Below are 121,896 nucleotides of genomic sequence, written 5' to 3' on the forward strand. Positions count from 1 at the left end.
ACATGATTATGTCTAAAGACTATGGCAACTATGCCCCCAACCATATCAAGGCCCTCCACCACCACAGCAAATACCGTTCCTCCACCCTAACAAACATTTTAGGATTTGGAGGGAGAAGAGGACGAAGAGGATGGTGTGTCCAGTGGAGCAACGAAGACACAGAAGGAGCCAGCACACAGAGCCAGACCCGGGACCAGACACAACCAGACCCAAGCAACAAATATGGTTGTGAATTTCTCAAGTGAACCTTTACCAGAGGACGAGACATCAGTCCTAAATAAAGGACTTGGATTCGTTCCAACCACAGAGATGGATAAAATTCCAAACCAGATGCGAACTGGCCGACTTCTTCAGGAAAATGAGCACAAATCTTTTTTCTAAGCAACCCTCCCATGGACACAACAGAGGGCTTTACTGAATTGAGAAAAAAATCCATCTTCAACCCTCTGCCAACTGCAATACCACCAAAATGATAGGCCTTTGAAGAAGCGGTCATAAAAGACCGAGACATACCAACCGAAGAAATTAACATAACAGAACCTCCCCAAAAAAAAGATCACTGCTCTGAATACCTTTGGCAAGAAGGACCATATAGTAATAAAACCATCAGATAAAGGATGAGCCATTGCTATCCAGAGTAAAGAGGACTACAGACAAGCCTGCCTATCATTACTACAGGACAGCAGACACTACAACATTGGTCTCACCGACCCCACCAGACGAATACAAAAAAAGATCACCAAGTTGCTGGAGGAAGCGAGTGAAAAATGCTGGATAACCGAAAAAGAATTCCTGATCACTAATGAACCAAGAACCCCACACTTCTACACCCTCCCTAAAATCCACAAAGGAAGGACACCACCACCGGGAATACCAATAGTATCTGGAATTGGTTCCATTTTAGAACCACTATCCCAATACATGGATTGGATTTTAAGAGCATTAGTAACAAAGGCCAAATCCTATGCCAAAGCTACTACACACCTCCTGACAATTCTGCAAGAAATGGAATAGGACCTCATGAGTGAAACATTGCTCTGCCTCGATGTTGAGGAATTATACACGAGTATCCCACAGGAAGAGAGACTACGAGTCATTAATGTCCTACATGAACAAAATTGGAGATGGAGAGCTCCTATTAACTGGATCATGGAGCTAGCTAGAATCACACTGACAAGTTCTTGTTTCGAGAACCAGATCAACCTCCAACACCACGGGACTTCGATGGGCAGCACTTTCGTCCCCAGCATAGCCTGTTTGTACAGGAGCTGGTTCGAAGATCAGTACATCTGCACGAACAATCCCTTCAGAGACCAATTAAGCCTTTGCAGAAGGGATATCGATGACTTCTTGGTAATCTCATTCAATAGCAACACCACAAGTGAAGCCTTCAACATATGGCTTAATTAAAGAAATCCATACTTGCGTTTCACTATGACCTGCAACAACAGACAGGTATCCTTCCTTGATGTGAACATCATTGCAGAAAGTTGGAGGCTATGCATCTCACTTTATACAAAACCAACAGACTGTAAAAGTCTGCTGCATTTTGGCAGTGCACACCCAAGGATACTGAGGGAAATCCTACCACCAGGCCAATTCCTACGCATCGGACGTAACTGCTCAAAGATAGGTGGTTTCAAAAGGGAGGCAGAAAATCTCATACAAAAACTGAAGGTACGTGCATACCTGGATTACATCATTTGCAGAGAGAAAAAGCATGTATGCAACATCCCCAGAGAGGCACTGCTGGAAAAAACAAACAAACCTGAACCGAAAGCTCTGATGTGTGACCATATACAACTCAGTATCCAACATGATCAAACACCATCAATAAACATTGGCGCATTCTAACATCTAACCAGCTCATATTTGAAAAAACATTTTTTTCATTCAAAAGAAACAGAAGCATCAGTGGCATATTGGTACATAGTAACAGCACCGTAAACATGACAAACCACCAGAGTACACTATGGAAACTACCCCCGGTCACAAGACATTTCCCTTGTGGGAATTGCTCAATCTGTCCCCTCAGATCCCACATGAACACCATTGATCTTGGAATAAGCACTCCGTGGGAACAAAGAACTTACCAATGGTAACAGTAATAACGTGGTCTATGTGATTGCCTGTCTGTGCCACCAAAAATAAATTGGAATGACCACCTAAAAAAATCGAACTACTCAAAGAGTATGGAAGTACTATCAGATGCAAAAGAGTCACAACCAAGCTCACTGCCCATTTTCTAGAAACGCAACACGCTGACAATGACCACAATTGAAAAAGTACCGCAACAAATTAGAAAACTCCTCACCAGAGAACAACGTTGGGTGTATCGTCTGCAGACACATACAAGAGAACTCAATGACGACATCCGCTGAAATCAGTTAAACAACTTAACCTAGATTGGGATCTCAGGCTACTCATGCATACATTCATTGCCAATATGCATAATGCTTACGGGTTCATAGAAGGAGAGAAGCCTTTCCGGAATACCCAGTTTATACAGTATACACAAGTATAGGACTGCGTTACTTTGTTGCATACTTCGATACGTACTAGTCAATGCCTCATGCATTAGGGCATTCATTTGGATATATGCCCAACATAGATCACTGAAAATCATCCGAAACCCCCTTTCCTCAACACAAGATAAGAATATCATGTAGCGACGATGTGCCCCACTTTACTGGGGTTTTCGTCTGTATATGAGGTATCAACGCGGTACACCTAGTAACACCAAAACACTGCAATTTCCTAAAAAACACTTAGGAATAACAAATATGTGCACGAACTGCCAGATACGGTGCCTAACATGCAAATACACCCAAACTCGTATGAATGACTTTGCAACATTATCATACGGTAACTACATTGACCATAATTCCCTGGGTCGGAAGGGTCTGACTGTTTGACGAATGTCTGACTTGTACATGCAGCGAATTTATAGCGAAGGACCTCATAATAGGTAGGTCTCCAATCGGTAACTGCATTACCCATAATCCCCCTGGTAGGAAGGTCTCATGGACGTTTGTGGAAAAGCGTGACCTTAAGTAATGTCTATGCACTATAGCTTTGAATTAACACCATGTGTGGACTTGCATGTGCACGGCCCTCGCTGCACGTACCAGGGTCAGAGATCGCAGCCTCCGCGTCCTTGTCTCATAACGTTTCCAAGCAACCAGTTGACACAGGCATGACCAATTGGACGAGCCCCCACGCTACAGCGTATAAGAACCTTGCCCATACGGCGCAATCCTAGGTATACAGGCCTTGATGAGATCAATCATAGAAGGAACTATCCTGCTTGGGGACTGCTCCGAGATGAGTCACTGTAATTGCATCCTTAAACCTGGCTTTACAGCATGTACACTTGCACTTTGTCGTCTAGTCAGGCATTAACCAATAAGCTACTGCAAGTATATGCCTTTCTATAATTTCTCACATGCAAATTGCATGCACACATCAATCATGTCATCTGGGGAGTGACTTCTTCGCTACCCACCCTGATGAATGCCCAGGATCTTGCACAGGCCGAAAGGACAGGGCTGAAACATGTTGGTGCTTTAGGGTCATAGGACCATTACATCCTTATAACCCTATGTGTATATTTTTTAACCTTCCCTCCCTCTCACCCCACTAATAAGGATATCTTTGGAGTGGGTGGGGAATTTTATCTTTAAAGTTATGCCCCCATACACCCACTCTTCATAAGTGCTCCCTGGAATATGGTTGAGACCACCCGACCTTTAGAAGTTAGGGTGAACCCGATGATTAAGCATGCCACTGTTAGAGTGGGTGAGGGTTGTATAAAGCAAAGGGTCTCCTTCCCTTCCCACCCACAATAGTGGTTGTGCTGCCACCTGTTGTGATTATGATTCCCTATCTCTGCTGATTTTCTGAAGGAGCCACTCTGGCTCCAGAGGGGGTAATCTTGTGTTATTGAGCACATTATTGGGAGGACGTATCCTTTCATCCACGCAGTCTAGGACCTCTCAACCCTCCTAGGTTCCCCCCTCCCCACCCCTTCCCCCCTGGGACCCCTAACCTTGTGTTGGAAAATATGTCTAAAAACAGACATGTAGGTTGTGGCAGGGAGCCCCAGGGGGACAACAGAATACCCCGGGGGCACCAGGGAGCAAGGACCTACACCGTCTCCAGGGAAACCCGGGAGGACAGGCAGGTCTGGAATAAAAGACCCAGAAGAAGCTGAGAGAGCAGCGAACAGAGACACGGAGAAGACCGAGGCGAGGATGAGAGCAGGACGGCTACGGAGGAAGAGGGGAGGCCGCAAGAGGAGAAGACTGAGGCACAAGAGGACTGGAGGTTGGAAGAAACACCAACCACCACAAAGCAGAGGTTTCCCCTGCGGAAGGCATTCTGGACGAGGTGACCGTGACCCTGTCAGCGGGTCACTGCTTCAGGCAAGTCCTCAGTGGAACCGGGCGCCGGCTGGGCGGGTGGTTGCACACGCAGGCGCTCCTCGCAGGACTGTAGAGAGCATCGGAGGGAGCAGGGGAAGTGAAGGACAGGGGAGAGAGCAGAGAGGCCTTTCTCTTCCGGTCTCCCAGTCTTGTTGGACACTTTTGCTTATCCTTCTATTTTCGGTTTGGGGTTTTATTCACTTTGTTCACTGCCGGGGATGGAAAGACTAGACAGTATCAGGCACCAGGCAGGCTAAAACAGGGCACCAAGACCCAGGGAAGCATCTGAAGTAAGAGGCCCCATAGTGCTTGAAAGGCTGGAAAAACACCACGGTGGGTGCAGTAGTCAGAAGAGAGTAAAAGACAGGAGGAGGAGAGAAAGGGAGCGCTGGCAAATAGGATGCCAACTGATAGAAAAGGGGACCCTTTTCTAATAGCCTCTCTTCTTTACCGAGGGGATGACCCCCGCCAGGAAAGAAAAGGAACAGGAAAGAAGAGACTACCTGGCCTCTACGGCAACAGAGGAAGTCGCAACGGATCAAGACATCGAACCCTCCTGCGAAACCCATACCCTTTCTTTGTTTATCTAAATAAACTCCGCTATCTAAAGCAGCATAGTCCGTGGTCATTGGGCAGGTGACAGGTATAAAATGTGTCCTTATATAACACCACTGAGACAAAAGCAAAAACTATATATTTCTATGTTGCATGTTTACAACAGATTATAGTGGAGATAAAGTATGTTTCAGGAGTGTATCATGAGTTCAGGTCAGTAGACTTTTGAAGATTTTGTATATATTTTGTCAATATAAATTTTAATTTTACATCATTTCATATTTTTGTAGTTGCCACAGCCATGAAGATCCCAAGAGATTAGTTATGGCATGTATTTCTTGCTAATTTAACGGTCTTGATGCTTTGAGTCTGAAGATAACTGTTTCAGTACAGATTACTTACATGACTGATAGCATCACTTGTTACAGTTTTATAATATGTTCTTTCTTGCAGAGTTCACTGCAACAAGAATTGTTACATGCATGAACAGTAAATTTTGGGTGGAGTATATTATCCAATTAACTTTTCCAGAGTGCATTCCTAAGCTTCAAAATTCCAAGGGTTCACATGTTTGACATTAGGAAGCCAAATCCTGTCCACAGGTTGCCCTATAAATGAATGAAACTATGGTGAGGAAAACATAGCCCTTTGAAAATAAATCATGACAATGAGCTCATTGAGTTAAACAGCCACTAGGAATTGCTGGTTGTGGTCCATCAGATTTCAGTCAAAAGAAAAAGATGGGACATATCAACCATCTAGCATAGAATGTTCTTTACGGGATAAACGGGCATCGGACCCCCATGCAATCCAAAGGGAGTTAAACTCTGGGTTTTCCAATCTCAGTTTATTTGAATCTCAAATTCAGCCTCCAATATGCACATTTTACTCATACAGAGTTTGATTATATGGAGACACCTATGCATTCCTCCCTGTTGAGAGGAAGCTCGACACTGGGTAAGAAATGTGCTAAATTATAGCACTGCCTGTATTCGTTTTCTTACACCCACTATACTCATTGTGTGTTGCGATTCACATGTATGTTTGCATTGCATAGAGATTGATCAACCACACAAGTTTGCAGATGCAACAATTGTTGAAGGAGCACAGAGAAACAAGACTCATTTAAAAGGTCTGTTTTCCTTCTCGGAGTTAATCTTCTCAAAGAGCTACATTTCAAGAGGACTAAGTAGGTATGATGGTATTGTGAATTTTCACTTCAATACATTGTAAACACCATGCTTATGAATAAAAGACAGTGGTGACACGCAAGGGGTAATACAAGTATACCTACTCTAGCCAGAAATGTATTTACAGGAAAGAAGGTTATTGACCCATAGGGCACAAATTGGTACTGCTGAAACAGGTGGACACAAATGGATGACTGGGTAATGAGAAACTTAGTAAATCCGACAATTTTTAGTTGTAAATCCAAGACATTCCTCAAAACAAAGGTACATCTCCGGATTTATATGAAAAAGTTGAAAGAGGTTAACAAAGAGAGAACAGCATTTAAAGAATACCTTATCCAGGCAATCATTGACACTACAAAAATATATTTAAATGTTTTCCGAGACAACCACATATCTGTACATAGTGGGCAATTACCAAGACCAACAACAATGCAATTCCAGTGACAATCAGGGTAAGTACCCCAAGCCCACTAAAGACAACAGATCATCCAGCTCAGTGGGTGATAGCAGCGGAGAAGATACTCAGAATAAACACATAGGCGAAGGGGGAAATCCATGGCTTGAACCAAACACTATAGGAGTTTTCAACCTAACCGTCATTATAGTTAGCCCTCTCTATCACTATTGAACGGACCATCTCACTCTTCCCCACCCTACCCTTTCCAGCCCTAAAAGTTTCCACCACACTACAGTCCACAACCTTTTTTAGGACAAGGAAGAGGAAATGGCAATTGCAAAGAGTACTCTTTTCACAATGTTTTTGCTGTGGTGTGCTGTGATAATACACTTGCATGCCCACACATCCTATAGTATATAGCGTTTATATATGCTGCGTTAGCCAAATTTCCTCTTCGAATAATTAGCTTGCAATGAAGAAATTGCATATTGTCTTCCATTTCTTTAATCTAGGAGTCCATTGAACAATAGAACCAGAACGGAATCACCTGGGTTAAAAGGTAGTTTACACCTGCACTACTTCTAACAGTCTAACTTGAGAGAGAGAAAGATTATCTAGAAGTCCTATTTACACCAGATAGGTATCCTCAAGCACTGAAGAATGCCCCAGTCCATTTTATGTACCATCATCAGGCAGTAGCCTGTTTGCAGATAAGGAACAGGTTTGTCTTCACTACGTCCGTTCATAATTGTTTTTAGATATATCTGGTGTACCACTGAATGACGGTAAAAACCTGGCAACACCAAGGTATTTTTAATAAGATGTGAATCCCATTTTTAGTCCAGTTACTCTTATCCAATAACTCCCTCCTACCAAATTAAGTCTTCGAGGAGGAAGAGTCTGCCTTGGTGGTATTTACCTACCAGGGTGGGGAGAAAATACCGATGATGATGCATGACACTTGCGTGTGAGGTTTCCTCCTCCATAAAGGACGACTTTTTTGCAAAACACAGCTTAAGTCCAAGAAAAGGAAAATAAAGTCTTCTGGTTTCCAGTTTGTTTCCTACAAGTGCTTGGCAACAAGTAAGAGGGATCTGTGATAGCACACACTCGATGACACCATACGCATTCTTGTGGTAGGTCTTCAGTTTCTAGGAGGGACATACGGTGGCCTACCCTCCTCCTCGCTTTGTGTTTTGGAGATATAGCACAGCTGATCTAAGCCGTGAGGGGCTTTCCTAATAAATTTCATTAACTGTTCCACGATTTTGTTGGTTCATATTAAATGATTGATTGAAGGGACCCGGTGTCCTTATAAACATAATGGAGGAACTCTCGTTTGATAATGAGGTGGTGTCAGCTATTCTATCTGCCCCCTCTTTGTTGGGAGACCCACTTTAGCACAAAGCTTTGCCCAATTAGGATCTTGGGATACCCTGCTGGAAATAATGAGGTCAGGTCAAAACACTACGCAATGGGGCGATAATGACAATACCTGCAGGGAAATGCAACGCCCAATTGATTAATAGTGACTAACGAATACAGTATTTTACAGGATAATAAGTTCAGGAAAGACTGATCTCTTGTTGCATGAAAACGCAGAAGAGACTGGATGGTCCTAATAAAAACAGCCAAAAGGTTTTATATGCTCTGATGGTGCAGATAACCTAGCCTCAAGATTGTTCTCCCTGGCTTTTAAGTACAACGGCCTGCTAGAAGAAACTGGAGGAATTAAAAATAATCGAAATACCTGCTCCGCTAAAAAAATAGCAACATTTCAGGAAGACCTAAAGAAATTCGCACATGAGACCACCTATCACCACCCCAAGGAGAACTAGGTTTCAAAATCCACTTCAAATTCAGATGCTTCATTGCAAAGACGCACCTCTTAACACTCTAACAGAATAACAAAAACATGGCCAAATAAGAGGGAGGAGGTAGAGCCAACGAGATTTCTCCAACCAAGGGATCCCCCACCCAAACCAAGTTTTCGGCCCTCCCTAAATTCACATGGATAATCCCTGGGGTTGGCCTACAAATTATGGAGTACCACCCAACTATGGTCCACCAGCCTATCTGCCCTCCAGCCCCCAGGGAGCATGTTTAAGGTAAGGAGGGTTGCTGGACCCTGGGTTTTGTTTTCTTTTGCCCAACTGTTTTCCGAACACACGTCATCAGCGTCGGACCATGGCCACGCCCCCTCATTTTCTAACGCTAGAATGGAGAGATTTAAATGCACTCGCAGATAAGCACAGCGGGCGGGCTGCTGACACCATAGGCAGGCCCTTCTGTGCCCGTCCGCACTCAGCACCAGTCCCCCTGCTGGTTTTACCTGGCAAAAGTTAACTTCGATTATTAACAAGAAGAATTGCTTTATTTTATGGATACTAGCAAGCAGTGTCCAGGACCCACACTTGTACCACATGATCCTATAAATATCATAACCGGTCCATTTTGTCAGTTAACACTGATTAATACTAAGATTCAATGTTTAAACCTCACTAAGCCCTTTACCTCCAACTCTACTACGGTGCCCAGCATCTTCAATGCTACACCCCTAAATTCTTGATCGCTCGTAAAAAATGCTTTTGCTGATTTCCTAGAGACCCACTTACTGTACTTGGCATTTGTTAGCGAGACCTGGACAGATGCTGCCTCAGCCCCATGAGTTTGCTCTTTCCAGGTTAGATTGTTCAGGAAAAAAAGGGGTGGGGGGATAGAAATCATTTATCTGGACTATCTCAAAGCATCTTTTGGACCTTTACAGGGCATCTCTAATTGTGAAGCTATAGGTTTTAAAATATAATTGACTAACCATTACTCTCTTAATGGGGCTCTAATCTACAGGCCCCTAGCCCTATAGCAGCCTTTTTAAACAGCAGTCAGTTGATGGAGATTAAAGTCAATTTTTCTGACTTTACAGTCAGAGGGGATTCGAATATTTGTTAAGAAAGAAGGTGGAAGGTGCAATTGTTGTCAAGTAAGTTGATTCAACCAAGTCTTATTCCCCAAAAAATATATTCCTTTATCGGGTTCAATCTTTAAAACTGGCAGACAGCCAGTATTAAAGGCTGTAACCATTACAAAAGAAAATGACATAAATGACACATGTAAAATACACAAACGCACAATAATATACACATATAGGAGGACACCTGAGGCTTGAGCCGGGTGCTTAGTTGAGCGCGAGATCCACAGCGAGATACATAGCGTTTTTAAAAGTTGTTTTAAAACTGTTTTATTTTATTCTCAATCTCTGCCACGAATTGATATTGCCATTTGCACATGTTGACTGTTCTTGCATCTTTGCACAGCTCGATCTTACCTGCCTAAACGTAGCCGCCATCTTGGGTGCAGTGAGGTTAGCGCTCTAGGCTTCCTCAGCTGCCCCTATTTAGGTCGATGCTCTCGCGACCGCGCAGCGGACGCGCGCCGCTGGCGCGCCGAAGGCGCACCTAAGGCAAGCCCGTCTGCGCCCGTCCGCGGCCGGCCGGGGCAAGGGGCCACAACCCCTGACCAAAGTGGGCTAGTAATCCGTTGGAGTGCTCGACAACTTCGAGCTCTATGCCCACCTTTTTCGAAAGCTTGTCTACACAGTCTGAAGGCAGAGGAGTCTGGTAACTGCACTGAATGTCAATACAACTGGTGCAGTGAACCCGTGCATAAAACCAAGAACAGCAAGCTAGTATGCGGCCTGCTCAATACAAGATCTATGCGGAAGCATAGCCTTGACATTTATGAGCTGCTTACTGATCTGAAACTGGATTTATTATTTCTCACGGAGACCTGGCTCGACTGATTCTGAGCCCGATATTATAGCCTCTCTCCCTACGGGATACGTGTTGGCTCGCTCAGACAGGATGGCGGGCAGGGGCGGTGGAATAGCCATTGCGTACAAACAGCCACTATTCTGCCAGCTCGAGCCTCTTGCTATTGTGGACAGTGAGGCGAGTGCCTTTTCCATCAAGGTTAACGAGGGAAACATACTGAAGGGCCTTCTGATCTATCGCCCTCCAGGTCCTTTTACTCAGTTCTCTAATAGCCTCATTGATGGCCTGACTGAGACCGCCTTACGCAGAGATAAATTTCTGCTTCTAGGCGATCTCAACATCCATTGGGATGACCCGCTGGACAAGGGAGCAACCGACCTCCGTCAACAGCTACACTCCCTCCAACTAGAGATTAAATCCAAAGCCCCCACCCATCAAAAGGGACACTTGCTGGATCCTATCTTTATGAATTGGGAAGGTATTGAAACAAAGGCCCCCGTTCCTGTTCCATGGTCTGATCACTTCCTTGTTCCATTTTCATTAACCATCCCTATGAGCAACAGTCATAAAAGGACCAATCCCAAATTTATGCGGCGTAAATGGACCACATTCTCTAAAGCAAAGTTCGACATTGCCTTGTCCATTGGCGGTAAACCAGGTGGTGAGGATGCAACCTCTGCTTCTGAAAGATTAGATGCTCGTATAAATAAAGCTCTCGATGACACTGCCCCTCTTTGCCATAACAACCCGCACAGAAGGCATCAGAAATCCGCCCCTTGGTATAATAAAGAACTCCGTGTATTGAAAGCAGAATGTAAACATTATGAAAGACAATGGAGATTGGCCTACAGTGATCTAGATAAACAAAGATATAAAGATAAATGCAGGAAATACCATACTGAAATTAGGCGGGCCAAAACTAAGTACTTCTCTGGTAGGATAGATGAAGCGAATAATTCCACCTAGGAGCTTTTTAAAATCTACAAGGAAATTGCTGTCTGCGGTGCCTCGATGGACCCGTCATTGGTATCTGAAGACACCTGCAATCGTATCGCTGCCTTCTTTTCGGACAAAGTAGCTACCATCTACTCTTCGTTCTCAGGAAGGACAGAAATGGGAGCAGCTCTCTCTGGGAGCAAACCAACAGACATAGATACGAACAGCCTAACTGATTTCCTTGTCCCTCCCTCGAATGAACTCCAGCGGGTCTGTCGCTCGATTACATCAGGGTCCCCTCGAGACCCTGCATCTCCTAAACTTCTAGCAGAGAGCATAGAGATCCTCGAGCCTTATATTAGGGATGTTCTAGATCTCTCTTTCAGCTCCGGAAATGTACCTCAGAGTTGGAAAGAGGCGGTAGTTCTTCCACTCCAAAAGAAGCCTAACCTCAGTTGGGACAGGATGGATAATCTCCGACCCATCTCTCTCCTCCCATACATGGCTAAAGTGGCAGAAAAGGTAGCCAATCTTCAACTGATGGCATTTGTGGAGAAAACCAACCTGCTCCACACTACACAGTTTGGCTTCCGGGCCCACCACTCTACGGAGCTTGCGTTACTCTTGGCCACTGAAACCATTAGGAAAGGCGTTGATGAGGGACATACTATGGCCCTCGTCTTACTGGACCTTAGTGCAGCCTTTGACACTGTAGCACATTCCATCTTGCTACAGTGTCTTAACAAAGGTGGAGTTACGGGTTCTGCACTTAGATGGATCCAATCCTTTCTCACTGACAGGAGCTTTCAGGTTAGACAGGGAGAATATTATTCTCGCATGTTCCCTCTTAATCAAGGGGATCCGCAGGGCTCTGCCCTCAGCCCCACCTTGTTTAACCTGTATGTCTCTCCGATTGCCACCATAGTGGAAAGTCACGACCTCCAGTTAGTGACCTATGCCGACGACACACAGCTCGTCATTTCGCCGTCACGAGCACCGGATGTTTCGGCAGCCAGTTTCAGAGCATGCATGCAGGAGCTTGCCTCCTGAATGTCAACTAATTGCCTGAAGCTGAATGGGTCGAAAACTGAAGTGCTCGTGGTGGGGGGTGCACCGAGTGTGTGGTCGTCCGCTTGGTGGCCAGACTGTTTGGGACCCACCCCTGTGCCGTGTCTTCAGGCAAAAAATCTGGGAGTGGTATGTGATTCCGATCTCGCCTTCACTGCCCAGATTGATCGGGTGGTTGGAACCTGCTTCGGCATGCTAAAAAGTTTAAGGAAAACTCTCGATCTGCTTCCAGTCAGCGCCAGGAAGACTCTTGTTCATGCCCTAGTCACGTCTAGACTGGACTACTCTAATCTTCTATACTTAGGCGTGACAGCAAAGTGCCTCAATCGTCTCCAAGTCCTTCTAAACGCTACAGCTCGCTTGGTACTGCGACTGCCTAGACGTACGCCATCTAAAGCCACTCTGAAGACTCTCCACTGGCTGCCCGTTAGGGAGAGGATCATCTTTAAAGCACTATGTCTGTGCCATCGTATTATGATGAGCAGGGCACCTACTCCCCTTTGCAATCTGATCATCCCCTATAGACCGGAGCGGTCGCTTCGCTCTTCGGGCACTGGACTAGCTGTCATCCCCAAATTTCGGAAAGCTCGAATGGGAGGGAGATCTTTCAGATTTCTCGCGGCCAAAAACTGGAATCTTCTCCCGGCAGAGCTTCGCCTCGAACCATCAGAGAACAAATTTCGCAAAGCACTGAAAACCCATCTTTACCGCTCAGCACTACTATGATCTTCTCCCTGATTCGCCTCTTGTTTTTCCTCTCAGCGCGGGGACACGCCGGGGTGCGTAACCATGCGCTTTATAAAATTCCATAATAAAATAATAATAATATATATACAGAGAAGTTGGCCTCTGATCAAGAATGATCCCATTTTAGGACCTACCGTCCCTGCTAAATTGTCCGATACCAACAGAAGGGCACCTAACATGCGTGACAAACTAGTGCAGAACAATCGAACCACAAAACTTAAAGGTAGTTGGCTCAGTCAGCGAAAGGGCTTCTTCAAATGCAGCAGCTGTAAAGCCTGCCAATGCGGGGTTAACACACTCACATACAAGACTGCATTCAGCGATCAAGAACAGACCATTAATAAAGCCCTTTCCTGTAAAACAGAATATGTGGTCTATATCCTGGAGTGCCTCTGTAAGCTGAAATACGTGGGAAGTACCAAGCTGCAGGCGCACAAAAGGATACTACAACATATTCGAGCAATAACCAATAAAGACTCCACTTATCCAGTGGCCCGCCATTTTGCTGAACATCATCACTCGGATCCTAAACTTCTTAGATATTTTATAATCGACTGTGTGCCTCTCAACAAACGTGGTGGCAACAGAGAGAAGATTCTCAGACAAATGGAGACTCGCTTCATTTTAGAACTAGACTCCAAGAGCCCCAATGGCCTTAATGCAACAGAAGACATGTATACCTATCTCTGAAACAGACTAACTGTTGATCAACAACCGCATGTCAGTACCCCACAACCACTTGACTTTATCACCTTTCATGAATCTTACCAAATCAACACACCATGGGCTGACAACAGACACTTCCTGTTGTACTACAGTTTAGTTTACCTTAGTCCCGTCTCAAATTAACTTCACGACGTATGCATTTTAGACAAGGTAACTTATAGCGGCCTCACTTACCCAAGAAGTCCCCTTCCCTGCAGGATATTGAATATCTTCTATCCTGGTTTTAACATATACATATTTTTACGTTTACTTTTAGGTGCATTTTAAATCAATTTTTTGTGAAAGGCCTTTTTACAATAATTTTGATAACTTACACCGATCTTTGCACTTATTCCTTTACACTTTTCCTTGTCACTTATATAAAAAAACTAGGGGTTAGACAACAGGTCTCACAGCCAAAATAACACATAGCATCAATTATGATTGGTAAAATTACACACTGACACAATAAGACATTGACATGGTATTTAAACCAGAATGATGTACTCAACAATAGATAGATTTGCACACAAACTTGTGATTATTACGTCTAAAGTTTTAACCATTATATATCCGTCTAAGTATTTCTATGATTTTAACCCATACATATGGTTTTAGAATATTTTTCCAGTGTGTAATGTGTTATCTATGCTTATTTATGCATATTTATCTATTTATTTATGTAAATAATGTTTTTATCAATCAGAAGCATAACAGATGTTATTAATTGCAATTGGCATACATACACGGCTGTGTATGTATAACTGTCTTTAGAGACCGCGGTATTTTACCGAGATGTGTCCCAAATAGCCCCGCACAAAAATCATTTGTAATTTTGCACTAACAAGCACTGTCACTTTAAACTAACAGGTGACTTCATGGCGTGTCATGTGATCAAGGCTCCATGGAGCCGAAACGCGTCATGGCTGACTTACCTCGAGTTAAATAAAACAACTACTGCATTCAACGGTGGTCCGTGCTCCTTTACTGTGGACTTACAGGCGCTTTCCAAGGCGTAGGCGCAGGAGTGCTATATATATATATATATATATATATATATATAAAGTCATACAATTAGCAGAAATTACCCATGAGATACAACTAAAACAGAATAGATAATTATATCTTCTGATATATCCATAAAAAAGAGAAAAAGAAACAGAATAGTATCAGAACAATAACTCCTTATGAAATGGGGTAACAATACAAGACGGAACAATACATTAAAAAAAAAAAACAAATCATTGACATATCCACATTAACATATTCTTATGCAAGAGACCAGGAAAAAGAAGAAACATAAAAGGAATGTCAAAATAAGGACATTAAATAAACAACCATATACATTACAATCACATATTAAATGAAGAATAATCAAAATAGTGCATCCATTTCATCAACAAAAATAAAGGTACCAATATAGTCTTTCAACTAAGATGATTAATTAAAAAGACTACCCAATATACAATGCAATGATCGACAAATAAATAGGGAAAAAGGGAAAAGGAGGAAATGGATTGTTGTGTCAGGGTCATTAATCCCATATGTATTTAAACGGATAATCAAAAGAAATAGAAACACAATAATAAAAGAATACGATATAGAAGAGAAAAATTCTCACCTCCAAACTAACAATTACGGAATTCAAAATAATGATGTAATCATGAAGGGGGTATAAATAAGTCTTCTAAAAGGCACAATCAGCCTTAATAGACAAAATGAAGAATAGCACAATATCTGAAAAGGTAAAATAATGATGACCATAAGGAAAGCAGCCCTAGTGATTCTGAAACGTTTTACTTAATGTCATTAGTAAATAAAAATGATCAAAATCAATAGCCGTTTAGATTGGAAAAACTGGCAGAACTCACCAGAATTATTAGTGTATCCAAAATAGTGAGAGAAGTCAAAGTATAAAGTCCTATAATAATAAGTTAAAGCGCGTACATCCAAATAAGGAATTGAGGTTGAACAATCAAGAGAAATATATATCATGTAAGAATAATTAAACTCTGCAAATAGTGAACCAATATTTTAAATTTGATAAACCAAAAGGAATGTTATCCAAGAAAATTAATTTGATCAATATTAAGACTAATAAAACTAATAATCTTTAAAAAATCTTGTATCCCATTGTCCATAATCCCATTGTCCATAATCATCAAAAATAAAGTATAAACAAATATTTTAAGTTGGACCATAAACTACAATGAAATATGTAAAAGTACTAATGAGCACTTGGAAAAATCAATAAAGTAAACTGGCCAAGAAAAAGCCATCACACATATGACAGTGGAGATGTACCACAAGAAGAGCCTCATAATAAATATGGTCACCAAGGTAAAACACCAAAATTACCAAAAAAAGGAAAACTCCTGAGAATCATAATAAGAACTCAGGAATAACACTCATCAACGCTCACATTTATTTGAGAAGTGTGAATTCCGAATTCCGTAGCTGCACTCACATCATAAAAAAGTTCAAAATGGTTTAACAATGAGGAAATGCAGCAACTATACTTTAGTATTCATATACTATAAAAGTGCAACAAGTTTAGGTAGTAAGAAATATACCAGAATCATCATTTAGTACAATCACCAAATTAGATCAGTATAATTTATATGGAAAAAAAGTAACTCACAGAACCATTAAATAGATTGCAAGAAATATATAGTTCAGTACAACATCGATAAGATACAGCTAATTAGGCAAGGAAAAAAACAAGAAATGGTGTTTAGTACTATCACCAAGTTGGATCATAATGGCTCCTAGTAACTCTAACTCAGAACCATTTAGAAAAAGGCAAGTAGTCCCAAGAGGATCGTAACTTGAAAACGGGTAAAGGAACTCCCGTTCAGGTCTAAAAGCAAAAATATATAGCTGCGTTCATGGAAAGCGGGAGAAGCACTCCCGTACGTTGCTAGTACGGAACGCTTACTTATAAAGTCAAATAGTTTACCTCCAACAAAGTCGTGTAGAAGCGCGGCTTGATAACCGTCACCATCCGTTTGGCTTGAAAACGCCAGCATTTAAAGGCTCTTAGGTCGGTGCGAACATTGTCGTCATTCCCGATCACGTGATCGGAAGGAGAATTGGGGAGGAAAGAGACAAAGGACAATTCCAAGAACTTGAAGAAAATAGGAGGGAGGCGGCCATCTTTGAATGGTAAAATAAGATAAAGTTTAAAATAGAATTAAGAGTGGGAAACAGTAAATATATTTTGTACATAGAAAATAGAGAAATATGTCACGCTTTCAGGATGGAATAGAAGAAATGGCCCAAAATGTATTTAGTACTAGTTCTATAAATAAAAGTAATACACAAGCTACACCCACCAAGACTAGTCTAAAAACATTGTTCTTGAGACTTGAGAGATTAAAGAAGCAGGAATTATCCCGATGGTGGGACGGTATTACGTTACAACAATACCTAAGCAATAAAAAGATCCCACGGGGATGAACAATCTTAATCTTCCCCACGTTTGACGACCTATCTGAAGACCTTCTTAATGAATGGGAGAGTAATGGGGAATGCATCACAAATCATGATGCAAATTCTGATATCGGTATTCTATACCACCAACACCTCATTTAATAGATTTGAGTAATTGCCCACATATATAACAAATATTATCTCTTGTCTCTCTTATGTACTCGTTACGACTACAAAATGGCCGCTGCCATCACCTTACATGAGACAAACTCTAAACCTTAAATTATAAACCACACTCAGTGACACGTGGTTCTCTTGAACAGTCAAAAAGCAAGGAGGGACTGACAATCACCTCCCGGACCCGGTGTACAGGGAAGGTCGAACAACCAGCATAACAAGAAACACCTGTGAGTAAAAACTGCGATACTCGCATCTTTAACTCCTGAACAACTGACCACTTGCAGTTCTTGCCGAAATCGGCGTTTTTCAGGTCTACATTTAAATCGGTCCTTCTGACTAAGAATAGAGTACTTTTATACTGTCCCTGAATTCTTCCGACTGTTTAGATTTATGGGCTCGAGCACCCAAGTGTTAAATACACTCGGCGTTTTCCCCCCCTCCCCTGTGTGTTTTTTTGACCCCCCCACACTATACTTTTGTTAGATAGTTTACATTTCAAGCCATTACTGCTTGACATTACAAGTGAGGTAACTAATTCTATTAACCCCCTTTACATTGCTCAGGACATAGGGAAATGATAACATCAGTGTTAAGGGAGTGAGTTAATCACCCTTCACCTCGTATAGAGAATTAGCTGACACCAACCATTGTTGCTCTTCGAGGTCTATCGTTAACTTGTTCAAGACAGCTACTTCTATAGTAAATATTATAGGAGTCTGGCGTTATGCTTACACCACCGGGTACTGATGAAGCCTGGGGATTTTACTGAATAGGGCGAGTACCCTTTACTATTTCTGCTGCTGCATCATGGTTTTTCCACAGGGGCTTAGAGTCACAATAGCTCACTGTGGATATTTACCACCTGTTCACTTTTAATGTTTACTTTAGCGTGATGACAACCACTACACGTGCTATTGATGAGGAATTCGAGTCACTCTGAGATCATGCCTTGGTTGATGTTCTGTTTTCATACTGAAAAGAATTCATACAATTTTTGTCTCCCTGAACAGGTAGATCCAGACACATTAACCTTGACGCACTTTCACTGTGAGTAGTAAAATTACCACGCTACTTATGTGTAGATCGTTATCTATTCTATGGTCCTGAAGAATCGCCCGGATATTTATCCACTAGCGAGACACATGTCAACCCACACTTGATAGAACAAGGGAACACACTATGAGACATTACACTCAGACTAGTGCCTTTCTCTTTATTTTTAATTAGGGTAGGAGACCCCAGAATAAAAAATGTGTTTACTTCGGCACTCCCAACTCTATTTTAACTCACTCCATCTACACAATACTGGCCCCATACCTGCACTTCACCATACGGCATTTGGATAAGAAGATCTCCGCCAAAGAGCCACTAACTTTAGGGAGCCTGTCGGGTATTGCACCGCCGACCCGACGAGGAGCAGCCCAGATGATGAAGCATGACACCTGCAAGGGTGTGTGAGGGCATTATTATCCATAATTTTGGATTCCCAATATTTTTCCATGTCATTGAATTTATGGGATCCTGGTCTCCTGTGACTCTTTAATCTCTGACCTATAAGGAACAGCATAATCTCTTTTTGATTAAACATCTGTGTGGGCATGCTTTTATGCTGGACCTCCTGCTCCTGAGTGAGCAGTAAAAGCCCCTATTGTCCCCCCCTCTATTGTTCTCAGCAAATTCTGATATGTCACGCAAGAGAAAAGGGAGACAAATTACAAGAGGAAATAGAAAATGTTGAGAAAGATTAATGCATTCGAACAAAAGGATCTCAAATAAAAACTTTGAGATTCTTAAAAAAAAAGTTATGGATGAATACCAACTTTATCTTAAAGATAAGAAACTTATCAAAATAAAGAGATAAGGACTATCGAGGTGGTCGTGGTTACACATTTGCAAAAAAAAATTGATAATGTACAGGTAGGAGAAGAAAAAAAAGAGACCGAAAATATATACAATATACTGATGAGATGAGATCCAACAGCAGTACCTCATCATTAAATAGTGTAGCATCAAACATTACTTTAGATATCCCTTTAGCAGAGGGTGCTTCTTCGTTTCAGAAAGAGCTCGCCAAATTACGTATAAGCAGTCGACTTCAACAAAAAAGGGACCAACCAAAACCCGCAGGGGAGGTAGGAGGTCAGAAGGCAGGTACAAGTACAGGTCGAGGAACCATGAACAAGGGCATTTCGGGAGCCTAAATGAAAGCGGGATTGATAATATGATGTGATTTAACATGCTATGAAACAATATGTGATGCAACTGACCTAAAAATTGTCAAATAAAGTACTTCATGCATATGAAGTGTCAGTTTTAAGCAAAGGGTTGAACTTTTGTCCGACCCAAAGTGGAGACTCTACCAATGTTCACATAAATGTGTAAAATTTATCACATTGCTTAAATTGAAGGATTATTTTTCAAAGAATACTATTTATAACAAGGAGACTGCCAGGATTGTGACTGACACTAATCAGACCATTGGGGACATTCGCAATATTCAATTGCTGACGAGTTTGGATGAGGATACCCTCCCGGAAATGTCAACGCTGTTAAATGACTGATATTGAACAAGATCTCAACACCGATAGTGGTTTTAAACCAAGGTCCAAATTTGTACCAGTAACCAATTATCATCCAAACATTGATGTTTTTTACGATAGAGTCACTAGGGACCTCTATAAAATGGAACATTCTAAAAAAAAGCTATACCCAATTAACCACAACATTACCGCCAAAGAAAGAGATGCTTTAAAAAGACTCAAAAAGGACAACAAGATTGTTATACGAGAGGCGGTAATGTTGTGGTGATGAATCGATGTGACTATATGTCGGAAATTGAACGCCAACTAGATGATGTGCAATGCTATAGGAAGCTTGTTACTAATCCTATCCATGGTCTGACAACATTGATCAATCAAAAACTTAGTGAATGGAAGGAGATCGCGCTTTTGACTGATGATGAATTTACATACCTTAGGGTACACTGTCCAACGTACCCATGCATTTACATCTTGCCTAAGGTTCTTAAGGGGGGTCATTTCCCCTCGGGACGACCTATAATTTCAGGGGTGGGATCACCCACTGAAAAAAATCTCTGAATTTGTGGACTCCAGGCTTCAAAAACACGTTGTAGATTTACCATCGTTCATTAAAGGTAGCAAGGATATCCTGATTAAACTGAAAGATTCAGTGGTCAGAGGACCTTATGTTCGTAATTTTTGACGTCCTAGGCTTCTATACTTGCATACTTAAAGATTTTGGAATAATGGCAATAAGAACTTTCCTGGATTAGGGAAACTGCCAATCTATATGATTTCAATGAAATGATTGTCGACATGATAAACCTTATTTTGGAAAACAACTTTTTCATACATGACAAGTGCTGGTACCAGCAGATACTCGGGACTGCGATGGGCTCCAGGTTTGCTCCCTCTTTTACGCCTGCCTCTTTATGGGGTGGTTTGAAAGGGAGTATGCCTGGAGCCGACGTGCCTCCCCCTGGACACAATATATTGTGTACTGGGGGAGGTACATAGACAATATCATTGGTCTATGGTCAGGATCAAGTGAACATCTGCAACAATATCTTGTGTACCTGCATTCCAATGTCTTTAATGTACGTTTTACTATGGACTATGATAAGGAAAAGATTAACTTCCTAGACTAACAATTCTATATTCAGGACCAAAAGATTGAGAGTACATTGTATAGGAAAGAAACCGCATGCAATGGTGTACTCCACGCAGACAGTTTCCATTCGAATTCCGTCATCAATAATATTCCCTTCGGGGAGATGACACGGATTCGTAGAAACTGCAGTAAGGAAGATACTTACCAGCTAAATATCCTTGAATGTCGTAAAAGATTTGAGAAAAGAGGAAACAAGAAAGAAATTTAAATAAAGCATTGTCAAAGCACACCATCTTGTGAGGGAGGATACGCTTCGCGATACTCCCCTAAAATCTATTTATCGAAAGATAGAGCAGTCAATTTGGTTACACAGTATAATACGAACAGTAGTAAGGTCCATAAGATTCTTAAAAAAAACTGGGCCTCCTATTCGAAGTGCCTGGTCTGAAAAACTGTATTACTAAGGTACCCACAATGACTTATCGAAGGGGAAGAACTTTACGGGACACATTATGTCCCAGCTATGTTACTAACACACACAGTCACGAAACTTGGCTACCCGCCAAACCTGATGGTTTTTATACTTGTACTACTTGTAATGTTTGTCCCTTTAGACTTAAAACTATACAATTTACCTACAATAATTCCTTGCCATATACTATAACACATTTCATAAACTGCAACACGACATGTGATTAATGTTAGGAGCTGCAATTGCGGTATTATCTATGTGGGCAGCACGGTGCGACAACTGAAAACAAGGATAGAAGAACATCGTAGAGCTATACTAAATAAAGACAGTCGATACCCTCCGAGTGATCATTATAAAGAAAGACATCCCACTAATAACACCTTTTGGTTCCATGGGATAGATCATGTGGCTATTAGCAATAGAGGTGGCAATCATGAACTGATAGTCAGACAAAGGGAGGCGAAATGGATCTGTCGCCTCCAAGCCACCATCATGGGACACAATACGGATAGGGAGCTTCATTATTTTTGGGGTATTTAGGAAGATTCTTCTAGACAATGAAAACATGGAGGCATTATTTATATTTATTACTTCGACCACTTATTCTACATCCTTTCTTCTCATCATTTCTTTGTAATTTATTTTCTTAAATTATTCTTTGGAGGCTCTGTACCAGGGGATTACATCTTTGCCCTTATGTATGTTGGCATGGTTATCTATTTATCTTCCTTTATTGGCCTTTATTGATATTTGGCTTTTTTGTGTATTGGCATGGTTATTTATCCATTTCTTTGTATTGGTCTTTATTGATACTTTGAATCTGCAATTAGTATCAAAAATGCATATTGCAAAATATACAGTTTTCCCTGTTGCCTCGGTTGGTTTTGGTATCGGTATCACTCATCTGTATATGTTTTATTTTGTTTAATTTCTATTTTTCTGTTTAATTCTATCCTTTTAATTTTCTGTGATTTAGTGCATTTATTCCTCCATATTAATTTTTTGTGATTAATTTTCCCTTTCACTTACTTTGTTTCTGGTCAATCTACCCTGCATATATTCTTTTTGTAGGTAGGATTTTTTCTTTATATTTACTGTGTTTCCCACTCTTAATTCTATTTTAAACTTTATCTTATTTTACCATTCAAAGATGGCCGCCTCCCTCCTATTTTCTTCTAGTTCTTGGAATAGTCCTTTGTCTCCCTTTCCTCCCAAATTCTCCTTCCGATTACGTGATCGGGAATGACGACAATGATCGCACTGACCTAAGAGCCTTTAAATGCTGGCGTTTTCAAGCCAAACGGATGGTGACGGTTATCAAGCCGCACGTCTACACGACTCTTTGTTGGAGGTAAACTATTTGACTTTATAAGTAAGCATTCCGTGCTAGCAGCGTACGGGAGTGCTTCTCCCGCGTTTTCCATGAATGCTGCTATATCATTTTCCTTTTAGACCTGAACGGGAGTTCCTTTACCCGTTTTCAAGTTACGATCCTTTTGGGACTTAACTTCCCTTTTTCTAAATGGTTCTGTGAGTTACTGAGTTACTAGGAGCCATTATGATCCAACTTGGTGATCGTACTAAACACCATTTCTTGTATTTTTTCCTTGCCTAATTAGCTGCATCTTATCAATGTTATACTGAACTATATATTTTTTGCAATCTATTTAATGGTTCTGTGAGTTACTTTTTTTCCATATAAATTATAATGATCTAATTTGATGATCGTACTAAATGATGTTTCTTGTATAATTCTTACTACCTAAACTTGTTGCACTTTTATAATATATGAATACTAAAGGATAGTTGCTGCATGTCCTCCCTGTTAAACCATGTTGAACTTTTTTATGATGCGAGTGCAGCTACGGAATTCACACTTCACAAATAAATGTGAGCGTCGATGAGTGTTATTCCTGAGTTGTTATTATGATTTTCAGGAGTATTCCTTTTTTTGGTAATTTTGGCGTTTTACCTTGGTGACCATATTTATTATGAGGCTCTTCTCGTGGTACATCTCCACTAGGTCATATGTGTGATGGCTTTTTCTTGGCCAGTTTACTTTATTAATTTTTCCAAGTGCTCATTAGTACTTTTACATATTTCATTGTAGTTTATGGTCCAACTTAGAATATTTGTTTATACTTTATTTTTTATGAATATGGACAATGGGATACAAGATTTTTTAAGATTATTAGTTTTATTAGTCTTAATATTGATCAAATAAATTCTTGGATAACCATCCTTTTGGTTTATCAAATTTAAAATAATATTGGTTCACTATTTGCAGAGTTTAATTAATTATTCTTACATGATATACATTTCTCTTGATAGATTGTTCAACCTCAATTACTTATTTGGAGGTACGCGCTTCAACTTATTATAGGACTATATACTTGGACTTCACTCACTATTTTGGAAACACACATAATTCTGGTGAGTTCTGCCAGTTTTTCCAATCTGAACGGCTATTGATTTTGATCATTTTTATTTACTAATGACATTAAGTAAAATGTTTCAGAATCACTAGGGCTACTTTCCTTATGGTCATCATTTTTACCTTTTCAGATATTGTGAAATTCTTCATTTGGTCTATTAAGGCTGATTATGCCTTTTAGAAGACTTATTTATAACCCCTTCACGATTACATCATTATTTTGAATTTCGTGATTGTTAGTTTGGAGGTGAGAATTTCTCTTCTATATAGTATTCTTTTATTAGTGTTTCTATTTCTTTTGATTATCCGTTTAAATACATATGGAATTAATGACCCCGACAACAATCCATTTCCTCCTTTTACCTTTTTCCCCTATTTGTTCGTCGATCATTGTATTGTATATTGGGTAGTCTTTTTAATTAATCATCTTAGTTGAATGACTATATTGGTACCTTTATTTTTGTTGATGAAATGGATGCACTATTTTGATTATTCTTCATTTAATATGTGATTGTAATGTATATGGTTTTTTTAATGTCCCTATTTTGACATTCCTTTTATATAGGTTTCTTCTTTTTCCTGGTCTCTTGCATAAGAATGTATTAATGTGGATATGTCAATGATTTGGTTTTTTTTTTAAATGTATTGTTCTGTCTTGTATTGTTATCCCATTTCATAAGGAGTTATTGTTCTGATACTATTCTCGGTTTCTTTTTCTCTTTTTTATGGATATATCAGAAGATATATTTATCTGTTCTGTTTTAATTGTATCTTATGGGTCATTTCTGCAAATTGTATGATATATATATGTGTGTATATTATTGTGCGTTTATGTGTATTTTACGTGTCATTTATGTCATTTTCTTTTGTAATTGTTACAGCCCTGACGAAGTCCCCTAGGGGACGAAATGTGTTGGCTGTCTGCCAGTTTTAAAGATTGAACCCTATAAAGGAATATATTTTTTGGAATAAGACTTGGTTGAATCAACTTACTTGACAACGAGTGAACCTTCCACCTTCTTTAACATTTTACTAGTAACTGCAGGAAGTGGCTGCACTACCAACTTACTTATTGGACTTTGGAATTTGAGGTGCTCGGCCTTGGTCAGCCGTTTGTTCCTTCTTTTTCTCTTGGGATTCCAATATTTATCTGGAAAATCCTTTAGATAGAGATACCATTCTTTTTACTGACCTTCTGGAAAGTGCGGGTCTTGAACAGTTAGTAAAAGGTCCTACACATGTTGCTGGCCATTCACTAGATCGCATCTTTTCCGATAACCCTCACCTCAGAGTCTCCTTCATTCTCCCCCTTGTCTGGTCTGACCAATATGCGGTTATACTTCACCTCACTATGGAAATTGAAGGTAATACTGCTTGCTCTCAACCGCTCAAAACTCTAGGACGCTCCTGGCATAACATTATCACAGAATAATGAGGGGGGGGGGGGGAGCACACCAAATTAATGCGATGAACTGAATATTCAAAAGTGTACAGCGGTGCGACAGTAATACACTTGCTGTCTGATCAAGCGTCTGATCAAAGGAAGGGGTTACAAACCCACAGGTTTGTGTGCACTGTACAGTGGGTCACTGAAGAACTATTTGCTTTTGCCAAAGTTGTTTAAATACATAATACACAAATTAAACCATTGTTGTTTTTATAACATTGTATTAGCTTTTCTAAAATGTTCATGAAATTCCCTCAAATCGAATTAATAAACAATTGTATCGTCAAAATACATTATGTGGCTAAATGAACATAACATGTCATCATTACATCATGGTAGACACATGAAACAATATGTACAAAATCTTAAAGGAAAGCCCGATGCATTTCGGGACTGACGTGTCCCTTCATCAGGGGCAACCTGTGAACAAGAATATCAGGATTACAAACTGCATCAATAATGGTTTTTTGAAAGACAACATGTGGGTTCCATTAAATAGAGTCTCGAGGAAAGTTAAACAAACTGTGCTGAACTGTTATAACGATATCAAACGAAATTGCATCACCATAGTGCATTTGATAATGTGACAAATTGCTGGAATTATAAATGTGATAAGTGTATTGTTAGTTTGTGCATAAAAAGGAGAAAGTGATGAACTGGGAAAAGAGTGTACCTTGGTAATAGGGGATGTCAGGATGGAAAAAGGGATCCAACCTGGAAGCTGAAGGTGGATGAAGAATGAAGAGAGGTGAGAAAAGGGATAACTGAAATGTGAGCATGGTCATTAAAGAGGAAAGAAGACTAGAGCTGGGCTCACCTCAAGTGTGGGAAACGATAGTGTCCTACTGCTAAACTGTATGACAGAAAGGTGATGAAAAAAGAACAAACGGGGAAGGGTAAACTTATGCATTTTGTTGTTAACGGTCGATGGATTAGTGAATATAAAAACGGAAAGGACTCACCCCTGTGGGCGTATGTTAAAAGATGGCCAGAGGATCTGAATGTAGAGACGCTGTAGTTAAGTGACCTTTTAGGCTCATAGAAAGCTGTAAAAAAGTTTGTCAAGCGTCAAATAAAGATAGTGAAGGACGTATGATAGCGGGGTAATGAACCTGAACGTTGGAAACACTCACCGGTAATGTTGGTATGCAAAGCTTAGGGACGATTCGAAACTGTGGTGGCTGGTTCAACGAGCAGCCCATTCAGGCATACGTAGAAATGCGCACGTGAAAAAGCTAGTAATGAAAAGAGGACTTAAGGAAAATAGTAGCGGCCATCTTGAAAAAGTAAATCGAAAGTGCGAGAAAATTATGGTGTTACTCGCGAAGAAGTGTAATGTGATGTGAATACAGAGACCACATTCGCAACCATAACAAATTTAAACAATGTAAAAAGTACGGGAGATCACTGAATGGATGAATGTTGCTAATAAAACCTGGTGGAAGGTAAAACTGATAAATGTAAAGTGACAGCGTGTCACTACTATGAAGTGGTAGATATCTATTGTATAATAGAAGGAGCCATAAAGATGACTTGAAAACATGGTAAGAAAACGGGTAAGTAAAGAAAAACCACGGAAAACACAAGCAAGAAGTACAAGTATGATGAAATGGAAGAGCTAGGGACCAAGGCATAAGTGACTGACTATTCATACTCATGCTGAGGTGATCGAGCAAGTGTGTGCTCAGAGTGAACAATAGCAATGAGAAATAGTTGGGAAGAATCTTGTTAAGTGGGATAAGAGAGAAATGTGATTGGTGACCACCACCATACTTGCTGACAAGCTTCATGGCACATGTGGGGATACATTATAGAAAACAACTCATATCAAAACGGTCATGGAGACCTGCTGGGAACATGGCATTTAGTTTTTTGATCCAAAAGATTTCTCTTTAGAGCCACATTTTTGTAATGTCCATGCCTGGATGTACAGTGAGTTTTTCGATTATTTGAAAACGCAATTGGGATATTGTGTGTTTAGCCTCATCCCAGTGGGCAGCTATACTCAATGTAGTATTTTTAGTTCTAATCTTGCTTTTATGTTCAGTTATTCGAACTTTGAGTTTGCGTTCAGTTATGCCCACGTAGGCTTTCCCACAAGGGCATTTAATGCAATAAATAACATTAGAAGAGTTAGTCACTCGTGTATTTGAGCCTGATTTTAGTGCCTGCCAAAGGAGGATTTAGTGTGTTGCTAGTGATAACGTTATTGCAATGGATGCAGTTAGTACTCACTGATCAAAGTGTCCTTTGATTCAATCACTAACATTACGGAAAAAAGAACGACCACTAAAGTTTATACTACAGATGAAGCTAGCAAAATCTATGCTTTGATACAGGAAGTTAAAACCTCAGACACACATGGTGGGACCATCACACAGCAACTTCGACAATTGGAGTTCATCACAAGAAGACAACTGAAACACAAATTACACACCTCAACATTGGTTTAATACAATAAAGCCAAACACATACCACGGGGCCTTCAATTGGCCATTAAGCCTCTGTTACTTCGTTTTCACCTTAATTCTACCTTTATGGATAAATGGTATGCTATACTTAAATGTTCCCTTGATTTAATTCTTGATGAATGTTCTTTTACTTTTAGGAAATGGATGCACACTCCTGAAAAAAATCAGAAAAGTGTTGAAAGATATACTCCGCAACCCAAGTAGGTTGTATAATTTCCATTCACTGTGTTATTCACATTTTTGGTTATTACACATTATTAAATAGCAGTAGCAAAATATCCAAGGTCCTGTCGAAAGCCGGATTACCACATAATCCATAGGCTGAAACATGTAGACCTGTTTTCCAACTGGACGTGAGCAGTTATTTTTTCAAAGCAGCTCTTGCACTGGTTTTACTCTCGTCACTCAAACAGAACCAATAAAATATTATATCTGTTTCAGTAGATGATTTTAATTTTCACATTTTTCACTGCACTGCTTTTCTCACCACCATTAACGCTTAAAACCACATCTTTCCTGTACTACGGTGGATACTATATCTTATACCGTGAGTAAGATTCTGGTAGCCCGCGATAGCTGCTGCCTTGTTCTATCAGGAGAGCACAGCAAGGGCCACTGGATCCCAGATGATGTGGGTTGCTACCCTGGTGGCTGATGGGATTCATTTTCACCAGTAAAAGTACTCACTTGCTTTCTCATTTTTGATACTTCTGACCATAGGTTTTCTTTGTTGTGATAACGTTTCGGAATTAGGGGGTTAGAAACCTATTGGTCTATAAATATTTTCCCCTAGACCCCTTTTGATATATCTGGCAGACTCTAGATATATCTAGTTATTGAGTATTTAGAGCAGCTGTGGCTGCGGGTCTTTTTCTTGATCTCACAAATGTGAGAAACGTATTGAACGCCTTTGAATGCTACACACTGTTTTGCCATGGCCGAACATACAGGCTTGTCCTTTGATGATGATGTCCTTCAATCCATTCTAGCTGCCACCCCAAGCATGCTAGATACAATACAAGAAACACCATTGAGCTCACAAGATTACTGGCACTCTCTATTAGATCTAAAAAGAACACTCACGAACATTCATTCATGGCGCAATTATGACGGAGTATCTCCGAGGTAATTGCACCCCTATGGGTTTATTGGTAACAAATGCCCCTCGCCTGTTCTTAACGGATAAGATCTTTATGAAAGATTGTTCACTGATCGCGTGGCGGTGTACACGCGATTGGTTGATTTTAATCATAAATACAGCAAAGAAGACTGCAGACGCCATACTAATAGAGATTCAAGTCCTAGAAGGCCAAATTAAAACAACCATAACCAATGTCGCTTTTAAGAAAAACATTGATGAGACGAACAAATCGAACAAAGAATATAAAGATTCGATTCTTGTGAATAAGATTGAGAAATGTAAGAAAGATTTAGCGAAATTCTCTCTGGAGAGGGTATATCCATATACCAAGGAAGGGTATGTAGTTCCAGAGTTTAACCAGAGAGGCAGACGGACAGGGTCTAACTATTCCTCCTCAGGCTCTGAGGCTTTTTCGAGTGATTCAGAATCCTCATATACTGAGGCTCAGCAAGATCAGGGGACAAGAACATATCCTAGATACAATCGCAGACGTGGTAGACGTGGTAGACAAGGAATATATCCACAGCAGGGATCTTGGTGGCCACCGGTGCCATGGAATTATCCATTCCCACAATACCACAACCTATGCCACATTTCCCGCCACAACCACAATTCTTTGACAACCAGCCTTTTTTAGGACAAGGTCGAGGAAGAAACAGGGGAAAGAGAAGAGGCAGACAACAAGTACATTGGGAACAAGATCCTCTTCCTCCAAACACGAGGAGCAGGAAAGGCCAACAGCAACCCAGCACAAGTACAAATCGACAACTTAGTAGTTAACCTGAGTTCACATATTCTTACCACAGAAGAACAATTGGTACTAGATAGAGGACTAGGTTTTGTTCCTACTAATGCTGGGGATCCTTTTCAAATTAGGTGTGAACTTGCGCATTTTATTTTTTAGAAAAATTCGCTTACATTTCTTTTTCAAAAACAAAAAAAGTAATTGTGTAACACCTATTGATTTGGCACTTACCAACACAGGCCTGAAACCACCGTCGAATTTCAATCCCCCACATCATCTAGTACCGGAACAGGTACTAACTTTCGAGAAAGCAGTCACACATGACATAGGTACTTTGAATACTTCTCAAGGCAAACCTTATCAGAATCTATCTGCTATAGAGAAGAACGGGTTGCTGAATGTATCCAATGACGCAACGATAACAATCAAACCAGCAGATAAAGGGGGTGCAATCGTGATTCAAGACACTGAAGTATATCGACAAGAATGCCTTCGTCAACTTGGCGATATGCTTTCATATCGTCGCCTAAGAACAGACCCCACTTCTAGATTGACCAAAGAAATCACGGTTTTAATTGAAGAAGCTAAAACAAATGGGTGGATAACATCCAATGAAGCTGAGTTCTTAGTGACGAAATACCCAGTCATGCCTCAGTTCTATACTCTCCCCAAAATTCATATAACACAGAGACCACCTCCGGGACGCCCTATAATTTCAGGGATTGGCTCATTGTTGGAGCCACTGTCCACCTTCGTTGATTTCTTCCTCAAACCGATGGTAAAAACAATGCCCACGTATCTACAAGATACGAAAGATGTCTTGAGGCTTCTATCAGAGACACCGTTCAACCCAGAGTTGGACTATATGATATCATTCGATATCGAATCACTGTACACGTCCATCCCTCAAGAAGAAACTCTTGATGCTATTCGAGGCCTGCTGGAATGTACAACTAGCAATAGAGAAACAATGACTCCAATACAGTTTGTCCTCGACTGTGCCAGAATTGCAATGACTGAAAATTTCTTTAGATTTGAAGATGACATCTACCTTCAAATTTCAGGTACTTCAATGGGCAGCATTTTTGCTCCATCGTTAGCGAATTTATACGTACACCTGTTTGAGCAAGAGCATGTCCTGACCAACACCAACCCGTTCAGAGATCAGATATTGCTATGTAAGCGATACATAGATGATATCCTGGTCATCTATAGAGGTACTACATTGGATATTACAGCCTTTCACCAGTGGCTCAACCAGCAGAATGCTTTTCTCAAATTCACAGTAGAGTTTAGCAAGAAATGCTTGCCCTTTCTAGACATCTCTATATACCCCTGTGAAGGGTATTTGGGAAGCTAGCTGTACAAAAAGCCGATGGCAAGAAATTCCCTCCTAACGTTTGCAAGTCACCATCCAAAGGCTCTGAGAGAGAATCTGCCAGTAGGCCAGTTTCTCCGTATACGGAGAAATTGTTCGGAACACAATTTCCAGAGACATGCGAAAAATCTGTCAAGAGATCTGAGAGACCGTGGCTACCCCCAACATCTGGTAAAAAAAGCCTGGAAGAGAGCCTCCAATAATAACCGAGAGGCCCTCTTAGAACCACCAATCAATAAACCACCATTAGACAGACTTACCTTTGTTCACACGTTTAATACCTCTTCCAATCAGGTACAAAAGACTATACGCAAACATTGGCGTATTTTGAATATAGGATCAGAGTCCCTTCTACCTCCACTGTATTCTTTTAAAAGAGGTACCAGCATACGAGACAGTCTGGTACACACAAGACCTAAGACTGTAACAACTACAACAACCAACACTCTATGGAACCTACCGGCAGTGCAAGGTCATTTTCCCTGCGGTTCTTGTTCAGTATGCCCGCAAACCCAACATACCAAATGCGTGGATATAGGGACAACAAGACCATGGGTTCTGAAAAAACACACTAATTGTAACTCAGATAAGGTCATCTACATTATCACCTGTCCCTGTCATCTGCGGTATGTAGGGATGACTACACGCAAGATAAAGCTGCGGATTAGTGAACACAAAAGCACCATTAGGTGCAAAAAACAATCCACCAGACTCACCAATCACTTTGTTGATTTCAAACACAAAGCGGAGGATCTGAAATGGCTAGTGCTCGAACAACCCTACATCCCTCCACACAAGCGATATCACACGCTATCTTTTTAAGAGAGAACAAAGATGGGTTTACAAACTCAAAAGTGATACACAGGGATTGAATGACGAAATACCTTGGGTAGCACTGTAGGTCCATTTTGGTATTTCTTGAAAACTCCTCATATTTCAGCAAGATTATAATGCGTTGTATGCCAACACCACTTCGAGTGTACGTGCGTAGGTATACAAGTGATAAAGCGTTTTTTTTAAAAAAGACATCTCAGTTGGGGATCGCTTCATCCTTAAATAAGGGGAATCTTTCTCATTACTATATTTGAATAAACATTGACCTATTAAAGTGGTTGACAGTTGTAAATGTTATTTATCATCATGGTCTATTTCTGATTGACAAATGTACCACAACTCCCATGATGCCTCACTGCGTCACGGTTATTTGTTGGTCAAAACGAAAGAGGAAATCTGTACAGCATTCTATGAGCGTTCGGTTCACCCGCATGCTCATGTTTCTTTAGGAACTTAAAATAACGATGATGCAGCACATACACGTAGCTACAACACTTCGTGACTAAGGGTGATGTTTCTTCCCAAAAGCAAATAAACTATTACTCCCATGATGCACAGCACTGACGCGGGAGTTTTGCGTAAGCAAACCGGCATTTTTAAACCTTCAGCACAGACGTATCGTTGCCTCCCCTTCCTGCTCAACTAAAGCCTGGGGCACCGACGGACAGGTTAGTCAACCATATAGCATAAGAGTTATTGCTCTTTTACTGGGTGTCTCGATCTTTTGTAGCTCGGTTAACTCTCCGTTGTGCATAATGTTAGATAATGTAAGGGTCTGCGAGATGAGGACATTCCGCCATTTTTAATCAAATAGGAGCATCAGAGTAAGATTTTCTTATCACTGAGCAGAGCCTTTGCTTTACTAAGAAAATAGTATATTGCGGTAGCACGTTTAGACACAATATCATGTTTTTGATAATACTAACCTTCGATTGTGAACCTTTAAAATCGAGGGTCTCTCTACATAACTTTGGTAATTCTTAATGGGAGTGGCAGTGATTTAGGGCTGCATCTAAGATCCATCCAGTCTCCTGATGTTTGGACGCTTGGCAATAAGTGTGTTCGCTTCTCATTAGAGTGTGCTTAGCACATATGCATGATTTGGTTCAACACAGTATATACCCGTTTATGTTTATTCAGAGCGGGGCCTCATTTCCCAGAGCGGATGCCTGGTGAGGAGAGGAGCGACCACGTATAACGACGGGTAAGCATTTTTTCTATGGGTCACTTGAAATGTACACTATGAATTGAATAAATGGACCAAGTATTGTTATAGAACATTCTAAACATAGCTATAAATGACAAAGCAGGTGGTTGTATTATAATTGGCACCCAATGTTCTTTTACTTTTAGGAAATGGATGCACACTCCTGAAAAAAATCAGAAAAGTGTTGAAAGATATACTCCGCAACCCAAGTAGGTTGTATAATTTCCATTCACTGTGTTATTCAAATTTTTGGTTATTACACATTATTAAATAGCAGTAGCAAAATATCCTAGGTCCTGTCGAAAGCCGGATTACCACATAATCCATAGGCTGAAACATGTAGACCCGTTTTCCAACTGGACGTGAGCAGTTATTTTTTCAAAGCAGCTCTTGCACTGGTTTTACTCTCGTCAATCAAACAGAACCAATAAAATATTATATCTGTTTCAGTAGATGATTTTAACTTTCACATTTTTCACTGCACTGCTTTTCTCACCACCATTAACGCTTAAAACCACATCTTTCCTGTACTACGGTAGATACTATATCTTATACCGCGAGTAAGATTCTGGTAGCCCGCGATAGTTGCTGCCTTGTTCTATCAGGAGAGCACAGCAAGGGCCACTGGATCCCAGATGATGTGGGTTGCTACCCTGGTGGCTGATGGGATTCATTTTCACCAGTAAAAGTACTCACTTGCTTTCTCATTTTTGATACTTCTGACCATAGGTTCTCTTTGTTGTTATAACGTTTCGGAATTAGGGGGTTAGAAACCTATTGGTCTATAAATATTTTCCCCTAGACCCCTTTTGATATATCTGGCAGACTCTAGAAATATCTAGTTATTGAGGGTCATACATTAGACACCATTTTTACTAACATTCAGGGGGTGGTGGTAGAACCCCCACGGAGCATGGGCTGGACTGATCATTCAGCTCTTAGCTTTTCGTGGGTACCTATAAAATCTTCTAGCTCCCCACGCCCCCATAGGGATCTCCGTAGACCCTGGAAAAAGGTAACATCGGACGCCTTTAGTAGGGCTATCATTTCTCCCATTTTCAAAGAGGCTGACGATGGTGATATGGCTTTGGATCGCTTCGAAGCAGCCATAACCAAGGCCTTAGATTCCATAGCCCCTTTTAAGAGGGTAAATATCCAGACTAGGGCTGCCCCCCGCCCCCTGGTGCTCAGATGGCCTCAGAAGAGAGAAAGCCATCTGTAGGGCTAAGGAGAGAAGATGGAGACGGTCCAAGTTAGAACAGGATGAACTGCTCTATCGAGCTGCTCATAGAGCATATTTGAACAGTTGTAATTCCGCTAGGAGACTATCTGGGTGCCCGCATTATGAAGGCAAGGAATTCATCTCAGGAGCTCTTTGTCATCGTAAAGGAGTTCACCAACCCCAGAGCAAACAATCCCCTTCCCCCGCCCACTCAGGAGGACTTAGGCAGCCATTTCATTAACAAAATTGACAGGATCTATAGCTCCTTTGACCCTGAAGAGGGTGTGTATGATGAATCTTCAGCTCTGGAGATCCAGAGTAAGTCAACTTTAGAACTTAACCCTAACATCACGAAGGAAGAAGTGTGTTCTCTAATAGCCAGAGCAAAATCTGGATCCCCATCAGACTTCATGCCCCCGCTGTTATGTCAGCACTATCTTCAGTTCTTGCCGAGTCTCTTACATCTGTCTGCAATATCTCGCTTGTAACCTCCACTGTTCCGCGTAAGTGGAAGGAGGCGCGTATAAAGCCCCTCTTGAAGAAGGCGCTAGCGGATCCTAGTGACCTTCAGAACTTTAGACCTATCTCTCTTTTGCCGTGCTGCGCAAAAATTATGGAGACCTTAGTCAATTAGCACCTCTACCAATATCTAGAGCAGAACAATATACTGGATGCCTCCCAGTCTGGCTTCCGTGTCTCACATAGCACCGAGGCGGCACTGTTGGAGGTAACAGACACCATAAGGATGTCCCTGGATAGGGATGTCCGTGATATTGGTGTTATTGGATCTGTCGGCAGCCTTCGACACCATCTCCCATCGGATCCTCTTAGACCGGTTGCAAGAGATTGGTGTCGGAGGCAGGGCCCTTAAATGGCTCCAGAACTTCTTGGCGGACCGATCTCAATGTGTCCAGCTTGGGCCGTTTAGCTCCCGGACCACTAGTATTGATAAAGGGGTCCCCCAAGGCTCAGTCCTGAGCCCCACTTTGTTCAACATACGTGGCCCCCTTGGCCTCTATCATCCGCGAGTGTGGGTTTGAAACTATATCTTATGCAGATGATACCCAGGTGACAGTCCCTATTGAAGAAAGTCCAGCGGTAACTAGGCCTAAATTTCGCCAGTGTATGATCAGTATAGCGGAGTGGATGAGGAAGAATTTTCTTCAGCTCAACTCCTCAAAGACTGAGATTATCCTATATGGTAAGGCAAAGGAGATGTGGACTCCGGAATGGCCACCATTCCGAACTAGGAGATGCTCCCTCCCCCACAGGCTGGGCAAAGAATTTGGGTATAAAAATTGATAACAATCTAGCAATGGATGAGCAGGTAAAATCAGTGGTCGGGGCCTGCTTAGGAACCATGCGAATGCTCAGTAGGATCTTTCCATGGATTCCGTTCACGGCTAGACAGACCCTTATCCAGTCACTTTTGATTAGTCGACTGGATTATGGTAACTCATTGCTGGTTGGGATGAGGGAGGACCTGGCCGCCAAGATACAGGTGGTCCAAAACACGGCAGCTCGTCTTATTCTCAACAAGCCGGCTCGGACCCCCTCGTTACCCCTCCTGCGCCAACTTCACTGGCTTTCTATAAAAAAGAGGTCCATCTTTAAACTGCTATGCCTAGTTTATAAGTCCCTCCACGGGCTGGGTCCATCCTACCTGGCAAGGAAGCTTGAGTGGTACCATCCCACACGACTGCTGAGATCTAGCAGCCGAAATCTGCCCTGCGTTTGCAGAGTTAGGAAGGTTAGGATGGGAGGTCGGGCCTTCTCGTATCTGGCTCCTACCCTTTGGAACTCCTTGCCAGACGAGCTCCATGCCGGTCCCAATTACTGTAGTTTAAAAAGCTTAAGACCTGGCTATTCTAAGCATGTCCTTCACCTTCTGGTGCACCTCTCCTATGCGCCGAGAGATCCCCTTGGGGATGATTCGTTTGCGCAATACAAGTGAATAAATAAATAAATATGTTCAGCCTTGAGAAAGACCTGGCTTCATTGGCCTTCGGGCAAAACATGTGTCGGCTGTCTTTACCTGCACATGATTTCAAATAAAAGAAAACCAAAGATGAGTTCCTATTCTCCCAGCACATGTGAGGCAGAAAATTAAATGTGGGGATGCCACTACCCCGGAAATCTACATTCAAAAGAGCATAAAACCAATCACGACGCAGTTATTTCAATACAGTCCGTACAACAATCAAGAAGTTAACACTGGTCTACGACCTAAATCCACATATACTCCCCCTACCTCCTCCATGCCACTGGAGCTGTTGGCTTTTGAGAAAGCCATTAACAGGGAGGTTGACAGATTGAGGAAAATGGACCATAAGAGGTTTAACATTCAGTAAAGAGCAAAGGAGGGCACTAGAATCACTGATAGCAGATAACTCCATTACAATCACACCTGCAGACAAAAGGAGGAGCGGTTGTAATTCTCCCAAAAGAGATGTACAGAAGGGAGTGTAACAGACTACTCATTGATGCACGGTATTACGCACTACTATCAAAAGATGCCGCAGTTGAAATCCAGGAAGTGGTAGCCTTTATAAATCAATGGAGGTTTGGAGAAGGGTTGGATAATTAAATAAAGCAGATTATCGTATCCAGAAACAACCCCAAGTACCGTACTTTTATGAAATATCAAAGTTATACAAAAACAAATTTCCCCCTCAAAGTAGACCACTTGTCTCAGGGATTGGCTCCATTCTGGAGTCACTTTCACAGTTCTATGATGTCTTTGAGACCATTTGTCCAAAAGATGCCCACTTACCTACAAGACATAAGTAATGTGCTGAACCCGATTAAGGACCTACCCTTCAACAAAACAATCTCCTTATCAGACACAAATATTCCAAAGGATGCCACTATCAGTAGTGGGGAGAACTTTTGACACAACGGGACCAGAACAAGAGGTTTTGTTCTGGATTTAGCACATTTGGCACTCACTAAGAAGTTTTTCAAGTTTGAAGGAAAGTACTATCTGCAGGTAAATGGGAAATCGATGGGGAGCACTTTTGCTCTCAGCTTAACCTGCCTCTATGTGCACTCCTTGGAATTAGATTTGGTCTTGAATGATCAAAATCCTTTCCAAGACTAAACAAAAATTGGAAATGTTACATAGATGGTTTCCTGCTATTTTGGACCGGCACTGAAGAGGAAGGTCAAGACTTTGGGAAGTGACTGAATGTCCTGAGCCCCTTTTTAAGGTTCACTATGACAGTGGGTGGCAGCGAACTCCCCTTCCGGGACCTTCTGAGTAAAGAGAGTAATGGGTAAATGGAGAGTGAGGTTTACTACAAACCAATTGACCGCAACAAACTCTTACAGTTTCAGAGTTTCCAATCATGTGGTCTGAAGGAAAACCTAGCTGTGGGACAATTCTTACAATTACATTGTAACTGTTCACAGGTTAAGGATTACAAATCCCATGCGCAAAAAATCAGTGACAAGGTTGCTGAGAAAATATCCCACAAACAGCCTCATGCATCAAGCCAAAATCCAGTCGGTAAAATACGGAATCGCAAAAATCACCCGTTACCGATTAAAAAATACCCACTTCAAATGCATGAACCCAAAACGTGAGCAAATAACGAATTGCAAAAAATAAATCCGCAAAAAAACCGATTCGCTAATAACCAAAATGCAAAATTACCGAATCGCTAAATACGAATTAGCAGTTACCGAAATCACTATTAGCTCCCGGAAAGTGCCAATAGCAAATAACGAATCGCACCCCAATGCAACAACAGTCGCTAATAACGAAAATCCCCAAAATCGCTATTTTGCAAGAGCTAAATAAGGGGAATCAAAACCTGGAGGTAAAGTTAAAAAAAAAAAAAAAAAAAGAAAAAAATCGCAAAAGTAAAAAAAATTTCAACATGTGCAAATGATTGAGGCAATCACAAAACCCTTAAATGTGGCCCAGGAGACCCTGTTGGCTCCCACAAAATGGCTGCCCTCTACGTGCCTGCAAGGAGGATGCGTATCAATGCAGAAGGACAGCGCAGGAGAAGGGTCCAGGAGCGAGTTTTCAGACTGCGCATAACCTTGCTCGGGCAGAATGAGGACGAGGTGTACGAGAAGTATCGCCTCAATCGTGCAATGATCATGCGCCTGATTGCAGACCTGGAACCATTACTGCAGCACCAGACACACCGGACCAATGCAATCCCTGCACACGTTCAGGTCCTATGCAGCCTGCACCTACTGGCCTCAGGGAGTTTCCAGGGGGTAATTGCGGTGGGCGGAGGCGTATCGCAAAGCGCACTGTCACGCTTCAAGAAATTCCTAGATGCCATGCTGACAATGCTACACACCCACATCAGCTTCCCCACAACCCCAGAGCAGTTGGACCACACCAAACAGGCATTCTACCAGGTGGCACAATTCCCACATGTGATTGGATGCATCGACTGCACGCATATCCCCATATGTCCACCCGCAGCAAATGAGTACATATTCCGGAACCGCAAGTCATACCACTCAATCAACGTGCAGGTTGTGTCCGATGCCAATAACATCATAACGGACCTAGTGGCACGATTCCCAGGGAGCACACATGACTCCTACATCTTCCGCCACAGTGGAATGCACAGGCGACTAATCAACGGAGAATTTGGAGAGGGACTCCTGCTAGGTACGTAAAAATACGCTTCCTCACACCAACACCACACATGTATGTACATCACCAATGCTAAGTCTATGCTTCTATCTTCTAGGTGACAGTGCTTACGCCCTGCGTTAATACATACTCACCCCATACATCAATCCAGCAACCTCGCAGGAACATCGCTACAACGCTGCACACATCAGCACTAGGAATGTCAGAGAGGACATTTGGGATTCAGAATCCTACACAAGACTGGCGGCGCCTTGCTATACAAACCTGAAACATGCTGCCGGATAATTGCTGTATGTGCAATGCTGCACAACATTGCGACCAGAAGGGGGATACCCATAGAGGTGGACAGGGATGACGACCAACCACCCGCCCAACAACGACAGGCACACGTCCCTAACACAGCAGAGGGCCATAGGAGGCGGACATACATCATGCAAAATCATTTTTGAAACATGTGAGAATGAGACATTACAAGTTAGTTTGGGGTGCAACTGTTTAATGCACAGTAGCACTGAGGTTTGTGCAACAAAACTAGCTATGTAAATCATGCTCCAATTGCATAAAGTAAAATAAAAGGTGCCTTAAAGTCACGCCTGTGCATACTCAGTAAGTGGATGTCCATGGTTGCCCCACCATGGTCCTGTATGCATGTCCAACTGTCTAGTGGCGCTTCCCACGTACCCAAAGCCTCCGCTCAGGTGTCTCCAAAGCCTCACCATGGCCTGTCCCCGTGGATGCCCGCGAACTGCGGCGCCTGGTGCTGCCCTCTGCCACAGACACACTGCTCACACTCGAGGCAGCCTCACTAGCGTCATCCCCCCCCCCAAAGCTGCAGCACTGCATGTGCTGCTCTGGATGTGTTCCACAGCAGTGGTCAACTGCCCCAGTGCCTTTGCCACATCCCCGCAGAAGTGCCCAAGGTCGACCTGCAAGGACACAGTGCGGCGTGCCAACACTGCCGTACTGTTGCTGTGGCGCGTGATAGCCTTAGTAGCGGCAGCGGAACGCAACAATTGCTGTCGGTGCCTCCTCTTCTGGCACTCATGGCCCTCCCTCATGGCACTGGTGAGCTCTTGTACATCTTCCCTGAGGTGAGCATTGCCCTCTGCCACCACAGTGCTCATGTCCCTGACCGCCGTGCCCATGGCCGTTACTGCGGCAGTCATGGCTCGCATTTCACGAACAAGGTGCACGATGTTGGTGCTGATGGTTGCCATGTGGCGGCCCTGCACGCGCTGGACAGACAGCATCCTCTCCTCAATGCCAGGAGTGTGTTGGAGATCAAGGTTGCCTGAGGAGACCGAACGTTGGCGAGACCTGCGCCGCTGAGTTAGCCTGGCGCGGACAGGTGGTGCATCAGGTGGTGTGATGGCGCGCTGACCGTGTCCCGTTTGTGTGGTGGGTGTTTTCATCACCGCCAAGGGCGCAACCTGGGACCTGCGCCGCGGCGCTTTGGTGGCTGTCGTGGCAGCAGCTGGTGTGGCTGGTGCTGGTGGTGCTGGTGCAGGTGCTGTTGTTGCAGGTGCTGTTGTTGCAGGTGCTGTTGTTGCAGGTGCTGGTGGGGTGGCAGGTGTAGGTGATGCGAGGGCATCCTGCGCTGTCTCAAGGTCTGATTCAACCGGTGTTTCGGAGATTATCAGCCGGCCGCTGTCATCTGAATCCCCAGGTGATGCATCTGTGTGTGAAACAGTGCATGGTTAGTGGGATAGTTAGACCTACGTAGTGTTGCACACATACATGTCCCTCTGTGATTCACTAAACATACTGTCTATACCCAGCTTCTACTGATCTGGTGAATGGTTATTGCATTTACCCCTGTACATGCACACTTGCCTGAGTAGACTACAACTCCCATGATGCACTAGTGTTAGGAGTAAAGCTGTGTGTTGCAAAGCTGCATGCACACTCAGATCCTGCTGGGGGCCTGGAATGGGATTTACGCTATGCTGGGTATGGCAACAGGCATGCATCTTACCTTGGGCACTTGTGGCTGCACCGGACGTGTCCATCTGGGTCACTCCCACAACGGCTTCCCGCTCAATTGTACCTTCCACCAGCTCCACCAGGGCAGTGTTAGCCTGGACCGTGGAAGGGCCGCCTCCCGTTCTGCTAGCGTCCCGGAGCCTCTCTGCTATCCTCTCCTTCGCGCGCTTCCGCAGGTCGTACCACCTTTTTTTAAGGTCGTCGATGCTGCGGGGCGTCACACCAACTGCATTCACCCTCTCGCGGATGCGCAGCCATATGCGGCGCTTCTCCGCCTCAGGCACCTTGAGGGACAGCTTGCCGAAGAGGCGATCGTGCTTGCTCGAGACTCCCTCAATTAGGTGCTCCAGCTCCCTGTCGGAGAACTTGCGCTTGCGCGCAGCCTCAGCGCTGGATGGGGCTTCCTTCTCCATGGATGGTGTTTTTTTGCAGATGGAACAGTCGGTGTGGCTTCAGTCTGCACAGGCAGTCTGCAGTCAGTGCTCCTGTTTGCTCCTCTGTCGATGCAATGAGGGTGGGGCTGCTGTATTTCCTGGTTGGTGAGGTCATCTGCACGTTCCCGGTGCGACGCGGTCATTTGCGATTTCGCTAATACCGAATTCGCTATTTGCTAATTCGGAATTACCGAACTCGCTAATAGCTATTCGGAGTTTGCATGCCCCGCTATTGTATAATCTGTAAAATTAGCGATTAAGGAATCGCTAATAATTACCGAATCTGTTGATGCATACCCAAAAGTGATTCCTTAATAACGATTCCTTATTTCTCGCTATTAAAGAATCGCTTTTGGTTTGCTTGATGCATGTGCACCCATATGTCTAAAATAAATAAAACAGCTGAAAAAAGAGCATTGAACAGTATGGACCAACTCCTCACAACATACCAAAAACAAGGCAGTGACAGGCTGAATGGGGTCACTACCTATAGTACGATGTTAAATACCTTTCATATAGTGATCTACAAAAACTGGAACTTCTTAATCTTGGGTGGTTTAAATTGGAAAAAACTTATGAACGCTTATAAGATCAACAATCAAAAGATCTACTGGTGTATACTCTGCCCAGAAAGAGTAAAAACAGCGAGAATCTGACTACACTTTGAAACCCATCATCTCCAGTCGTACACTCTCCATAGAGCAAATGCAGCATATGCCATCTGACAAAAAAAGTAAAAGAACTGGATGTGGGTTTGAGAACACCTTGGAGACAAACATTTAACCAATTGCAAAGCCAGCAATGCGGTCTATGTTATTAAATGTCCCCGTCATCTCCTGTACATTGGGATGACGACCAGAAAAGTGCTTACCCGCATAACAGAACACAGAAGTACCCTTTGGTGTCACAGGGATGCCACAGCATTCTATTGAAAAAGGACCCAATGAGTATGGAATGGAATGTGCAAGAGAAACTCAAACAAGCACAGACATGTTACCACTACTTAATTTTAACAGTGTTGACTTAACAGGTTACGCACAGATCTACAGGGACTTGATGATGAAATCCCATTGGGATGTCTCAGAACCTGAATTATATCAATGTGCATCAATCTAACTTTTAATCATATAATCTCCATAACTTTCATGTTGATTCAACTCCTACTTGGATTCAGCTCATACCCTACTACGCATGTTAGTTCCGTCCCACTGAAACATATGTAGGGTAATAAATAAATGATGCCCTGCCTTGCAGCTTCTGCGCTAGGTCCATTACAGGGCAAAGTAACACCCTTTGTAGCAACAATGACATTTTCAATGACAGGCAGGCACCCCCAACCTAAATTGTATATGGCTGCTGGGTGTGCTAATATCACTAATGGCTTAATCAGTAATTATCCTCATGTGAGAAATGATTATGACCAATCATTTGCCCAATACACCCTGCATTACTCCTGAATCTCTGGGATATTTTCTGACAAATTAATCACCTTATATAACTAAAAAACTAAGGCTCTCACAAGCACCACATGGTAATACAAGCCCTGACTTTCACAAGGTATTAGCCGAATGAGAGGTACTACATTTCCTATCTACCTAAAGGGCGAATCACCTTCCAGTCTCTCAGCCATGCCCTATAGACTAGCAAGCAATAAGCTCAAGTGGAGGTACACTGTTTAATAGACCTCTGCCGGGGATGTGTGTAAGTTTGTGTGATGGGCAGGGTGCAATTGCAAACCTTCGGCTCCATGAGGAAAACCAGCTTTGGCTAGAATGAACAACTCTATGAGCAAGCATTTTCGGGTATTTCGATAACAATGAGCAGTATTGGGTGCACATATGTGGAGGGGAGCAATGCCACCAAAAAACTGTAGTCTTACGGAGAACTTTAATGGGTGTGTGAATATTTACTTGAAGAGATATTGGTTTCTCCGACACCAAGCAAGTTAAAAGAATTCTGCACTTGACAGATCTCATAATTAAGAACGATAAAGAAAGACAGCAACGTTAGCTAATTGCGGGAGTTTGGGGCCACACTGAATCCTACTGCAAATATAACAAACCACTGTTTATCAGTAAGTTTTGACTGGTACAGTGTGGTTTTGAGGATATACACTGCCATAGTGGCCACACATATAGGCTGTAGGCAGCCATTTGTCTCTTACGAGAAGAGGTACCACAAACAGTAGAAATCACAACGGAACTTTTCATGGCAAAGCCTTATGGCTAAGAGCTAAAGCAGGGAACCAACTTTTTGGCTCTTGCTGTCCCAGAGCCTACTTTGGCACTGTGAGAAGGCCGCTGATTTGCACACAAAAAAAAAAAACATCATCATGGCTTAAATTCAGGTGTTAAAATAAAATCACAACTACAACAAATAGGCAAGCACTACGTTTTTGGGACGGTCAGATAAAACTATGGTAATTAAATGCCCCCCCCCCCCTAATCCTGACCATATTCACAAACAGGAGTATATTTGTTTTTCTACACTAACACTTTTACCTTATACATCCAAAGATTGACTACAATGGACACCACTCCCTTTGAGTCCAGTTAGACCATATCCCCTAAAGTCTAAGGTAAGGAATAGTAATGTTTTTTCTTAAATAGTGTTTTCTCTTAAATATTGTTTAAAGTTCTAAAGAATATGATGAAAATGAATATAGTAGAATTGATGCAAGCGCACTCGGGTAGATTGCCATGCAATGTCACTTTCACAATGTTGTTTGATGCAGTGTGCTGCGATATTGCACTCGCATGCCCACAATTCCTATACTATATAGAGCTTATATACGCTGTATTAGCAAAAGTTCCTCTTCATATAAATCCATTTGCAATGAAGAAATGTCTTCTGGTTATCCAATTCTTTAATCTAGTCCATTGAACAATAGAACCAAGTAGGAACCATATGGGTTAAAAGGTAGTTTACACTTTCACTACTTCTATATAAAAATCGTTCCTCTCTCAAATTCGAGACAGTGAGAAGTCATATTCACTCCAGATAGGGATCCTCAAGCCCTGAAGAATGCTCCAGACTGTCTTGGCTACTATCATCGGGCAGTAACATGTTGGCAGATAAGGAAAACATTTGAGCCATTGTCCTCACTACACCCGTCCATAACTGTTTAGATATATCTGATGTACCATTGACTAAAGGTAATAACCTGGCAACATCAAGGCATTTTGATTAAGATCTGGATCCTGTCTTAATCCAGTTAGTCTTATGCAAGAACTCCCTCCTAACATTTAGGTCTTCAAGGAGGTTGTCTGCCTTGGCGGTATTCACCTTCCAGGGTGGGGAGAGGACACCGATGATCAAGCATGACACTGGTTTGTGAGATTCTCTGCCATAAAGGAGGACTTTCTTTGCAAAAAATTGCTCAAGCCCAAGAGAGGGAAAATAAAGTATTTGGTTTCCAGTCTGTTTCCTATAATGGCTAGGCAACTAGTTACAGAGATTTGTGATATGATCACACTCTCATTGACGTCACCGTACTCCTCCTTTTAGTAGGTTTACAGAGGGACAACATCCAGCAGAAGGTCACACAGAGTATGTCAAGAGACCTTCCCCCCTGAGCACCAGTAAGATCATGAACTAGTGGCAAATTTCAAACAAACCCTTGCTGACATCCCAGATACCTCTTCCTAATAAAGTATTAGGTTTTATCCCCATGAACACGAACACATTACTTCTATAATGTGAACTATCTACATTTTACCTCACAATCAGGTTGAAAGTCATCTTCTAGAATAAGAAGCCCGCAAGGTGAACAACACTATACTGGAATTCCGAATAAATCATCTTTTGTCCCACTTACACAATTGATAGCCTTTGAACAGGCAGTTACACATGAAACTGAAGCATTACAGCCACATGGCATACAATAGTTTGAACAGACTTGCACGAGAAGGTTTACAACAGTTTAAAGAGGACACAAAAAGGAAAATTAAGCTAGCAGACAAAGGTGGGGGCCATAGGGTTTCAAAAAAACACAGGATACAGTACTACGCTTTTTAGCGATAAGGAACTGCAAGAAAAACAATAAGGACCAGACATCTGAAATACAAAGATTAAAGAGCAAGTATCAGAAGCCTTCAAGAATGCTGGAGCACAGAAAATGAGGCAAATGTTTGGATCCAAAAGGATCCTAAAGTCGAATACTTACACACAATCCTAAAACTTTGTTACAACATCACACCTGCACCAGGGCACCTAATTGTGTCAGGTATTGATTCTATCCTAGATCCTTTTTGTAATTGTTTTTTCTATTCTACTGGTACAAAATATGCGGTTGTATCTGAAAGATGCTAAGGAGGTTCTGAACCTGATTCGTATGCTGACTTAACGCAAACAAAAAAAATACTAATTGGCTTTGAGTTTTTTTTATTTTTTATACAAGAATGCTACAAGAAGAGACTCTACGAGTAATAGAGGAAAGTATCTATAACAGACATGGCTTACCTAGCCTCATAAGAATTAATCATTTTGGCCAGAACAGACCTTACGAAAAACAATTTTGAGGTTAATTGCAAATACTACATCCAGACACATAGGACTTTAGTGTGGAGTACTTTTGTCCCTAAAGCAAACATGTTAGTTAACTGGACACCATTTACTGGACCACTGTAAACAAGGTTCTAAGAGTGCATGTCTGGCCTACCCAGCACAAAGTTTGCATGTCTGGCCTGCCCAGCCCATACCTATTGCCAAATCTCAGTCAGATGGTGTCAATTACATTGGACATAATGTTTTGTTTCATTACCTCATCTCACTGAGTGTACCACTGTGCCTACCTCTTAAATCTCCTTACCTCAAACCAATCTTCATCTCATTGCTGTGTCTATACCACTACCTAGATCTTTTACACCAACATTACATCTCTGAAACTCAGATCAACATCTTAGACGATCAGCCCTCCGACTACCTCCCCCTCTCATTTCACTCTACCCCTTCTATATGCCACTGCTCTTACAACCTTATCTTTGCATTTACCTCCACATTAAATTTGACACCTCACCTCCTCCCTATTTCCATTGCCTCTACTTAATCTCAGACTACCTTACTTATTTCTCACCATCTCCATTTCTTTACCCTTTTCTTCATCATTACCTCACATACATTTTTCCTCCATTTCCCCTATACCTCCCTGGACATAGTTACCTTGTCTTAACCTCGTCACACTACAATGCTCTGCTTCACCCACCCTACGGATCAACCTTCCCTAGTTCACCTCTGCCTCTACTTTAGTTCTTTTCAGTCAAAAGCTCTACTTTCTACCCTTAATCTCTGTCTGACCTTCTCTATAACTCCTCGTTTGCCCCTTTACTTCACAATCTTAACTTTTTTCTCTCACCGTCTCAACTTTCTCCACCTGTCACCACCCGTCAGCCTATACATCTCTGCCTTTATCTCTCTAAAAACCTCAATTTCTACCATACCCCTTTTCTATATGCTTCTTTCCCATCTATAGCCCTCTACCTCACTCTGATACCTGCCTCTACCTACCTTTCTGTAGCTTCCCTTCTCACTCCCTCACCTTTCTGAATTTATCTTATGCCCCTCCTTACTACACCTCTCTCTGCCTCATCTGTTTCTCTACCTCCTTTTACTTTACCTCTTTTTGTCTCACGACCCTCACATGTCTGAGTCAAAGGTAACTGTGTAGCCAGAAAGAAGTACACATGAAGATAAGTAAAGAGACTAAGCCAAGTAAGAGAAATGCTAAATTTCACGCAATAGAATGGTGAAAATTGTCAAAAGAGCTCTTTGGTTTTCGCTGCGGAAGCAAGAATGCCACTTACCAGATGGAACGTTTCCGATTATGAATATATGTCAATTAAGACTATGTTTTCAATTGTTGTGTGCTTATATATTATTCACTAGACCACTCAATATTCACAAAGTCACATTTCTTGCACACTTAATACAGGTTCAATAGACGCTAAATTGTACCTAAAATAATGTTGTTCCAAGATAAAAAGAGAAAAAAAAAAAACGAGCCAACTGCATTAGGGAAGGACTTTGACAAGGAGCGTTCTGCTGCAGGAGCGTTACGGCGCTGCTGTGCAATTTTTAAAAACTCACCTGTTTATTTTCTTTTAGGTACCGGACTCGCGCTTCACTGCTCCCCTCACTTGCACTGTAATCGTGCCCCTCACCGCCGTTTGGCGGGCTGGTTCTGGGGAGGCGGACATCTTGGGTTGGGGTGGGGAGGATTGGGCTGACAGCGCTCATTGCGCATGCGCCAGCGGGGGAACGCGTATTTAAAGCGAGTCCCCGCCTTTCCCTCCCCCTGACAAGGAGTGTTCTGCTGCAGGAGCGTTACGGCGCTGCTGTGCAATTTTTAAAAACTCACCTGTTTATTTCCTTTTAGGTACCGGACTCGCGCTTCACTGCTCCCCTCACTTGCACTGTAATCATGCCCCTCACCGCCGTTTGGCGGGCTGGTTCTGGGGAGGCGGACATCTTGGGTTGGGGTGGTGAGGATTGGGCTGACAGCGCTCATTGCGCATGCGCCAGCGGGGGAACGCGTATTTAATGCTCCTCCCCTAGCGCAGCGGGCGTGTCCTCGCGTGGCCGGAGTCGTGCCAGAGTCCTGTCCGTCTGCGCCCGTCCGCGCTAAGGCCGTGCGGGACGTGGCGGGCTCTGGCTCAGGTTCGTGAGTTTAACAACGTGTCTGTTGCCATGCTGACATATTCTAGGGAGAGCTTGATGTCCATCAACCAGGTGAGTCGCTGCTGTGCACGCCCGCCTATTCATCCTCTCTGTGGTCCGTACCGTTGTCCATGCAATGGCCTGATACTTGACCCCCCAATGCCTCTCCCTCGGAAATCTCCCTCTGTTTTCCATCATAGCAGGGTCTCTTCTCCCTCTCTGCGGATAATGAACCTGAATGTGAGGTCGATTTTGAAACATCAGCAAAATCTGTATGATCTCATTGAGGATGAAGCTCCGGACATCCTGGCTATAACTGAAACATGGCTTCAGGAAGCGGACACTGCCATTCTCAATCTGGCATGCCCCTCTGGCTATTCGATGTACACCTTGAATAGAGCATCTAGAGGGGGGGGAATAGCGCTGATAGTTAGGTCTTGTTTTCCCTGTGTGTGGAACAGCCTTAAGATCACTGGCTGTGAAAGCGCCTCTTTCAAAGTCTCTGTCAACCCTGAGTTTACACTGTCTGGGATGGTGGTATATCGTCCGCCAGGCAGTGATGTGTTGTTTAGAAATGCTTTCTCGGATACTGTCGGCACTTTGACCACTGACTGCGCCAACTTTTCTATACTGGGCGATTTAAATCTGCATTTCGACACACTGTCCAGTTTGACAGCTCGTGCCATCGCTTTGGACCTAGAGGCTTTTCAATTGTTCCAGCTAGTTTCACAGCCTACGCACATCGGGGGACATACTTTGGACCCTTTCTTTACCAACTTGACTGAGGCCAAAGTCACTGCAGTTACCCCAGTAGAATGGTCTGACCATTTCCTGGTGTCTATCCAGTGTCCCGTATCAGTGACTCTTCCCATCTCTTCAGCTAGACGGGTACTCAGGAGATCTTGGAACAAACTCAGGTTGGAAGACTTACCATCTTTTGTTGGTGGAGCCCTTGGGCCCATTGAACAATGTGGACGAAGGGTACGATCTCTTCTGCTCCTGGCTTACTAGGGCTCTGGATGCTTTGATACCCATTGTATCGACTAAGATCAACCCTCGCGAGTCTAGTCCCTGGTATGACGGGGCCTTACGCGCCTTGAAGGGAGCCTGTAGACGGGCGGAGAGGGCCTGGCGGAAGACATATGGGGCTGATTTAAAAGCCGCATATGCTGCTTCGGTTAAGCTCTATCACCGGGCCATATGTCGTGCTCGTGCGGCCTTCTATGCTGAAGAATTTCGGAACAGCACCAACCCGTCGAAGGCCATCTTCAAAGCGGTTAAAGATCTTATGGCCAAACGGACTATCTCTTTAGCCGAGAGCTCTGTCTCCCATTGTGAATCCCTGGCTTCCTATTTTTTGGGAAAGGTCCAAGCCATCTATCGGACTTTCCCTAGCATTGGGGTTCCGCTGGGAAGTTCCAATGAGGTACTACGTCAGATCGCCCTGCCCTCATTTCCCCCTCTCACTTCGGACGGGTTTGACAAACTTGCTTTGCAAGTTAAATCAGGATCTCCATCTGATCCGGTAAAGCCTGCTCTCTTTCGAGACCAGACCTTTCTGGGGCGCCCTGTGGTGCGCTCCCTTGTCAACCTCTCTCTAGAGTCGGGGGTAGTTCCAACTAAATGGAAGCAGGCGGTAGTGTCTCCGATCATCAAAAAACCCTCCTTAGACCCGTCTAAGCCTGAAAGTTTTCGCCCCATCTCGCTGCTACCTTGGCCGGCAAAGCTGACAGAGGCCCATGTCAATCTGGCCCTGTCGGAACATCTAGCCCGGACCAACGCCCTTGATCCCACACAGAACGGTTTCCGCGCTGGTCACAGCATGGAGACCGCTCTCCTCGCAATGGTGGAATATCTGCGTGCTAGGTTGGATGCGGGTCAGACGGTGGCGCTGATATTGTTAGATCTCAGCGCCGCCTTCGACACTGTATCTCATGGCATCCTCCTGCATCGGCTTGAGGAGATCGGTGTCAGCGGTCTGGCGCTGCAGTGGTTCCGCTCCTTCCTGGACAATCGTTCCTTCTGTGTGGCCATTCCTCCCTTTTCGTCCAGTTTCCAGCCTCTGGCCATGGGGGTTCCGCAAGGGTCTTCGCTAAGTCCCACGTTGTTCAATCTTTACGCGAGACCGCTGGCTGATGTCGCGAGGCAGTGGGGCCTTACTTTGGTCTCATATGCCGATGACACTCAGCTGGCGGTTACCCTTAGCGGAGATGTCCACCAAGACGCCCCCAGGTTTCAGTCCGGACTGAAGGCGGTGGCTTGCTGGCTGACAGAAAACTGTCTCCAGCTTAATGCCACAAAAACAGAGGTGATGGTTGTTGGGAAGGGAGTGGAGCTCTGGGGCGATCAGTGGTGGCCTTCTGAGCTGGGCCCCACTCCGACCCCAGTGTCGGAGGTGAAAAATCTTGGGGTCTGGTTGGACGCTGGCCTTACCTTCATAGGACATACTAAAAAAACGGCAGCCTGTTGTTTTGGTCTATTAAGAGGTCTTAGACCAGTCCTTAAATACTTTGATGCCCCTACCAGACAGCTTGTAGTCCAGGCTACTATCATCTCTCGCCTGGACTACGCTAGCTCTCTTCTGGCTGGGGCTAATCAGGCTGAGTTAACTCGCCTACAGCGGGTTCAAAATGCTGCGGCCAGAGCCATTGTTGGCCTACCCAGATTTTGCCCGGTGGCGAATGTCCTTCGCTCTTTGCATTGGCTCCCTGTAAGGAAGCGTATTCTTTTCAAGGTCCTTTGCTTGACTTTTAAGATATTAAGAGGTATAGGCCCTGAAACCTGTCCAATCTTATTTCTTTCTATGTCCCCACTCGTAGCCTCCGATCTCAGGGCCAGGCCCTTGCTGTGGTCCCTAGATTTAGACTCTGTCGGATGGGGGGTCGTTCCTTCAGCGTGAAAGCTGCACTAATTTGGAACACCCTCCCAGTTGAAATCCGTCAGTTAGACGATCTGCTTTCTTTCCGGAGAGCCATCAAGACCTTTCTGTTTTAGTTGTCTATCTTAGGCGTCCCAGTTTCTGTTGTGTTGTGTTCCTCCTTGTCTTTGCGCCGGGACGCTCCTTGGCTGGAGTAGCTGTGCGCATAATAAATCAATTTAACATAACAACTTTACCAATGCTTGTTCAAGCTATCTTTTGATACAATTTGGCTGGAGAACACCAGGCCCCTCCACTCCGCTAACATTTACATTTACAGTAAGGTATAAATCAACATTGTTTGGAGTCACAAATGTGGGAGGGGAGGGGGGGCAAAGTAGGTATTGTCCAGAGCCCAAACAAAAACCCTTCAAGATGTCACTCATGGATGGTGCAGGAAGTAGCCCTTTTCTCAGACATTACTGGGAGGCTCCAACTAACAAATTAATGAAAGTTTACTTCCAGCATGCTTAACCATCAATGTCCGATCATGGCCCATCACTTCCGAAATTGTGGAAGAGAACGCCTCATATTAATCAGGTTTTACATTTATTAACAGTGTGACAGCCACAGTAAAATCAGAGATTCAATCAGTGAGTGGCTGAATATTAGATATGACCAGGGCAGCTTGAATACAGGTCGTAAGCGTGCCAACTCCCCACTTACGAGCTGCCACATGCATTAAATAGAATTGTATCACATTTATTTGTACATTTATTCCCTTGGCTGCAATGTTGTAATCCTCTGGTATTTCCTTTGCGGAGGTGGAGGGCAATCCTAAAGATAAGCAGGAAGGCTGCAGGCCCAGGATAAATTTGACTGGATTTTGGATTGGAGAGGTCTCTTACTGTCACCAGCCTGACAAACGCACTTCAGATATCATGTGTCTAGGAGACGGGATTGGGGGAGGAGACCACCGCACAGCCATCTGATCTCCTTTGGAGCGCTGGATTTACTTGCCTTGTATTGCTCTCATGATGGTAACTGTCAAACAATATGATAGCAACACAGGGATTGGTTATGGTAACTGACCTGCAGGAAAAGATAGCTAAATAGAATGAGAGCCACCAATTCACTATGTTCAAGGCGTAATAAAGCAATTTGCTTAGACAGATGTCATAGGTCGAGCTATGGTCCATTAAACTTGGAGTTCTAGGAGAGGCTACCCATGTCAGGTATGGTAATAATTTTAGCTTTTTTAAAGTGGGAAAGCAAAATGAAAGGACGTAAGTGAATGCCCAAAGTTTTTATTTAATACACAAATGAACTCCAGATTTGGAGGAAGGGCTACCACAAGCTTGTGGTGTTTAAACCAAGGCCTTGGAGAAGTTTGACAATGGGGTGCTGTAGGGTATGAGGCATCAAGGATGGGACAAGGCACACATTGGAGAGCAGCCCATTTGCCCAAGATACAGTTTACCCACAACGAGTCATACACCTGCTCATGGTATGCAGGACATGGACAACCTCCTGGGAAACAAGTCAGAGAGCAGGAGCGAGGCTTTACACTCACAACAGGAGAGGAGGAGGACATTGTAGTAATATTTGCTGCAAAATTCAAAGCTATCTGTACGCTAGCCATGTCCATGGTGAGTCATTTCACTACTCAAATGTACATTTGGCTGACAAATAGTAACACTTTCACAGGAAAGTGAGGTATATTGGCTAAGCTATCTGCTAAAGAAAATAAAGGAATAAAACTTCAGAGATCAGTGCAATAACTGCTAGCTTCACTCAGGCATGTGCAGCAGCTTTAACAGCTCTAATAGTACAAGATAAGCGAACATAGTTCATGCTTTCCTCTCACACAGGAGCAGTACTACAAACTACAGGTGCAGCAGAGGTAGTAGCAGTTCAAGCCTCTATTATACAAGGACAGCACTGCAAGCAGCAATAACTTCACACAGCTACATCAGTTTCCCTGAAACGAGGCTGGAGGGTCAAATGAGCAGAGAAAGAACTAGCCTACAGGGGATTGTTGTGATTGGAATCTCAAAAAATGCAGGTGGTGCCAAAACCTATATAATAATGGTTAGCCCCAATATCAACATACCTGGAGGGAAGTGGAGACCGTGTCTTATCAGCGTTTTTAGCGTGTTTTTAGGATTGCCCTTTTTCCCTGAAACAGACATGGAGACACTAACCATCCGAGAAGTTTGACAGAGAACTTACCGTATGGACAGTTTTTAAGAATTAATCGTAATTGTTTTTACAAGGACGAATATACCATACATGCTAATAACCTTGTTGACAAGCTTAGAGATCGAGGATACCCCAAAAAATTGGTGAGATCAGCCATGAAGAGGGCATGGTGGACCCCAAGAGAGACACTTAACTAAAAAAGAAAAACCTCCGATGCAAAGCTAAGTATTCGTGACTACATTTTGTCCGGATTCTAATCTTTTAAAAAAAAAAGGTGATCAGAACTGGCATCTGGTTAAGAATTTGGATCCATCCTTTTCAAGTGTCCCTTTATTCGCTTTCAAAAAAGAAAGGAGTATATCCAATCATAGTGAGGGCAGCTTTAAAGAAAGATCCCAAACCAACCCTTAGAGAATTGATGGGCTTAACACCTGTGACAGGCCACCATAAATGTGGCACATGTTGTGAACAGACGATTGAAGGAGCACTTTTTTCTCACAATGGAATTCATTGGAAGCACAACACATTCACAAATTGTAAGACCAAATATGTGATCTATGGGATTACATGTACACAGAACCTCATGTTTGATGTTATACATAGGCAAAACAAACCAGGAGGTACGCCAAAGAATAACACAACATAAATCCTGCATCAGGAAGAATGTGGAGACTGCCCCATTAGTCAACCATTGGAACAAGACAAATCGCACCACACAGAAAGACTTACAATGGACGATTATCTCAAAAATAGAACGAGACCCTCGAGGTGGTGATATGGAACAAAAATGGTCTCAACGAGAAGCAATGCTTATTGTAAAATTTGACACTGCGGTTTCGGGTTTAAATGAACTATCCGAAACATATAAACTGTAGAAACGTTAGTAGATGACGTTTCCATCCTTCCAGCAGTTGCAGATATACAAACATCATAGGTGTCCTCTTGTGGAATCACAATTATTAGAGATAGACATAATGCAAGCATCGGCTATTATTTCCTTATCTTATAATTGGACTATCACCCACAGATCCTAGCAAATTATTATTCAATATGAAGCAAATACATTTACACACAAGCGGGTATCGAGATCATGGCTGTGGATGTACATATTCAATATACTTTAGGTTCCATGTCAATTTTACGAAGGGACTTCAACCTCCAACCATTGGGGATACCAACATAAGGGAATTGCTGTTTTATGCATTTGGTCCAAGTGTGGAATACATGACCCAGAATGCTGTGCTGATCACATGATGAGAAGCTAACGGAGATGCATGCAAGTGGCAATGGAGTCCATTCTAGGTATCGCTTCGCGAAACCAGACGAACAAGCTACGTGTACTGTGTGCTGTACTGAGAGTGAAATGGACCAGCCTTCTGATCAGGCAAATAGAGATCCAAAAAATTACTAATTTGGTCTTTCCGCTTGTTTTTATGCCTTTAGTTCAAGCATGGAATACATTACCCAAAATCCTGTGCTGATCACATGATACGACGCAAACGGATACGCATATAAGCACCAATGGAGTTCGTCCTATATATTGTTCTACGAAATCAGACAAACGTGTGATTTACACTGATTTGTACCGCAAGTAAAATGGAACAGCCTCTTTCAGGTAAATTGAGTTCCAATAATTACTAACTTTTACGTTTGTGGCGAGCCATTTCAATGGGATTCTCCATGTCTGTTTCAGGGAAAAAGGGCACTCCTAAAAACACGCTAAAAACACTGATAAGACACTGTCTCAACATCCCTCCAGGTATGTGGATATTGGGGCTAACCATTATTATATACATTGAAAATCTTTACACCATCTTGTAAAACTATAGCTGTTGCTACTCCTTTCTCTTTTTCAGCCCTGGGCGGTCAGAAAAAGCCATTACTTGTAAAAGTTTCTACCAGCATCACGTTTTGTTGGTAATACGTCTGGCAATCGATAGAAGTGTCCTTCCTCCAGAGGATCTATTTACTCTCTAGCTCATGACATTGAATTTGATAATGACAGACTGTTACCGGTCTATTTTCTTTCCTTCTTCCCTCTTCTGTTTTGCAGTTGCATCAGAAACTCTTTGTACTTCCCTCATTTGGTGAGATTTGAATAGGTAAGAGGATTTTCGGAGGTTTATAAAGCAAGATGTGCGCGTTAGCGAATCGGTCATTCTTCTAAGAATTAAAAAAAATTCTGTTCTTGTCTTTACCCTACAGTGTCTTGGTCCTGAAGAGAACCCTGTAATTGAGTGGGTTTGAAACGCGTAGACCTTCTGTTTAATACCAAACAATTGGATTGTCAAATATGTCTTTCTTGTTGTGCTTTCTCCTAAAAAACAACTGAGGTTTTCATGTGGGACACTGAGGCGAGATTCGAAGGCCTGCACAACTATTTGTTATAGATATTTTGCCTTTGTTTGGTTTAAGTTCCTGGGTCCATTAAGTAGGGAATTGTGTCAAGGACCTACGAAGTTGGCATGTGAGTTGTTGTAGAATGTTAGTTGGTTGATGAATGTGGAATGTAGTATGATTGTCGGATGTGGTTTGAGAGTAATGTATGTGTGTGATGTGGTCAGAAATCTTTATTTTTCTAAAAACTTGTTATATGTTTATAGTGGTGTCTTGTTTGTTGTATATAAAGGATTTTCAGCCTCATGCATCAAGCCAAAATCTAGTCGGTAAAATACCGAATCGCAAAAACCGCCCGTTACCGACTAAAAAATACCCACTTCAAATGCATGAACCCAAAACGTGAGCAAATAACGAATCGCTAAAATAAATCAGCCAAAATACCGAATTGCTAATAACCAAAATGCAAAATTACCGAATCGCTAAATACCGCTTTAGCAGTTACCGAAATCACTATTAGCTCCCGGAAAGTGCCAATAGCAAATAACGAATCGCACCCCAATGCAACAACAGTCGCTAATAACGAAAATCCCTAAAATCGCTATTTTGCAAGAGCTAAATAAGGGGAATCAAAACCTGGAGGTAAAGTTTAAATAAAAAAAAAAAAAAAAAAAAAAAAAAAAACAATTTCAACATGTGCAAATGATTGAGGCAATCACAAAACCCTTAAATGTGGCCCAGGAGACCCTGTTGGCTCCCACAAAATGGCTGCCCTCTACGTGCTTGCAAGGAGGATGCGTATCAATGCAGAAGGACAGCGCAGGAGAAGGGTCCAGGAGCGAGTTTTCAGACTGCGCATAACCTTGCTCGGGCAGAATGAGGACGAGGTGTACGAGAAGTATCGCCTCAATCGTGCAATGATCATGCGCCTGATTGCAGACCTGGAACCATTACTGCAGCACCAGACACACCGGACCAATGCAATCCCTGCGCACGTTCAGGTCCTATGCAGCCTGCACCTACTGGCCTCAGGGAGTTTCCAGGGGGTAATTGCGGTGGCCGGAGGCGTATCGCAAAGCGCACTGTCACGCTTCTTCAAGAAATTCCTCGATGCCATGCTGACAATGCTACACACCCACATCAGCTTCCCCACAACCCAACAGCAGTTGGACCGCACCAAGCAGGCATTCTACCAGGTGGCACAATTCCCACATGTGTTGGATGCATCGACTGCATGCATATCCCCATATGTCCACCCGCAGCAAATGAGTACATATTCCGGAACCGCAAGTCATACCACTCAATCAACGTGCAGGTTGTGTGCGATGCCAACAACATCATAACGGACCTAGTGGCACAATTCCCAGGGAGCACACACGACTCCTACATCTTCCGCCACAGTGGAATGCACTGGCGACTAATCAACGGAGAATTTGGAGAGGGACTCCTGCTAGGTACGTAAATATACGCTTCCCCCACACCAACACCACACATGTATGTACATCACCAATGCTAAGTCTATGCTTCTATCTTCTAGGTGACAGTGCTTACGCCCCGCGTGAATACATACTCACACCATACATCAATCCAGCAACCCCGCAGGAACATCGCTACAACGCTGCACACATCAGCACTAGGAATGTCATAGAGAGGACATTTGGGATTCTGAAGAGTCGCTTCAGAATCCTACACAAGACTGGCGGCGCATTGCTATACAAACCTGAAACATGCTGCCGGATAATTGCTGTATGTGCAATGCTGCACAACATTGCCACCAGAAGGGGGATACCCATAGAGGTGGACAGGGATGACGACCACCGGGATGACCAACCACCCGCCCAACAACGACAGGCACACGTCCCCAACACAGCAGAGGGCCATAGGAGGCGGACATACATCATGCAAAATCATTTTTGAAACATGTGAGAATGAGACATTACAAGTTAGTTTGGGGTGCAACTGTTTAATGCACAGTAGCACTGATTATGGTGCAACAAAACTAGCTATGTAAATCATGCTCCAATTGCATGAAATAAAATAAAAGGTGCCTTAAAGTCACGCCTGTGCACCCTCAGTAAGTGGATGTCCATGGTTGCCCCACCATGGTCCTGTATGCATGTTCAACTGTCTAGTGGCGCTTCCCACGTACCCCAAGCCTCCGCTCAGGTGTCTCCAAAGCCTCACCACGGCCTGTCCCCGTGGATGCCCGCGAACTGCGGCGCCTGGTGCTGCCCTCTGCCACAGACACACTGCTCACACTCGAGGCAGCCTCACTAGCGTCATCCCACCCCAAAGCTGCAGCACTGCATGTGCTGCTCTGGATGTGTTCCATGGCAGTGGTCAACTGCCCCAGTGCCTTTACCACATCCCCGCAGAAGTGCCCAAGGTCGACCTTCAAGGACACAGTGCGGCGTGCCAACACTGCGGTACTGTTGCTGTGGCGCGTGATAGCCTTAGTAGCGGCAGCGGAACGCAACAATTGCTGTCGGTGCCTCCTCTTCTGGCACTCATGGCCCTCCCTCATGGCACTGGTGAGCTCCTGTACATCTTCCCTGAGGTGAGCATTGCCCTCTGCCACCACAGTGCTCATGTCCCTGACCGCCGTGCCCATGGCCGTTACTGCGGCAGTCATGTCTCGCATTTCACGAACAAGGTGCACAATGTTGGTGCTGATGGTTGCCATGTGGCGGCCCTGCACGCGCTGGACAGACAGCATCCTCTCCTCAATGCCAGGAGTGTGTTGGAGATCAAGGTTGCCTGAGGAGACCGAACGTTGGCGAGACCTGCGCCGCTGTGTTAGCCTGGCGCGGACAGGTGGTGCATCAGGTGGTGTGATGGCGCGCTGACCGTGTCCCGTTTGTGTGGTGGTGTTTCCATCACCGCCAAGGGCGCAACCTGGGACCTGCGCCGCGGCGCTTTGGTGGCTGTAGTGGCAGCAGCTTGTGTGGCTGGTGCTGGTGGTGCTGGTGTTGCTGGTGCTGTTGTTGCTGGTGGTGCTGGTGGGGTGGCAGGTGTAGGTGATGTGAGGGCATCCTGCGCTGTCTCAAGGTCTGAATCAACCGGTGTTTCGGAGATTACCAGCTGGCCACTGTCATCTGAATCCCCAGGTGATGCATCTGTGTGTGAAACAGTGCATGGTTAGTGGGATAGTTAGACCTACGTAGTGTTGCACACATACATCTCCCTCTGTGATCCACTAAAAATACTGGGGCAGATTTATGTTAACTGGCGCATCCCTGCATATCAGCAGGGATGCGCCAATTATTATGCGCCACAGCTGCGCCACCATGGATGCACCGCATTTATAATGCGGCGCACCATGGGGCAAAAACGGCACAGATGCGTGACGCATCTGTGCCGTAAAAGTGGCGCATTGCTGGAGTTGCGTCGCAAGCGCAACGCAGCTCCAGCAATGTTCTGGGGGCCCTATCTGTACAATGCTGCGTCAATCCTTACGCCTGCTTCAAGCAGGCGCAGGGTTTTGACGCAGCATGGGCCTAAAAGTGACTGAGTGAAATCTTGTAGATTTCACTCAGCCACTTTTAGGAGGCGTTCCTGCGCCGGAACGCCCCCACCTGCCCTGGAACGCCTACATGTGGCGCAGGGCTTTACAACGTGACGCGTCACGTTGTAAATACCCCGCACCATGGCGCAGGATTTGCGCCGCTGCTGCGTCACAAAAGTGACGCAACGGCGGCACAAAAGTGGGGCAAGTGCAACATAAATCTGCCCCACTGTCTATACCCAGCTTCTACTGATCTGGTGAATGGTTATTGCATTTACCCCTGTACATGCACACTTGCCTGAGTAGACTACAACTCCCATGATGCACTAGTGTTAGGAGTAAAGCTGTGTGTTGCAAAGCTGCATGCACACTCAGATCCTGCTGGGGGCCTGGAATGGGATTTACGCTATGCTGGGTATGGCAACAGGCATGCATCTTACCTTGGGCACTTGTGGCTGCGCCGGACATGTCCATCTGGGTCACTCCCACGACGGCTTCCCGCTCAATTGTACCTTCCCCCAGCTCCTCCAGGGCAGTGTTAGCCTGGACCGTGGAAGGGCCGCCTCCCGTTCTGCTAGCGTCCCGGAGCCTCTCTGCTATCCTCTCCTTCGCGCGCTTCCGCAGGTCGTACCACCTTTTTTTTAGGTAGTCGATGCTGCGGGGCGTCACACCAACTGCATTCACCCTCTCGCGGATGCGCAGCCATATGCGGCGCTTCTCCGCACCTTGAGGGACAGCTTGCCGAAGAGGCGATCGTGCTTGCTCGACACTCCCTCAATTAGGTGCTCCAGCTCCCTGTCGGAGAACTTGCGCTTGCGCGCTGCCTCAGCGCTGGATGGGGCTTCCTTCTCCATGGATGGTGTTTGTTTCCAGATGGAACAGTCTGTGTGGCTTCAGTCTGCACAGGCAGTCTGCAGTCAGTGCTCCTGTTTGCTCCTCTGTCGATGCAATGAGGGTGGGGCTGCTTTATTTCCTGGTTGGTGATGTCATCTGCACGTTCCCGGTGCGACGCGGTCATTTGCGATTTCGCGAATACCGAATTCCCTATTTGCTAATTCGGAATTACCGAACTCGCTAATAGCTAATCGGAGTTTGCATGCCCCGCTATTGTATAATCGGTAAAAATAGCGATTAAGGAATCGCTAATAATTACCGAATCTGTTGATGCATCCCCAAAAGTGATTCCTTAATAACGATTCCTTATTTCTCGCTATTAAGGAATCGCTTTTGGTTAGCTTGATGCATATGCCCCTTTGAGAGCTAATTGAGAAAAATAAGTGCATTTTTTTTTGGAATAAACACTATTAAATAGTGACGGTTTGTATTGATCTTTTGTTCTTTCACCGTGTAGACTTGGCATTTATCACTAATTATCTGTATTGGCAGTTGGTTTGTTTGTTTTTGTAGCATTCAAACAATAGCAGAATGAACCTCCCCTGTAAAGTCCCCATCTTGACCCTTTAATACTACATCCCCGACAATTGAATTACCAGCTAAGAGGAAGCTGAAAAAGAAACATCAGGAATCTCCGCTGGGAGCAAGTACTAGATTAAACAAGCACTGGCATAGCCAATAGGTCTAGCGTTTGGGACCGTATAAGTATTTAGTTATGCAGCACAATATCCTTGGTGCAACAACATCAACTGTTGCATGGCTAAACACTTATAAGGTCCCAAAGGCGAGACCTATTGGCTATGCCAATGCGTTTTATTTATGTTTCAAAAACCAATACGTTGTGAAGGTGAAATGAGAAGACCGTGAGAAATGGAGAGTTTCGGGAGGTTAGAAGGAAAGGAGGAAGGATGCTCTACAGGAAAGGCTGGAAAGGTGCAGATAAAATATCAGACACAGGGGTGTCCATTTCAGTGATTTAAGACATTTCTAAATTGTACATGCGACTGCTATGCCGATTTTACTGGTGTAAATTATGTAGTGTAGGTCAAAGTTGAAGTTGTATCACTTCCGGTGACATAATCAGGTCAAATGGTAGATGATGATATTTCCTGTGACGTAACTGGGGAGTTGAGTTCATGTAAAGGCTCTTCTGCTACTCTATATGTTTGGCCGCTACTGTTTTACACAGCAGAAAAGAGGGGTTGATACAATTTTATCCAGTAGATGCTGGACTTAAGAGGACTCTCTGACTCTCCCAATTTGCTGTCAGGCTCCTCGCAAGTAGTCTAAATTTACAAAAATGTGAGGTGGGCTGGTGCTGCTGTCTCAAAACAAGAAGTTCTTACTGTAAAAAAAACATACTGAAACATCTGGAAGCAAACCACAGAAACGGTAAAGACAAAACATCTGAAGGAATAGGCTCTTGCAGCAACCCACTCTGCCAAAAATGCACACAGGAATGCATACATAAGGCCAGGGCTTTGAACGACACTTTGGACTTATTAACCTCCTACTTCTCTGAAAAAAATATTGGTTTTCCTAAAATAATTCCTTAGTTTCCAAAAACACTAATATAATTTAGCAAATGTGGCTAAATTGCAAAAATGCTGTATTCACACGTATGCACTTCATAAAGAAAAACAGCTTTTAAGACCCAAATGCACACACATGAACTTTATATTTTTCGTCAAAACCAGAAAAAGCAAAGAACTTTAAGGTCGACGTATTGATAACAGTTTGTGCGAGAATAGCATGGAGTCTGCTTCGTGAAAAAAACAGTCTAAAGGATGTGCCTGTCTCGGAATTAAGGGCTGTTTTCAGGAACGGTTTGGTAAACAATGGTGTTAATAACAATGGTCCTGCAACGGCTGTGATTCTTGTGACATTATTGAGTGCAGTCTGGTGTTAAAGCCGTGAACCGGTACTTTGTTTAATTGGTGCTTTGCTGACACACGAATATGTATTTCGGAAGAATTCGATGAGCTAAGTAGAAGCGACAGGCACTTTCTGCCCAGGCCACGAGAAGTTAGTATAACTTATTGCGAGCCTAAATTATATTTTCCTTCAGACGTGGCCGCTCTTATGAAAACAGCTTGGGTGTGTCCACATGCTAAACCATTTAGAAACAAGAACCTTGCACATGTGTTCTCACTTATTCTGTGCAAGGTCTGGGGGAATGAATGGATCTGTTCAAACAGCGCCGGGACTGAATTATTCAGTGGAGAAAAAACTAAAGGAGCTCACTCAGGTGAGTTCGGCGTCCTGTACAATGATCGTAAATATTTGAATATTTTTAGGTGGATTCTTTTCTGCAGTTTCAATATTTTTACTTTTCTTGCTTATGCCTTTCCTTTGTGTTGTTGTGCTGGTATTGTGTGTTAAAAAATCGTAGAAATGCACGGTTAAGTGGTTTTTCTGCATGTTTAGCTACTGCGTGCTTCCTGAATTTGTTTGTTGTTCGCGGAGAATGGTAGAGGGAACTCAAGAGAGAAGGTGGAGGAGCATGGTTCAGGCGCTGTAAGGCTTAATGAGCCATTACAAAAGCCAGATGGCGCCTGTGCATGTTCACGACGCGCGTAACCGCACACTGGTGGCTGGGAAAAGCCTTTGGCAGCACTTTGAAAAGCCACTTACTAAATGTCTCGCATGACACAGTGCATGCGCTGCTCTCGGCTTGACCTAAAAACAAAACCAAGGTGTCATCACATGAGGGGACTAAAAGCACCTCAAGTACATTAGCAGCAGCTCCAAGATCTCGCCCTAGGCCACCAGCCTCTACAGTTCTACCAGTGCATGACAGACTAATGAATCGTTTTGACATTATACCTCTAAAGAATCTCTCACCAATTTCAATAAACTCATGGTTGGGGCAGGGAAAAGTGGGCTCACAGGACCGGATTACCCTGCTGGTTGGGGGGGGGGGGGGGGGGGGGGAGGAGGAAGAATTATTAGTAAGACTATCGAAGGTGGCAAGAAGTCATTGTAGTAAAACCACACAATCTCCTCTTGCAGTTACCACTCAAAAAATAGTTGACGATCATGTGGAAGGCAAATCCAAAGATATAGTCCTGAGACAATTCGATTATTCAACTGGGGAGTAAACATAGGGAGTAGTTCAAGAGCACGTCATGCCGTACAAAGTGTTAATGTTACTGTATCTATTAGACAGCTAAACTCAAATTCAGATGACACCCCTAACATGCATCTTTCCCCTCATGGGACAAATCTGGATCTTTCACCAGAATGCTACCCTTACGTAGCAATTTTAACTAATGTTCCCTTGCTACAGGGTAAAACTGAAGAAACCCCAAGCCAACTGAAAAATAAAGTTTGCCAATGGTTATCTCTTAACTCTGACTACATAAACTTTAGTTCTGGTGACATCCTGTTTGTTATAAGAGGGAGTTGGATTGCTACTTTACGCAAGTCTATCCGTGGAGACTGCATGGTGATTAACTGCAGGTCTCCAGCCCTAGCAGGAAAACTGGTTAGAGGCAGGAGGGAACAAATTGGATGGGGTCTGTTTTTTTTTTTTATAGACTTCTTAAACCCAATGATCCTGCCATTACAACTAATCCTCACACAGCCTACTATCCCTATGTACGAAAGGAACAATTCTTATTTGCAACTAGTAATAGATACCAAGCTCTCGGAGTTGGATATCCCTGACTGACTAAAGTTGTGCCGTGCTAAAACGATGTCGTATGATATGGCTTTATCCAGCAAACCAAGGAGGGATTCTACCAATAACAACCCGAGAGAAATAGAGATTAGAAGTCTGGTTACCCCCCCACTAGCTATCATGCATCTTTCCAAGGATGTGAGGATGTAAATTCACTAGCAGGACTGCAGTTTCAAAGAAGCCTTGACGAGGTCTAGCAATTAAATCTCTCATGGAATATCGCGGGGATAAAGTCTAAATTAAATAACCTGGAGAGGGGCAAGCTAGTGTACAGCAGTCATGTGTCTACTTCAAGAGACCTTCGCAACCAAGCAGCATTATAGGGTGGGGTACACCACGTTTCAGTATTGAAGCTAGACACTCAGCAGCTGGTAGACCTGCTGGAGGTCTGCTAATTTGGATTAAAACACGGCCTTGTAAAATTAAGCTGCTAAACATAGGTTCACAGGAGATCCTTGGCCTAGATTTAACATCACTAGAAGGGAACATTCATGTTAGTATAATTAAACTATATAATTGGTTCAACAGTCCCCACAAGGACTCTGATACTATATCAACACTCACAAATTCATGTAAAGAGAACAATCTTATTGTAGCCAGGAACTTCAACACGACTTATGAACTTTTAGACTTTGTGCAGGAACTAGTGCAGGAGGAAGAACAAGTTAGAGGTATAAAAAGGCTCCAGATACCAGCCCGGAAAACAAATACTAAAGGTCAGACAGCAAGTCCTGTCATTTACCCTTGCTTATGGGGTTTGCGCTTGTAATGGGCGGACACCCTCAGATGTTGAAGCCAAGTTTACATTTAAAAGGGTGAGTGTTCAGAGCAGGATTGATTTTATTATGGTAGACCTTGACCTTTGGTCACAAATTAAAGATATGATTATTTTAGATCGAGAGGATAGTGACCATAATGCATGGTTTCTTAAACTATCTGGCATGATCATTCCGCAATCCCAGACAAATTTAGTGACTGCCCCTGTTGTTACAACCAATAACAGGAGACTAAAATGCCCTCCGGTATTCGCGGATGAGAAGCTGCTACTGAACATTTACAAAGAGGTAGCATAGACTTTAAATGTATTAGGTAACCCAGACCTAAAGGTTGACAGCATTATGTCTATTTTTCAAAGTAAGAGCATTAAGCCCTACTTTAGCAGGCAGTGCAGCCCAAATATAGTAATTCACAATGCTGCCCCATGGTACAATGAGGATTGTATGCACACCAGAATTGATCTATCTTTGTCAGTAAAGAAAGAAATAAGGACTGACATAATAAACAGAATAAGAGTCTATGTGAGAGTACAGGGTGAGGCACAAAGGGTCTGGGAGGCAGAAAACTGGCGCTCACTAGTGGAGGTGTCTAGATCAAAGGATTGCCAGTTATTCTGGCATCTACTCTCTAAAGGGGCAAAACAACCAGTTAGTGAAATAGATTTTTACTTACAGCCTCCAGTTTGGGAAGAGTATTTTCAAAGTCTCTACTCAGGGAAGGTCCCCGAGTTAGAGGGTGAGGTAGTAGAGACAGGTAGGGACTGTAACAGAGCCCTCAGTAGAAGATGTAATTGGCTTCTCCCTACAGGAAACTGTGAATGTGATCAATTCATTGCAGTCTGGGAAAGCACCAGGGTTAGATAGACTACCAGGTGATCTGTATTGTTCTGAGCCCAACATATGGGGACCTTTGCTCCATATAGTTTTTACTGTCACCACATGAGGTGAAGATATCCCTGCATCATGGAAGGGTGCCGAAATAATACCTATATTTAAAAAAGGAGATAAGGGAGACCTGTCAACAACAGGCCTATTACCCTTATAGATGTATCACAGAAAGTATTCAGTAAAATGATTCTAACACACCTCCAGTAATGGATAGAGGAATACTGCATACTCGCACTTACAGGCCGGCTTTAGAGCCTCTATGAGTACCCTAGACCAGGTGTTGCTCATCTGGAAGGAGGTTAACATCAAGAAGGGCCACCGGTACGTTGTATTTGTCGACCTCAAAACAGCATTTGATTCCATAGATCGTTCCAGGCTTTGGGCTGCCTTTAGGTAGCTTGGTCTGCCTGGTGGTTTGCATCGCTAAAACTCTTGGTCTGTTTACATTTAGGTAACTATGCTAAAATCAGGTGGAACTCTGATGGTAGCCTCACTAATAATATTCCTGTCTTAAAGGGGGTGCGCCAGGATTGCATCTTAGCGCCAGCATTGTTTACCCTGTATATGAATGGGCTCATTAAATATCGCTATGATTGTGGAGGTGACCCACCAAAACCAGCTGGTAAGCAAATCCCCTAGCTCTCATTTGCAGACAATATGTTGCTCATTTCGAAAACCCCAATGGGCATTCAGAAAGTTTTAACCAAGTTTGCAACAGCCTGTAAAGAGCGGGGTCTAGAAATTAACAGCGCAGAAACTAAGTTCATGGTCTTCAATCCATACGAGTCAACTAACGGGAAATTGAGGCTAGGCGCGCAATACCTAAACCAGGTCAATGTCTTTGACTATCTGGGAGTCAGAATTAGCAAGAATTTGACATGGTCTCCCCATATTCAGAAGTGTGTGTTTTCATTGCAACACGTGGAATGTGCAAAAGCAAAGAAATTCAAAAGATCTCCTTTTCGCCCAATTTCTCGAATCCTAAAAATACATCGACCCAAAGGACAGGGTGCAGCCTTATATGGGGCCGGATTGTGGGGGGATGGAGCACCTATACCAGTTAGAAGTAACAGAAAATTAATTTTTACGTGCAGTTTTAAACCTCCAAATGAACACGCCATTAATACCACTCTGCCTTGATCTCGGTCTAAGGTCTATTGCCCATTCAGCTGTTTTACAGGTGCTTATGTTAAGGAGGATGTGGAGGAATTATTAACACTCCAAAGGCAAACGGGGCGACTGGTCTGGTTTAAAAAAGTAAGGCAATGGTTTTATAAATTAGGGCTGTGGTTATGTGGGATGACCCGCGGTCTATTACTAAAAGAATGGGTTCCCAGCTTTAACAAAATATATTGGGATTTTATTGATTCATCTTGCACTGAAACTGGGACACATAGCACTTTAACAACCCGATTTTTAGACATTAAAAGTTGTTTTAAGCTCGATCCCTATATGGATGATGTTGAACCCCCTCAGGCACGAGCACTTTATATACAGTTTTGAACTGGGGTTATCCCACTGAATGATCTGAAAAGCAGCTGGACGAACACAACTGTAACTTCACTGTGCCCCTTGTGTAGCGCTAGCCCTGAAACTTTAGAGCACTTTACATTCCTCTGCCCATTCTATGCCAATCTGAGGAAAACTTGGATTATCTCGGCCTGTCGGGTGCGGTCTTTTTCACGCCTCACAGATACGTTATGTGTTTTTAGATCATACACAACAAGGTGGCTTGTTTTTACATTATCAAGATACTTGCTTTATGCCTGGTGGCAGAGGTCTAAACCTGGAATAAGACCAATGTAAAAGGATGGATATTCCTGGGGAAGCAAGTATCAAGGCCTCTCAGAAGGACTATAGTGTCAAACGATGGTTGTTGATTACCCCGACAGTACTGATGCTTTCTCTTTTAACTCATTTTAAAGCTTTTAGAATTTTAAAATACCTATTTTACTTTAATTTCACTTCTATCTAGAATGATGTAAGTGAGTATGAAGTTGATGTTTTCCGCTTAACATTTGCTCCATGTTTTACATAAAATATGCATGTTTGTGATATATTTATATGTATATGATCATGCTATTGATAAAATAAACTTTACAACTGGGTGCAAACTTGGCCTGCCATGCCTAAAACAAACAGGCAAGTATGGTTTACTAGGGATATAATACCATCAGAACCAGGAAAAATATATGATAGCGCACAAACTGCAGGTGGATTTCCACAATAGATGAATCTATCAAAGGCAGCCATTATATTGGAATATAAATGGGTAAAATGTGCTTTTGTTGAGTTGAGGAATAATTTGGGATTACATAAAAAATAACTTGAGGGAGGCAGGAATCCACTGAAGCAAAGTGAACTTGTGTGAAGTCTTACCTTGTAGGTGCCCTTACCTCAGGGTCCTTACTCTACAGCAGCTAGAAATTGAGAGAACGTTGATGTGTTTGGTAGTCTGGACATCTGGTGCTTGGTTTTGCATCACCCAATGCTTCATACCTCGTGTAGAGGTAAGCACTTCCCTTCAGATATGAGATACTCTGTACAATGGCTTATGACTGTGCACTACTGCAAAATGGGTAATCAAGACCTCAAAGCTTCCATAGACCAGGATGTTGATTGATGGTAGAAGGATGATCATCTCTGTAGAGCTGGTGTGAAGGCTTCATGTGCTGGTGGTACTGCTGCTGTCCAGGATTCAAGAGCATCTGGAATTATATAGTCTCCATCCTCAGCATCGACACACCCTGCTGGAAAATATGTGAAAATAAGTGAAAAGCCAGTTTATCAACACAGCCACTACTCTGTCTTCACTGTCACAGCTTTTTATATCACCCACATTATGGTAACAGACACCCATTTACCCCTCCAGTCCCCCAAGCCCCCAGAAAATTGACATAATCCCCACTCCGATGTAAACTGAACTATTAATAGCTCAAGGTCCTTATCAAAAGCTCTTAGGACTCTGACCAACTCCCTCCTTTCCCTCAACCATAGAAATCTTTTGCAAAGAACTTGAAACACTCCACAAAACCTTTGAGCACTTGCCATGATCTATACAATTCTGAGCATCCCTGCAAGTAAAAACTGAATCATGATCTGCAGACACACACATGGCACGTCTCAGGATACAGGTCCTAAATTCATAGGAAAATTAAGCAGAAGTACCCGTTTGCAGCAAGTTGCAATTTGTGCAAGAATGGTAATTTAAGCCATACCCCACAATGCCTATTAATGCCAACTCCATAGGGGTAGGCAATTTAAGTTGAGAAAGAACTGATTAAGAAGTTGTTCAGTGCATGGGCAATGAGTTTAATGTTTGCCAGCAGGTGTGGGCTGAAACTTAAGATCAGGCCCTTCTGGTTGACTGTGTCCTGGTGCAAGAGCCCTATTGCTAATGGACCAGTCATAAGCCTTCAAACTAAAATAACCTTAGAAATTCGATTTCCTAACTTAAACATCCCTGCAACCTTTCCTTTTTCAGTGGATTTCTATGGTTTTATTAGGGCCGTTTCCTAACGTCCCTGTAACCTTGGACTTTTTAGTACATTTCACAGTATTTTTATTATAAATTGTACTACAATTTAGTTCGTAAATTCAATTAACTAATAAACATGTTCACAAGTTTATAAATACAGTTATTCACACATTCATTCTTCTGTATTATAAAACAAAAAAATGATGGCATAGTAACTTTAGTAATCTTCTATAAACACAAAATATCCAAGTCTTTTTTTAAATGCATTTTATGGCTCCGTCAAATCTTTGGAGAAATAAGGAGTCTGCCAGCTATATTGCACACATTCAATACTAAAAATAACACATTTAAAACACACATATGATATTACAATTTATTTTGTTATATCACTGCATAAGGGAGTGGCTATATCGGTGTGTAAGTGGGTATGAGGTGTTGTGAGTAAGGTGTGTGGCTGTGAGAGTAAGGTGTGCGGCTGTGAGAGTAAGGTGTATGCTTTTTTAATTGGAGTCTGGATCCTCGTGTGCTCGAAAATACATTGAGCAATTTTGCGCCCATGAGGAGACCCTCAAAGACACCTCCATCAGTCCCACAGGGTCAGGGTACCTCTACCCTAAATCCTTCTCTCACTTTGAAATTGTATTCTACCCCCCCCCCCCCCCCTCCCCGCCTCCAAGGAACAAAGTCCCAATGCACATGACAGCTACCACAACTCTCCCCTCAGGGTTGCAGCCAGCTAATCATTGCATTGCTGTTGATGCATGGATCCACGTATTTTGAGATCCATAACTCCTTTTACTTGAATAACTATAAACTACTGAACAGATTTATACCAAATTTCAACAAGCATTTGCAATGCAATAGGTCTCGCATTTGTGAGAGTTTAAGCTATTGGCAATGTAGAAGACAATGCCTTTTATCTGTTTTGCTAATTAATACATAAATAAAAGGCATTATCATTTAGAATGCCAACAGCTCAAACTCTTGTGAATGCGAGACCTATTCAAAGAAGTGGCCGCCATCTCCGAACGTGAAAGCACGCATGGTGCGCTGAATGTTGCGGGAAGCATGTCGTGCCTGCAGCAGGAGAAACTCATTAAAGAAAAGAGTGCTTACAGACTAAAAGACATTGTATAACAACTGAAGTGAAAGGGCCAGTCCTCATGGGAGGTTACAAATGCAGACAAGGCGGTACTAAGGAGGGACTAACAAGCCTATTAACGAATCTGAAGTCAGCATTTACAAAGGACATTGACAAGCCAACGAAAAATATGGGCAAAGTGTGGGTGGAGCTTCTATTCCATACTCCAATACAGCATGCCGCAGAGCATGCTCGCTGGCTCTAGGCTTGAGCTTAACCGCTTCGCTGTGGCGGACATTCTGCCGGAGTGCGGCCGAATCTGATGCGTGCGCAGATCGGACGGCCCCTGGCTGTCGTCCTCACACGCCCACCGTGACGTCTGTGGCCGTCCGACGCATGGAAAAGGTTAAAAGAACAACAAAAAGGAAACACAAACACACAAAAAGCAAAGGCAAAACAATATTACAAGTACTTTGATTACATACATATGAAAGAAACAGGACAAATAAAAGAGTATCATATACACAATACATAAGAATCATGTGTGATCCCCTCGATACGAAATATGCCTTATATGGTCAGAATCATCTTGAATCCATAAAGGGACCCCATATATGATCAAAATGATGTAAATTGTGATTCAACTTATAAATATTTTTTCAAAGTGAGCTACAGTAAACATATCTTCAAGTCAAGGTTGAAGCGTTGGAATAACTTTGGCCCTCCGAAACCGAAAAATATTAACTTTGCAAAGACGGAGATCAGTACAGAGCCACTTAAATGCATGAATGGATACATGCAATATTTCAGATGTATCATGAAGTGATGAACGTTCTGTAACAGCAAAATTGAAAGAAAAAACAAAAAGGTGTCTTGTCAAGTAAACTTCAATCTGAAGCCTGAAAATGTGGATATTAATTAGGGCAATCCACAGAATATGAGCGATATCACAGTCAGGTGTCTTACACCGCCAAAAGCAGTCAGGACTGAGGTGGGCTGAGTGCAGTTTCGCGGGTGACCTGATGTCCCACAGTCAAACCTCGCCCGCCTGTCCTCCCCCCCCCCCCCCCATATGCACTCCCGGCCTCTTTCATCAACAGTTGGATTGCACAAGTAATTAGCCGAGCCCAACAGACGGGCTCTCCAAAACAGCAGGCACCAGGGACACCCAAAAGGAGAGGGTCTTCCTGGGCAGTGCCCACCACTGTTGGAATCGCTTCCAGTCTCGCAAGTTCAGTCTGGATTTATCACTGGTGGGAGGATGATGAGATGAGAGCAGAGCAGAGGATCCTGAAGTCCCCCACGGCAGACGGATGAGCTTCCATCACTGGCCTAGAGTCCCATCAACCCTGTCAAGGGGGAGGGGTGCAGACACCGTGCATATTCAGTCTGTGGCAGCTCGGTTGCGGCTGAAGACAAAGCGTCTGTTCTGGGCCACTCCTAGGAGTGGGCATGTGGCAGAATGTACAGGCATGTGTTGGTGGGTGTGTAGTAAACCTACAGAAGCCTCTAAGCCTGCGTAGAGTCACTGAGGTCAGACCTATGGCCTGGCTAAATAAAAACAAGCCCGCGAGTGGTGCGCATGCACTGTAAAGGAATGCAGCTGCCATCATGCCTGCCGCTGCACATGAAAGTGAAATCTGATCCAGAACAGATGGCACCCTGCGTGCTCCTGAGACCCCTAGGCCATGGGAGTGAAAGTTTTGAGGAGAGGAGGGACATGCACCAGTCTGAGGCCATTTGCGTGCTTTCAATTGTTGAAAGCCACATGCAAAGGCCAAAGATGTGTGGGAGGAGTGACACCCACCCGGATAAGGCTCTTGGAAGTCTGCAGTGATTCCATGAGCCCTCTCCTAGAGCAGCGCATGCACGCTGCATTCAAGGGAAGACCTAACAAGCACTCTTTCTGGACCAAGATCTAGCTTTCTGCCAAATTTGGTGTAATTCCGTTCAGTGGTTCAGGCTGTAGTCATGCCTAAAATACCTATGGGAAATTGCATGGGGAAAAGCATTTTGTGAACCCCCCCTTTTTTTCTCAGCCCCAGCTTGGCAGATCACTTTGAAACTTTCTAGACAGCCACGGATGTGATTAGCAATCTAGCTTTGAAATTTGTGAAGATTTGGCAAACAGCACCAAAGTTATTTGCAAAATAAAAATGATTTTTCTATGGAAACTAGGTCCTAACTATAGCTATTTACTGCCGATAGCTGGTTAGGACCAAAGTTTACATAGGAAAACAATGTAGTCCCGTGCCCTTCGCGGGTGAGAATTCCCCGCGACTAGACTGCCGGAACGAGAAATAGGCGGTCTAGTCTTTACAGAAGAGGACCCAACAGCCCGGTAATAGGAGGAAAAAATAGCAGAGAGAGAGAGAGGTGGTCAAGGAAGAAGGAGGTTCGTTTTACGCCGCTGCTGCAGACTGCTGTTTAGGAGACTGGACCGGAACCTCATCCAGGAGAAAGACTATGCCGAGGAAACGGAGGGCCTGTCACCAGAAAAAATGCCTAGTGGCAACGCGCAAGATTCCAGCCTGCCCGGAGAGGAGGAGGGCGGCAAGACTCGACAGCCATGACCCAGGAGGGCCATGGCCCTAAGCAAGTACAGTTTTTTAGTTATTTCACTGCGGGCTGGTGGAGGACAGGACAGCGAGAAGCCCGTTGATTAAAACCCCTTCCCTCATCCTCATCACATGCACAAATCCTTCCTTCCTAAGCTCAAGGCACATCCCCGATTGTGGGTGACCATGGGGGTGAAGTAACCGACCCAAACCCTGTGTTGCTGACCGGGTTGTTCTTTTGTTCTCTTTGAGGGTATGGGCCGCACACACACACACACACAACCCCCTGGCATCCCGGCAGTATGAAGCCAGTCAAGGACCACAGAAGCCCCTCTCTAGCGAGAAGGCCATAGAAGCAATCCTCCAGTGACACTGACTGGACTGGCACCCAAGGAGCCCTATTGATGTTCAAGTATGAAAGCTCTGTCTCCTCTTTTTGGGACCCCTCATGACCTGTACACTGTTCTATACCAGCAGGTCAATAAAGTATTCACCACCCCTCGGCCCAGACTCTGCGCACTATATACCGGGGGGGGGGAAGGAAGAGAGTGAGGGGAAATCGCAGCCAATAACTTTGGCGCCGCTTGACAAATCTTCATGGAAAACAAAAAAACTTCCCCTTATTGTTCAGCTGCTGTTTTGAAAGTTAAGGTCATCAGTCAACTGGGGGCTTAGAAAAAAGGAGGGGTTATTTTGTTAACACGACTACAACTCGAACCGCTGAATGGAATTACGGGAAATTTGGCAGAAAGCTACATGTTGGTCCAGAAAGTGTGCTTTTTGTAATTTGGTGTAAATCCATTCAGTAGTTTAAGAGATATTCAAGTTTAAAAAAAAAGATATCTGGGAGACTAAAATCCTACTGAAATGTAAATTGATGCCTACACTTTAACTCGGAAGTGCTGGCAGCCATCTTGGGACTCTGTTTAACAGAGTCCCACAAAAGAATGTTTTTAAAGGAAAGAAAAAGAGGCAGGGTAGAAATACCTGACCACCCAAGCTCGTCTTGGTGGGGTGAGGGGTGACTCACCAGGACCTGCAGGTCCAAAAAAAAAGTTAATATTATTTTGTTACATTTTCAGCAGGATCCGCTGATCCAGCCGCAAATTAAAAAAAAAAAAATAAATAAATGCTGGCTCACGCGCTTCATTCAATATCTGCCCCTGGGTGGGCCTGGTCCTGGGGGGCATTTTGCAGAAAAGGTTGAGCTTATGCCCAAGGGACCACCACCTCCCTGGGGCTTTATTGTAAATGAATGCCGGGGCACATCTACTTCCGCAGACCCATGAAACACCACCTCTCCATGGCAAATTGGATTTGAGGGGGCCACACGGCCGCCTCGTGGTGCCCTAAATGGCCCTGGGGACTGCCAGCCCCCAGAGCCAGCTCCTGCAATGTCCCAGTGTGCCCACTCCTGGGATATTGCAGTTTGCTATGGCTTGGCAGGAACAGGGCACCCATGCTTTAGGCCAGGCCCAGGAGAATGGGGTCTCTGGGGCTGAAATCAGCCCTGGAAGAGTGAGTTGGGGGGGGGGGTGCATGGCACCCCCTCTTTAGTTACAAAAAAAAATATGGGGCCCCAAGGCCTGAAAAAGGCCCTACCTAGGGGGGCCCATTAGCTCCTCACCCTTAAAAAAATCTATATTAAAAAAATCCTCTGGCAAGTATCCGAAGGCCATGCCCCCTCCACCACCACACTGCAAACGGGATTACTACCTTAAAAAAATAAACTAGAAAAAAACAACGGTTACAGGGACGTTATAGTTAGTCTCAGGTTTCGCCCTTATAAAACCAGTGAAATTCAGCAGTTACAGTTAGCTGGGCTAACTATAACTCGTGCCTCCGCAATGCCCTGCTTCTGCCTTTACATCCCTCATGACGTGATCAGTGACATCATTGAGATGACTGTTGACATCACTGATGACATCTCAAATGACTTCACGGATGACATCATTCACAAAAACATCACTAACACACCCACTCACACCCACATAGAATATTTCATACACCAACTCCCACACAAACATTCATAAACCCATTGAGACCCATACCAGTACTTACACACCCACTCACTGATTCATAGATCTACACACACATCCACTCACCCATATACCCACTCATACACCCACTCACTCACTAATACAGCCACAGACATTTCCACCCATACAGCCACTCACGCGCTGAGTCAGTCACCCATAGAGCAACTCGCACACCTACTTAATCACTCACCCATACAGTTACACACCACTTACATACAGATATGTACTCAAACTCACTCACCTATACAGTCACTGACAAGTACACACTCACCCATAAAACCACTCGCAATCACTTTCGCCATACAGTCCCTCATATACCCAATCACTCCTATATACTGCCTTTCACACACCTAGTTACTCACACATTTCACTGACACATCCACTCACTCAGACAGCCATTCACACTCACCCAGACAGCCATACACATGCACCCAGACAGCCATACACACGCACCCAGACAGCCATACACACGCACCCAGACAGCCATACACACGCACCCAGACAGCCCCTCACACATGCACTCGCCAACAGACAGCCACTGACTCAATCACCAATACAGGCAGTCATACACCCCATCACCCACCCACAGACACACATGCAGGTACTCAGACAACCACTCACACATACAGCCACTCACGTACCCACTTATTCCCTCAAAGTCACTTAGATATCAACAGACAGAATGTATGGGTGAGTGGTTGTGTGAATGTCTATCAGTCTGAGACATGCAATCACTCACTTAGACAGTCAGTCACAAACCCACTGAATCATCCATACAGGCACTCATACACCGACAGATTCACCAATACACCATGACATATTAAACACAAACTTTTTTAAAACACACAGCCACTGGGTGTCAGTGATGTCACTGACCATGTTATGAGTGCTGTAATATTTGAGGTCCTAAGCAGTGCATTGAGTGGCTACAAGTTATAGTTAGCTCAGCTACCTATAACTGCCGAGTTTCACTGGTTTTGGAAGAGTAAGACCTAAGCCTCACTAGAACGTCCCTGTAAACTTTATATATATATCTCAAGCACAATCCAGCGTCAATCCATCAAGAGACATAAGCAGGAACGGACCACCACACAAACAAGTCATTCCAATCTTGAGTGCTTTATTCCATATTTTCAGCCAGCATGACGCATTTCGATCGGGGAGCACGGTCTTGATCACAATATTTATATATATTTTATCTACTGGCAGTCGCCAGTAGATAGTTATAGTTAGGACCGAGTTCCCATAGGAAATCTGAAAATTCTATTTTGAATAACTTTGGTGCCGGTTGACTTATCTTCGTGAAATTTTCGAAACTAATGGGGCGCTCCACTCAGCTCCTACCCTGAAAGTCTCGGGGTGATTCGTCAAGCGGGGGCTGAGAAAAAAGGGGGTCCAAAAACGAGTTTTCCCCATGCATTTTCCCATAGGACCTTTAGTCGAAGGTACAGCCCGAACGGCTGAACAGAATTACTTGAAATTTGACAAAGAGGTAGTCCTCAGGTCAGGCATGTGCCTTTTGCATATATGCTGTCAATTTGTTCAGTAGTTCCTGAGAAAATTGCAGTTAAAAGTACATAAATATCTATATGCGCACACCGTGCGCGCACTTTGCGCGCACCAAATGTCCGCGAGCGTAATTCTGATTGGTGGTTAGATGTCAGTCAACATTCCAATCGGTCGGAATCAGGAAGTGTCGGACACCATTTTGTGTGTGACAGTGAAAAAGAAAGGTGGAGAACGTGAAAAGGGGGCAGGGTAGAGAGTTCCTGACCCCCCCTAGCCTTTGTCAGGGGGTCCCTGAAGGACCCCGAAGAGTGAAAAAAACATTTTATTTTTTTTTCAAAAAAATCGCGGGGTGCGCGCTCACGGTGAAAAACCCTTAAAAAAAAAAAAAAACATTTTAAACTGTTTATAAGTTTATAGAAGATATTAACTATGCTGTTCAACTTTATCCAAATAAAAAAAAAAAAAAAAAGCTGAGCCATTCCATATTACAGGATACAGTCAATCTATAACTATATACATAGGTAGTTTATTGTAAAATAAATATATAAAATATAATACATCCATAAATTAGCATTTAAAAAACCTTACAAATGCACTAAAAAAAAACATAGGTTTCACACATGTTATAGTTAGAAATTAGCATTTAAAATACCTTGCAAATTCACTTAAAAAAACCATAGGTTTCATACACGTTCTAGTTAGGAATTAGCATTTCAAAAACCTTGCAAATTCACAGAAAAAACCATAGGTTTCACACATGTTATAGTTAGCTGGACATTTCACTCGTACAAAACCATTGATATTCCCCCGTTATAGTTAGTTCAGCTAACTATAACTCGCGCGACCGCAATCCACTGCTGATGACGTCACATATTACATCACTGTATTCACTAAGATACTGTTAATAAGTCAGTTATACAATTAATTTTACAAAAAAATACATCCATTTAGACACTTATTTACCCATTTATTCTTCCATTAACTTTTAGATATACATATATAAAAAATATTTATTTTTCAGAAAGACACATTCACTGGATGATGTCATCAGTGATGTCATTTGAGATGTCAGTGATGTCATCAGTGATGTCACTGACCATGTCATGAGTGATGTAATATGTGACGTCATCAGCAGTGGATTGCGGTCGCGCGAGTTATAGTTAGCTGAACTAACTACAACGGGGGAATTTCAATGGTTTTGTACGAGTGAAATGTCCAGCTAACTATAACGTGTGAAACCTATGGTTTTTTCAGTGAATTTGCAAGGTTTTTGAAATGCTAATTCCTAACTATAACGTGTGTGAAACCTATGGTTTTTTCAGTGAATATACATTTATTTTTTCATTTACTGTAGGGAAAGAAAAAAAAAAAAGAAAAACGGCTACAGGGACTTTCTAGTTAGTTTCAGGTTCCACTTGTCCAAAACCAGTGAAATTCAGCAGTTATAATTAGCTGAGCTAACTATAGCTTGCGCCTCCTTAACGCAGTGCTTAGGACCTCACATTACATCACTCATGACATGGTGACCATGCCAATCATGACATCTCAAACGAAATCACAGACATCCAGTGATCATGAGTGTTTTATAAAAGCTTATGAGTGTTGAAGATATATACTAAGTTAACACAAAAGTTACTTTAGTTTAGTTTGCGTATTAATAAGTTACGCTACTTTAAAACAGATTATGTAAGTGTCTGTGCAACTGTGTGTATCTGTATAGGAGTGGGTGGTGTGTGGCTGTGTGTGAGAGAGATGGGATATATAGGTTGAATAAGTGAGTGTGTAAGGAGCTGTATGGGTAAGTGGCTGTGTAAGTGACTGTATGGGTAAGTGGGCGTGTGAGTGGCATATGAGTGAGAGGGTATGTGAGACGGTTTAGGTGAGTGAGAGGATATGCAAGTGGCTGTATAGGTCAATGAGTGGGTGTATGGGTGGGTGTAAGTTGTGTATGGATAAGTGAGGGGATATATGAAAGACTACATAAATGAGTGGGTCTGCGAGTGGCTGAGTGAGTGCATGAGTGGTGTAAGGGTTAGAGAGTGGGTATGAGCAGTTGTATGGTTGACTGAGTGAGATGCTGCATGTGTGAGTATGTGCTTGTGTCAGTGACTGTTTAGGTGACTGAGTATGTGTTGGTATCTGTATGAGTAAATTAGGTGTATGAGTGGCTGTATAGGTGTGTGAGTAGCTGTGTGGGTAAGCAACTCAGTGTCTGAGTGGTTCTTTCGGTATGTGAGTTGGTGTATGTCTGTCTGACGGTGTGATTGTAGCTGTTTTTTTGGGTGTATGGGCGAGTGAGTGGCTGTATAGGAGGGTAAGTGAGGTATGGATAACTGTATGGGTTAGTGTGCGGCTATGTGAGTAGCTCTATGGGTGTAAGAATGGGGGGTGAGTAGTTGTATGGGTGGCTGTATGAGTGAGTCAATGGGTGTGTGTAGCTGTTAAGTAAGTGGAGGTGCGAGTGCATGTATGTGTCTGAATGGGTGTGTCAGTGGTTGTGTGGCTGTGTGAGTGGGTGTATGAGAGGTTGTATGGGGGTGTGAGAGGTTCTGTGTATGAGGTCATTTAAAAAGTCATATCATGAGTGATGTAACATGTGAGGTCATAAGCAGTGCTTGTGTGGGGCATAAGTTATAGTTAGCTCATGTAACTATGGTTGTTGAATTTCACTGGTTGTGTACGAGTGAAATCTAAGCCCAACTATAACATCCCTGTAAACATTTGTTTTTTTCTGAGAATTTCAAAGGTTTTTTAAATTAAATTCCGTTTCCTAACTATTAACGTCCCTCTAAACTGTTTTTTTCAATGAATTTGTACATTTAAAAAAAATTATATTTCCTAACTATAATGACCCTGTAATCTTTGGGTTGTGTTTAATGGCAATTTAACTGGTAGTTTGTGAAAATTTAATTGTTAGGTCAACTGTTATTTTTGTTAAGTTTTATTGTTTATTTACATTTTAAGAATATACTTTAATATGGTTTTTAAGTTTTTTTGTTATTTGTTTTTTGGGTTATTTGAAAATGTATTTGTTTTCATTTTGTGTTTGCTTTTTAGTTTGTAAATTTTTTATTTTGTTTGTAAAAAATGTGTACATTTCTAAATAATCAGGTGACCAATATGTTTTTCCCCCCCAATTTTGAGGGACTGCGGACCTCCTGCTACACCATAACCAAGTCTGGCCTGCAATAACTATGGATTTCCACTGCGATCACATGATTGGAATCTATCCACGATTTCTGATTTACAGATAAGTTTGAAAACGTAATTCTTAAAATATAACTCACTAATTTTTTTACTTGGAGCTAGTGTAGATAAATGTAAGTTTACCAACTTCAGAAAATATATTTTACTGTACGTACAGTCACTCAATTTACATTTGTTTGCGGCATCGCAAATGTGCCGAAGGAGACCGCAGAGCCATGCTTTTGTACAGCGAAACATGCTCATTTCATTTGCCACATTGAGACCACACTTTATTCTGAATTAACACCCACCAAAATTGTTATTTGTATTTAAACAGTTAAGGAGGTGTACAAACAGGTTGATATCTGGTGTTGGAGTGTATAGTTAGTGTTATTTAGAAATCTATTTTAATGGCTGCAGCAACACCATCTGCACTGGAAGAAGATCCTGTTCTTCTGGTGAAGGAAGAAAAGGTTCATGCACCACCACTTAAACAGAAGAGTGACATACAGGGGTTGTTCACAGCCCTGGACAAAAAGAAGGTGTCTCCAAAGGTAGTCAAGTGTACCACCGGAGAGAGTGACATGTCCCAAGGAGCATCTAAAAAATACAGACACAGGAATTCTTCAATGTGGAAGCATTAGAAGACAATTCATGAGAAGTCATACCACAGAATGATGTGTGAAAAAGAAGCTAGTGCTCATGCTTCCACAGCTTCATCAAGTATACTTGGAGCTTCAACTTCAGCTACAATTAGAGTGGCAGCTAATTGCCCTAATTTGGGGCACATGACCACACATTGTTTGCACTGCCACATGCCGGTTGGTTTGAACACAACCTCTAGTGCTGAAGATTTGCATGCAGTGCAAGCTCATCTTTGCTCATTCTTTTTTTTGGGGTGGGGGGGGGGGGGGGGTAGATTATACCATCCACACTTTTTGGCTGTAATTTAAGGTAGAAACCATGTTAGTTTTCATTCTAGTAGTTTTACTACAGTTCTGTGCCATGTTTTTTCAGTACTTTAGTTTTATAAAGATGGAATTAAAAATAAATAATATATATATATATATATATTATCAAATATAGCAAGTATAACGACCACCACCGAGCTTTACAATCACCAGATCTAATTTATTAGGTAACGCGTTTCGCCTGACACAGCAGGCTTGATCACACACGGAGTCGTGGGATGAGTACACGTTTATACTATCAGGGAAACAAAGCAGAAAACGGACAACATTAAAAACTGTTATCAACCAAGTGTGCTACTGTGGCGGCCATTTTGAGCTAGTCAAAATTATACATAAAACATATATTCAGTCTAGTGCTCTATATGGTCTACTACATGTAATTTCTAGTTTTATGAACTATTGTAATCATAGTTTTAAACAGTTGTTTCCTCTTATTTTACATGTTGATATCATTTATACATTGTACCTGAAACGAAATATTCTGTATACAGTCTAGTGCTGTATTCAATATATGCACACAATATAAACTATTCATAAAGCATAGTGCTCTGATTAAGAACTATTTAGATTCATAGTTGCAAACAGTTGTTATACATGCTTTCTTAATACAATCAGCTAAAAAGAAAATTATCCTCTATTCCGTCTAGTGCTGTGACCTGTATGTAAATCCTCAATATATATAGATTCTTCGTAAAGCATAGTGCTTTGATATGTATGTACATGAGGTAAAGTTCTTGTGTGCATAATGGTACGTATAAACTATACAAGTTTCTGATACAGTATCATTATTATTGTCCGATAAACAAACAGTCTCCTCAAGCAACGTGACCTAATCTATCCCTGCTCCACCCAAAAAGATCCACACCCAAGTCAACAAAATTAAAATTCTGTGCTACCTTTCCCTTATATAATCTATACACTACAGAAAAGAACTAAAACATATCATTAGGAATATGGAGGTTCTCTTATCTGTCATGTGATTCGATTTTCTTCTGGAAGAAAAGGGTAGGGGTGAATAGCGATTCCCTTCCGGAGTCGGCCCCTTCCTTTCTTCCTAAAATAAAACAAATTACAAATATATTAGATACACTTATTCAATTAAAATTCTAATCAATTACCTCTTAGTACACAGATATACAGATCAATAAGATATACAGAGCACAGCATCCAATGAATCCTATTCTCGTAAATGCACACTTAGTTCCTCATCTTGATTCAATCCTCCTGGATGTTTACTTTGTAAGTTAATGATATGCCAAGACTCCCTCTGTCTGAGTTGTAATTCTCTATTACCACCCCTTCTGTTGTACTCTATCTGTTCTATAGCGAAGAAAGATAGGAGTGAGTTGTTGGATAGATGGTACTTAGCAAAGTGTCTTGCCACAGGGTAATGTGGATCTTTATTCTTGATAGCTCGCATATGTTCCAACACCCTCTTTTTAACTGCCAGAGTGGTACTTCCCACATATCTTAAGTGGCAAGGACATTCGAGGATATAAATAACAAATGAAGTTCCACATGTAAGGAATTGATCAATATTCCTTTCACCTACAGGTGTACTGTATTTTTTCCGCATGTGACTGCTGCGGCACGCTCTACAGTGGCCACACGGAAAAAACCCCTTTAGATTAAGGCGTGTGTTTTTTGGGGGTTTAGAAATATCCCCTTTCATCAGAATATCTTTCAGATTTCTGCTTTTCCTGTAGGTGATAAGTGGACGTGTGGGTAAGTCTTTGACCAAACTGGGTTCCGTCTTTAATGTGTTCCAGTTTTTATTCAACATTTTGGCAATATTTTTAGACTCTGCGTTAAATGTGAGGATAACCCTAGGTTGGTTTGTTCCTTCTTTTTCTTCCTCAAGTTTTTCTTGCAGAGTTGATTCCCTCGAGATGTTTTTCACTTTTTCGACCGCTCTATCTAGCACCCATTTGGGATATCCCCTTTCTTTGAATCTCTCCAGCATTATATTTTGTTCAATGCAGAAATCTTCCATGCTACTACAGTTTCTTCTTGCCCTGAGCAGTTCTCCAAATGGAATACTCCATTTTAAAGTTTCTGGATGGCTGCTCAGGGCATGAAGAAGACTGTTCCCTGCTGTTTCTTTTCTGTGCAGTTTGGTGCAGATTTTGTTCTGGCGGATTTCCACCGTGACATCTAGAAATTCTATGGCTACCTTACTTATATTATATGTCAGTTTTGGGTTGTAATCATTGACATTCAAGTTATTTATAAATGCAATTGCTGATTGTTCATCCCCCTTCCATATAATAAAAAGGTCGTCAATGTACCCAAGCCATTTAATTATTTTTTCTCCTGACTCAGTTTGGGTAATTTTACTCTGTACCTCTTCTTCCCACACCCCAAGAAAGAGATTGGCAAAACAAGTCCCCATAGCAGTACCGAGAACTTGTTTGAACATTTGATCATTAAATAAAAAGATGTTATGTGTTAGGCAGAATTTTATCATTTCTAGTATTGTCATAGTGTGGTCCAAAAAGCAAATTTTTCTTCTTTTCAAATAGTGAAAACAACATTTTAACCCCAATTCATGGTCAATTATGGAGTAGAGTGAATTTACATCCATTGTGATTAGTTGATAATCTTCCTCCCACACGATGTCCTTTATTTTGCCAAGAAAATCCTTGGTATCTTTGGTGTATGACGGAAGAGTTACCACGTACTCCCGTAGAAAATAGTCTACATATTTAGAAATGTTTTCTGAAACGCAGCCAATCGATGAAACTATTGGTCTCCCTGGCGGTGAAGTGGCATTTTTATGGATTTTAGGCAATAGGTAGAAACTAGGTAACTTTGGGTAGTCTTTTTTCAAGTAACAGAATTCTTCCCATTGTATAAGGCCTTGGTCTTTCCATGCTGTTAGCATTGCCCAGATTTTTATTATACTGTCATTGTATTCTTCCATATTGCTTACCACATAATATTTTTCATCATTTAACTGCTTAAGTGCTTCATTAATGTACAGACTGCGATCCCATAAGACGATGTTACCGCCTTTGTCCGCTGGACGGATTATTATGTTGTCGTCTTCTGCTAATGATTTAACAAAATCCCATTGGTTTTTAGTGAAATTCCTTTTAGGTTGTTTGTAAGAGGGTTTCTTAGTTTTCATACGAAAAGTAACTAGATCTTTCATTACTGTTTCGTGGAAAGCATCTATGTTATCGTGCGGTGTCGTGGGATAAAAAATAGATTTGGGTTTAAATCCTGTTTTAGCTGGACAATCAGTGACAATTTCTTCTTCTACATTAGTCGTACATTCGGGATCATCGTATAGATCCACTAACGTTGTTAATGTGTTGAAATCTCCTATATTGGTGTAAGGTGTATCTTCCATTCCCATATAGCTATTATCACTTTCATTTGGTGGTCTTACCCATCTGTTGTTGTGCCATTTTTTTAGCTTGAGCTTGCGTATAAATTTAAAAATGTCAATTCTAGTTTCTGGGTAATTGAAGTTACTAGTGGGACAAAATGAAAGACCCAAACATAGTGTTCTTTTTTCTTCCATGTTAAGTGGTCTGTATGATAAGTTTACAATAGTTTTGTTTACCATTGCGTCCTCCATTATTTCTGTTGTGTTTGACCACTCTTTTTGCTTCCCATTGGTCTGTATCCACGTCCTCGCCCTCTTCTTGATTCTCTGTCGGATTCGCTGTCTTCTTCGCCAGTTTCTTCCCTGTTTCTTCCTCTTCCTCTTGTTTGGAGTCCTCGACCTCTCCCTCTCCCTCTCATTTTCGGTGGTTGTACTGTTCTCGGAATCTGCCTCCCTGTTCTCATGAGGCGATATTCCTCTAAAAAATTCGTTTGTTGTCTTGTTGTGGTTGTTGTTTCGTTAGTGCCTCCTTCCTGTACATCCCCTTCCGGATCACTGCTGGTTATAGAACTAGCGCCACTTGGGGTTCTAGCTACCTCTTCAATTGTTACTCCTTGTGCAAGTTTTTCGTACATGTGATCATATTTGTGGCTGTCACAAATATGATCACATGTATGAAAAACTTGCACAAGGAGTAACAATTGAAGAGGTAGCTAGAACCCCAAGTGGCGCTAGTTCTATAACCAGCAGTGATCCGGAAGGGGATGTACAGGAAGGAGGCACTAACGAAACAACAACCACAACAAGACAACAAACGAATTTTTTAGAGGAATATCGCCTCATGAGAACAGGGAGGCAGATTCCGAGAACAGTACAACCACCGAAAATGAGTGGGAGAGGGAGAGGTCGAGGACTCCAAACAAGAGGAAGAGGAAGAAACAGGGAAGAAACTGGCGAAGAAGACAGCGAATCCGACAGAGAATCAAGAAGAGGGCGAGGACGTGGATACAGACCAATGGGATGCAAAAAGAGTGGTCAAACACAACAGAAATAATGGAGGACGCAATGGTAAACAAAACTATTGTAAACTTATCATACAGACCACTTAACATGGAAGAAAAAAAGAACACTATGTTTGGGTCTTTCATTTTGTCCCACTAGTAACTTCAATTACCCAGAAACTAGAATTGACATTTTTAAATTTATACGCAAGCTCAAGCTAAAAAAATGGCACTACAACAGATGGGTAAGACCACCAAATGAAAGTGATAATAGCTATATGGGAATGGAAGATACACCTTACACCAATATAGGAGATTTCAACACATTAACAACGTTAGTGGATCTATACGATGATCCCGAATGTACGACTAATGTAGAAGAAGAAATTGTCACTGATTGTCCAGCTAAAACAGGATTTAAACCCAAATCTATTTTTTATCCCACGACACCGCACGATAACATAGATGCTTTCCACGAAACAGTAATGAAAGATCTAGTTACTTTTCGTATGAAAACTAAGAAACCCTCTTACAAACAACCTAAAAGGAATTTCACTAAAAACCAAATGGGATTTTGTTAAATCATTAGCAGGAGACGACAACATAATAATCCGTCCAGCGGACAAAGGCGGTAACATCGTCTTATGGGATCGCAGTCTGTACATTAATGAAGCACTTAAGCAGTTAAATGATGAAAAATATTATGTGGTAAGCAATATGGAAGAATACAATGACAGTATAATAAAAATCTGGGCAATGCTAACAGCATGGAAAGACCAAGGCCTTATACAATGGGAAGAATTCTGTTACTTGAAAAAAGACTACCCAAAGTTACCTAGTTTCTACCTATTGCCTAAAATCCATAAAAATGCCACTTCACCGCCAGGGAGACCAATAGTTTCATCGATTGGCTGCGTTTCAGAAAACATTTCTAAATATGTAGACTATTTTCTACGGGAGTACGTGGTAACTCTTCCGTCATACACCAAAGATACCAAGGATTTTCTTGGCAAAATAAAGGACATCGTGTGGGAGGAAGATTATCAACTAATCACAATGGATGTAAATTCACTCTACTCCATAATTGACCATGAATTGGGGTTAAAATGTTGTTTTCACTATTTGAAAAGAAGAAAAATTTGCTTTTTGGACCACACTATGACAATACTAGAAATGATAAAATTCTGCCTAACACATAACATCTTTTTATTTAATGATCAAATGTTCAAACAAGTTCTCGGTACTGCTATGGGGACTTGTTTTGCCAATCTCTTTCTTGGGGTGTGGGAAGAAGAGGTACAGAGTAAAATTACCCAAACTGAGTCAGGAGAAAAAATAATTAAATGGCTTGGGTACATTGACGACCTTTTTATTATATGGAAGGGGGATGAACAATCAGCAATTGCATTTATAAATAACTTGAATGTCAATGATTACAACCCAAAACTGACATATAATATAAGTAAGGTAGCCATAGAATTTCTAGATGTCACGGTGGAAATCCGCCAGAACAAAATCTGCACCAAACTGCACAGAAAAGAAACAGCAGGGAACAGTCTTCTTCATGCCCTGAGCAGCCATCCAGAAACTTTAAAATGGAGTATTCCATTTGGAGAACTGCTCAGGGCAAGAAGAAACTGTAGTAGCATGGAAGATTTCTGCATTGAACAAAATATAATGCTGGAGAGATTCAAAGAAAGGGGATATCCCAAATGGGTGCTAGATAGAGCGGTCGAAAAAGTGAAAAACATCTCGAGGGAATCAACTCTGCAAGAAAAACTTGAGGAAGAAAAAGAAGGAACAAACCAACCTAGGGTTATCCTCACATTTAACGCAGAGTCTAAAAATATTGCCAAAATGTTGAATAAAAACTGGAACACATTAAAGACGGAACCCAGTTTGGTCAAAGACTTACCCACACGTCCACTTATCACCTACAGGAAAAGCAGAAATCTGAAAGATATTCTGATGAAAGGGGATATTTCTAAACCCCAAAAAAACACACGCCTTAATCTAAAGGGGTTTTTTCCGTGTGGCCACTGTAGAGCGTGCCGCAGCAGTCACATGCGGAAAAAATACAGTACACCTGTAGGTGAAAGGAATATTGATCAATTCCTTACATGTGGAACTTCATTTGTTATTTATATCCTCGAATGTCCTTGCCACTTAAGATATGTGGGAAGTACCACTCTGGCAGTTAAAAAGAGGGTGTTGGAACATATGCGAGCTATCAAGAATAAAGATCCACATTACCCTGTGGCAAGACACTTTGCTAAGTACCATCTATCCAACAACTCACTCCTATCTTTCTTCGCTATAGAACAGATAGAGTACAACAGAAGGGGTGGTAATAGAGAATTACAACTCAGACAGAGGGAGTCTTGGCATATCATTAACTTACAAAGTAAACATCCAGGAGGATTGAATCAAGATGAGGAACTAAGTGTGCATTTACGAGAATAGGATTCATTGGATGCTGTGCTCTGTATATCTTATTGATCTGTATATCTGTGTACTAAGAGGTAATTGATTAGAATTTTAATTGAATAAGTGTATCTAATATATTTGTAATTTGTTTTATTTTAGGAAGAAAGGAAGGGGCCGACTCCGGAAGGGAATCGCAATTCACCCCTACCCTTTTCTTCCAGAAGAAAATCGAATCACATGACAGATAAGAGAACCTCCATATTCCTAATGATATGTTTTAGTTCTTTTCTGTAGTGTATAGATTATATAAGGGAAAGGTAGCACAGAATTTTAATTTTGTTGACTTGGGTGTGGATCTTTTTGGGTGGAGCAGGGATAGATTAGGTCACGTTGCTTGAGGAGACTGTTTGTTTATCGGACAATAATAATGATACTGTATCAGAAACTTGTATAGTTTATACGTACCATTATGCACACAAGAACTTTACCTCATGTACATACATATCAAAGCACTATGCTTTACGAAGAATCTATATATATTGAGGATTTACATACAGGTCACAGCACTAGACGGAATAGAGGATAATTTTCTTTTTAGCTGATTGTATTAAGAAAGCATGTATAACAACTGTTTGCAACTATGAATCTAAATAGTTCTTAATCAGAGCACTATGCTTTATGAATAGTTTATATTGTGTGCATATATTGAATACAGCACTAGACTGTATACAGAATATTTCGTTTCAGGTACAATGTATAAATGATAAACATGTAAAATAAGAGGAAACAACTGTTTAAAACTATGATTACAATAGTTCATAAAACTAGAAATTACATGTAGTAGACCATATAGAGCACTAGACTGAATATATGTTTTATGTATAATTTTGACTAGCTCAAAATGGCCGCCACAGTAACACACTTGGTTGATAACAGTTTTTAATGTTGTCCGTTTTCTGCTTTGTTTCCCTGATAGTATAAACGTGTACTCATCCCACGACTCCGTGTGTGATCAAGCCTGCTGTGTCAGGCGAAACGCGTTACCTAATAAATTAGATCTGGTGATTGTAAACCTCGGTGGTGGTCGTTATACTTGCTATATTTGATAATCTTGAAGTCGGCGCGCTCCGCTGACATCGAACGACCTGCCTGCCTGGGGAGACAGAAGGAGCAATCGGAAAATGAATATATATATATATATATATATTCACTGAAAAAACCATGGGTTTCACACACGTTATAGTTAGGAATTAGCATTTAAAAAACCTTAGAAATTCAATGAAAAAACCAAAGGTTTCACACATGTTATAGTTAGCTGGACATTTCACTCGTAAAAAACCAATGAAATTCCCCCGTTATAGTTAGTTCAGCTAACTATAACTCGCGCGCCCGCAATGCACTACTGATGACGTCACATATTACATCACTCATGACATGGTCAGTGACATCACTCATGACATCACTGATGACATCTCAAATTACATCACTGATGACATCATCCTTGTGACAGAGTGGTAGACCTCCTCTCACCCTAATATAACCTTTGATACAAACATTCAAAAATAGACACTAAAATTTTCAAAACAATGGACATACCAATAACAGTTACAACAACCTATTCAGTAATTCTAAAATCCACATACACATCCACTCATCCACCAACAATCCTATACAGTCACTCATACATGTACTCACACATCATATGTACTCATACACCTAAACATTCTGTAACACAATTCCACTCATCCATAGAGTTACTCACACACATAGTCACTCATGCTAATAAAGAAACAAACATCCATTTACTTGCATATACAGTTATACACACACCAGCACACTTACTTTAACAGAAACTTACACATACTTAGTCTTTTTAACAATCACTTATAGAAACACATACTTATTCATACAGGAACTCTTCCAATCTCTCACTCTCACATATACTCACTTATATACACCAATAGTCACATATACTAGTTTAAAACATATGTAGTTACTCATAAAGACACTATTGAGACAGTCATTCACTCACTAACACACCCATGCACACACTCATCCACCCATACAGTCCTGCACACATGCTGACTTCAACACATACAAACAGTGAGTCACTCATTCATGCACCTATGCACTACGTAATACCCCCCACCGCACCATGAAGACACTCAGACTGATACTCAAAAAACCAACTAATAACCTATATAGACACCCATGTAGCTACTCACCAACCCATGCAGCCACTTATACACAAAGTGAGAGACTGATACAGGTATTTACACATTTAAACATTACTCACTAAGCCTTGTATTCACTAAGATACACTTAATCAGTCAGTTATACAATCAATTTTTCAGAAACAAATCAATTTAGACACTTATATACTCATTTATTCTTCCATCGACCTTGAGATATACATATATAAAACATATTTAATTTTCAGAAAAACACACATTCACTGGATGATGTCATCAGTGATGTCATTTGAGATGTCATCAGTGATGTCATGAGTGATGTCACTGACATGTCATGAGTGATGTAATGTGACGTCATCAGTAGTGCATTGCGGGCGCGCGAGTTATAGTTAGATGAACTAACTATAACGGGGGAATTTCATTGGTTTTTTACAAGTGAAATGTCCAGCTAACTATAACATGTGTGAAACCTTTGGTTTTTTCATTGAATTTCTAAGGTTTTTTAAATGCTAATTCCTAACTATAACGTGTGTGAAACCCATGGTTTTTTCAGTGAATTTCAAAGGTTTTTGAAATGCTAATTCCTAACTATAACGTGTGTGAAACCCATGGTTTTTTCAGTGAATTTGCAAGGTTTTTTAAATGCCATTTTTTTTTTTTCTTCTATTTTTTTTTTACATATTTTTATTTTAATTTTCTATCCTTTTTTAAAGACTATGGTTAAAATTTTAAAATTCTATAATATGTTTTTTTTAATATATTTTATAAAATAAACAGGTAAAATTTATTAGCAATACATTTTTTCCTTTTTTTATTTTTTTTTTTTTTTTTAGTACGCGTACCGTAAGCTTACGGTAAGCATACGGTTTACGCAATGTCCGTAATTTATCTACGCTGTTTGCGTATAGTTACGCAATTTGCGTAGCCGCGCGTACTCCGCATGGGGCGCGTACGCGTGTACGCTACACGCGCACGTTACGCGGAAGTGTCGGGGAGTGACTGTTATGGGCATGCGCGTGTCTTTTTTACGCGCATGCGTACTTTTGCCGTAAGCGCACCGTAAGCGTACCGTAAGCGTACGGTAGGTCATGTGATCATGAAACAACTTTTGATTGGTTGAAACTACTTTCAGTTCTAGAACTCTTCTACACCACACCCATTCCCCTCATTTCTGCTTGTGATCCCTTAGGAGAAGGAGCTGGGTTGTCTTTGTGATACGATGGCAGAACAGCAGAGCTCTTCTGAGAGTGAGGCTAGCAGCACTACCTTGAGGCAGAGAGCGAGGAAACAAAAGACCTCTTACGTATGGGATTATTTTACTTTTCCAGAAGGCCAGCAAAAGGTAAATGCACCCTTAGTGACTTGCAAGCTGTGTAAGCGTGTACTTTCAAGAGGTAATCCTGACAGGAAGTATTCCTTTGAGAATCACACCATGATGAGACACCTTAAGGATGTACACAGAAGGACACATGCTCGACTTACTGAAGGTAACCCTTCAGTAAATCAACCAAGCACATCCACAGCAGCTCAGCCTGGACCATCATCTGCAGAGCCGAGTCCTTCTTCTGCAGGTCAGGTGAGCCCTTCATCTGTGGGGGGAGCATCTCCTTTTTCTGGTCCTCTGGAAATTAACCCTCGGTTTGAGAGGGTTGAAGTACGGTGCGCCCATTGTCACGATCTAATTACTTATAGGGAGACCAGTGTTTCCCTAGTGAACAGTAAAATAGATCAGCACACTTGTCGTACCGTCTAATATTCCCAATATTTCTTTCCTCTGTCCCTGCATGAACACAACGGCTCTTTTAAGAGCCAACCTTACCTTTCATCTATTTTTTATATATTTTTTTTAAAACTTTTTTTTTTTTTTTTACCGTACGCGTAATAATTTTTTTTTTAAAACACTAAAAATCAATTATCACATTACAAGGTCCTTGAGAGACTACAATTAAAAACTGCAAATGTGATTGTAGAGAAGTGGAAAAAAGGGACCATGACATTATTGACTTACCATACCCACTCAAAAAAAGATTTATTCATTTAATTTATTTTTAATTGCTTTTAAAATGGTTATAGTTTTCGAAAATTTTCTATCTCAATCTGAAAAAAAAGAAAAAAGTATTAATATTTAATAAAACATTTAATACAGTACACATATTTACATATTTTTCAAAAAATATTTGCCTTTTTTTTGCTGTTTTCAGAAAATATTGCATTTCACTATAAATTGTGAAAGCAATTGCATTCATCATTTAACAGCAGGCAAAAAAAAATTAACAATCTCAAAGATTGTTTTTAAAAAAGCCCAGAATCTCTTTTTTCATAAACATAACTTTAAAGAAATGCATAATATTCTAAAAAAATATCATCTAATATCTATACTTATTTCTTTAAAATACCGTCGGATATTTTTATTTCAGAAGTATAATCACAATAATATATGTCAAATAACTCCACAATACATCTGGTTCCATTTCCTTTAGGCCAAATAGTAATTTTAAAATTCATTTTTTGTTTAATTTCCAATGGTAATCCAATAAAAAACAAAAGTTTAAATTGTACAGATGTCACCGTTTCTCTGTAACACTTTGGTTTCCGAAAGATTAATTAATAATTAAATAAGTCCACAATAGAATTGTTTACTTTTCCGCATGGCCAAATAGTAATTTTAAAAATCTTTTTTGAAAAAATTTCCAATGGCAATCCAATAACATTCCAAAATTTAAATTGTGCAGATGTTACCGATTTTTTCTAAATTTTTGGTTTTCCAAAGTTTCCTTAAAAAATGGGAAAATTCCACATTACAATTGGTTACCTTTCCATTAGGCCAAATGATAATTTGTTAAATCTTTTTATTTGTAAATTCCAAATGGTAATCCAATAAAATGGTAAAATTGTTTTCTCCAGATGTTGTCAAATCTCTCTAAAATTTAGGTTTCAGGAAGATTAGATAGGAATTTGCTAAATCAAAAGGCAAACGTTGCTTAAAAATCAATTGGGAATCATTACACAGTGTCCAGCCTTTTTCACATTTAAGATAAACTGTGTAATGACCAGAAGTTACAGTAGGTCCATCATGGAAAATTATTGCAACTGTTACAAAAGTTTTTCCTGAAATTGATAATTGCTGTCCTGTAAACTTCATTAAAGTATCCAATTTTGAACCATCAGCTCTACATCGTTGCATCATTAAAATTACATACTGTCTGTATTCCTTTAAAATTAATGTTGAAAACATGTCAGATTTACACTCACTGCATTGCATGCTATGATTAGCATCTTTAACTAATTTAGCAAAAGTGACCGTTTTACTCTCTGGCAATGTTAAATAAATAAACCTTTCAGAATCAACATTAGAGCCACATATATTATAACAGTTTTCACAACTATGTTCCCATTTATAAGAGAGACCAAATACATTTTCAATGTTAACCCCTTCTTCTTCCAGTACCTGAAGAAAATAAATCAAGAATTCCTGTGCGTCTTGCTGTACATTTTGAGAAAACTGTGTTCGTCCTGAACATACATCTAAAACTTTTCTAATTTCAGTAGCACTTTCTATTTGAGTTTTATCATTACTCAGCTTTTCAAAAAGGAGACTCAGCACAGTACAGAATCTTTTTCCCTGATTTACTATCATCTGCTCTTGCAAACTTTCCAGATAAAATGCAACATTCAGCACTACATTAGCGTAGCAGTTGACACCAGAGCTATTTTCAAAATAACATCCTACAACCTGTTCTTTATTTTCCTTATTCTTTTTGCTTGCAATTACATCACTCCTCTTTTTTTTCCTCCTCTCTACATCTTCATTACAGATACTCATTTCTCCTTTTACGAGAAACTACACGTTTCTCCAACACAGGATACTGACCTAAATGAGGAGCATAGCTTCTTAATCTATTATACTCCTTTACACAGTTTGTATCAGCACTAACTTTTGAATCATCAAAGTCTATCATGAATAAACCGGATAATGTTTTCACTCGTGACAAAGCAACATATGCCATACCTTCTTTGAACACAGTTGAACCAATGTTCACAAATGCACAATCTACAGTCAATCCTTGAGACTTGTGAATAGTTACAGCATATGCTAGAGAAAACGGAAACTGCTTCCTACGTACATATAAGTCTTTCACAAGCATGAAACGAACTGTACAACGACAAATATCTTTAACTTCTTCTATCTGATCAAATTTTATTTTTAAACATTCAATTCCATCTTTTCTGATAATTAATAAAACCCACAACTCTTCCCATAGCTCCATTAACTAAACCTTTTTCAACATCCAAATTTCTCCTTAAAAATACTCTACAGTTCATGCAAACATATAGATTTTTTTCTAATCCAGCTGTTTTGGAAATCTTCTTCTCTAGTGAATCCAATTTATTTTTCAGTGTGCCTGTTAATGTGACAGTAATTCTTCCATCCTCAATTTTGTCCACTGCTTCCAATTTCCTGATATCTTCCTTTTCCAATTTCAAAAGCTCCTCATTGAATATTGAGCATTCACGTAGAGTTGGCATTAAGCAGATGACACTTTTGTTTTCTGCAATGTTCTTGTATATCTTCTCTGCAACTATTTCTTCCTTTGGAAATAAATTATGTAGCAGCCGAGTCTGTAATGCTTTTTTGCCAGCTTCTGTGAGTAGTCCAATCCTGATATCTTTCAGAATACTTCCATATTCTTCATCGTTTGCTTGCCTCATATTAGTTGTAAGTTCCTTGTACTCAAAGAAGGACCAAATATTTGTATTACCTATGCTTCCCAATGACTTATTCGTGTCTTCATGTGTCACAGTATTAAACACTGGTTGTCCTTTAACTGGAGTAAGTTGCAAAAGATCTCCAAAAACTATGACGTGTTTTCCTCCAAATAACACGTCATAGTCTGACTTCAGAATTTGCTGCATTCTTAAATGCACAAAGGCAAGCATTAAGTTCGATACCATGCTCACCTCATCAATAATGAGAACTTGCATCTTCTTCAATACTCTTGAAACTTCCAAGCATGCTTCTCCAGTTAGCTTGTTGTATTGTATTTTGTTCTCATGCTCCACTGGTAACATTAGCAAACGATGTAAAGTGATTCCTTTTATGTTCTATGCTGCTAACCCAGTTGGAGCAGTAACCACACAAGACAAAGTAGAATCCGTTTTTTGCTGTAGGTAGCTTCTGATGACTTTTATTAGGAAACTTTTTCCAGTTCCAGCTTGTCCGCTTACATACATCCTGATTGGATGAAATGATGTGCATGAGCACTCTTTTTTTTCATGTAGAAATCCGTGATCAATTTTGTTTCTGATCTCTTCATAAATTTGTTGCTGCTCTTGATTCAGTTGTCTTTCCAAATTTTGTAAGTCTATAAATTCTTCTTGAGCTTGATTCATAGCTGTTTCCACTTCATTCATGGCTATTGATGCTTCATTTTCAACGATTGGTTGTCCTAGGGGGATCTTGACTGAGTGTTCCTGAACTTTGGCTGTCCTGAAAACTGTCTCTAGCTATTTCTGCTGCAATTGTAGTTTCCTGTTCAATTTCTTCATTTAACATTTGCAGATAAGTTGTGAATGTTCTGCATTGTATGCTGTCTTTCCAAGCATTAAATGAATCTTCATAGCTTTGAAATTCTCCCAGTAGTTCATCCTCTGTACGCCATGGTTTAAACAGCTGTAAAAGAGCCAAGTAGTAAAATTCCTTTTTGTCAGTAGTGTCGCAACTCAGCTTCCGGTGATTTATCAAACTTCCTTTTGTTTGCTTCACCAAACATCCTTCCTCACCAATGACTTTATATTTTCCATTGTTGATGTCTTCTGCGGCTTTCCGTGAATAAATGTAGTTCTGCAGCACTTCATAGAGACACATGTTCTCCAGATGATGACTTCTCTTTGGGTAATATGTGTCCAACATGTTTATTTTAAAATATCTGTACTTTCTGGGTCATTCTCGGCCAAATATTCAATTTCTCCAACAGATTTCAGTACCCGATTTCTCATTGCTGCAAGGCCTAAACTTGCCCAAATTATTCTTCTTGATTTCGAGTAGAGACTTGCAGAAGATAACCTATCTGAACATTCGTAGGATCCAATTTCTCGATGCGATAACATCTTCAAACTGAAACTGTACAGCTTCTTACTGACAGTCTTCTCGTGAGAAATCTCTTCCCACATTTCCTTCAATTCTGTTTTTTCTGATTTCGTAATGTAAGACGTTACATATCGAGCAACAGCAATGGAATTGTCAGCTACATACTGTATATCCATGTTAGCGTTCCACATGGATAAAATCACTGGGTTGTAGTCATTTATATTTTTTGATTCTTCTTTTCTTTTAAGGTTGTAGGTATTCTTAGGTGATTTTCTTGTGATAGTATGTCTCACAGCTGACATAAAACTGTTTACTCTTCCATTTGAAAGAACAGGTCTAGGAAATCCAAATCGACATTTAGTGTAGTATTTATCTTTGCTCTTGTATTTCCGTCGACAGTATTTTCCACACCGATGACTTTGGAAACGTAAAACTTGCTCCTTTAACTTTTTCTCTTCTGTGCTTTTTGGTATAGCACATGTTGCATATTCTTCAATGTAAGATAACACTGCTTCATCAGTATCTGTTCCAAACTTTGGGGCATCCTTGATCCACAACAGCATATGAATATGAGGAGCACCTCTTGCCTGGTACTCTTTTCTCCAAAAGAAATCCACTACTTCTCCTAGAGGTGGATTTTTTTTATTGCAGATGAAGGACATCATAGCCTCAAATCTATGATTGAAATATCTGCAAACATTAACCGGATCCAATGAGCACAGTTCTCCTGCTGTCTTGTATTCGATGTTTTTAATGTTTGAATTTGCCTCTCGTAGAAAATCCAGTAAATCATCCCAAGCGTACTCGGCACAGCTTAGGGTAAGGAACCATGTTGGAGTTCCTAAATTCCGTAACATGCATTTTAATTCACCATGGCGTCTGTACCAATATTCATTTGTCCCACGCTGACAAGCCATCAGATTGATCAGTTGTGTTTCCAAATGATCATCTCGGTGCTGCACTTTCTCCATAAAATCCTTAGCAGACACATTTAGTAAATGTACTCCACTTTTTAAAATGTGATTTACTGCATAAGACAGTGCAGACAAGTCGCTTTCAAATAAAAGATGGAACAAATAAGGAATACTTTGTCGAAATCTGGGATCTTCAGCATATAGTCTTGTAGTCCGATACTCAGAAGCTGGAATCTGTTCCGGACGTTCATCGTATCGTCCTCCTTTTCCTTTAGGAAACAGCTGGGGAAAACATCGAGCTTCCAAGCTCTCCTCCCATACACTCACGGGAGTTCCTTTTGCTTTCTTAATCTGAAATAGATCAATATTGTCTCCCATAACTTCTTTTGAATGAAGAGGATGTATGCTAAAATGTTCATAAATTTCTTCTTCCTTTGACTTGTCCACTTTTTCAATTTGTCCAGTTGGTGTTTGTGTCTTCTTGTAAATCTTCTTCTATATAAATTGATTCATACCATTTGTTATTCCTTTTCAAATACAAATTTGCTCTTTGTACTTTCCGTACATCTACCAGCTCCTGCCAAATCTTCTTATTCTTTGTAGGTACACCATTAACCAGAATAATTAATGGTTCAGTTTCCAAAGTATCCGCATCAATAGTTTCCATATTTTTTTTCAAATCCAAGGGCAAATACACCACTCTACCTTTTAAACCTCTCAGTAAATCTGAAGGAGGTAATTTACCAGTTTTGGGCTCCATACGTACTATGGTCTGGAACGGGTGAACACATTGAATGAGTATAGACTCATATGTATTTAATTCAGAAAGTTCTGCCGGAATAGCATCCAATTCTAAATTATTATGTACAGCTCTGGTCGGCATTCTATTTTCCTCTAACTTGTTGTAACAGTATTTACAAATACACTGAACTTCACCCAATTCAAAACAATTTTCAAGAAATATATAGGTGGCAAAATCCTTCCACTTATAATTATCTTCATTTTCACTCTTTCTGTAGAGATCAACATACCTGGTTTGTTTTCTATAATGAGTTCTGCGGCAACAAATACAAGTAATATTTGGTCTTTCATTAGAGATTATTGCAAATTTTGTTATGTGATCATTAAATGTCTTACTTACAGGAGGGTTCTACATTTTCTTCCACTTCTTCCTCATTTACTGTGTCCTTCTCTGCACTGTTTTGTTCAGGACCAAAGTAACAAAACTGAATTTCATCAACAACCTTCTCTACATCTGATACCGTTCCACGGAACAGAGCCCTATTCAATTCATCTAACTTTATTGCTGGACTTTTAGCAAAATACAACCGTCTCACAAACTTTCTCATTTCAGTATGATGAACAGCCAGCATCCTAAAATGATGGAAAACACTATTACACACTTTTCTAGATAGACAAGCCAGAGAATGACCCTGCAAACCAGTATTCTCTCACTCTGCATGGATCTAGACTTTGAAGCACCTTAATCTTCTGTTTCACACTTTTTTTGCTATATTCTCTTAGAAACTCACGAAATGTATCAATAGATTCCTGACGCACAGTGCAAATACTACTACAATTCCAAGTGTACACTGGGGCTTTAGGACGTCTCCCCATAGCCTCATCCGCCATCACTTGTACCTCATCTCTTGGAACCATTATCTCCTTCTCCATTATGCAACCATTTTTCATTTCATAAGCACGACCTCTGGTGTCAACTGCATGCAGCAAACTATTACTTTGAAAATAACTCTCTTCATTAAAAAAAGGTTCACTACTTGAACTATGCATCCATTTTCCTAAAAACACTTTACAAAAGTTTGTTCTGTTCACTACTCTTTTCCTTTTGCTTTGTGATTTCAGTACATTAACCATTTTGTCTAATGTACGCATCCTATTCAAAATTAAAATTAATAGTTTCCTTTTCAATTCTAATGCCTTTGCTGCAATGGCTTCAATTTCTTTTTTTCTCTTATAAAACTTTGCCTTTTGCTTATATTTCTTCACATCCTTTATCAAATTGGACATAACTCTCCTCTGAAACATTTTTCTACGTATCTCTTTAAACGCCGTTTTTCTGTTTAAGTTTATCTTTTTAGTTGCAGAAGGTATATTTGCATTAACTAAATTCTCAATTTTTTCCTGTCCTTCGATTGAAATCATTCTTTCCAGTACAGACATTTTGTACATTTTTCCTTTTTTTGAATATGTTCCTTAGAAAATCTTTTGTTTGCTTACCAGAAGATTTTTTCTTCTTGCCAACATGAGCATCTTCAACTAACTTAGGTCCTCCAGTTGTCTTCAAATATAGGTTTTTTTTCTGGTCTTTTTTAACTCTGGATTTTGTAGGCATCTTAAATTTTGTTCACTGCTCTTCGGCAATACCTGAAAAAAACTAAAAAAAAATTCCTTTATTTTATTTAAATATATTACTACATTTGTTTTCACATTAGTCACAAAACGAAATTTCTTTGCCAATTTGAAAGCACACTTACTACTCTTTTTTTTGGCAAGTGATAAACACTTTTACAGACTGACACATTATGAATCCACTTTTCAGATTTTTTAAAAAGCACATGTCCAAACTGCTTTTTCAGACCAGCATCATTTGTAACCTGGGTGTCTGCCTACACTCCAGCAAGGGCAACCAGCCTTAGTGATGCTGAATGTATTTGCATTACTGACTGAAACCTCAAACCCCACTCGCTTGTGAATACTGTGCATGATTCCACATGGTAAGTAGCTGGCTGTGTGCTAAGAGTCTGCTTCTGCACCAAAAAATGGCTCCCCCTTTCCATCTAATGCAACTGTGAAATCAGAGCAATACGCAATAAATCTCTGCCTGTAATTCCTATTTGGACACAGAGTCATGTTTTCACATTAGTCACAAAACCAAATTTCTTTGCCAATTTGAAAGCACACTTACTGCTCTTTTTTTTGGCAAGTAATAAACACTTTTACAGACTGACACATTATGAATCCACTTTTCAGATTTTTTACAAAGCACATGTCCAAACTGCTTTTTCAGACCTGCATCATTTGTAACCTGGGTGTCTGCCTACACTCCAGCAAGGGCAACCAGCCTTAGTGATGCTGAATGTATTTGCATTACTGAGTCCAACCTCAAACCCTTAAACTATTCTTTTATTATACCAGTACACCTTAATTTATTGTGAAAACATAGTCCATATTATTTTACATGTTCCTCACATTTAAATTTCTCCCAAAACAGAAATTAATAAACACAACTTCAACAAAAAGAATTGCATTTCTATTATTCATTTCTTAATTTATCATATACATCCCCTCTCAGACTCTAAACTCACCTTTAAAATTAGTTAGTTGTGAAAGAAATGTGGCACTCAAACAGCAGATTATCAGAGCCAGGATCTCTGTTCTCTACACCTCTCTCCTCTCAGCAGAACCAGATAATGGCAAACTTTCCCTCTCTTTTTCCACACATATACATGTTAGTTTCAAATCTCAGTGCTTGCCCCTTTTTTTCAAATGTAATCACACATTTCTATTGGTTGAAAACCAACCCTTTTCCAAAAGTACCCTTCCCCCAACTTGACTTCTGCCTAGTACCCTTCCCCCAACTTGACTTCTGCCTGCTACCATAGCAACAGCTCATGGAACACTGCTGTGTGGAGTCAGGTCAGAAGTTCGCCAAACAATGTTTCAATTCCACAGAGCAAGAGTGCTTGACTTTTCAAACCTACCAGCAAATCCATAGTACTGTTCTTTGGTAACACATTTTTCTGTACCAATACAAAACATGCTTCTATTAATTTACACATACAGCCTAGTTTTTATTCTAGAATGGTATGAAACAGCCAATCAGTTCTTTTTTTTTTGGAAAAAAATATGTATGCCTCCATTTCCAAACTGTCTTTCTTTTCATATTGCCATTCTACTGAAAGACACCTCCTGAGTGCATCCAGTTCTTCTTTGAAGATGTTCACAGTGTGGATTGTAGGGCACAGCTATGTCTTCTGGAGTGAAAAGTATGCAGAGAAAACAGATATGGTGAGAGACCTTGCTTTGCCAAATGTAGACATTAAATGGATTGGTCAGAGAGGGTTAAAGTGGCACCAATTAATGCCATTGGTGAAATCCTTCATGCACATCCAACACCCTGACCTCATAATAGTGCACTGTGGTGGCAATGACCTAGGCACTTTGACTGGGGTAGGTCTGGAAGTGCTTATGAAGGAGACCTTTGCACAACTGTTTTCACTTTTCCCTAAAACTGCCTTTGTGTTTTCCAACATATGCCAAAGGCAAAAATGGAACTGGTCCAATCATTTCTGTCCGCAGATTGACAAAGCAAGAAAGCACGTCAACAAATCTGTTTCTGCTTTCCTCCGTGACTATGGTATGGGTTCCATTTACCACAACAACTTGCGTTATGACATGCAAGACATTTATAGAGGAGATGGTGTACACTTCAATGATGAAGGGAACAGAGTCTTCCTCTTGAACCTTAGACTCTGCATCGGTACTTACTTGTAGGTACCACAAAAAAAATCACTTCATAAACACAATGGCTCTTTTTAGAGCCCCCTAATATCTAAACACTTAAATCTGATTTTCATATCTTTTTTTATTTTTTTTTCTACCGTACAGGTACGTTGAGCTTACCGTACGCGTACCCCGTGATTTTTTTTTAAAATCAATTAATGTTTTTTGTGCTTTTGTCCTTCTTTGACCCCCTTACAAATGTTAGGGGGTCTGTAACTCTCCTCCTTGCCCCCTTTTCTTGTTATCACTCTTTTTTTTCTGAGTGAAACACACGAAATGGCGGCCGCCGCTTCCTGGTTTCGACCGATTCGAATGTTTACTAAGATCTAAGAGCCAATCAGAATCGCGCACGCCACCGTACGCGTACGGTAAGCGTACCGTAAGCGCACCGTAAGCTGGCTCAGATATATATTGATTTAAAGGCCATTTTCTCAGAATCTACTGAACAGATTTACACCAAACCTACAAAAGGCACTTCCTTGACCTGAGGACTACCTCTCTGCCAAATTTCTAGTAATTCTGTTCAGCCGTTCAGGCTGTAGCCCTGTCTAAAGGTCCTATGGAAAAATGCATGGGAAAAACGCGTTTTGGGACCCCCCTTTTATCTCAGCCCCCGCTTGACGAATCCCCCCGAGACTTTCAGGGAAGGAGCGGAGCGTAGCGCCCCACCTATTTTGAAAAATTCGCGAGGATTCGTCGACCGGCGCAAAAGTTATTCAAAATAGAATGTTGCAGATTTCCTATGGAAACGTGGTCCTAACTATAACTACCTACTGGCGACCGCCAGTAGGTAATATAATATATATATATATATATATATTATAACTACCTACTGGCGACCGCCAGTAGGTAATATAATATATATATATATATATATATATATATATATATGTTTTTAGAACCACACTAAGAAATCAAAAGAGATCTGGGTTTCTGCTTTTATTCCTTTATTATGCATACACTGACTTTGGGTGCGTCACTGACATTGGGTGTGTCAGTGTGTGCCCGAGTGCATCAGTGTATGCATATGTGAGCACCTGGTTGGGCCAGTTCATGCAGGAGTGTGTGCCTGGATGTATTAGTGTATGCATCTGTTGGTGCCTGGGTGTGTCAGTTTATGCACGAGTATGTGCCTGGGTGGGTCAGTGTATGCATTGCTGTATGACTGTCAATATATGCATAAGTGTGGGCCTGGGTGTTAGTATCGGTGTGTCAGTGTATGCTTTAGTGTATGTGCGGCGATGTCACTATATGTGCGAGTGTGTGCACCTAGGTGTGTCAGTGTATGCATGAGCGTGCAATTGGTTGTGTCACTGTATGCAGTGTGTGCCTGGGTGTCTGTGTATGCATGTGTGCGCGCGCCTGGGTGTGTCAGTGTATGCATGTGTGTGCGCGCCTGGGTGTGTCAGTGTATGCATGTGTGGACCTGGGTGTGTCAGTGTATGCATGTGTGCGCACCTGGGTGTGTCACTGTATGCAGTGTGCGCCTGGGTATCTCAATGTACTTCTAAGTGTGTGCCTGGGGTTGTCACTTTATGCATCAATGTCTTCCTTGGTGTCTTATGGAGTGTATTTTAAGGGGTAAAGATGTAATTGGACAGCTACATTACTGCAATACATCGTTCCATTGATCTGTGGTAAACGAAAAAACACTTATAAATTAATGTTACAAATTTGCATAGAAATATTTTAGTTCCTGCAATAGAAATGTTCATGTTAATAATAAAATACAGTAGTGCTGCAAAACTGTAAAGCAATTAAACATTTCATTTTCCCTTTTTTGCGGCTCTCAGATTTCATACCTGTACACCATAAACAATGTACCCTACGAATTTTCCTCCATGAAAAAAATAACGTAGATTGTAGCAAAGAACCAGAACTGCACAGTATGGCACTATAAATAGGTAACACTATGCATTACCCTCACTCCAAATAATAAATTAGTTTAGCTAAAGCTGCTGAAATAATGTAATGGAAAATACCAAAAATCAATTAAATGTTACAATATTGCAAGTAGTCCATTACTCAAAATACATATAAAGCTCTATCATTTTGTACTCCGTTTTGAAGACATCGCCCCTGGAAGGCCAAATGAGGTCTTAAGGACTGATGAACCATGAAGAACAAACCATCTAGACCACGTTTTAAACAGTAGTTCGCCTCAGAACTTTGGTTGACGAAAGAAGAGGTATGAATTTTGAAGCTTGAATGGCAGTTTTTGCTTGAACGCAAGCTCGCTGACATTGCATACCATCCATCCACTTACACGGTACACAGTATAGTGTCCGGAAGTTGTATTAAGTACTTCATGAAAGAATATAGGCACTGTAGTGCACGTTCTTCCTGAAATTTAAATGTGTCCTGCTTTGAAGTTGGCAATTTCAGTTTCCATTTTAGATTCATTTGCTCTGCATCGTTGTACCATTAATATAATGTATTTCCCAGTTTTCTGTAACTGGGATGTAGAGATGCAAGCTGATCTATAATTTGGGAGGTCATATTTTCATTAGCCTTTTTGATCAATTTTGAAAGTGCACAGTTTTGGAATCCAGCAATGTTAAGTAGAGAAATAATTCTGAATTTTTTTGAGTGGTAGATGTAAAAGAGCTAACTTGACAGTCGTGGTTCCATGTGTGACTTAGCCCAAATAAGTCTTCAATATTTACTTGTTTTTTCTTCCAAAACCCCAAGGATAACTAGAATAAATTCCAGTAAGTATTGAGTGTTCCGAGTAAATAGTACTTATCCACTACATAGATCTACCAGATCTCGAAAGCTGCCAGCAGAATGTGCTACCTTCCTATTCCAGCAAACAGTTCAGAGCGAATTCTGAGGTCTGCTTTATGTTGAATTGCATTTATAAAACACGGTAAATGGAAGAGGACATTGAGAACTACTAACTCGAGACAATGTTGCATATAACATACCTTCTTTGAAGGAAGTACTTTCAATATTAATGAAAGCTGCATCTACACTTAAACCGTGTGATTAATGGATAGTTGCAGCATATTCTATAGAGACTGGAGACTGCTTCAGCCAGACATACAAATCTTTTTGATCAAATTTTATGGCTAAATATTCAACCTCACCTCCGTTGGAAAATTAAAATCAATACCTTTCCCCATTGCTCCATTTACTCATCCTTCCTCTACATTTAAATTATGCAGCAAAATTACTCTGCAATTTTTGCACGTGTAAACATTTTCTAATTGTGCAGTCCTAGATACAGATTTCTCCAATTAATCCAAGTTTGCTTGCAGTTTCCCACTTAGTAGTATGAGCACTCCCTGGTGTTCCATTTTATCAATAGCTGAGAGTTTCAAAATGTCTTCTTACTCCAGTTTTAGTAATTATTCTTCTAAATTGGGGCACTCTTGAAGGGTAGGCATTAAACACATTATAGATTTGCCTTATTTAAAGAAATTGAATATTAGCTGTGAGCTTAGGGGAGAACAGTTTGTTGATAATTCGAATTTCTAAGGTATGTTTCCCCTCCTTTGTCAGAACTCCTACTCTAATGTCCTTCAGAACATTTCCGTATTCCATGTCAGATGCTTGGCACATATTCCAGAGTAGTTTCTTATAGTCAAAGTTCAGCCAAATGTTAACATTTTCAATACTTCCAAAATAATTAAGTTTCTTCATGCAGAGGTGTCTTGAAAACAGGCTGTCCTTTCACAGAGCTTAGTTGCAGTAGGTCACCATAGACAATTATGAGCCTCTCTCAAAACAGCACATCGTTTTCAATAATGGGTTGTCCAAGGGGGATCTTGACTCAGTGCTACAGAAATTTGACTGCATCGGGAACTCTGTAGCCACCTCAGCAGCAATCATTTCTTCCTGTTGAATCTCATCATTTAACACTTGTAAATAGTTTGCAAAGACAACACTGAATGCAGTCTTTCACAACATTGAAAAAATCTTCATAACAGTCATACTCTGAGTAATTCTGATTAAGTATGCCAAGCCTTGATCAGTTATAGAAGCACCAAATAGAAAACCTTTTGTCTGGAGTTTGGCAATTAAGATTTCTATGTGTAATTAAATTTATTTTTGCGTGTCTGACCAAACCACCATCACATCCAACTACTGCATGTTTCCCTTCTACTATATTTTCTGTTATATTGCTTCTATATCTGTAGTGTTGAAGTGCTTCATAAAAGCACGTCCTCGTTGGATAGTATTTATCCAACATACTTGTGTTCACAAAGTCTGAACTTTCTGGATCGAACTCAGCAAGGTATTGAATTTCTAGGAAATACTATTTTGCATGCTTGCTAGGCCACACTTCCCCAAACAATTCTTTTCAACGTTGAGAACAAACTGGCTGACCTCAACCAGTCACAGCATTCATAGGAGCACATTTCACTATGGGAAAGCTTTTTCAAGCTGAAACTGTACAATGTTTTGGTTAGTCTCTTTTCTGCAGAAATCCCCCACATCTCATTAATTTCTGTCTTTTCTGATTTTGTAACATATTAAGTAATGAACCAAGCATCCGCGATGGAGTTGTCTGCAACAATTTGTAGAACCATATTTGCATTCCACATCTTGAGAATCACAGGGTTGTAGTCATTAATATGCTTATAAGTTTCTGTTCTTCTCAAATCGTATGTGTTTTTGCTGATTTCCGTGTCAGTGTATGTCTTACTGCAGACAAAAAGCTGTTCACTCTTCCTTTTGAAATGACAGATCATGGGAATACAAATTGACATCTTCTGTAAAACTTTCCTTTGCACCTGTTTTTTCAATGACAGTACTTCTCACGTCTATGAGTTTGAAAGCGTGGAACTTGTCTCAATTCCTTTTCACCACCGTCTTTTGGATATGCGCATGTCACATACTGTTCTATGAAAGACAAGAAAGACTCCATGTCGGGTCCAAAGTTCAGTGCATCTTTTATCCGTAATATGTGAATATGAGGAGCACCTCTTTCTTGGTACGCTTTCCACCATAAGAAATCAGTTACTTTGCCAAGAGGAGGATTTCTTTTGTTGCAAATGAAAGACAGCATAGCTTGAAACCTGTGGTTAAAATATCTGCAAACATTAGCAGGATCCAAAGAACAAAGTTCTGTCTTAAAATTGATATCCTTAATGTTGGAGTTTGCACCTCTCAAATATTCAAGCAGGTTATCCCACGTGTACTTAGCACAACTGAGTGTCAGAAACCAGGTAGGTGCACCTATGTTTCAACATACATTTCAGTTCTCCATGACAACTAATACTAATATTTGTTGGCGCCATGTTGGCCCAACATCAAGTTAATCAAGTTGTACTCTAAGTTTTCATCCTATTAAGTAATATTTTCCACACAATCCTTTGCTATAAGATTGAGGATTCACTCCTGTCTTCAGTGTGCGTTTTACAGCATATGAAAGTCCAGAAAATAACAAACAAAAGATGGAAAATGTATGGAATGCACTTGTAAAATGTTGGATCCTGTGAATATAACCGTGTTGCCCAGTATTCAGCTGCTGGTATCTGTACAGGATAGTCTTCATAGCGGCCACCTGCTCCAGTGAGAAACTGTTGGGGGGAAACAGCGAGCCTTTAAGCTTTTATCCACCAGACACTCATGGGAGCTCCTTTCATGTGAAAGATAAATAGTATCGCAAATGACTTCAATGCAGAGGATGGATGCTATAAAGTTCATACATTTCTTCTGATCTTAATTGATCCACCATTTTAGTCTGACCACTTGATGGTAATGTTTCTTCTGCCATATAGGTTATATCCTGAACAACATTAGCATTTGTATAATAAATATTTTCTACCAGGTATAATTTTTTTTTTTAACTTTATTAACATCCACCAACTCCTGCCATATTTTTTTTACTCTTAGTAGGCACACCATTTACTAGAATAAGTGGCTCCTCAAATTTCTCTGTATCCCTATAGATTCAACATTCTTTTTGAAATCAAATGGCAAGTACACAGCTCTACCTTTGAGAAGCTCTGTTGGAGGTAATCTCTCGGTTTTTAGTGCCATATGAACAATAGGGAAGAAGATTTATCCCTTGTCCAACACTGCAATTGAGCCAGGCTCATTGAGGTCTGTTGCAGTTTGTGAAGCCACGAGACGCGCTACGTTTACAAGGGGTCCACACCAATTGTAGTGTTGGACGAGGGGTGGATCCCTTTCCCCTCTCTTACTTCTCAATAAGGAATAAGAATGCACAGGTTGTTTCATGATACATAGTGCTAGTAAGAAATTCAAGTTAGCAGGGGACTTTGGACCTTTCAGTACTGTCTCTTCATGTTTTAGGCCCAATAGATGGACCTTTCAAAGAAGTCATACTATACTTTCAGTGATTATAGATGAACTGACCTAGTATTTGTATTCTTGGACAACTATCAATATTTCTTAAATGTTACTTATGCCCTGAAAAAGTCCACATGTATGTGGGCAAAATGTGTTGGCTGATTTTTTGAGACACATTGATGATGCAACAATAAAGAGATTTTCAATCACTTCCGTAACTGTTGACCTATTTTGAATCAGAATTAATATTGTAGAAGTGGTGCACCTCTGTTTGCTATGCTTCCATTCACCTTTAAAAATCTTGCAAAAAGTAGTTTCAATTCAATTTGGTCTTTACGATTTATCAAATCATTAAAGACATTATACATCAGTAAAAAACGGTCTAAAAAGTTCATTATATTTAACCATTGAAAGCCATCATATGCTAAACTATACATTGAGCAGAATCACAAATATAAGTCAATTAATAAAAATAATAAAAACGTAATAAATAGTGTTAGACCTGGCATCTTTGGCGTGCTTTCCCCTGACTTTTTGCCTCTACCTCCTGTATTTTTGACGCTGTGCTGGATTTCGTTGTTTGCTGGTTTAGATGCTTTGGGCACTTTGCCACTGGATTCAAGCAAGCCTGGCTGAAGACGGCTGAAATGCCAGAAACCGGTCCTAGGAAGCTTGTTTCCGGTCCAGGGAAGACATGGCCTGGCAGTTCGGGCTGGACTGTTCACATGAGGCACAGGGTCAGACTGATTTGCATACGGCCATGTCTGAACTGGGGTGGCAGAATGGGCTAAAGAACAGTGATGGATTAAACCCAGATCAGTTGACTGGGGGGGGGGGGGGGGGGGAGTGCTTGCAATGTTCAACACTCCGTCCATCATTTCCTTTGGTTTTTGCTTTATGCCAATGCTTGTTCATTCTTGCAAAGTAATGAGTGCCTTTGAGTTGGGAATAAATAACCCGAAATCTGCGACGCTATGAAAATTAAAAACTGCAGAAGCTAGTGCCATATTAAAAAAATATATATATATAAAAAAAAAAAAAGTTTTGTTATTAACATTCTTACTCCAAATCCACACCGCAGAGGGTCACATCATGAAGCAGTTTTGGCCCTTTCATGAAGCAATTCTGGGCTTCTTACACATGTTAGAAGAGCACGGCTACTCCAGCAGGAATTAGCCTAACTATAAATAACAGTTTCATGCTAATCCGGTGCCTGCTGAGACCACCAACAGGAAGCGAAGGCTACCTTATCCTCTTTCTAGGGGGCGAGAACACCCTCTGATAGTTGGGGTAGGCAAGAAGCCTCGAGCAGGGGCATCATCAGTTATGACACCAACCGGTGCTAGCTTGCGAGGCTGTCCTTCCTCTATACAACCACTAGTTTAAAAGATCAGCTCTTGGTGATGGTGGATACGGATTAGCAGGGCGCAGCTTCGCTGCTTGAGTGAAGGGACTGTGCCTGCTGTCCATCAATGCGCTCCGTGCAACAAATACTGTTTAGCGGCCTCAGTATTTGCAGTGATAGGGTTCTCTGCTGCCTTCGGACTAGGTTTGCGCGATAGAAATACCATTTAGAGCGAACTTTTAACAGCACGACCACACAGTTTCCAGTGACGATGCCCTTCAACAAAGACCTCAGCCGTCACTAGTGCCAGGGGTCCACTCTGCCCCAAGATCCCATGAAGCAGTACATGTGCTTTCTGCAATCTGCTCCATGAATTCAGGTCAAGAGATTTATGCAGACTCCTGAAGCCCACCCTCAAGGATGGGTGGGGGGGGGGGGGGGGGGGAGGAGGAAGGGAGGGGTACAGCTGACCGGAACGCTAATGAATACTCACTTATAGGATCCAATTCATATGCCTAATTTTTAAATCGACAAATGACAAGATTCCTGCTGTGAACCTGTAAAATAAAATGAGCATATACTGGAGATGCTAATCTTGAGCACCATTTATATGGCCGAGAACTCTTCACATTAACCCTTTTTAGGTCGAGGACGTCCGGTCTGCCGAAAGGCAGAACCGGAAGTCGGAGATTTAATGACTTGGAGAAGAGGGGCTTGAACCCGCCCCTCTTCTCCCCTGTTCTCCATTGGCTGGCCTCTTGAATGCTGGCCAGCCATTGGAGAAGAGGTCAGTCATTCCGATCAGGCCCAGTCCTTTTCGGATCGGGGGCGTGTTTTTTGCAAGAAGTCTCAAGGAGGAGATAACAGCAAAACACGCCCCCGAATCCAAAAAACGACGCTGCCTTTCTCCGAGGCATTTCTGCTCTGCCTCGGAGAAAGGCGGTGGTGTCTTCCGGTGCCCTCGCCTTGTTATTACCTAGAAACTAGACAACAGAAGCCTGCTAAGGCGGGTGGGAAATCATTATGGCTTTTCTCGTTTTCTTTTTGGAAGGCAACCTATGTTTTGACTAAGTTTACAGTGCGGATGGCCGTTGCTATCACGTCAGCGTGATGTTTTTTTACGCTTTCCGTAACGTTAGGTTATCTTTTGTATTATCACTGAAGTTTGCTGACATTGAAAGTAAGTTTTGTAAACACACTGTCGGGGAGGAAGAGGAGGAGCGTCGCGCCTTCACTTTATTTGGCGCTTGTATTTCAAGGAGGAGCTGTCGTGGTAAAATTCCGTCTGCGCAATTGTTTCTGTCGCTTGCCCAACTGAAACAAAGTTGGTAGTATGCAGAAAAGACTCGTCGTTCACCATTATAAGCTAGTTAAAGCCCTTTTGGCTTTTGCACCGTACGTCGCTTTAATTGTAGCGGAGTGAAGGCAGTTAGGTTCTATTTAATTACATGCCAACACATTTTTTTACGTCAAGGCCAGTGGGAGTCATTGCAAGTATGTCCATTACAGCGCCTTTCTTAACCGCTACACCTCCCTCAAGCTGTTGACGGCTCTTATTACAGTTTTCAAATACCTACCATCACAAAACTTTTTCGTTCGTAGGTAAATTTACAGGTAGGTCAAGAAACATTTCCAAGTAGCTTTCTATGGCAGGAACTTCCTTTATGATGTAAATTAGGAAAGCCTTTCGGATATAATGCCCTTTTAGAAGCTGAAGACCCGCAGGGGGATTTTTTATGTTTGAAAGCTTTATTAAAGAATTGACAACAAAAGGAAGATATCAGCAAACAATGCAATAATACAGAATCCAATGAGAAAACTTAATACTGCTGATATCACTGTTAGAAACCCACAAAGCATTTTAAGAGAATTTTAACATTGAGGGAGACAAGAGAAGGGATAGGGTAAGGGAGGAAAAGAGGGGGAAGGAGAGGGGAAGATATAAAGAAATAATATAGACCATTCATTATCTAATATTTACGGCATATATTCAAACTATATAAATCAGCGATGCAAAATTACCATCATAAACAAGCAATAGTATTAAATAAACCTATACGGGATAACAAAAGGAGAGAGTTCAAGACATCAAGGGGGCCTAAAATTTTCTGCATTGAGACGTATGGGTTTCTTTAGGGCCAAGCAGTCCAGATACGTGGTGAGAGGCAACCAGAAAAGATCAACGTTACGAACAGGTTTACAAGTGGAGGCAAAGGAGACATCCAGTCTGTGAAAATGGCATAAAGAATTCCACCAGCCTTGTAGGGAAATAGAAGCTAGAGATTTCCAGTTGGAAGAAATGTGTTGGAAGGCAAGAGCAAGCGCTAGGTCAAAGAGACCGTGTAGATGAGCGGGTAGGTTCAAAGGTTCAGAGAGGCTACCCAAAAAGAGAAAAGAGTTTGTGAAAGAGGAAGGGAGAGAGAAGATACGAGAGAGGCATGACCACACTTTCCCCCAGAAGGTAGAAACGACTGGGCACAGAAAAAACATGTGGAAAAGGTCGGCACCAGAAGAGCCACAAGACCAGCATTTAGAGTCAGAGGAGGGGGAAAAACGGGATAAAGAAAGGGGAGAGAGGTAGAGTCTGTGATACAGATAAAATAAGGATTGAGTAAGAGAAGCAGAGCGAGAAATTTTTAAAGATCTGGTCCACAGCTTATCCCAGAGAGCAATCGGCCAAGTACAACAAAAATCTGTTTCCCAAGAAAGCTCCACTTTAGTTTTGACGCGATTAGGAGCTATAAAAGATTTATAGATGAGAGATGCTTTAGGGAGTGTAGCAAGAATACTTAGAAGGGGAGGGGGAGGTGACGGTGATGCTGTAGAGGGGAGAGAATAATAACGATCTAGGATAATTGCCATGAGGGTTGTGAATTTCCGAAGAAAGGATCGAGGGCATCGAAATAAAAGTTGAAATTGGGGAAAAGAGCAAGGGGATATGCCATCAAAAAGTTGGTTGACCCACAATACGCCCTTTACCCTCCACGATCTCCAAAAAATGGGTCTATTTTTTAGAAGAATAAGAGAGTTATACCAGATAGGAGAATTCAAAAAGGACGTGCGTGTGACCACGGAGGGAAGAACCAAAGGATTTAAAAGAGAGGAGGGATGTTTGAATAGGGGACAGAGAGAGTAAGGATTCCTGGCAGAGAATCGTACCACCTCAGCAAAGGAGAAGGGTAATAGTAAAGAGTGTTCAATGAGCAGCCAAAGGGGCGAGAAAGGAGAAAGAGTTGATGAGATCCATCTCGAAGCCTGACGTAAAGAAAAGGATCTATGATAAAGACGGAAATCAGGAAAGCTAACTCCACCATTCGATTTGGGCTTACGGAGGGTGGCAAGAGAAATTCTGGATTTCTTATTTTTCCAAAGAAATCGAGAAAGAAGAGAATCGATTTTTTTAAAGTAAAATGTAGGGATATGAACCGGTAACATAGAAAAGGTATAAATTAAAATAGGAGCAATCATCATTTTAATTGAATCCAATCGACCCCACCAGGAAAGAAAGAGGGGATTCCAGGCTGAGAGCGATTGATCAATCCTGGAAATAACTGCCGACATATTTAATTTAACAGAGGATGGAGTTGGAAAACAAAATGCCAAGGTACTTAATCTTGGAGCTACTCCAGGCGAAACCAGTAGCAGAGAAAAGATGGGGGAGACAGGATGAGGTGAGAGGTAGAATTTCAGTTTTGTCCGAATTGATCTTATAACCTGAAACCAAAGAGAAAGAGTTAAACTCGGACAGCAAGGGGGGTACGGAGGATTCAGGATCAGAAATAAACAATAAGATATCGTCCGCATAGGCAGAAAGTTTCAATTGATTAGAACCATATGGGAAACCAGAAATGGAAGTATTATTGCGAATGGAGGATAAAAAGGGTTCAAGAGATAAGACAAAAAGGAGTGGGGAAAGAGGACAACCTTGACGAACACCCCTCTGAAGATTAAAAGATGGAGAAAGTTGTCCATTCACAAGTACCGAAGCCTTGGGAGCAGAATATAGGAGAGAGATGAGAGATAAGGGATATAAATTTGGGACCAAAGCCATGCCATCGCAATGAAGCAAACAAAAAAGACCAGTCAACCCTGTCAAAGGCCTTCTCTGCGTCAACAGAGATAGCAGCAAGAGGGGTTGAGAGTGAGGGAGCCTTATTTAGGACGTTAAGAAAAAGGCGAGAGTTGTCCGAGGTAAGCCTGCCCTTAACGAAGCCACATTGCTCTTTGCCAATGAGGTGAGGCATAAGGGGGTCTAGGCGCATTGCAAGTAATTTGGCAAAGATTTTGTAGTCTACATTGACTAACGAAATCGGTCGGTAATTTTTACAAAGTTGATGATCGCGACCTTCTTTGGGAATCAGACAAATGGTGGCATCTTGAAAAGTGCCTTCTGCCTTGCCGGATGAGCAAAATGATTGAAAGAGGGTTAAAAGTTTAGGCAGTAAAAGGTCTGAAAAATGCAAATAAAATTCCACAGGAAAGCCGTCAGGGCCAGGGGTTTTGCCTTTGGTAAGGGATGTCAAGGCTGCAGAGAGTTCATGTAGTGAAAGATCGAGGTCAAGATCCGGAAAATTAAGGTGAGAATTAGAAGGTTTAGGGACCTTGTCAAAATAACTCTGAATAAGAGAAGGAGTGGGAGGGCATTCTGGGGTGTAAAGGTTCTGGTAAAACAATTGAAACTGCTCAAGGATTTGTGGAGAAGAGTGCCAACAGAAGAATATATAGAATCTATAAGAGTGCGTTCCTTACGGGATTTAAGATAATTGGCCTAGAGCTTACCAGATTTATTGCGACCTCCGTAATACCTTGCACTACTGCGGAGAAGAACCGAAGAAGCATTATCAGTAGTTAATTTGTTGAATTCCAATTTAGCTCGCAGGAGATCCGGTGACATAAATTTGTCAGAAGATGTGTAGAACTGATGCTCCAGGAATTTTATATGGGCCAAGGAAGATTTCCGCTTTTGAGTAAACTGTTTTTTCTTCCGGGAGACAAAGTCAATGATGAACCCCCTCGCAGAGGCTTTAAAGGAATCCCACAGAGTGTGGGAAGAAATACTAGGATCCGAATTAAGAGAAAACAATTCTTCCACAAAGGAGCGAAAAGAGGAAGAAAAGTTGGGATCAGTAAGAAGTGCACTATTAAAGCGCCATCGGGAGGGTTTAGGATGTGGTGGGAGTAAGTCAAAATCTGTTACGATGGGAGCGTGGTCCGAGATAACAATAGGTTCAATGGAAGAAGACAGAACATTCTGAGATAAAGAATTAGAGAGGAAAATATAGTCAAGGCGAGAAAAAGAGGAGTGAGGAGGAGAGAAAAAGGAATAGTCCAATGTGTCAGGATGTGTAAGACGCCAAGAGTCAATAAGGTGTGATTGTGAAATAGTATTAAGGAATTGTTTGTGGGGTTTGTGCGGTGTGAAACGGACTGTGGATTTACGGTCAAGGAACGGGTCAACAATCTGGTTGCAATCACCACCCAAAATAAATGATACATCCTTATATTGAATACATTTCTTTGTAATTAAAGGCCAAAAAGAACAATCTGCTTGTACAGGCCCATAGACATTGAAAACAGTCAAAGGAATAGAGTTCAGCAGTAATCTGGCTAGTATCCAACGACCTTCAGAGTCCGTCTCCTGGGACAGAACCGTACATTTAAGTCTTTTGTGACAGAGGATAGCGACTCCATTCTTTTTGTTGTCAGAGGGTGAAAATAAAACTGTACCCACCCAACTTCTTTTTAACTTCAGAGATTCAACATCATTAAGGTGGGTTTCTTGCAAAAGAGCTATATCTGGGTTATAGGAAGCCAAATGGGACAGAACTCTCTGCCGCTTAATAGGGTTAATGAAACCTTTTACATTCCAAGTAACAACTTTGAATTAACAAATAACATAGAATCAAATAGGACAGAAAAAGTGAAAAAGAGAGGGCATGCGCAAAAGACAAGCCAAAAAAGAGAAAACTTTGAGAAATATCGGTAAGGTAGGTTGAAAAAGGAAGGAGAGGGATAAAAAGAAATAAAGGAGAATCGGAATTGATCAACCAGTAAAGGGGAGAGAAAAGGAGAAAGGAAGCGGGAAAGGAAAGCGAATACAAGGAGAGACAGCACATATCCCAAAGGGATGACTGAAGAAAACATACCTGAGGGGAGAACGAAATAGGACAACGGGGAAATGGCGACACTCAACGAGACAGATCCCCCAAAACGGGAGACCAGACCAGATCGCACCGGAACAAGGAACATAACCGAAGAGCCAGATGAAGAGGCAGTCGGTCCATCTAGATAAATGAATAAAAAATGTGTAACATATGAGAATGAGAAAAGACACTATGACAATCAAAGGGTAAAAATCCAAGAGCGATACATAGAGGAAAGAACTGAGGAAGCAAGAAGCAAAGAAATCAAGAAGGAATGATGAAGGACAATAACAAGATGCAATTATTAAACAAAGGCTAGAGGGAGATGAAAATTAGATACGAAGGAATAAGAAAGTATATTTATACTAGGGGTGGGCGGAGTTTGCGTAATCGCGTTACGCAAATCTCCGCGAAACGGTAAAAAATCTCCGCGAACACGCCGAAATTTCGCGAACACGCGGAATTGCTTGTTCGCGATACTTTTTTCCTGTTCGCGATCGCTGTTTGCGTGCCCGGGGTGAAATATCTCGCGAACACGCATATGAAGAACGCGAACAAGCAAAAAATTTCGCGAAGTTGCGGAAAGCAGATTTTTGGGCAATTTCGCGTTCTCCGCGGAACGCGAAATTACCCAAATTTCGCAAATTCCGCGAGCGGAACGAAATTTACCGCCCAGGCCTAATTTATACTCAATACGAAAAGACTAATAAATGGAGAGAAACAAAGACAGGGACAAAAATGGATGACCTGTAAGGGAAGCAAAAGTTAGACATTTTCAAGTAATCTGAAAGTGTAAAAAACAATTGAACAATCAGCCACAAGAAGAGGAAGAGGTCTCCATAGCAGAATTAGAACGGATATGAATGAAATTTTTGAGTTCAGCAGGATCCTGGAAAGTCCAAGTCTGATTCTGGTGCGTAACTTTGAAAGTGCATGGGTGGAGTAGACCATATCTAGCACCAAGAGACCTCAAAGGAGCTCGTAGAGACAAAAATTCCTTCCGACGAGAGGCAGTAGCATTTGAAACATCTTGGGAGAGGTACACTCTGACCCAACCAGGAGATCTGACGCTTGGCCCTGGCTGCTGAGAGAACAGAGAGAAGATCTGTGAACTTCAAAAAAAGGATAATGACTCCCCTCGGTTTGGTTGATGTGGACGAGCGAGGACCAAGTCTATGTGCTCTCTGAATATTGAGGGAAGTGGTGGACGGCATATCCAAAAGCTTCGGGAGAAAGGAGGAGAAAAAATAGCACAGGATCATCCCCTTCTAAAGATTCCGGTAAACCATAAATACGAAGGTTATTCCTCCTGTTTCTATTTTCCAATTCCTCTGTATGCTGTTGAAGCGCCAAAACAGATTTTTCCAAGGAGGAGACCCTCTGGGAAGTAGATTGAAGATCCGAAATCTGTTGCTCCACAGATGTAACTCTGGTGTCCATGGACGACCATTTCTCCTCAAGAAACTGCATCTTACTGTTGGTCTCCTCCACAAATGGCCGAAGGGCACGAATCTCCTCAAAAAGCATCTCCATGGAAATAGGGGATGATGACTTCTCTGAAGAAGAGGCATCTTGTTTGAGACGCTTAGAAGATGTTGCTGACGGAGGCGAGGATTTGTTTAAAGGCGGCTGTGTTGAGGAGGAGCGAGGGAGAGCTACTCCCGCCATTGGGGCTGCCTTGGGAGGAGAGTCCGTCGTTGAGTGAGGTGAAGAAGTTACCACAGGAGAGTTCCCCGAAAGAGTAAAGACAAATTTTGGGTTACGTAACTTGCCCATAGAAGCCAATCGGAAATGACCAGCAGCAAGGAAGAGGGCGATTATAAGGTAAGACCAAAAAGTGAAGGTGTTCAGTCACATATAAGATGAAGCAGTAACCATAGGAGAGCTTGTGGAGTGAATAAAGAAATGTTCCGGGAGACAGTCCAGAATAAACAGATAGAGACAGGCCAATGCCGGACTATGCAAAAATGAAGAGTGCAGGGTCAGTGATCAACCAGGCCAAGGACGCTCCCATCAGAGGTAGAAACATAGTATGGAAGTCCTCATCAGAGGTTACCTCATTCCAGTAGCGTGAAGCAGCACAAGCAGTGAGGTAGTCATATGGCAAGGCAGTGTCCAAAAAAGAGGATGAATCGGCATTCAGGAGGTGCAGGACCCTAAAAAAGGGCAATGTGAAGTAAATGGAGGCAAGCCAGCAGCAAGACGAGCATCGCGCCTCAGATAAACAAAATGGCGGCCGCTCTCTGAGGAGAGAACGGACGCGGTGAAAAAAGAGGCAGCCCGGTCTTAAAAGTGTGTCAAAAAGCGCTCACCAGAAGCGCGCTGAATTCCCACATCAAAAACCGATGTTCATGATGTTAAAATCCTCTCCGGAGAAGAACCGGCAAAGAAAGGAAGCTCCGGTGCATCGGAGGTCCCGCGTCAGGCGGCCATCTTGCTCGGCGTCGTGGCCACGCCCCCCCCCCGCAGGGGGATTTTAAAGCGTCGATTCCAACTTTAATGTGATATGTTAAATCCTGCCATAACTGCAACACTTCACTATCTAATTACCATCTCACGTGATTGTGACATCGGTCATCACCTGTGAGTTAAAACATTGCATTGTTTTATCTACAGTTGTATCTGATTCCAGTCCAGTTGTGTTGGCAATACGTCTAGTAAGAGTGAGAAAGACGTACGTGTCTAGTCAAAATTAGAACTGTTCAGCAAACGTGAAAGAAGTGGCTTTTGCGGATTTGTTCTTTTGTAAGTCACTTTGAAGGGTTGATTAAACCTTCATAGTAGGTTTGTTGCTCTCTTTTAATCTCCTAAAGAAATCACACTACTGTAAATAACTATATTCCAACCCAGAACAAGTATACAAGTGATTAAAGCAAGCCTATGCACACGCTTGTATTAATTTCAATTCTTCGTAAGACGTTTGTCGAGTTTCTTCACAAATTCAATAAACACATATATCACACAAATTAGATCAATCAGTGTAGTTGTGATTTTCTTGTATCCTTTAATCCGAAAATTGCCCAGCCAACACGTGTTTCGTCTGGGAATGTACCCCACGACGACTTCTGGGCTTTACGGCAACTGCAAAAAGTGATGGACTCCTCCGCCGGTTGTAATTCCGTCCCGGCTGGTATGTTGATAACATGTAACTGACATTCACGATGATGTCCTTATTAAAACGGTTCCTTTCGTGTAGAGCAAAGTCCCGTGCAAAAACGTCCAAATTAAGGCAAGTGTTCCGTATTCATCGGCACTCCAAATACCTCTCAGTGAGTGCGCTGTCCGTGGTAATCGCGCTCTGAGGTTCCAATCCGAACCGCAAGTATAACAAGCATTTACAATGCAATGGTCTCGGCATTGGTAAAGTTAGAGCTATTGGCATTGCTAATGACATTATTTTTGTTTATGTTTTTAAAACATTTAAAGAAACGGCATTGTCATGAGCAATGCCAATAGCTCTAACTTTAACAATGCTGAGACCGTTGCATTGTAAATGCTTGTTAATTTAAGTGTGAGGCGTGAGCTCAAAAGGGACACCCTTTTCACAGACTACATAAGGACCGGCCGTGAGGAAATCTCAAGCATAATCCTTTCCTGCAGCAACATTACTCTTTAAATACAACACTTTTAAACAAGCATTGGCATGGCCAATAGGTCTCGCCTTTGGGACCTTATAAGTGTTTAGTTATCCAGCACAATATCCTTGGTGCAACAACATCAACTGTTGCATGGCTGAACACTTATAAGGTCCCAAAGGCGAGACCTGTTGGCTATGCCAATGCTGGTCCTTTTTGCCATAGCGTGATTTTTCCCCAACAGATAAAGTGAAGCGTAACCAGACATTAAAAAACAGGTAGAATGTACAAACACCGTGTGCTTTCCTAGAAACAAAGACAAGTTGTTTGGAAACGAGATGAATAAATGCCGTCTAGGGTGTGTTGCGGGCTGGTATCCACCCACAAGTCCACAATGGATGGGGTCGGCGGTATGCGTGGGAGACAGGACACTTTTGAAAAGGATGCCCTGGGGTGTCAATTCTTCCGGGCTGGGCCCCTCGGTGCGCGTGCACAGAGAGATGCCACGCACTCACATCAGCAAGGAGACACTTCCATCAAGACGCAGGTGAGGGCCTCACCGTTCATTGCAACAACCTGGATAGTTCTTTTAGGAGGTGCGCAGCTCCTAAAATATGGGTGTACCGGGTCCCCTGCCCTACCCCCCCCCAACATTGTGCTTTTTACCGCCCAAATGAGGTTCAGGGAATGCAATTTACGAGGGCGAGAGTACGTCCCTTCAATTAAGGCTCCGTGAACATATATGGGGGTCCATGAGGTATCGTCCGTGGGGCAAACACTGTGCAATTGTCTCTTCCGTTCTAAAGCCCTTCAAATGAAACAGGCTAACACTAACCTTTATTTTAGAGCGGTTTTGGAAGGGGGGGGGGGGGGGGGAGGAGATATATTTACTACAAAGGAAAGTCATGTTTTGTTCATCTCACTGCTTCCCATGGAGACAGTTTCCAGCTTTGTCCTTTCAGGAGACAATATCATGTATTCTGGGTGTTGTAGTCGCAGTGCACCTCCATTCCTCGATTTAGACTAAACTACTGATAGCCGAGATTCGTAGGTTAAGAGCCAGTGGCAGAGTATGGTGGCCGTGCTGCAAACAAGGAGAAGGCTTCTGGCTTATTTTGGGTGGTACAATACAAGAATGAGCACGGTTCATTGGGCCCCGGTGTCACTGCGCACGCTGCACCATTGGTAGCTACGAGCCTATGGCCGGAATCAGGGTCCGAGAAGGCCACTGTGCGCGTGACGCCATCATTAGTTTTGGTAAACAGCACTTTGAGTAGCTCTACAATTCCGCGAACGAGAGGCCGTTGAAAATTGAAATATACCTAAAGGCGGATTGCCGAGCGACTTCGTGCCTCACTGCCGGTACATAACTCCCACTGCTCTGGTTAAAACGCGGCTTGTACGTTCCTTTTCATTAAACTACACCGGAGCGCAAGCTGCTGTTAATCTCTGGTTTGATTTATTTTGCAAGTTGTACTGTCACACCGGGCAAAGGCGCGTGGCGGGTCTGAAGTTGCAGAAGAACCAGATGCAGTGGCTTTATTCAAGGGAAGCGCTTCACATTGACAGGGGTTGCTCGGTGCCGAGTTCCTGCACTTCTTTGTTTTGAGAGGGGGGAGTAGCGGCACTTCTCAGCACTGCTGAGAAACAGGGGGGGGAAGCACCAGCACTTCGCCGGAACCAACAGTAAGGGGTCACTCGGCCGCACTTCTATTTTCCCTTTTAAAGCACTGTTCAAGGGGGAAGGGGCCAGTTGGGTCCCTTGCGAGAGGAGTGGCGGAGACATGTGTAAACTAACTTTTTACCCACTGTCTAAAGCAAACACCCTTCACCGTGCACCGAGAATTGACAACAAATGGATATTAATTACCCAAAGTTTGCTCCTTCGCCGCATTCGAGTCACGGTCACCACAGCTCTCGCTTCTCCATCAGAGCACGCAGGTATGCCGCGTGCCCACCTGCACACAGCTCGGCTGATTGCACTCCCCCGCCGACCTCTCAACCAATCAGAGCCCACAATCAGCCGATGAGCGCGCCTGCCCAACCATCAGCCAATCGGAAGCCTTGATCAGCTCGCGAGCCTCCGCTACTCACAGCACAGCTCCACGCGCTACTGCAGGTGCAAGGTATTAATTTAGTTCAAGGCAAGCGAGGCTAGTGTCGAGCTCGACGCAAAGTGAGTTCCGGGAAGTGCAGTCCAATTAGAGAGTTGAGCTGAATTACCTACAAGACACTATGCAACTCCTGCAGTGCACCCAAATCACCCCTGTAAAGTCTCTTCTCCGGTCAGACCCGCTGTGCATTCCTGCGTCAGTCCACACCCGGCTCTGCCGATGTACATCCGTCAAACGTGCAGCACTGAGCTCACGGCTCTGCTGAGGTCCCTCGAGCTTCACCGGAAGTAACTTCCACTAATTGGGGCAAGAGAATTACCCCGGGTCCGCTGACACCTGCAGGGTGCGCGTTAACATAGGGTCTATGCTTCTCCCTGTCAATAAACCATCACCCACTCAAAGTATGTGCGAGTAGGGTGACCAACTGGCATTGGTGCTAATTCAGGACGGTGAGTGTAAAAATTCAGGACAAAGGGTCAAAATTCAGGACACAAATTCAGGACAGGAGGTCACAATTCACACACATCAGAGGAGGCCGCGCAATAGTGTATATAAGTAGGCCCAGCCATATCCAAACATATTCAACCATTTGCAAACCTATCCTTCATGTATCCTTCCATCTATCATTTCACTCATCCATCCTTTCACTCATCCATCCATCCATCCATCCTTTCACCCTATCCATCTGTACACTCATCCATCCACTCTTCCACCCATCCATTCATTCATACATCCAGCCATTTACCCTTTCACCCATCCAGCCATCCTTTCACTTATCCATCCTTCGTTCCATCCACCCACCCATCCATCTACTCATCCACTCATGAATCCATCTATTGACCCTATCACCCATCCATCCTTTCTCTCATCCATCTATCCTTTCACCCCTTCACTCATCTATTCATCCTTTTGTCGATCTACCCTCCCTTTCACTCACTCATCCATCCTTACATCCACCCTTTTACTCATCCGTCCATCCATTCACCCTTGCACTTATCAATTCTTCAATCCATCCATCATTTCACTCATCCATCCACCCACTCACTCACTCATCATCCACCTTTTCACTCATCCATCCTTTCACTCATCCATCCACCCTTTTACCCATCCAGCTACCCTTTCACCCATACATCCAGCTATTTACCTTTTCTTTCATCCATCCTTCCACTCACTCATCAATCCATACATCCTCTCTCATTATCCATCTATTCAATCGTTCATTCATCCATTCATCCTTTCACTAATTCATCCAGCCATCCCTTCACTTACTCACTCGCCCACCTTTTCATATTCATTTTGAGCTGAGCCTTTTTGAGAAGAGGCCCATCAAGAACTTCACCCTCACTGCAGGAGCCATTCCAGGACTGGGACAGAAGCCACCCAGGGCGGAGACAGGATCCACCACAGCGAGGGGGGGGGGGGGGACAGGAGTCACCACATGGGGGGAGGACAGGAGCCACCACATGGGGGGACAGGAGCCACCACATGGGGGGACAGGAGCCATCACTGGGGGGGGGGGGGCAGGAGCCATCACAGGAGGTGGAACAGGATCCACCAGGGTGGGCACAGGGGTGGGCATGCAGTATTCTAGGTCATCTTGGTCTCTTCCAGGGTGGGGTAGGGCTCCTATGTGCGAGGGGTGCCTACGTTGTAAAATAAACAAATACAGATAAAGGGAATAACTGCAGGGGCCCAAAAGTGTCCCCAGAGAGCCCGTCTCCAGCCTGTACCAATGTCCGAGTGAGATCCGAAGGCTGGATGTTTTTGATTCCACGGTCCACCTCAGGCCTCTCTTTACCTCCACCCCCCCCCCTCCCCCCGCGTTACTCCCACACGTTCCTTCTCGCCCCCGCGTTCTTTTTGGTCACTATTTTCCTATCGTTCTCTCCCTCTGTTTTCTGTCTTATTTTCTCTTGCTCTTGAGTTGAA

The 121,896-nt window shown here is 42.0% G+C and overlaps 1 long non-coding RNA gene across 2 annotated transcripts; it reads right to left on the reverse strand.

Moving 5' to 3' along the window:
* Window positions 1–65,817: 65,817 nt before the first annotated feature.
* On the reverse strand, window positions 65,818–119,846 carry LOC146782842 (uncharacterized). 2 transcript variants are annotated; one of them, XR_014972082.1, is made up of 3 exons: window positions 119,724–119,846; window positions 114,282–114,419; window positions 65,818–67,971 (listed from the first exon to the last, which is right to left on the reverse strand). It is a non-coding gene; the product is annotated as an uncharacterized LOC146782842 (long non-coding RNA). The 2 variants fall into 2 exon arrangements; XR_014972081.1 differs by having other exon boundaries at window positions 65,818–67,974.
* Window positions 119,847–121,896: the final 2,050 nt, after the last annotated feature.

Source organism: Triturus cristatus, chromosome 12 (assembly GCF_964204655.1).
Source record: "Triturus cristatus chromosome 12, aTriCri1.1, whole genome shotgun sequence".
In the NCBI taxonomy this organism is placed as follows: Eukaryota; Metazoa; Chordata; class Amphibia; order Caudata; family Salamandridae; genus Triturus; species Triturus cristatus.